The 144179-nt window shown below is 46.6% G+C and overlaps 1 protein-coding gene and 2 long non-coding RNA genes across 3 annotated transcripts; 1 reads left to right on the top strand and 2 right to left on the bottom strand.

Annotated features, from left to right (window-relative positions):
* Positions 1-19564: 19564 nt before the first annotated feature.
* Positions 19565-32943, bottom strand: LOC141047829 (uncharacterized). The gene is made up of 5 exons (XM_073543151.1): positions 32907-32943; positions 21888-23738; positions 21298-21407; positions 21058-21202; positions 19565-19951 (listed from the first exon to the last, which is right to left on the bottom strand). The coding sequence occupies exons 1-2, from the start codon at positions 32941-32943 to the stop codon at positions 22768-22770; spliced, it is 1008 nt and encodes a 335-aa protein (XP_073399252.1). The 3' UTR covers positions 19565-19951; positions 21058-21202; positions 21298-21407; positions 21888-22767.
* A 5001-nt stretch (positions 32944-37944) lies between these two features.
* LOC141047654 (uncharacterized) lies at positions 37945-73976 on the bottom strand. The gene is made up of 3 exons (XR_012219869.1): positions 73717-73976; positions 39973-40121; positions 37945-39185 (listed from the first exon to the last, which is right to left on the bottom strand). It is a non-coding gene; the product is annotated as an uncharacterized lncRNA (long non-coding RNA).
* Positions 73977-74003: 27 nt separating this feature from the next.
* LOC141047653 (uncharacterized) lies at positions 74004-79829 on the top strand. Its single transcript, XR_012219868.1, has 2 exons — positions 74004-74251; positions 78697-79829. It is a non-coding gene; the product is annotated as an uncharacterized lncRNA (long non-coding RNA).
* The last annotated feature ends 64350 nt before the right edge of the window (positions 79830-144179 follow it).

The raw sequence follows: 144179 nt of genomic DNA on the forward strand, positions 1-144179 counted from the left end.
GGTGACAGACTACATGTCTTGCCCTGTCAGTGTACTCCCAGATGGCTCTTCCCCCTTCAAGTTTTGGGTCTCTAAGCTGGATACATGGCCAGAGCTTAGCCAGTATGCATTGGAGGTGCTGGCTTGCCCTGCTGCCAGTGTATTATCGGAACACGTCTTTAGTGCCGCAGGTGGTGTACTAACAGACTGTCGCACGCGACTATCTTCCGATAGCATTGACTGGCTAACTTTTCTGAAAATGAACAAGGCCTGGATCTCGCCAGAATTTGCCAGTCCTCTTCCAGAATAAATAATTGGTTGGCAACAGTATCCAGGTCTCCTATTGTGTTCATGTTTCTACCACGTGAACTGTAATCCCTGGGCTTCAACACAGCCAGTTGTCGCTCAAATGTGCCGTCTGCAGAGAAAAACACTAGCTCCTGTGTTAGTGGGGTTCAGTAACGCCAGCTGCTCCCCTGCCGTGTGGATGGCAAAGTCTCCTGCTGCCTACACAGTCACACTACTACAGATTTTTAACCGTGCTCCACTTAGGCCGCTGGCTCCACTGTCTCTAGTATTTCCCCTGGCCTCCAACCCCGCCAGTTGCTGCTCTGAAGTGGCGTCTGCACAATCCACACTTGTTCCTGTGGTACTGGGGCTCAGTCACGTCAGTTGATCCCCTGATGTGTGTCCGGCAATGTCTCCTGCTCTGTCCACATTCTCATTACTAGTAGTGGGAATGTGGACAGAGCAGGAGACCTTGCCGGACACACATCAGGGGATCAACTGACGTGACTGAGCCCCAGTAACACAGGAACAAGTGTGGATTGTGCAGACACCACTTCAGAGCAGTAACTGGCGGGGTTGGAGGCCAGGGGAAATACTAGAGACAGTGGAGCCACAGGCCATAGTGGAGCACGGTTGCAATCAGTAGTAGTCTACAACCTATATAAAACTTGCTGCAAGTTGGCCTACGCCTGCTGCATGATTGATCCTGGGCTCCAACAATGCCAGTTGGTGTTCATTAGTGCCGTCTTCAGAGAAAAACACACTAGCTCCTGTGTTAGTGGGGTTCAGTAATGTCAGCTGTTCCCCTGCTGTGTGGACGGCAATGTCTCCTGCTGCCTCCACATTCAAAAAACAGCAGGCTTCAGCCTGCTCCATGCTTGATCCTGGGCTCCAACAATGCCAGTTGGTGTTCAGAAGTGCCGTCTTCACAGAGCAAAACACACTAGCTCCTGTGTTAGTGGGGTTCAGTAACGTCAGCTGTTCTCCTGCTCTGTGGACGGCATTGTCTCCTGCTGCCTCCACATTCAAAAAACAGCAGGCCTCAGCCTGCTCCATGCTTGATCCTGGGCTCCAACAATGCCAGTTGGTGTTCAGAAGTGCAATCTTCACAGAACAAAACACACTAGCTCCTGTGTTAGTGGGGTTCAGTAACGTCAGCTGTTCCCCTGCTCTGTGGACGGCAATGTCTCCTGCTGCCTCCACATTCAAAAAACAGCAGGCCTCAGCCTGCTCCATGCTTGATCCTGGGCTCCAACAATGCCAGTTGGTGTTCAGAAGTGCCGTCTTCACAGAGAAATACACACTAGCTCCTGTGTTAGTGGGGTTCAGTAACGTCAGCTGTTCCCCTGCTGTGTGGACGGCAATGTCTCCTGCTGCCTCCACATTCAAAAAACAGCAGGCCTCAGCCTGCTCCATGCTTGATCCTGGGCTCCAACAACGTCAGTTGGTGTTCAGAAGTGCTGTCTTCACAGAGAAAAACACACTAGCTCCTGTGTTAGTGGGGTTCAGTAACGCCAGCTGCTCCCCTGCTGTGTGGACGGCAAAGTCTCCTGCTGCTTACACAGTCAACTACTACAGATTTTTAACCGTGCTCCACTTAGGCCTCTAGCTCCACTGTCTCTAGTATTTCCCCTGGCCTCCCACCCCGCCAGTTGCTGCTCAGAAGTGGCGTTTGCACAATCCACACTTGTTCCTGTGTTACTGGGGCCCATTCACGTCAGTTGATCCCCTGATGTGTGTCCGGCAATGTCTCCAGCTCTGTCCACATTCCCACTACTATCAGGGGATCAACTGATGTGAATGGGCCCCAGTAACACAAGAACAAGTGTGGATTGTACAGACGCCACTTCTGAGCAGCAACTGGCAGGGTTGGAGGCCAGGGGAAATACTAGAGACAGTGGAGCCAGAGGCCTAAGTGGAGCACGGTTACAATCAGTAGTAGCGTACAACCGATATAAAACTTGCTTCAAGTAGGCCTCAGCCTGCTCCATGCTTGATCCTGGGCTCCAACAATGCCAGTTGGTGTTCAGAAGTGCAATCTTCACAGAACAAAACACACTAGCTCCTGTGTTAGTGGGGTTCAGTAACGTCAGCTGTTCCCCTGCTCTGTGGACGGCAATGTCTCCTGCTGCCTCCACATTCAAAAAACAGCAGGCCTCAGCCTGCTCCATGCTTGATCCTGGGCTCAAACAATGCCAGTTGGTGTTCAGAAGTGCCGTCTTCACAGAGAAATACACACTAGCTCCTGTGTTAGTGGGGTTCAGTAACGTCAGCTGTTCCCCTGCTGTGTGGACGGCAATGTCTCCTGCTGCCTCCACATTCAAAAAACAGCAGGCCTCAGCCTGCTCCATGCTTGATCCTGGGCTCCAACAACGTCAGTTGGTGTTCAGAAGTGCCGTCTTCACAGAGAAAAACACACTAGCTCCTGTGTTAGTGGGGTTCAGTAACGCCAGCTGCTCCCCTGCTGTGTGGACGGCAAAGTCTCCTGCTGCCTACACAGTCAACTACTACAGATTTTTAACCGTGCTCCACTTAGGCCTCTAGCTCCACTGTCTCTAGTATTTCCCCTGGCCTCCCACCCCGCCAGTTGCTGCTCAGAAGTGGCGTCTGCACAATCCACACTTGTTCCTGTGTTACTGGGGCCCATTCACGTCAGTTGATCCCCTGATGTGTGTCCGGCAATGTCTCCTGCTCTGTCCACATTCCCACTACTATCAGGGGATCAACTGATGTGAATGGGCCCCAGTAACACAAGAACAAGTGTGGATTGTACAGACGCCACTTCTGAGCAGCAACTGGCAGGGTTGGAGGCCAGGGGAAATACTAGAGACAGTGGAGCCAGAGGCCTAAGTGGAGCACGGTTACAATCAGTAGTAGCGTACAACCGATATAAAACTTGCTTCAAGTAGGCCTCAGCCTGCTCCATGATTGATCCTGGGCTTCAACACAGCCAGTTGTTGCTCGTAAGTGCCGTCTGCACAGAGAAAAACACATACTCCAGTGTTAGTGGGGTTCAGTAATGCCAGCTGCTCCCCTGCTGTGTGGATGACAAAGTCTCCTGCTGCCTCCAAAATCACACTACATCTTATTTACTACTTGCTCCAAGTAGGCCTCAGCCTGCTGCATGATTGACCCTGGGCACCAACATCGCCAGTTGCTGCTCAGAAGTGTCTTTGGCACGGGTACTCCCTCCTGCCCAGCCTGGTTCCAGCACGCCTGCTGTTTCCAGGGAGTGTCAACGTCACTTTGCCAACAATACATTGTCCTGTCGTGTTGTGGTCGGGTTAGCCGAGTATATGGTGCCTGCAGTTTAGGTGCTTCCTATGTGGGCTGCGGGTTCTGGTAATAAAGGCTGGTCCTGTAGTGCCAATAGGACTAGCACCCCGTTGGACTGTGTGTTTCGGTAACTGTGGCCTGCTCGCGGCCTTGCAACTTTGTTTATTATGGGTACCTTCTGCTACCCATCCGGGTTCCAGCACCATCAGCTGGTCCTCGCTAGTTCCATTTGCTCTTGCAGCTTCTGCTACCCATCCGGGTTCTAGCACCATCAGCTGGTTCTCGGCAGTGCCTTTGGCCGAGGTGCCTCCTTCTCGGTATCCGAGTTCCAGCAACGTCTGCTGGTCCTTGGTAGTGCTTTTTAGCACAGGTACCGCCTGCTTAGAAACCGTGTTCCAGCACCGTCAGCTGGTCCACGGTTGTGCCATTGGCTCTTGTTCCTTCTGCTGCCACTCTGGGTTCCAGCACCGTCAGCTGGTTCTCGGTAGTTCCATTGACTCTTGTAGCTTCTGCTACCCATCCGGGTTCCAGCACTGTCAGCTGGTTCTCGGCAGTGCCTTTGGCCTAGGTGCCTCCTTCTCGGTATCCGAGTTCCAGCAACGTCTGCTGGTCCTTGGTAGTGCTTTGTAGCACAGGTACCTCCTGCTTAGTAACCGTGTTCCAGCACCGTCAGCTGGTCCACGGTTGTGCCATTGGCTCTTGTTCCTTATGCTGCCCCTCCGGGTTCCAGCACCGTCAGCTGGTCCTCGCTAGTTCCTTCTGCTAACCATCCAAGTTCCAGTACCGTCAGCTGGTTCTCAGCAGTTCCTCAGCCTTCTTATACCTTCTGCTACTTTTCCAAGTTCGAGCTTGTGGAAATGGTTTTTGGTTCTCACTCTGGCTCTCCCTGACGACGACCCTGAAGACCACACCGAATACCAAAAAGATGACCCTGAAGATGACCAAGAGGACAAAGAGCATGAAGACAACCACCAAGATGCAGAACAACAAGAGACAGAAGACCAAGAAGCAGAAAAACCAAAAGCAGAAGAACATTAAGCATAAGACTAAAAATCAGAGCAAATGATATTATCTAAATTATAAGCAGAAGACTAAGCAGTGTATGGGGTTGAGTCTGTTCCTCCTCGTGGTGCCCCTGGAAAATGCCTGCTGCTGCAGGCCAAACTGAACACGGACAAATTCTGTTGTAAATCTTTTGTGACAGGCAGAACGGAAGGTATAATCTTCAAACTTTTATAGATAACAACTACAGGAATACCTGTCACAAATAAGAATATGATGAAGAATAGGAAGAAGATGAAGAAGTAGAATATGAAGAATAATAGTTGAATAAGAATATGAAGAATGTAAAAAAAAAAGAATTATAGGAAGGTGAAGAAGATGAATAAGGTGAAGAAGTTGATGAAAAAGATGCTGCTGCTGAGGATGATGGAGAAAGTGTGGGAGAAGTAAAAAAGAAGGTGAAGAGCATGGAAGTAGTGAAACATACATATCTGACAAAATATAAAAGAGGTTAACATAGTCAATATCTTTGTAACTCCGAACGTCTTTTAAAAAAAATTTAATTCCTGCTATTCCATTTGATTGGGCTAAACCTCTATGGCTTTAATGTCTCCTACACCTCCCACAATACATTCTACATTATTCTTAGTTGTTTTTCTTCATATAGAATTAACCTACAAGGAAAGAAAGGGTTTTTTTAATTCCGATATTTCTGTTCCATTGACTTGAAAGGGACTTCCGGGATCGGAATCGGCGATACCCGATACTTTTTGGAGATCGGCCGATCCAATCCGATCTGATATTTTTCAATATCAGGTGGTATCGCTCAACACTACTCTCTGATTAACGAAAATTCTTTATCGGAAAAAAACAATTGCTGCATCTAACAATAATATGTCTCAATTTCATAAAAAATGGAATAATTGGTTATCCTTCCGTTTAAATATTGTAGTTATGTAGTACAAAAACTTGGCACTCAAAAGAAAAATTGATTTGACAGTTCCTTTATTGTAAGAGGCATCCAGTTAAATATACTTCTTTTACTTCTTTAAACGTTTTCGGTCATACAACTGACCTTCATCAGAAACAGAATTTTTTCACAGTTGGTTTTAACTGAGAGGAACTGTAATGGAAAATTCCATGTATTATTAAAGAACCGCTGTCATAAGTAGGCACTATTCAGTACTGGGTATATTCATTAACCCCTTCCTGACATCCGACGTACTATCCCGCCCATGGGACCCGGGCCCCTATGCCCATGGACGGGATAGTACGTCTACCGCGATCAGCGGCGCCCACGTGGTGACCTGTGATGTGACAGATCAGCAATCTGTCACAGGACAGTGATGTCCCACCTGGGACTATTTAATAAAGTAAAAAAAAATTAAAAAAAGTGTTAAAATAAATTAAAAAAAAAAATCGCCAAATAAATTAGAAAAAAAAAAAATTCCCCCAATAAATCCATTTTAGGTATCGCCGCGTCCGTAACGACCTGCCCTATAAAACTATCCCATTAGTTAACCCCTTTAGCGAACCCCTTAAAAAATAAAAATAAAAAACAAAGCAAAAAATAATGATTTATTATCATACCGCCAAACAAAAAGTGTAATAACGCGCGATCAAAAAGACGCATATAAATATCCATGGTACCACTGAAAATGTCATCTTGTCCCGCAAAAAACGAGCCGCCACACAGCATCATCAGCGAAAAAATAAAAAAGTTATAGCTCGCAGAATAAAGCGATGCAGAAATAATTATTTTTTATATAAAATAGTTTTCATTGCATAAAACCGACAAAACATAAAAAAACGACCTAAATGAGGTATCGCTGTAACCGTACTGACCCGAAGAATAAAACCGCAATTTTATCGCACGCGTAACGGTGTAAACACACCCCCCCAAAAGAAATTAATGAAACGCTGGTTTTTGTTCATTCTGCGTCCCAAAAATCGGAATAAAAAGCGATCAAAAAAATGTCACGTGCCCGAAAATGGTACCAATAAAAACGTCAACTCGTCCCGCAAAAAATAAGACCTCACATGACTCGGTGGGTCAAAATACGGAAAAATTATAGCTCTCAATATGTGGTGATGCAAAAACTATTTTTACAATAAAAAGTCTTTTAGCGTGTGAAAGCCGCCAAACATAAAAACTACCATAAATAGTAAATCAAACCCCCCGTTATCACCCCCTTAGTTAGGGAAAAATAATAAAATTAAAAAAATGTATTTATTTCCATTTTTCCATTAGGGTTAGGGCTAGGGTTAGGGCTGAGATTAGGGTTAGGGGGTGAGTTGGGGTTCGGGTTGGAGTTAGAATTGGGGGTTTCCACTGTTTGGGCACATCAGGGGCTCTCAAAATGCAACATGGCGTCTGATCTCAATTCCAGCCAATTCTGAGTTGAAAAAGTCAAATGGTGCTCCTTCCCTTCCAAGCTCTGCCATGCGCCCAAACAGTGTTTTACCCCCACATGTAGGGTATCAGCCTACTCAGGTCAAATTGCAAAACAATTTTTGTGGTCCAATTTCTCCTGTTACCCTTAGGAAAATAAAAAATTGGGGGCAAAAATGTCATTTTTGTGGAAAAAAATGATTTTTTTATTTTCACGTCCGAGCGTTATAAACTTCTGTGAAGCACTTGGGGGTTCAAAGTGCTCACCATACATCTAGATAAGTTCCGTGGGGGGCCTAGTTTCCAAAATGGGGTCACTTGTGGGGAGTTTCAATAGTTTAGGTACATCAGGGGCTCTCCAAACGCACATGACACCCCCAGACCATTCCATCAAAGTCTGCATTCCAAAATGTCACTGCTTCCCTTCCGAGCCCCGACGTGTGTCCATACAGTAGTTTTCTCCCACATATGGGGCGTCAGCGTACTCATGAAAATTGGACAACAACTTTTGGAGTCCAATTTCTCCTGTTACCCTTGGAAAAATAAAAAAATTGGGGACTAATTGATCATGTTTGTGGAAAAAATACGATTTTTTTATTTTCATGCCCTGGCATTATAAACTTCTGTGAAGCACTGGGGGGTTCAAAGTGCTCACCACACATCTAGATAAGTTCCTTAGGGGGTCTAGTTTCCAAAATGGTGTCATTTGTGGGTGGTTTCCACTGTTTTGGTACATCAGGGGTTTTCCAATCGCGACATGATGTCCGATCTCAATTCCAGCCAAAAACGTCAAATGGCGCTGCTTCCCTTCCGAGCTCTGCCATGCGCCCAAATAGTGGTTTACCCCATGTGGGGTATCAGCGTACTCAGGACAAATTGCACAATAACTTTTAGGGTCCTGTTACCCTTGGGAAAATAAAAATTGGGGTGAAAAGATCATTTTTGTGGAAAAAATATGATTTTTTAATTGTACCGCTGTACGTTATAAACTTCTGTAAAGCCCTTGTGGGTTCAAAGTTCTCACCACATATCTAGATAAGTTCCTTGGGGGGTCTAGTTTCCAAAATGGGGTCACTTGTAGGGGCACTGTTTAGGTACATCAGGGACTCTCCAAACGTGACATGGCGAATTCCAGCCAATTATGCATTGAAAAAGTCAAACGGCGCTCCTTCCATTCTGAGTCTGCCATGCGCCGAAACAGTCGTTCCCCCCCACATATCAGTTATCAGCGTACTCAGGACAAATTGCACAATAACTTTTGCAGTCCAATTTCTCCTGTTACCCTTGGTAAAATAAAAAAAATTGAACCTGAAGTATTTTTTTTGTGAAAAAAAGTTAGATGTTCATTTTTTTTTTTAAATATTCAAAAAAATTCCTGTGACGCACCTAAAGGGTTAATAAACTTCTTGAATGTGGTTTTGAGCACCTTAAGGGGTGCAGTTTTTAGAATGGTGTCACTTTTGGGTATTTTCTATCATATAGACCCCTCAAGGTGGCTTCAAATGTGATGTGGTCCTAAAATAAAATGGTGTTGTAAAAATGAGAAATCGCTGGTCAACTTTTAACCCTTATAACTTCCTAACAAAAAAAAATGTTGGTTCCAAAATTGTGCTGATGTAAAGTAAACATGTGGGAAATGTTAGTTATCAAGTTTTTTGTGTGCCGTATCTCTGTGATTTAAGGGCATAAAAATTCTAAGTTGGAAAATTGCGAAATTTTCAAAATTTTTGCCAAATTTCCGTTTTTCTCACAAATAAACGCAAGTTATTTGAATGAAATTTTACCACTAACATGAAGTACAATATGTCACGAGAAAACAGTGTCAGAATCACCAGGATCCATGGAAGCGTTCCAGAGTTATGACCTCATAAAGGTACAGTGGTCAGAATTGTAAAAATTGTCCCGGTCATGAACGTGCAAACCACCCTTGGGGGTGAAGGGGTTAATAATGTAGAGAAACAGACGTCTGGGAATCAGCAGCTACTGAGGATGAAAGGACACCATTCATGTAGGAAATCACCAGACCCACGGGTTTGACACCTTAGGTTATACAGGGACCAGTAGATCCAATAATTGGTGTGGGTGTCCAGAAATTTGCACTGTAATATATTCAGGAAACTATCCTGTATTGTTTGTGACAGGCATGAATGTACACAACTGGGTGCTGCGTCCAGTCACAGACCAAGCGCTATTCCTCTGCACCCTCAGTGCTTCTCCTGAACAGTGTGTTCACTCTCCCTGTTACACACTTGCCTCCCTGGGCAGGACAGACCATTTGGATAATCACAGCACCCAGTTGTGGACATTCATGCCTGTCACAAACAATACAGGATAGTTTCCTGAATATATTACAGTGCAAATTTCTGGACACCCACACCAATTATTGGATCTACCGGTCCCAATTATTGGATCTACCGGTCCCTGTATAACCTAAGGTGTCAAACCCGTGGGTCTGGTGATTTCCTACATGAATGGTGTCCTTTCATCCTCAGTAGCTGCTGCTTCCCAGACGTCTGTTTCTCCACATTATTAATGAATATACCAAGTACTGAATAGTGCCTACTTATGACAGCGGTTCTTTAATAATAAATGGAATTTTCCATTACAGTTCCTCTCAGTTAAAACCAACTGTGAAAAAATTCTGTTTCTGATGAAGGTCAATTGTATGACTGAAAACGTTTAAAGAAGTAAAAGTAGTATATTAACTGGATGCCTTTTACAATAAAGGAACTGTCAAATCAATTTTTCTTTTGAGTGCCAAGTTTTTGCACTATTGTTAGTTGGCTGGATACCCGACTTGTGCACCTCCCTCCTCATTGAGTGTCGTGTTTTTTCTATTTTTAAATATTGTAGTTAAGTAATAGATTCACACTTGGACAATGTGACTGGATGGTAAATGTAATGTCACCACCTTTCCCCTTTTTTCCTCTCTCCCCATTCCCTATAATATTGTGTTATTCATTAAGAAATCAATGTCAATACGATGTAATGCTTGGCACAAATTAATAAAAAATTATGGTTAAAAAAAAATAATTTTTTCCAAAAAAATTGATCTTTTCACCCCCAATTTTTATTTTTCCAAGGGAAACAGGTCCCCAAAAGTTATTGTGCAATTTGTCCTGAGTACGCTGATACCCCATATGTGGGGGTAAACCATTGTTTGGGCGCTGGCAGAGCTCGGAAGGGAATGAGGGCCGTTTGACTTTTTCAACGCAGAATTGGCTTGACGTCATATCGCATTTGGAGAGCCTCTGATGTGGCCAAACAGTGGAAACCCCCCCCACAAATGACACCATTTTGGAAATTAGACCCCCCCCCAAGGAACTTATCTAGATATGTGGTGAGAACTTTGAACCCCCAAGGGCTTCAGTTTATAACGTACAGCCGTATAATTAAAAAAATCATATTTTTTCCACAAAAATGATCTTTTCACACCCAATTTTTATTTTCCCAAGGGTAACGGGACACCAAAAATTGTGAAATTTGTCCCAAGTACGCTGACACCCCATACGTGGGGGTAAACGACTATTTCGGCGCATGGCAGAGCTCGGAAGGGAAGCATCACCATTTGACTTTTTGGCTGGAATTGAGATAGGACGCCATACCGTGCTTGGAAAGCCCCTGTTGTGCCTAAACAGTGGAAACACCCCACAAATTACACCATTTTGGAAACTAGACCCCCCCCAGGAACTTATCTAGATGTGTGGTGAGCACTTTGAACCCCCCAGTGCTTCACAGAAGTTTATAATGCACGGGCGTGAAAATAAAAAAAAAATAAAAAAAAAAAACACATTTTTTCCACAAACATGATCTTTTAGTCTCCAAATTTTTATTTTCCTAAGGGCAACACGAGAAATTGGAACCCAAAAGTTGTCCAATTTGTCCTGAGTACACGGATATCCCACATGTGGGAGAAAACTACTGTATGGGCACACGTTGGGGCTCGGAAGGGAAGTAGTGACGTTTTGGAATGCAGACTTTGATGGAATGGTCTGCGGGTGTCATGTTGCCTTTGGAGAGCCCCTGATGTGCCTAAACTGTGGAAACCACCCACAAGTGACCCCATTTTGGAAACTAGACCCCCCAAGGAACTTATCTAGATGTGTGGTGAGCACTTTGAACCCCCAAGTGCTTCACAGAAGTTTATAACGTAGAGCCATAAAAAAAAAATCAATTTTTTTTCACAAAAATGATATTTTTGCCCCCAATTTTTTATTTTCCCAAGGGTAACAGGAGAAATTGGACCCCAAAAGTTGTTGTGCAATTTGTCCTGAGTAGGCCGATACCCCATATGTGGGGGTTAACCACTATTTGGGCTCATGGCGGGAAAGAGCACCGTTTGACTTTTTTAACGCAGAATTGGCTGGAATTGAGATCAGATGCCATGTTGCGTTTGGAGAGCCCCTGATGTGCCTAAATAGTGTAAAAAAAAACAATTTTGACTCCAACCCTAACCCCATCACACCCCTAACACGTTGCGGATACTGCTGCAGATCCTCAGCGTTTTTGGCCCTGCGGATCCGCAGCAGATTTTGCTGCGTTGTACGCTATCATGTTCTATGTAAAATAAAAACCGCTGTGCACATGCTGCGGAAAAAACCTCGCGGATTCGCAGCGGTTTTTTTTCTCTGCAGCATGTCAATTCTTTTTGCGGATCTGCGGCATTTCTGCACCCATTGACTTGCATTGAGTCAGTTAAATCCGCAGCAAAACCGCAGATGGAAGAAAGATCTGCGTTTTTGCTGCGGATTGGGATGTCAAAAACGCTGCAGAGGGCAGTGATGTAGGAGGAAGAGGAAGTGTGTGGGTGGAGTGTAGTGTCCGGGAAGAAGGAGTCGCCATATTGTCAGCAGCATGGAAGGCTATCGTTGCATGGGGATCAATGTCAGCCGTCTGATTTTATTTGGTATGTATGCATGTATGTGTCTGTCTGCGTCAGTCCCCATGCGGCGATAGTGCGTCAATTGTGCTTAGTCGCCGTATGGGACTGCTGCGACCGAGCACAATTGTGAGTCAAAAAAACACATAAAACATACATACATGTAACATACATGACATAAAACATAGAATACATACCACAGCTTGGTCCCTGAAGCCCTCTGTCCTCTAGAAAAGTAAAAAAATTAAACCAAATTTATACTCTGTCCGCAGAAATCCCAAATCGATTGTCCCACGGCGATCTATTCTGTCCTCCGGCGATACAGTCGCCGTTTCCCGAAGTTCTGCAGCTCCGTGCTCTCTTTACGGCAATAGAGCTGCGTGGAAGTTTTCCCACGCAGCAGTGCCGTAAAGCGAGTACCGGAGTCACTTAACTCCGGTAAACTCTCACGCATGCGCAGTAACACACTGCAGGAGCTTAGCCGTGTATAGCAGTCACATCTCCTGATGTGACTGTTCTCCATGGCAGATCGTCGTGGGACACTCGATTTTGGACTACATCGGACCAGGGAGTATATTATTGGTTTGTTATATTTTCTAGGAGAACGAGGGCGTCACTTGGTGGATTACCAGAAAAATATAATTTTGCCAAAAACTGTCTTTATTTCATTAAAATACTTTTATTTTATGTCTGTTTTATTTCCCCTTTTATTTTTTAGATTAATAATGGATCGGCGTCTTATTGACGCCTCTCCAATATTAAATCGGGCTTAATGTCACCTTACAGTCAAAGGTGACATTAACCTTTTATTACCCCATATCCCACCGCTACACAGGAGTGGGAAGAGAAGGGCTAAGTGCTGGAATTTGCACATCTTACAGATGCGCCATTTCTGGGGCGGCTACTGGCTGGTAATTTGTAGCCGGGGGGGGGGCAATATCTATGGCCCCTTCCTAGGCTATGAATATCAGCCCGCAGTTGTCTTTCTGGCTATAAAATATAGTGGGACCCCATGTCATTTATTTTGGGGGGTCCCCCTATTTCTATAGCCAGAAAGGCTATGCAGACAGCTGAGGGCTGATATTCATGGTCTGGGAGGATCCATGGGTATTAACCCTTTCCCAGGGTACAAATATTAACCCCTTCGTGACCGGGCCAATTTTTAAAATCTGACCAATGTCACTTTATGTGGTCATAACTCTGGACTGCTTCAACAAATCCCAGTAATTTTGAGACTGATTTTTCGTGGCACATTATAATTTATGATAGTGGTAAATTTAGATTGATATATTTTGTGTTTATTAAAAAATATCAGGAACTTGACAAAATTTAAAAAAAATTGCAGCTTTCAAACTCTGAATGATTATCCCTTTAATCCAGATAGTCATACCACAGAAAAACATTAATAACATTTCCCTCATGCCTGCTTTACATCATCACCATTTCTAAAACACTAATTTTATTACCCTTTTAGGAGGTTTAAAAATGTAGCAATAATTTTTCATTTTTTCAAGGAAATTTACAAAATTTATTTTTTTGAGGGACCTATCCAAGTTTGAAGTGACTCTAGGGGTGCTATATATTGGAAAACCCCAAACATGATACCATTTTAAAAACTGCACCCCCTGACATATTGAAAACTGCTGTCAGGTAGTTTATTAACCCTTCAGGTGATTTTCAGGAATTAATGCAAAGTGGTATAGCTGGAATGAAAAAGTGTTTGTTTACCACCTAAATGTCGCTAACTTCTCAACTGGCCGCAGTAGCCAGGAGACTCTAAGGCCGCTATTTTGCCATGAACTGCTATGGCAAACATCAGGACCACACAATCATGATCTCGGTGTGTCAATTAGATAAAGTGCAAAACCCCACAATCTATTAACCATTTATTTGATGTAGTCACTTTTGACAGCAGTAACTAAGGGGTTAAAGATATGGACGGTGCCAACACTGATCATTTGTGATACAGCAAGTTGTCAGATATAGTGGACAGCCAACAGCTGCTGGATTGTCACCTGTATGGGGATGATATTCCCTTATATCTCAGGTCAGTAAATATACGTATTGCCTGTCATGAAGGGGTTAAGCCACAGCTGTCTGCTTAGCCTTTCTGGCTATAAAATATAGGGGGACCCCCCCACGTCATTTCTTTTTTGGGGTCCCCCTATTTCTATAGTCAGAAAGGCTACGCAGACAGCTGAGGGCTGATATTCATGGCCTGGGAAGATCCATGGTTATTAACCCCTTCCCAGGCTACACATATTGGATCCCGGCTGTCGGCTTTCCCACTCTGGCGCAGAAAATTGCGCGGGAGCCCACGCATTTTTTGTCGCTAACCCCTTTTGTTAGCTACCCAAAATAAAAACTTAAAATAAAAATATAATTATTTCTGCATTTTGTGATTAGGGTTAGGATTAGGGTTATGACTGGGATTAGTGTTAGGTTTAGGATTATGGTTGGGATTAGTGTTTGGTTTGGGATTAGGGTTGGGATTAGGGGTTGGGATGTGTTAGGTTTGGGATTAGTGTTGGGATGTGTTAGGTTTGGGATTAGGTGTTTTTGTTTGTGTTATCCTTCGGCCTGTGGTTATGGTAGGTTATATTTAAATATCTAATTTTTTTTTGGTTGTTGACTATAGTATCTAATGACATTATTGTATACATTGTAGGTACGTTATTTTCTTCCCATATGGGACCCTGCAGATGAGGCATACAAGGACCGATCTTCCCGTGACCACTGCTGTACAAAACCTTTAAGGCAGCTGTATCCCGAATGGGATTCATTCCCAAATGCAACACAGTTGCAAATTGGTAATTATGTTATTTAAAATGTTTCTATTAGTTTTTAAAAATGTGATTAAGTGTTTATTTTTGATTTTTAGAGAAAGATGTTAAACAAAGGCGGCTGTCGGTGAGGGACAGATTCCACAAATTTGTCTCCAGCTGTGCCAAAAGTTGCTCCTCTCCCACCAGGCAAACATTCTCATTTTATGATGAGCTACAATTTCTGCTAACAAGCAGGACATTGCGGAGGTAATTTTTTATTAAAAAAATCAAAATCTGTAATTACAGCTATTATCACGTGGTATAGCACAATTGGCTGCGTATTGAATGCTGCATACAGCTGCAGCACTCAATTTGTAGTGTCCAGATAGAACAGCATAGTGGAGATGTGATGAAATCCCCTCTCAACTATGCGTACAAACATGGAGGTGGCAGACCTATGTCATCGGACATGTGGCACGTCTTTTGACACCACAGCATGTCACTTGTCTTGCGTTTCCCTCTGTCTCCGCAAGATAACTAGCACAGTATATTGATAGCATGTGTTGATTCTGCATGTGTTTTAACCCCTTCACGACCAATGACGCCACATAGGTGTCATGAAACCTGGTACAAATCTGACCAGTGACGCCTATGTGGCGTCATGACTTTAAAGCCCCCCTGCGGGTCGGGTGATCTAGGTCACTGAAAGGTCACCCGACCCGCAGATACAGGGGGCTTTGTTCTTCAGCATAGGGGGGCGTGGCTTCGCCCCCACGTGATTACGATCGCTCTGATTGGCTGTTAAAAGTGAAACAGCCAATCAGAGCAATAGTAATATTTCATCAATGAAAATTGATGAAATATTACAATCCAGCCATGTCCGACGCTGCTGTAGCATCGGACATGGCTGGTGAAAGCGATCCGACCCCCCCCACCCGTTAACGGGGGCGATCTGCCCCCCGCCACTGAATGAGTGGCGATGTGACGCCGCTGTCATCATCTCCCCCCCTGCCTTCCCTCCGCTCCGACCGGCTTCCGATTGCCCCCCTCCCCCCTCCCGGTACTCACCGAGTGCCGTTATGGCTCCCGGTGTCCTGCGGTCCTGGACCATGGGCGCCACCATATTGGAAAATGGCAGGCGCATGCGCAGTGCGCCCGCCGGCTCCAATTTCCATTCATTCATTTTGATCACTTTCACAGTGATCAAAATAGAATGAAATGTAAATATCCCCGTTTATCACCCCCATAGGCAGGATCAACTAATAAAATAAAGAAATTATTTTTATTTTTCCATTAGGGTTAGGGTTGGAAAGAGGGTTAGGGTTGGAAAGAGGGTTAGGGTTGGAAAGAGGGTTAGGGTTGGAAAGAGGGTTAGGGTTGGAAAGAGGGTTAGGGTTGGAAAGAGGGTTAGGGTCCGGGTTGGAAAGAGGGTCCGGGTTGGAAAGAGGGTTAGGGTTGGAAAGAGGGTTAGAATTAGGGTTATGGTTGGAATTAGAGTTAGGGTTGGAATTAGGGTTAGGGGTGTGTTGGGGTTAGGGGTGTGTTGGGGTTAGGGTTGGGATTAGGGTTAGGGATGTGTTGGGGTTAGGGCTGTGGTCAGGGGTGTGTTGGGGTTAGGGTTGAAGTTAGAATTGTGGGGTTTCCACTGTTTAGGCACATCAGGGGGTCTCCAAACGCGACCTGGTGCAACCATTGATTCCAGCTAATTTTGCGTTCAAAAAGTTAAACGGTGCTCCCTCCCTTCCAAGCCCCGACGTGTGCCCAAACAGTGGTTTACCCCAACATATGGGGTATCAGCGTACTCAGGAAAAATTGCACAACAACTTTGGGGATCTAATTTCTCCTGGTACCCTTGGGAAAATAAAAAATTGGGGGCTAAAAAATTATTTTTGTGGCATATTTTTTTTTTATTTTCACGTTTCTGCGTTATAAACTTCTGTGAAGCCCTTGGGGGTTCAAAGTGCTCACCAGGCATCTAGATAAGTTCCTTGGGAGGTCTAGTTTCCAAAATGGGGTCACTTGTGGGGGGTTTCTATTGTTTAGGCACATCAGGGGCTCTGCAAATGTAACGACGACCGCAGACCAATCCATCAAAGTCTGCATTTCAAAACGTCACTACTTCCATTCCGAGCCCTTATGTGTGCCCTAACAATGGTTCCCCCCATATATGGGGCACCAGCGTACTCAGGACAAACTGTACAACTTTTGGGGTCCAATATATCCTGCTACCCGTGAAAATAAAAAATTGCTGGCTGAAAATCTTTTTTTTTTGAGGAAATTTTTTTTTATTTTCACGGCTCTGCGTTATAAACTTCTGTGACGCGCTTGGGGGTTCAAGGTGCTCACCAGACATCTAGATAAGTTCCTTGGGGGGTCTAGTTTCCAAAATGGGGTCACTTGTGGGGGGTTTCCACTGTTTAGGTACATCAGGGGCTCTGCAAATGTTACATGGTGCCCGCAGACCATTCCATCAAAGTCAGCATTTCATAATGTCACTACTTCCCTTCCGAGCCCCGACGTGTACCCAAACAGTGGTCCCCACCCACATATGGGGTACCAGTGTACTCAGGACAAACTGGACAACTTTTGGGGTCTAATTTATCCTCGTACCCTTGTGAAAATAAAAAATTGCGCACTAAAAAATTTTTTGAGGAAAAAATATTTTTTATTTTCATGGCTCTGCGTTATAAACTTTTGTGAAGCACTTGGGGGTTCAAAGTGCTCACTATGCATCTAGATAAGTTCCTTAGGGGGTCTAGGTCCAAAATGGGGTCATTTGTGGGGGAGCGCCAATGTTTAGGCACACAGGGGCTCTCCAAACACGATATGGTGTCCGATAACGATTGGAGCTAATTTTCCATTCAAAAAGTCAAATGGTGCTCCTTCCCTTCCGGACCCTGCCGTGCGCTCAAACAGTGGTTTATGACCACATATGAGGTATCGGTGTACTCAGGAGAAATTTTTTAACAAATTTTAGGATCCATGTGAAAATGAAAAAACTGAGACTAAAAGACAATTTTTGTGATAAAAAAGTACTTTTTTTTTTACATATCAATTTGTGAAGTACCTGGGGGTTCAAAGTGATCACTATGCATCTAGATAAGTTCCTTGTGGGGTCTAGTTTCCAAAATGGGGTCACTTGTGGGGGAGCTCCAATGTTTAGGCACACAGGGGCTCTCCATACGCGACATGGCAACCGCTAAATAGTCCAGCATATTTTCCATTCAAAAAGTCAAATGGTGCTCCTTCCCTTCTGAGCCCTGCCGTGCGCCCAAACAGTGGTTTATGACCACATATGAGGTATCGGTGTACTCAGGAGAAATTGCCCAACAATTTTTAGGATCCATTTTATCCTGTTGCCCATGCGAAAATGAAAAAATTGATGCTAAAAGAAAATTTTTGTTGGAAAAATTAAAATGTCCATTTTTTCTTTCCACGTTGCTTTAGTTCCTCTGAAGCACCTGAAGGGTTAATAATCTTCATGAATGTAGTTTTGAGTAGCTTGAGGGGTGCAGTTTTTAGAATGGTGTCACTTTTGGGTATTTTCTGCCATATAGACCCCTTAAAGTGACTTCAAATGTGAGGTGGTCCCTAAAAAAAATGGTTTTGTATATTTTATTGTAAAAATGAGAAATCGCTGGTCAACTTTTAACCCTTATAACTTCCTAACAAAAAAATATTTTGTTTCCAAAATTGTGCTGATGTAAAGTAGACATGTGGGAAATGTTATTTAGTAACTATTTTTTGTCACATAACTCTCTGGTTTAACAGAAAAAAAATTCAAAATTTGAAAATTGCGAAATTTTCTAAATTTTCGCCAAATTGCTGACTTTTTCACAAATAAACGCATAAATTATCGACCTAAATTTACCACTAACATGAAGCCCAATATGTCAGGAAAAAACAATCTCAGAATCGCTAGGATCCGTTGAAGCGTTCCTGAGTTATTACCTCATAAAGGGACACTGGTCAGAATTGCAAAAAATGGCCTGGTCATTAAGGTCAAAATAGGCTTGGTCATGAAGGGGTTAAACATGCGTTATCACCATGTGTAAGAAAATAAGTTGGCAGCGCTTTCGGCTGAGCAATCTTTTTGCTGCCTCCAAAGCGATGCTCCTACGCAGCACGGAAACATACCCCAATCAATATGTTTGTTTTTTTTCACACAGCACTCAAGGGAACATTTTACCTCCTGCTGAGGATGAATCCGAAGATGGAGCAGGAACTTCATCTGGAGCTGGCGGCACATGTTCTCCATCTCTGCTGGTGCCCCATCTTCATCAACTGCTGGCACATCGGCGTCCGCCGCTGCTGGAGTTTCTGGTGCCGAAGAAGCGGTTACACAAAGAGCTGCCTATCCGGTGTCAGGAGAGCCAAACAAAAAAAAAAAAAACTAAAAAAAAAGTGATACAACCATCAAAGCTGCAACTGAGACTCTGGCAGTGAAAAAAAATTAACGAAAGAGGAGGAGTTCGATTTTTTTGCCTTGCAAATTGCAAACAAGGCTCGCTCACTGACACTGGATAGGCAGTCCATTTTCACGAATCTGGTGCAAATGTCACTGACAGCTCTGCAGGACCCTGCTCCAATTTCTCCATATGATGAAATTTTGATGGGGTTTTTTGGAAAAGAAACCAAGCCCAACAACAAACCCAACCTGACTACCAAACAAGTCGACCATACAGCACTGAAATGCCCTCACCAACTGCAAGTTACCCTACGGATGCATCAACACTAGCTATTACCCGCAGTACCATAACTTAGTCATTTGGTGTTCTTTATAAACATTATCATAAGGAGGATATAAAAGGGCTATAACCTGTGTTATGGGTACATGAGCGCAGGACTATGGGGTAGAGGATATGTATGATAGTCTAGGGAACAGGACTATGGGAAGTAGAAGAATCTTGAACATTTTTGGGAACAAAACCCACTTAGTAAAAAGAAAAAAATAACGCACATAAAATTAACAATCCAAATACATACGGAATAATTTTTTTTTACTAAAAAAACATTTTCATGTTGCTTGACGGGTCCTTCATTGGTGCCGCTCAATCTTATTCTTTCATCTTTCACTGCTGTTCAGGGTGCCCAACACCATCACAGGAGTTTTGCCAGTGCACAGGACCTTCTAGACTCATAAAATAGTCAGTAAAAGTTTCTCTCACACGCACACCCGAGTTGGATGGCCTTCCCAGACCCACGTTGCGCATCCGGCAGCCAAGTCTCCTCGGTTGGGGAAGACATCACCATGAGCTGCAACTTCTGCCAGATGACGGTACATGTGCACCTTACAATTTTAGAGATGGTGGATTTACAATTCTAAATTGGAGGTGTAAAGATGTGTAGCTCTCTACTGTGGCTAAAAATCTGCAAAGAAAATTTAAAGATTATTAGAAATGTCACACAAAAATGTAAGGGAACCTGTCAGCAGTTATGGCCGCTATAAGATGCGTCCACCACCTTTCAGGTCTTATCTGAAGCATTCTATAATGGTGTCGCTAATGCCCCGGTCTGACACGAAAGCTCTAAATAAACACAAAATTACAAACAATTGCGTGGGGCGGTCACGTCAGATGGGAGTTGAAGCTCCGCGTCAGGCCACTCCGATCTTTTCGCACCACCGCCGCCCTCCTGCTTGCTTCAACGCTCTACTGCTCAGCCGTGGTTATCTGGCCTGTTGAGGGCAGAACGAATTCCTGCAGTGAGCAAGCGCCAGGAAAGGTCTGAGAAGCCCAGCGCATGCACACCTCCGGACTTTAGTCCATACTCATCAGAACATAAAAGTACGCCTGTGCAGTACAGCAATGAAGCAAGCAGGAGAGTGGTAGTGCATTAACCGGGGCGGTTAATTATAGAATGCTGCAGATAAGCCCTGAAAGACAGTGGACGCATCTTATAGCAGCAACAATGCAGACAGGTTCCAGGCGTGTTTTACATATCAGGATATTTGTGGTACCGTAAAAGACTGTACCAAAGATATCCATGTCAATGTGTCTGTGTGTGCGAGGCACACATGTGGCAACCGTGTGCCGCCCATGTGCTGCATCATTTCCACACAGATGGCTAGCAGGGAACAAGCGCTACAGAAAGTGCAGTTACAAGGTGGCAGGTGCTGAAGACAAATCCCATTCTTCCTTGATGGCAGTGAAATCCTGCAGACCAGGGGAGAATGATGCCAGCACCTGCTGCCAGGGAACAGCGCTTCCTGTAGCGCTTCACCAGTGCAATGCGTGTTACACAGAGGACATCAATGTGTGTTCTCCATGTGCACGTGTGCATGACAGTGGCAGCGTGTTTTGCCCACTGACACATGATCCACAAAAACACGCTGACATATGCATAGACCCATTAATTTAAGTGGGTCTACATGTGTCAGTGTCTCCAGTACATGTGAAAACTTTCATCACACGTACCGGATACAATGACGTGTGAAATATGCCTAATGACATACAAACAGAAAATTAGTTACTTACCGCAAAGTGATGAGCAGCCTTTCCTCAGCAATGATGGCCTTCCTCATTAACATATCAGCCAATATAAGATGGGGACACAAGATTTGTAGCAGATTATCAAAGGCGGTGATTGTAAGCCGGTAGAACGACAAATTTTTCCAGATATCTGCAAAGTTGACATAAAAAAAAAGAAAAAAAATGATTATATATTTTCGGACACATTCTAAGTTGGAAACTATCTTGAGATATTTGGCAACTTACCTCCTCAAATCGTTGTAAAGAACATAAAAATGCCCTTTCTCTGTTCTCTCCACTAAGAGTGGGTGCACCCACAATTTACAGGCTCACATTCTCCTGTGCTGCTGCTCGGCCTAAAATAAAAATATTGTTTTAGTACACAACACAGTGAAAAAACAGACATGTCAAGAATTTTCGGAATCCCAATCCTAATCCCAAACCTATTCCTAACCCCAACCCAAACCCAAATCCCAACCATAATCCTAGTCTATTCCTTATCCAAACCCTAATCCCAACCCTAACCCCAATCACAACCTTAATCCCAACCATAACCCTAATCCCAACCACTAGTCTATTCCTAATCCAAACCCTAATCTTAATCACAACCCTAATCCAAATCCCTACCATAACCCAAATCCCAACCCCAAGTCTATTCCCAATCCAAACCCTAATCACAACCCTAACCCCAATCAACCCTAATCCAAATCCCAACCATAACCCTAATCCCAACTATAACCCTAATCTCAAACCCCAATTGCATTCCTAACCCTAATCCCCACCCTAAACCGAATCTCAACCCTAACTTAATCCAACCCTAATCTACTTTATCTTACCTGCTCTCTGTGACGCATCAGGATTTGCAGCAAACACCCCAGCATGAGTATTCTGAATGGCCTGCGGACCGATAAGCGCTGCGCGCTATACTCATCAGCCCGCTGGGCACTCTGCTGCTCATTTCTGGCACTCACCATTGTTGATTTGGTAAAAGCAAAATAGAGAATGGAAGAAGGGGTTGGACAAGATAATAACATCAATTTTTTTTTTTCTTTAGTCTAGTTTGGCAAACTATCTGTTGCTGTGAAAAAATGCAGACAATTCCGCAGCCAAAACCACATTAAAAAAGCATCAAAAACGCACCTGCGTTTTCTGCCAAGAGCTGCGGATTTTGTGCAGAAAAATCCGCGGGAGAATACGCAACGTGTGCACATAACCTAACCCTAGCTCTAATGGGAAAATGGAAATAAATGCTTTTTTTAATTTTATTTTTCCCTAACTTTGGGCGTGATAAAGGGGGGCTTGAATTACAATTTATAGCAGGCAGCTGTAACTCTAAAAGACGTTTTTTATTGTAAAAAGTTTTTAATTTATGGGGGCTCTACATAGCGCTCCATTTAATATAATGAGCCTGACAGATTTCCTCATATAATGGGACAGTGGTCACATATAGCCCTCCATTTTTATTATAATATGCTCTACAAAGCATTCCATTTAATATAATGAAACCCCCACAGTTTTACATAATATAAAAGGCTCTACATAACCCTCCATTTAATACAATGGGACCCATGTAGCCCTCCAATTAACATAATGCGTCCCACAAAGAACTCAATATAATATAATGGGACCTGCATAGCACTCTTATAATGTGACTCAGAAAGCCTTCTATTTAATATATTGTGCCCCCTATAGCCTTAAATTAAAAATAATTAAACCTCATAGCCTTCCTTTACCCGTGCCACAAGAGCGCACAGCCACTGTCCCGTTGGCGTGCCACCGAAGCACAGCCACTGTCCCGTTGGCGTGCCACAAGAGCGCACAGCCACTGTCCCGTTGGCGAGCCACCAAAGCACAGCCACTGTCCCGTTGGAGAGCCACCGAAGCACAGCCACTGTCCCGTTGGCGTGCCAGAAGAGCGCACAGCCACTGTCCCGTTGGCGAGCCACCGAAGCACAGCCACAGTCCCGTTGGCGTGCCACCGAAGCACAGCCACAGTCCCGTTGGCGTGCCACCGAAGCACAGCCACTGTCCCGTTGGCGTGCCTCCGAAGCACAGCCACTGTCCCGTTGGCGTGCCACCGAAGCACAGCCACAGTCCCGTTGGCGTGCCAGAAGAGCGCACAGCCACTGTCCCGTTGGCGAGCCACCGAAGCACAGCCACAGTCCCGTTGGCGTGCCACCGAAGCACAGCCACAGTCCCGTTGGCGTGCCACCGAAGCACAGCCACTGTCCCGTTGGCGTGCCTCCGAAGCACAGCCACTGTCCCGTTGGCGTGCCACCGAAGCACAGCCACAGTCCCGTTGGCGTGCCACCGAAGCACAGCCACTGTCCCGTTGGCGTGCCACCGAAGCACAGCCACTGTCCCGTTGGCGTGCCACCGAAGCACAGCCACTGTCCCGTTGGCGTGCCACCGAAGCACAGCCACTGTCCCGTTGGCGTGCCACCGAAGCACAGCCACTGTCCCGTTGGCGTGCCTCCGAAACACAGCCACTGTCCCGTTGGCGTGCCTCCGAAGCACAGCCACTGTCCCGTTGGCGTGCCTCCGAAGCACAGCCACTGTCCCGTTGGCGTGCCTCCGAAGCACAGCCACTGTCCCGTTGGCGTGCCTCCGAAGCACAGCCACTGTCCCGTTGGCGTGCCACCGAAGCACAGCCACTGTCCCGTTGGCGTGCCACCGAAGCACAGCCACTGTCCCGTTGGCGTGCCACCGAAGCACAGCCACTGTCCCGTTGGCGTGCCACCGAAGCACAGCCACTGTCCCGTTGGCGTGCCACCGAAGCACAGCCACTGTCCCGTTGGCGTGCCACCGAAGCACAGCCACTGTCCCGTTGGCGTGCCACCGAAGCACAGCCACTGTCCCGTTGGCGTGCCACCGAAGCACAGCCACTGTCCCGTTGGCGTGCCACCGAAGCACAGCCACTGTCCCGTTGGCGTGCCACCGAAGCACAGCCACTGTCCCGTTGGCGTGCCACCGAAGCACAGCCACTGTCCCGTTGGCGTGCCACCGAAGCACAGCCACTGTCCCGTTGGCGTGCCACCGAAGCACAGCCACTGTCCCGTTGGCGTGCCACCGAAGCACAGCCACTGTCCCGTTGGCGTGCCACCGAAGCACAGCCACTGTCCCGTTGGCTTGCCACCGAAGCACAGCCACTGTCCCGCTGGCGTGCCACCGAAGCACAGCCACTGTCCCGCTGGCGTGCCACCGAAGCACAGCCACTGTCCCGCTGGCGTGCCACCGAAGCACAGCCACTGTCCCGTTGGCGTGCCACCGAAGCACAGCCACTGTCCCGTTGGCGTGCCACCGAAGCACAGCCACTGTCCCGTTGGCGTGCCACCGAAGCACAGCCACTGTCCCGTTGGCGTGCCACCGAAGCACAGCCACTGTCCCGTTGGCGTGCCACCGAAGCACAGCCACAGTCCCGTTGGCGTGCCACCGAAGCACAGCCACATTCCCGTTGGCGAGCCACCGAAGCACAGCCACTGTCCCGATGGCGTGCCACCGAAGCACAGCCACAGTCCCGTTGGCGTGCCACCGAAGCACAGCCACTGTCCCGTTGGCGTGCCTCCGAAGCACAGCCACTGTCCCGTTGGCGTGCCACCGAAGCACAGCCACTGTCCCGTTGGCGTGCCTCCGAAGCACAGCCACTGTCCCGTTGGCGTGCCACCGAAGCACAGCCAGTGTCCCGTTGGCGTGCCACCGAAGCACAGCCAGTGTCCCGTTGGCGTGCCTCCGAAGCACAGCCACTGTCCCGTTGGCGTGCCTCCGAAGCACAGCCACTGTCCCGTTGGCGTGCCTCCGAAGCACAGCCACTGTCCCGTTGGCGTGCCACCGAAGCACAGCCACTGTCCCGTTGGCGTGCCTCCGAAGCACAGCCACTGTCCCGTTGGCGTGCCTCCGAAGCACAGCCACTGTCCCGTTGGCGTGCCTCCGAAGCACAGCCACTGTCCCGTTGGCGTGCCTACGAAGCACAGCCACTGTCCCGTTGGCGTGCCACCGAAGCACAGCCACTGTCCCGTTGGCGTGCCACCGAAGCACAGCCACTGTCCCGTTGGCGTGCCTCCGAAGCACAGCCACTGTCCCGTTGGCGTGCCTCCGAAGCACAGCCACTGTCCCGTTGGCGTGCCACCGAAGCACAGCCACTGTCCCGTTGGCGTGCCACCGAAGCACAGCCAGTGTCCCGTTGGCGTGCCACCGAAGCACAGCCAGTGTCCCGTTGGCGTGCCACCGAAGCACAGCCAGTGTCCCGTTGGCGTGCCTCCGAAGCACAGCCAGTGTCCCGTTGGCGTGCCTCCGAAGCACAGCCAGTGTCCCGTTGGCGTGCCTCCGAAGCACAGCCAGTGTCCCGTTGGCGTGCCTCCGAAGCACAGCCAGTGTCCCGTTGGCGTGCCTCCGAAGCACAGCCAGTGTCCCGTTGGCGTGCCTCCGAAGCACAGCCAGTGTCCCGTTGGCGTGCCTCCGAAGCACAGCCAGTGTCCCGTTGGCGTGCCACCGAAGCACAGCCACAGTCCCGTTGGCGTGCCACCGAAGCACAGCCAGTGTCCCGTTGGCGTGCCACCGAAGCACAGCCAGTGTCCCGTTGGCGTGCCTCCGAAGCACAGCCAGTGTCCCGTTGGCGTGCCTCCGAAGCACAGCCAGTGTCCCGTTGGCGTGCCACCGAAGCACAGCCACTGTCCCGTTGGCGTGCCTCCGAAGCACAGCCACTGTCCCGTTGGCGTGCCTCCGAAGCACAGCCACTGTCCCGTTGGCGTGCCTCCGAAGCACAGCCACTGTCCCGTTGGCGTGCCTCCGAAGCACAGCCACTGTCCCGTTGGCGTGCCTCCGAAGCACAGCCACTGTCCCGTTGGCGTGCCTCCGAAGCACAGCCACTGTCCCGTTGGCGTGCCACCGAAGCACAGCCACTGTCCCGTTGGCGTGCCACCGAAGCACAGCCACTGTCCCGTTGGCGTGCCTCCGAAGCACAGCCACTGTCCCGTTGGCGTGCCTCCGAAGCACAGCCACTGTCCCGTTGGCGTGCCTCCGAAGCACAGCCACTGTCCCGTTGGCGTGCCTCCGAAGCACAGCCACTGTCCCGTTGGCGTGCCTCCGAAGCACAGCCACTGTCCCGTTGGCGTGCCACCGAAGCACAGCCACTGTCCCGTTGGCGTGCCTCCGAAGCACAGCCACTGTCCCGTTGGCGTGCCTCCGAAGCACAGCCACTGTCCCGTTGGCGTGCCTCCGAAGCACAGCCACTGTCCCGTTGGCGTGCCTCCGAAGCACAGCCACTGTCCCGTTGGCGTGCCTCCGAAGCGCAGCCACTGTCCCGTTGGCGTGCCTCCGAAGCGCAGCCACTGTCCCGTTGGCGTGCCTCCGAAGCGCAGCCACTGTCCCGTTGGCGTGCCACCGAAGCGCAGCCACTGTCCCGTTGGCGTGCCACCGAAGCGCAGCCACTGTCCCGTTGGCGTGCCTCCGAAGCGCAGCCACTGTCCCGTTGGCGTGCCTCCGAAGCGCAGCCACTGTCCCGTTGGCGTGCCTCCGAAGCGCAGCCACTGTCCCGTTGGCGTGCCTCCGAAGCGCAGCCACTGTCCCGTTGGCGTGCCTCCGAAGCGCAGCCACTGTCCCGTTGGCGTGCCTCCGAAGCGCAGCCACTGTCCCGTTGGCGTGCCACCGAAGCGCAGCCACTGTCCCGTTGGCGTGCCACCGAAGCGCAGCCACTGTCCCGTTGGCGTGCCTCCGAAGCGCAGCCACTGTCCCGTTGGCGTGCCTCCGAAGCGCAGCCACTGTCCCGTTGGCGTGCCTCCGAAGCGCAGCCACTGTCCCGTTGGCGTGCCTCCGAAGCGCAGCCACTGTCCCGTTGGCGTGCCTCCGAAGCGCAGCCACTGTCCCGTTGGCGTGCCTCCGAAGCGCAGCCACTGTCCCGTTGGCGTGCCTCCGAAGCGCAGCCACTGTCCCGTTGGCGTGCCTCCGAAGCGCAGCCACTGTCCCGTTGGCGTGCCTCCGAAGCGCAGCCACTGTCCCGTTGGCGTGCCACCGAAGCGCAGCCACTGTCCCGTTGGCGTGCCACCGAAGCGCAGCCACTGTCCCGTTGGCGTGCCTCCGAAGCGCAGCCACTGTCCCGTTGGCGTGCCTCCGAAGCGCAGCCACTGTCCCGTTGGCGTGCCTCCGAAGCGCAGCCACTGTCCCGTTGGCGTGCCTCCGAAGCGCAGCCACTGTCCCGTTGGCGTGCCTCCGAAGCGCAGCCACTGTCCCGTTGGCGTGCCTCCGAAGCGCAGCCACTGTCCCGTTGGCGTGCCTCCGAAGCGCAGCCACTGTCCCGTTGGCGTGCCTCCGAAGCGCAGCCACTGTCCCGTTGGCGTGCCTCCGAAGCGCAGCCACTGTCCCGTTGGCGTGCCTCCGAAGCGCAGCCACTGTCCCGTTGGCGTGCCTCCGAAGCGCAGCCACTGTCCCGTTGGCGTGCCACCGAAGCGCAGCCACTGTCCCGTTGGCGTGCCTCCGAAGCGCAGCCACTGTCCCGTTGGCGTGCCTCCGAAGCGCAGCCACTGTCCCGATGGCGTGCCTCCGAAGCGCAGCCACTGTCCCGTTGGCGTGCCTCCGAAGCGCAGCCACTGTCCCGTTGGCGTGCCTCCGAAGCGCAGCCACTGTCCCGTTGGCGTGCCACCGAAGCGCAGCCACTGTCCCGTTGGCGTGCCTCCGAAGCACAGCCACTGTCCCGTTGGCGTGCCTCCGAAGCACAGCCACTGTCCCGTTGGCGTGCCTCCGAAGCACAGCCACTGTCCCGTTGGCGTGCCTCCGAAGCACAGCCACTGTCCCGTTGGCGTGCCTCCGAAGCACAGCCACTGTCCCGTTGGCGTGCCTCCGAAGCACAGCCACTGTCCCGTTGGCGTGCCTCCGAAGCACAGCCACTGTCCCGTTGGCGTGCCTCCGAAGCACAGCCACTGTCCCGTTGGCGTGCCTCCGAAGCACAGCCACTGTCCCGTTGGCGTGCCTCCGAAGCACAGCCACTGTCCCGTTGGCGTGCCTCCGAAGCACAGCCACTGTCCCGTTGGCGTGCCTCCGAAGCACAGCCACTGTCCCGTTGGCGTGCCTCCGAAGCACAGCCACTGTCCCGTTGGCGTGCCTCCGAAGCACAGCCACTGTCCCGTTGGCGTGCCTCCGAAGCACAGCCACTGTCCCGTTGGCGTGCCTCCGAAGCACAGCCACTGTCCCGTTGGCGTGCCTCCGAAGCACAGCCACTGTCCCGTTGGCGTGCCTCCGAAGCACAGCCACTGTCCCGTTGGCGTGCCTCCGAAGCACAGCCACTGTCCCGTTGGCGTGCCTCCGAAGCACAGCCACTGTCCCGTTGGCGTGCCTCCGAAGCACAGCCACTGTCCCGTTGGCGTGCCTCCGAAGCACAGCCACTGTCCCGTTGGCGTGCCTCCGAAGCACAGCCACTGTCCCGTTGGCGTGCCTCCGAAGCACAGCCACTGTCCCGTTGGCGTGCCTCCGAAGCACAGCCACTGTCCCGTTGGCGTGCCTCCGAAGCACAGCCACTGTCCCGTTGGCGTGCCTCCGAAGCACAGCCACTGTCCCGTTGGCGTGCCTCCGAAGCACAGCCACTGTCCCGTTGGCGTGCCTCCGAAGCACAGCCACTGTCCCGTTGGCGTGCCTCCGAAGCACAGCCACTGTCCCGTTGGCGTGCCTCCGAAGCACAGCCACTGTCCCGTTGGCGTGCCTCCGAAGCACAGCCACTGTCCCGTTGGCGTGCCTCCGAAGCACAGCCACTGTCCCGTTGGCGTGCCTCCGAAGCACAGCCACTGTCCCGTTGGCGTGCCTCCGAAGCACAGCCACTGTCCCGTTGGCGTGCCTCCGAAGCACAGCCACTGTCCCGTTGGCGTGCCTCCGAAGCACAGCCACTGTCCCGTTGGCGTGCCTCCGAAGCACAGCCACTGTCCCGTTGGCGTGCCTCCGAAGCACAGCCACTGTCCCGTTGGCGTGCCTCCGAAGCACAGCCACTGTCCCGTTGGCGTGCCTCCGAAGCACAGCCACTGTCCCGTTGGCGTGCCTCCGAAGCACAGCCACTGTCCCGTTGGCGTGCCTCCGAAGCACAGCCACTGTCCCGTTGGCGTGCCTCCGAAGCACAGCCACTGTCCCGTTGGCGTGCCTCCGAAGCACAGCCACTGTCCCGTTGGCGTGCCTCCGAAGCACAGCCACTGTCCCGTTGGCGTGCCTCCGAAGCACAGCCACTGTCCCGTTGGCGTGCCTCCGAAGCACAGCCACTGTCCCGTTGGCGTGCCTCCGAAGCACAGCCACTGTCCCGTTGGCGTGCCTCCGAAGCACAGCCACTGTCCCGTTGGCGTGCCTCCGAAGCACAGCCACTGTCCCGTTGGCGTGCCTCCGAAGCACAGCCACTGTCCCGTTGGCGTGCCTCCGAAGCACAGCCACTGTCCCGTTGGCGTGCCTCCGAAGCACAGCCACTGTCCCGTTGGCGTGCCTCCGAAGCACAGCCACTGTCCCGTTGGCGTGCCTCCGAAGCACAGCCACTGTCCCGTTGGCGTGCCTCCGAAGCACAGCCACTGTCCCGTTGGCGTGCCTCCGAAGCACAGCCACTGTCCCGTTGGCGTGCCTCCGAAGCACAGCCACTGTCCCGTTGGCGTGCCTCCGAAGCACAGCCACTGTCCCGTTGGCGTGCCTCCGAAGCACAGCCACTGTCCCGTTGGCGTGCCTCCGAAGCACAGCCACTGTCCCGTTGGCGTGCCTCCGAAGCACAGCCACTGTCCCGTTGGCGTGCCTCCGAAGCACAGCCACTGTCCCGTTGGCGTGCCTCCGAAGCACAGCCACTGTCCCGTTGGCGTGCCTCCGAAGCACAGCCACTGTCCCGTTGGCGTGCCTCCGAAGCACAGCCACTGTCCCGTTGGCGTGCCTCCGAAGCACAGCCACTGTCCCGTTGGCGTGCCTCCGAAGCACAGCCACTGTCCCGTTGGCGTGCCTCCGAAGCACAGCCACTGTCCCGTTGGCGTGCCTCCGAAGCACAGCCACTGTCCCGTTGGCGTGCCTCCGAAGCACAGCCACTGTCCCGTTGGCGTGCCTCCGAAGCACAGCCACTGTCCCGTTGGCGTGCCTCCGAAGCACAGCCACTGTCCCGTTGGCGTGCCTCCGAAGCACAGCCACTGTCCCGTTGGCGTGCCTCCGAAGCACAGCCACTGTCCCGTTGGCGTGCCTCCGAAGCACAGCCACTGTCCCGTTGGCGTGCCTCCGAAGCACAGCCACTGTCCCGTTGGCGTGCCTCCGAAGCACAGCCACTGTCCCGTTGGCGTGCCTCCGAAGCACAGCCACTGTCCCGTTGGCGTGCCTCCGAAGCACAGCCACTGTCCCGCTGGCGTGCCTCCGAAGCACAGCCACTGTCCCGTTGGCGTGCCTCCGAAGCACAGCCACTGTCCCGTTGGCGTGCCTCCGAAGCACAGCCACTGTCCCGTTGGCGTGCCTCCGAAGCACAGCCACTGTCCCGTTGGCGTGCCTCCGAAGCACAGCCACTGTCCCGTTGGCGTGCCTGCGAAGCACAGCCACTGTCCCGTTGGCGTGCCTGCGAAGCACAGCCACTGTCCCGTTGGCGTGCCTCCGAAGCACAGCCACTGTCCCGTTGGCGTGCCTCCGAAGCACAGCCACTGTCCCGTTGGCGTGCCTCCGAAGCACAGCCACTGTCCCGTTGGCGTGCCTCCGAAGCACAGCCACTGTCCCGTTGGCGTGCCTCCGAAGCACAGCCACTGTCCCGTTGGCGTGCCTCCGAAGCACAGCCACTGTCCCGTTGGCGTGCCTCCGAAGCACAGCCACTGTCCCGTTGGCGTGCCTCCGAAGCACAGCCACTGTCCCGTTGGCGTGCCTCCGAAGCACAGCCACTGTCCCGTTGGCGTGCCTCCGAAGCACAGCCACTGTCCCGTTGGCGTGCCTCCGAAGCACAGCCACTGTCCCGTTGGCGTGCCTCCGAAGCACAGCCACTGTCCCGTTGGCGTGCCTCCGAAGCACAGCCACTGTCCCGTTGGCGTGCCTCCGAAGCACAGCCACTGTCCCGTTGGCGTGCCTCCGAAGCACAGCCACTGTCCCGTTGGCGTGCCTCCGAAGCACAGCCACTGTCCCGTTGGCGTGCCTCCGAAGCACAGCCACTGTCCCGTTGGCGTGCCTCCGAAGCACAGCCACTGTCCCGTTGGCGTGCCTCCGAAGCACAGCCACTGTCCCGTTGGCGTGCCACCGAAGCACAGCCACTGTCCCGATGGCGTGCCACCGAAGCACAGCCACTGTCCCGTTGGCGTGCCTCCGAAGCACAGCCACTGTCCCGTTGGCGTGCCTCCGAAGCACAGCCACTGTCCCGTTGGCTTGCCTCCGAAGCACAGCCACTGTCCCGTTGGCGTGCCTCCGAAGCACAGCCACTGTCCCGTTGGCGTGCCACCGAAGCACAGCCACAGCCCCGTTGGCGTGCCACCGAAGCACAGCCACTGTCCCGTTGGCGTGCCTCCGAAGCACAGCCACTGTCCCGTTGGCGTGCCACCGAAGCACAGCCACTGTCCCGTTGGCGTGCCACCGAAGCACAGCCACTGTCCCGTTGGCGTGCCACCGAAGCACAGCCACTGTCCCGTTGGCGTGCCACCGAAGCACAGCCAATGTCCCGTTGGCGTGCCACCGAAGCACAGCCACTGTCCCGTTGGCGTGCCACCGAAGCACAGCCACTGTCCCGTTGGCGTGCCTCCGAAGCACAGCCACTGTCCCGTTGGCGTGCCTCCGAAGCACAGCCACTGTCCCGTTGGCGTGCCTCCGAAGCACAGCCACTGTCCCGTTGGCGTGCCTCCGAAGCACAGCCACTGTCCCGTTGGCGTGCCTCCGAAGCACAGCCACTGTCCCGTTGGCGTGCCTCCGAAGCACAGCCACTGTCCCGTTGGCGTGCCTCCGAAGCACAGCCACTGTCCCGTTGGCGTGCCTCCGAAGCACAGCCACTGTCCCGTTGGCGTGCCTCCGAAGCACAGCCACTGTCCCGTTGGCGTGCCTCCGAAGCACAGCCACTGTCCCGTTGGCGTGCCTCCGAAGCACAGCCACTGTCCCGTTGGCGTGCCTCCGAAGCACAGCCACTGTCCCGTTGGCGTGCCTCCGAAGCACAGCCACTGTCCCGTTGGCGTGCCTCCGAAGCACAGCCACTGTCCCGTTGGCGTGCCTCCGAAGCACAGCCACTGTCCCGTTGGCGTGCCTCCGAAGCACAGCCACTGTCCCGTTGGCGTGCCACCGAAGCACAGCCACTGTCCCGTTGGCGTGCCTCCGAAGCACAGCCACTGTCCCGTTGGCGTGCCACCGAAGCACAGCCACTGTCCCGTTGGCGTGCCACCGAAGCACAGCCACTGTCCCGTTGGCGTGCCACCGAAGCACAGCCACTGTCCCGTTGGCGTGCCACCGAAGCACAGCCACTGTCCCGTTGGCGTGCCACCGAAGCACAGCCACTGTCCCGTTGGCGTGCCACCGAAGCACAGCCACTGTCCCGTTGGCGTGCCACCGAAGCACAGCCACTGTCCCGTTGGCGTGCCACCGAAGCACAGCCACTGTCCCGTTGGCGTGCCACCGAAGCACAGCCACTGTCCCGTTGGCGTGCCACCGAAGCACAGCCACTGTCCCGTTGGCGTGCCACCGAAGCACAGCCACTGTCCAGTTGGCGTGCCACCGAAGCACAGCCACTTTCCCGCTGGCGTGCCACCGAAGCACAGCCACTGTCCCGTTGGCGTGCCACCGAAGCACAGCCACTTTCCCGCTGGCGTGCCACCGAAGCACACCATTTCCCATGGGCCCGCCAGAAGGTTCCACTACTTGGCCTTTTTGCTTACCACTTGTGCGACCATGTTGGGCTTTTTAGCCTGCCATCGAGATACATTCATTGGCCTCATTGTCTGCCACCTTGGAGTCCATCTTGGTTGTTTTTTTTTTTTTTACACTGCCACTACGGTTCATATTCTGGCCCTTTTGCTTACCACCGGGACACCCATCTTGGCCTTTTTAGCCTGTCACTGCGGTGAATTCTTTGACTTTATTTGCCTGCAGGGTGCCCATCTTTAGCCTGCCCTGCCAACAGTATAATGCCCACCCACAAATAGCCGACAAAAAGTAGAATGGGCTCCATATAGCACAACATTTAATTTAATAGGCCCCATATAGTCCAACATTTAATGTAATGGGCACCGCACAACCCAACGTATAATGTAATGGGCCCCATGTAAAAGGCTCTGCATAACCCTCCATTTAATACAATGGGCCCCATGTAGCCCTCCAATTAATAAAATGCGTCCCACAAAGAACTCAATTTAATATAATGGAACCTGCATAGCACTCTATTATAATGGGACCCAGAAAGCCTTCTATTTAATATATTGTGCCCCCTATAGCCTTAAATTCAAAATAATTAGCCCCACATAGCTTTTCCTTACCACCGGAGAACACCCTTTTCCCTTGACATGCCACAAGAGCTCACCCGTTTCCCGTTGGCGTGCCACCGGAGCACTCTTGTTGGCGTGCCACCGGAGCACATCCTGTTCCTGTTGGCATGCCATCGAAGCACACCCTTTTCCCATTGGCATACCACCGAAGCACACGATTTCCGGTTGGCGTGCCACCAGAGCACACCCTTTTTTTCAGCTGGCGTGCCACCAAAGCACACCATTTCCCGTTGGCGTGCCACCGAAGCACACCCTTTTACAGTTGGCGTGCCACCAAAGCACACCCTTTTCCAGTTGGCATGCCACCAAAGCACACCCTTTTGCAGTTGGCGTGCCACCGAAGCACACCATTTCCGATTGGCGTGCCACCAGAGCACACCCTTTTCCCGTTGGTGTGCCACCAAAGCACACCATTTCCCGTGGGCCAGCCAGAAGGGCCCAATACTTGGCCTTTTTGCTTACCACCAGTGCGCCCATCTTGGGCTGTTTAGCCTGCCTTCAAGATACATTCACTGGCCTTATTGTCTACCACCATGGCATCCATCTTGGGTTTTCTTTTTTACACTGCCACTGCGGTACATGTTCTGGCCCTTTTGCTTAACACTGGGACACCCATCTTGGGCTTTTTAGCCTGACACCGCAGTGAATTCTTTGACTTTTTTATTTGCCTGCAGGGTGCCCATCTTGGCCTTTTTAGCCAGCCCTGCCGACAGTATAATACCTCCCCACACAAAGCCCTACATAGAGTAGAATGGGCTCCATATAGCACATTTAATGTAACAGGCCCCATATAGCCCAACATTTAATGTAATGGGCACCACACAACCCAACATAATGCAATGGGCCCCATATAAAAGGCTCTACATAACCCTCCATTTAATACAATGGGCCCTATGTAGCCCTAAAATTAATATAATGCGGCCCACAAAGAACTCAATTTAATAAAATGGGACCCAGAAAGCCTGCTATTTAATATATTGTGCCCCTATAGCCTTAAATTCAAAATAAATAGCCCCACATAGCTTTCCCTTACCACCGAAGCACAGCCACTGTCCCGTTGGCGAGCCACCGAAGCACAGCCACTGTCCCGTTGGCGTGCCACCGAAGCACAGCCACAGTCCCGTTGGCGTGCCACCGAAGCACAGCCACAGTCCCGTTGGCGTGCCACCGAAGCACAGCCACAGTCCCGTTGGCGTGCCACCGAAGCACAGCCACAGTCCCGTTGGCGTGCCACCGAAGCACAGCCACTGTCCCGTTGGCGTGCCACCGAAGCACAGCCACTGTCCCGTTGGCGTGCCACCGAAGCACAGCCACTGTCCCGTTGGCGTGCCACCGAAGCACAGCCACTGTCCCGTTGGCGTGCCACCGAAGCACAGCCACTGTCCCGCTGGCGTGCCACCGAAGCACAGCCACTGTCCCGCTGGCGTGCCACCGAAGCACAGCCACTGTCCCGCTGGCGTGCCACCGAAGCACAGCCACTGTCCCGTTGGCGTGCCACCGAAGCACAGCCACTGTCCCGTTGGCGTGCCACCGAAGCACAGCCACTGTCCCGTTGGCGTGCCACCGAAGCACAGCCACTGTCCCGTTGGCGTGCCACCGAAGCACAGCCACTGTCCCGTTGGCGTGCCACCGAAGCACAGCCACTGTCCCGTTGGCGTGCCACCGAAGCACAGCCACTGTCCCGTTGGCGTGCCACCGAAGCACAGCCACTGTCTCGTTGGCGTGCCACCGAAGCACAGCCACTGTCCCATTGGCGTGCCACCGAAGCACAGCCACTGTCCCGTTGGCGTGCCACCGAAGCACAGCCACTGTCCCGTTGGCGTGCCACCGAAGCACAGCCACTGTCCCGTTGGCGTGCCACCGAAGCACAGCCACTGTCCCGCTGGCGTGCCACCGAAGCACAGCCACTTTCCCGCTGGCGTGCCACCGAAGCACAGCCACTTTCCCGCTGGCGTGCCACCGAAGCACAGCCACTTTCCCGCTGGCGTGCCACCGAAGCACAGCCACTTTCCCGCTGGCGTGCCACCGAAGCACAGCCACTTTCCCGCTGGCGTGCCACCGAAGCACAGCCACTTTCCCGCTGGCGTGCCACCGAAGCACAGCCACTTTCCCGCTGGCGTGCCACCGAAGCACACCATTTCCCATGGGCCCGCCAGAAGGTCCCACTACTTGGCCTTTTTGCTTACCACTTGTGCGACCATGTTGGGCTTTTTAGCCTGCCATCGAGATACATTCATTGGCCTCATTGTCTGCCACCTTGGAGTCCATCTTGGTTGTTTTTTTTTTTTTACACTGCCACTACGGTTCATGTTCTGGCCCTTTTGCTTACCACCGGGACACCCATCTTGGCCTTTTTAGCCTGTCACTGCGGTGAATTCTTTGACTTTATTTGCCTGCAGGGTGCCCATCTTTAGCCTGCCCTGCCAACAGTATAATGCCCACCCACAAATAGCCGACATAAAGTAGAATGGGCTCCATATAGCACAACATTTAATTTAATAGGCCCCATATAGTCCAACATTTAATGTAATGGGCACCGCACAACCCAACGTATAATGTAATGGGCCCCATGTAAAAGGCTCTGCATAACCCTCCATTTAATACAATGGGCCCCATGTAGCCCTCCAATTAATAAAATGCGTCCCACAAAGAACTCAATTTAATATAATGGAACCTGCATAGCACTCTATTATAATGGGACCCAGAAAGCCTTCTATTTAATATATTGTGCCCCCTATAGCCTTAAATTCAAAATAATTAGCCCCACATAGCTTTTCCTTACCACCGGAGAACACCCTTTTCCCTTGACATGCCACAAGAGCTCACCCGTTTCCCGTTGGCGTGCCACCGGAGCACTCTTGTTGGCGTGCCACCGGAGCACATCCTGTTCCTGTTGGCATGCCATCGAAGCACACCCTTTTCCCATTGGCATACCACCGAAGCACACGATTTCCGGTTGGCGTGCCACCAGAGCACACCCTTTTTTTCAGCTGGCGTGCCACCAAAGCACACCATTTCCCGTTGGCGTGCCACCGAAGCACACCCTTTTACAGTTGGCGTGCCACCAAAGCACACCCTTTTCCAGTTGGCATGCCACCAAAGCACACCCTTTTGCAGTTGGCGTGCCACCGAAGCACACCATTTCCGATTGGCGTGCCACCAGAGCACACCCTTTTCCCGTTGGTGTGCCACCAAAGCACACCATTTCCCGTGGGCCAGCCAGAAGGGCCCAATACTTGGCCTTTTTGCTTACCACCAGTGCGCCCATCTTGGGCTGTTTAGCCTGCCTTCAAGATACATTCACTGGCCTTATTGTCTACCACCATGGCATCCATCTTGGGTTTTCTTTTTTACACTGCCACTGCGGTACATGTTCTGGCCCTATTGCTTAACACTGGGACACCCATCTTGGGCTTTTTAGCCTGACACCGCAGTGAATTCTTTGACTTTTTTATTTGCCTGCAGGGTGCCCATCTTGGCCTTTTTAGCCAGCCCTGCCGACAGTATAATACCTCCCCACACAAAGCCCTACATAGAGTAGAATGGGCTCCATATAGCACATTTAATGTAACAGGCCCCATATAGCCCAACATTTAATGTAATGGGCACCACACAACCCAACATAATGCAATGGGCCCCATATAAAAGGCTCTACATAACCCTCTATTTAATACAATGGGCCCTATGTAGCCCTAAAATTAATATAATGCGGCCCACAAAGAACTCAATTTAATAAAATGGGACCCAGAAAGCCTGCTATTTAATATATTGTGCCCCTATAGCCTTAAATTCAAAATAAATAGCCCCACATAGCTTTCCCTTACCACCGGAGAACACCCTTTTCCCGTTGGCGTGCCACCAGACCACACCCGTTTCCCATTGGCGGACCTCCGGAGCACATCCTTTTCTTGTTGGCGTGCCAAGGGAGCACATCCTTTTCCCGTTGGGTGTGCCACCGGAGCACACCCTTTTCCCGTTGGCATGCCACCGCAGCACACCCTTATCCAGTTGGCGTGCCACCGAAGCACACCCTTTTCCAGTTGGCGTGCCACTGAACCACACCCTTTTCCAGTTTTGTGGAGCACATCCTTTTCCCGCTGGGTGTGCCACCGAAGCACACCATTTCCGGTAGGCGTGCCACCAGAGCACACCCTTTTATTGTTGGCGTGTCACCGGAGCACATCCTTTTCCCGCAGGCGTGCCACCGAAGCACACCATTTTCCCGTAGGCGTGCTCCCAAAGCACACCATTTCCTGTTGGCGTGCCACCGGAGCACATCCTTTTCCCGTTGGCGTGCCACCGGACCACACCCTTTTCCCGTTGGCATGCCACCGGAGCACACCCTTTTCCCGTTGGCAGGGCTGCCACTAGGAATTTCGGGGGCCCCATACTGGCAAAATTTTCAGGGCCCCCTTGAGACTCCGCCCAGGCTCCACCCCAGCCCCACCCCTCAAACTGTCGACCGTAAAAACTGCACTTCTCATCAAACACACATTAACAGTTCCCATTACCAGATCACACATCTAGCCAGCAGCTCTTGTTTTGGCCTAAAGATTTTGTAAATCTGCCACCACGACAAGGTAGACTCTTTTGGCCGGGCCCTACTCTACTGTAACCTATTGAACATTTGCTAAAATATCCAATACAATTTAGGTATATTTCTATTTATTTTTCAATTTTTAAAATGACCAATAATCACATCCAAAGGGACTAATACCACCGCACCATCACCATGTCCAGACCACATATTAACACCACATAGTGACCTATAATACCACATACATGGAACAAATACAGCCACCCCATGACCAGACCACATATTACCACCACAGAGACAAAATAATAGCACATACAAGGGACAAATACCACCACACCATGTCCCAACCACATATTACCACCACATGATGACCAATAATACCACATACAAGGAACAAATACTGCCACACCATGACCAGACCACATATTACCACCAGTGACAGAATAATAGCACATACAAGGCACAAATACCACAGCACCACGCCCAGACCACATATTACCACCACATGGTGACCAATAATACCACATACAAGGAACTAATACTGCCACACCATGACCAGACCACATATTACCACCAGTAACAGAATAATAGCACACACAAGGAACAAATACCACCGCACCATTCCCAGACCACATATTACCACGACATGGTGACTGAATACTACAATACTGATCATTAATAAAAAAACATAATACTATCACCATAAGTGCCATTATACACAGGAGAGCTGTACTTAGCATGTAGTGTCTGTGTTCAGGTAATACAGTGATCACCGGTGACATTATGCACAGGACCTCCGTATATAGTGCCAGTGTACAGGTAATACAGTGATCACTGGTGACATTGTACAAAGGCACTCTGTATATAGTGTACAGGTAATACAGTGACCACTGGTGACATTATACACAGGAGCTCTGTATATAGTGTCAGTGTACAGATAACACAGTGATCAGTGGAGACATTATACAAAGGCACTCTGTATATAGTGTATAGTGTCAGTGTACAGGTAACACACTGACTCACCAGTGATGTCTCTAGTGAAGTCCTTCATCTTTGTTTTTCATCTTTCATCCAGCACACACTGCCATCACGTCTTCCAGCCAGGGCTTGCCAGGAAATAACAGAATTATCTAGAGCTCCGCTTGCAGAACACATTCCTTATTTTTTTCCCAACTTCTACACTACACCAGATGAAGAAAAAAGGCGACAGTGTCACTCTGCACAGTAACAGAACCGCCCCCCCCATTTAAAACAGTATCCTCAAAAAAATAAAATAAATACATCATTTTCGTATTTTCTGATGTAAAAATAAACTACTACAAAATCCGAAAAATTTTAGTTTTTACACCAGCCCCTTATACACAATATGACAAAGGCCAAGTGTGGCTGATTCTTTTCTTTTTTTTTACTGCCGTGCTTCCCCCCAGAAATGAAAACATTACAAAATTGCAATTTTTTTTTTTTTTTTTACAAAACGTTTTCTTTTTTAACACTGAAATAAATTAAAAAAATCTTTGAGGTATGTGACCACGCTCAGGAAGAGCAGCGTTTTGGACGCAGCTCACCTGCACTACATACAAAACACTGCATTCTACTGTACACATTAGAAGCACAATGGATGGGATTTATAGAAATCCCATGCCCAATGTGCTACTACTTAGCGAGGCATATACTCACCCGCGGTGCGGATTTACGAACATGCAGCTTCCCCCAAAGCCATTCATTAGATGCGGTAAATCCGCACAGTTCACTAAGAACATGCAGCTTTAACTACGTAACTAAATCGCAGCATTTTGGATGCAGTGAAAATACGCTGCATACGCTGCGTTCAAAACGCTGCTATTTTCTGATAATGGGCACACAGACTGAAATCGCCGTAATAGAACTGCCCTGCAGTATCATGTTGCCCAGCCCTGAAGGCGTTAAAACGTATTTAAAAAAATGATAAAAAGAAATATATTTACTTACTTCATTTTGCCAAACATTAGCATGAACAAAACCCATTACAGGAATTACTTAGAGGATTTTCAGGATCCCAATAAACAATTCCCCCTATTGCTCCAGATCTTCCATTGTTAACAAAGCAGCCATCAGTATGGACATCTGCTGATCTTCCTCTAGAATAGAAAAAAAAAAGCAGTCTTGTCACAACAAGTAAGATATTTCAGAGTCAGTTTTACATAATAATCTTATTTTAGGTATTGCAAAGTATGTTCTCACATTTATTTCTGTAAGGCTAAGATCACATGACCATATTTTTGATCTGAGTGCTTTCTGTGAAAGAAAACGACAACACATGGACAGCGTTCAGGACAATGTTATTTAATGGGGCAATGCAAATGTTTTTTTTTTTCACAGACTGAATCTGCAAGTGGCAAAAAAAATTGCAGCATGCATTAATTTCTTTTGTGTTTTGCATGAGACTTTTGCACGATGGTTGAGCAAAATATAAAAAATATCACATTTCACACAGGGCCACCATAGGGCATCCAAGGAATGGACACATTGCATTTCTCTATGAAAAAAAATGCTGCACTCTATCGTGCTAAAGCAAGTCAATGTGAAATATATGAAATATGAATAGCAATACAGCTTTTGAATACTAGGAAAAAATGAATGAGACGCTTTGCACACAATTTGGCCAAATCACGTCTGCTCATCAACTAACATCAAGGTGGTCTCATAAGGCTGATAGGTCCCTATCTACATGATTACCTCTCTTAGGCCAGGGTCACACTAGCGTAAAATACTGACGAGTGCTACGCGAGAAAACATCGCAAAGCAGTCGGACTACTGTTAATCTATGGGGCAGCTCACATCAAAGTATTTTTTCTCGGGTGTATTCTACGTGCGTGTAAAATCACAGCATGCCGCGATTTTATGCATATATCGGCCGAGCCTCGCCAGTGCAAGCCTATGGGTGCGAGAAAACATCGGACACCACACAGACCATGCGAGTGCTGTCCGATGTATACGCACCGGTGTCCTTTGAAATGCCGTCAATTCATGTGCCGCATACAGTAAAATACTGACAAGTTAGAATAGGATATATACATATACACTGGGTGCAGAATTATTAGGCAAATGAGTATTTTGATCACATCATCCTTTTTATACATGTTGTCCTACTGCAAGCTGTATAGGCTTGAAAGCCAATGATTTGCATCTCTGTAATGAGGAGGGGTGTGGTCTAATGACAACAAAACTCTTTCTAAGGTGTGCTTAACTATTAGGCAACTTCCTTTCCTTTGGCAAAATGGGTCAGGAGAGAGATTTGACGGACTCTGAAAAGTCAAAAATTGTGAGATGTCTTGCAGAGGGATGCAGCAGTCTTGAAATTGCTAAACTTTTGAAGCGTGATCACCGAACAATCAAGCGTTTCATGGCAAATATCCAACAGGGTCGCAAGATGTGTGCTGATAAAAAAAAAGGCGCAAAATAACTGCCCATAAATTGAGGAAAATCAAGGGTGAAGCTGCCAAAATGCCATTTGCCACCAGTTTTGCCATATTTCAGAGCTGCAACGTTACTGGAGTATCAAAAAGCTCAAGGTGTGCCATACTCAGGGACATGGCCGAGGTAAGGAAGGCTGAAAAACGACCACCTTTCAACAAAAAACATAAGATAAAACATCAAGGTTATGCAGACATCTGCGGGCTGACATTAATAGCCTAGGAAGTGGCCATGGATACTGCCCCCCCCCCGGCTAAAAACATCAGCTCTCAGCCGCCTCAGAAAAGGCGCATCTCTAAGATGCACCGATTGTGGCACTTAACCTCGCTCTTCCCACTTGCCCTGTAGCGGTGGCAAGTGGGGTAATAGTTGGGGGGGTTGACGATATCATCAGGTGACATCAAGCCCCAAGGTTAGTAATGGGTTTGCTGAGAGCTGATGTTTTTAGCCGGGGTGGTCAGTATCCATGGCCCCTTCCTAGGCTATTAATATCAGCTCGCAGCTGTCTGCATAGCCTTTGCTGGTTATTAATTATAGGGGGACACCAAGACATTTTGGGGGGGTTTTAACCCCTTTACCCCCAAGGGTGGTTTGCATGTTAATGACCGGGCCAATTTTTAAAATTGACCACTATCCCTTTATGAGGTAATAACTCTGGAATGCTTCCATGGATCCCGGTGATTCTGACAGTTTTCTTGCGATATATTGTACTTCACGATAGTGGTAAAATTTCTTTGACATTACTTGCATTTATTTATGGAAAAAAAACGAAATTTGGCAAAAATTTTGAAAATTTTGCAATTTTCCAACTTTGAGTTTTCATGACCTTAAATCAGAGATATGTCACATAAAATACTTAAGTAACATTTCCCACATGTTTACTTTACATCAGCACAATTTTGGAACCAAAATTTTTTTCTTAGGAAGTTATAAGGGTTAAAAGTTGAACAGCGATTTCTCATTTTTACACCATTTTTTTTTTTGGGACTGTCTACATCACATTTGAAGCCACTTTGAGGGGTCTATATGATAGAAAATACCCAAAAGTGACACCATTCTAAAAACTGCACCCCTCAAGGTGCTCAAAACCACATTCAAGAAGTTTATTGATCCTTCAGGTGCTTCACAGGATTATTTGGAATGTTTAAAAAATTTTTACTTTAGAATAGATCCAATTTTTTTGTTTAACCCCTTTCTGCCATGAGACGTACTATCCCGTCCATGTGCCCTGGGACTTAATTACCAGGGACGGGATAGTACGTCATGGCATTTAATGCGACATCGTGACTTCAGTCGCGATGATGGCATTAAATTTCCGACGTCCAGGGGTCTGTCGCCGCCCTCCCTTCCTCCCGATCGCTGTGATTGGCTGTTGAAATTGTTGAAATCGAAACAGCCAATCACAGCGCTTCTCATTGTTTCAGCCAATCGGCGCAGCTGAAACAATGATGTGCTAGGCTGGGATCGAGTACCGATGTACTCGATCCTGGATCCGATTACTTGTAACGCTAGGCACCGGCAAAACCCCCCCGGATTGGCGCGATCACATCGATCGCGGCAATCGCAGGGCAGAGCGGCGCTATAGCGCCGCTCAACCCTGCCAGTATCGGTGCTGTATTAGCACCGATCCTAGGCAGGGACCTGATACAGGCCCAGTAGGGCCTGCAGGACCTGGTTGGCGCGATCGATTAGATCGGCAATCGCGCCAACCACAGGGCACAGCAGCAGTCACTCTGTGACCGCTCTGTGCCCTCCTGATGACCTGGGCATGACCTGCCTTTGAATCTGAGCTGCGAGCTCCGATCCTAGGTGGTTGCCATGGTCACCAGGCAGTACAGGGATTGGTGGATCGATATTATCATTCGATCCCACCAATGGCAGGTCACATCAGCGATGTGACCGCTCTGTGACCTGCCCCTGACCTGCCTGTGACCTGTATGACAGCTCTGCCGGGGGGTCCTCACACTAGCTGAGGATTCCCTAGAGAGCGGTCATACGTCTGGATCTCCTGGTGTGCTGGGTATTGTGGTGCCACAGCAGCAGTTTAGCAATACCTGCTAAAGAAAGAAGAAAACCCTACAACTGTAAGTATTGCCTGATCCCCGATCCCTGCCCAATCTAGCTTCACCCCCAAACTAGCTTCATCCCCCCCAATCCCCCTTCCCGCTCTTTTAACCCCCCTCCACCCCTCCTTTGCGCCACCTCCGTGCGCACATTTAGCAGCCGCCGAGCGTTGATTGGTGACGCAGTTCACCAATCAACACTCGTGCTTGCTTTTTTTCCCTAAGCCCCCTTTGCGCCAGCTCCGTATTCGCATCCTACAGCCGCCAAACTTTGATAAGTTGACATAGTTCACTTATCATAGCTTGTGCTTGCTGATTTCCTTTTTTTTTTTCACCCCCTCTTTGCGCCACCTGACTACAAGCATAAGGCCTCTTTCACACTTCAGTTTTTTGCATCATAAGGCCTCTTTCACACTTCAGTTTTTTGCATCAGTTCAAATCCGCCAAAAAGGCAGACAAGCGTATCCATTCTCAGACGGATCCTGAAAATGAGGAAATTTAAAGGAACCGCTGGCCGGGAGAGGGAGTTTTTTTTTGTCCGGCACCCAGAAAGAATTTCGGGTTAAATTAGTGTCTGGAGGATCCGCCAGAAAAAAAATCTTTGAGGATGGTGACGGACAGCAACTTTTGGCGGATCCGCAAAAAAAAACGGATGCAACGGACGGCAATCCGTCACAATCCGCCAGTAATGGAAGTCAATGGGGAAAAAAAACGGATCCTAAAAAGAAAATTGAGGATCCGTTTTTTTCAAAACCTGGCGGATTGTGACTGATTGTAAAAAACTGAAGTGTGAAAGAGGCCTAAGTGCTAATCCCTGTCTGATCTCTCTTCATCCCCACCCTTCCCCCTTCCCTCTTTTTACCCCCTCAATCCCCCTTTGCGTCGCCTCTGTGCACACATTTAGCAGCCCCCTTTGCGCCACTCCATATTCGCATCCCACAGCCGCCAAACTGTGATAAGTGACATAGTTCACTTATCAAAGCTTGTGCCTGCTGATTTCCTTTTTTTCACCTCCTCTTTGCGCCACCTAACTACAAGTGTAAGTGCTAATCCCTGATACCTGTCCGATCTCTCTTCATCCCCCCTTCCCACTTTTTACCCCCTCCATCCCCCTTTGCGCCGCCTCTGTGCGCACATTTAGCAGCCCCCTTAGGCTGGTTTCACATTTGCGTTTTTTTGCGCTGGAAAAAAACGCATACGTGCGCATGCGTTTTTTCCCCTATATTTAACATGGGTGCGCATACCTGCGCGCTGGCATGCGCACGTATGCAATTTTCATGCGCTGCGTTTTTTTGGGGTGTGCGTTTGTATTTTCCAGACGCAGCATGTTGCATTTTTTGGCCCTGCAAAAAAGCGCATGCGCACGTATGCGCACGTTTTGCGCTAAAAATGGCCATTATAGCCTATGGATGCGCATACGTGCGCACTGGCATGCGCATGTAAGCGTTTTTTTTAGCGCTGCGTTTTTTTGGTGGTGTCCACTTGTTGTACTAGTTATAATCTTCTAAAGTCAAAAAAAAAAAGTCTATATAAAGGAGGTGCCTGCCAAAACTCTGCCACTACTACACTGACAGATTGGAGAGCAGACAGTCAACAAGGAACCCATCTTCTATCAGCGAAGAATGTGAGTATATTACATTATATGCCTGTCCTTTTAAATTATGTATGTACTAATGATTTTTATTATTTTTAAATGCAGTATGTCTTCAGAATCCGAGTATTCCCCATCGCGGCAGGAATTGGCGCAAGCAGACCGTGAGGTGATTATTTTCGTGCATCTGGTAAGTATATCTGCTGCTTCTCCAAATCTCTTACGTTTTTTTCAACTTTTTTAAGACATCGTCATCATCATCTTCTGCGGACGGGACTAGTGAGGGCGAAGAGCAGGAGCAGCGAAGCCAAGTCCCGGTGGTGATACGGAATGTATGTATCAAATGATTTGTAATGTTCTTTATTTTTTATCTTCTATTTTTACTCTTTTTTATGTTTCTTTTTTTGTAACTTTTTATTCAATTTAAATTTGATTATTCTAATGAATGTGTTTTGTCTAGGTTCCACAACGGGATGAAGACGTCTACCTGGATAATGAGCAGCTCATCAGCCTGGTCCAGGAGCGTTCGCCGTTGTGGGACAGCCGTGACCGGCTGCACAAGGACATTGTGGTGACCCGGCGGCTATGGAATGAGGTGGCCGCAGCGTTGATGGATGGCTGGGACAGCGCCACAGCATCCTCCAAAAAGGCGTTTAGTGAGTATTTCCCTGCTCTGTATTGTGCCGCAGTGACTGTTGTCCTTGACGGCACTGTTGGGTTTCGTGCTAGGCATATTCTAGCAGGAAACCCAACAGTGTCATCGGGGTCTACAGTGACTGCTTTGAGTATTGTATTGCTACATTGTGCCGCAGTGACTGTTGTCCTTGACGGCACTGTTGGGTTTCGTGCTAGGTGTATTCTAGCAGGAAACCCAACAATGTCATCGGGGTCTACAGTGACTGCTTTGAGTATTGTATTGCTACATTGTGCCGCAGTGACTGTTGTCCTTGACGGCACTGTTGGGTTTCGTGCTAGGTGTATTCTAGCAGGAAACCCAACAGTGTCATCGGGGTCTACAGTGACTGCTTTGAGTATTGTATTGCTACATTGTGCCGCAGTGACTGTTGTCCTTGACGGCACTGTTGGGTTTCGTGCTAGGTGTATTCTAGCAGGAAACCCAACAGTGTCATCGGGGTCTACAGTGACTGCTTTGAGTATTGTATTGCTACATTGTGCCGCAGTGACTGTTGTCCTTGACGGCACTGTTGGGTTTCGTGCTAGGTGTATTCTAGCAGGAAACCCAACAGTGTCATCGGGGTCTACAGTGACTGCTTTGAGTATTGTATTGCTACATTGTGCCGCAGTGACTGTTGTCCTTGACGGCACTGTTGGGTTTCGTGCTAGGTGTATTCTAGCAGGAAACCCAACAGTGTCATCGGGGTCTACAGTGACTGCTTTGAGTATTGTATTGCTACATTGTGCCGCAGTGACTGTTGTCCTTGACGGCACTGTTGGGTTTCGTGCTAGGTGTATTCTAGCAGGAAACCCAACAGTGTCATCGGGGTCTACAGTGACTGCTTTGAGTATTGTATTGCTACATTGTGCCGCAGTGACTGTTGTCCTTGACGGCACTGTTGGGTTTCGTGCTAGGTGTATTCTAGCAGGAAACCCAACAGTGTCATCGGGGTCTACAGTGACTGCTTTGAGTATTGTATTGCTATATTGTGCCGCATTGACTGTTGTCCTTGACGGCACTGTTTTTTTTTTTTAACAACAGTGGACAAAGTCCGAACACGTTGGCGTTCGATCAAGGACCGCTTCAACAGTGATGTTCGTGCTGAGGGCCAGGTTCGCAGTGGATCTGCGTCAAGGACCAGAACTAGATACCGTCACTATCACGCGTTGCAGTTCCTAAGAACGGATCCCACGAGATCGTAAGTATTATAAATTTTGGGGTTTTATTTTTATTAATCTGTGTTTTTCTAATCCACAGCTGATGCTTCTTGTAAAGGCATGGTAGTAATGATTTTCCTTTCTTCCACAGCACCTGGAGCAGCACCCTGCAACCTGGCCCTGGAGCGGTCCTTCCTCGGACGTCCTCTGACCCGTCCCAGCCATCCGACAGCCAGGAAGCACCTTGCAGGTCAACCACACACACAGCTGGTGACCAGGAAGCTGGGCCATCAGGTGTTCCCCTGTCCCAGGTCTCTGCCACTGGTTATGCGGGCACTACCCGCCAGCGGCAGAGGGCCTTGGACCGGAATGTCTTGCCCGAGTTTATGCATTTGAGCGAGGCCTTTAATTCCAGCCTCAAGTCACTGTCCGACAGAGTTGAAAGCGGTTTTGCACTCATGGAACGTGGTTTTAACCACTTTGAACACCGCTTCAATTCTGTAGAACAGCGCCTTGACCGTCTGGAGGCCGACCTCAACAGACCAGCACACCATTTTTTTAGTAAGATTGAAAAGGGCATGGCGGAACACCTTAGTCCTGAGCAACAGCTGAATGTGCTGCAGGCCTGCAACAATGCTTTCTTGCAGGCTATGCAGCATAATCGGTACGGTCAGCAGTCAGTGGTGTCATTTCCACCTGTGCCACCATTGACTCGCTTCACCTCACTACCGACTTGTGCTGCATACCACTGCACGGACACCTCTATTCAAAGCCAGGACACCCACCGTTACACCACCACAAGTCTGAGTGCAGCTGGTCACTTCACCGACACCACCATGGCAAGCGCTGCTCCTGTCTGGAGCACCACCGCCACTCCCATGCATGCGTGGAGCTCAGCCACCACTAGGCAAACATGGAACAGCCCTGCCGCTACAACAACATGTAGTAGCCCTGCCACCACCACTCTGCAAACCTGGACCATCACTGCCGCCACCAGTCCTCCTGCAAGGACGAGCACTGACAACGAAGAGCAGCAGCAGCAGCCACCTCAGCAGCAGCAGCAGCCACCTCAGCAGCAGCAGCAGCCACCTCAGCAGCAGCAGCCACCTCAGCAGCAGCAGCAACCACCTCAGCAGCAGCAGCAACCACCTCAGCAGCAGCCACCTCAGCAGCAGCAGCAGCCACCTCAGCAGCAGCCGCCACCTCAGCAGCAGCAGCAGCCACCTCAGCAGCAGCAGCAGCCACACCAGCAGACGGGGGACCTACATTCAATATTTGCCCCTAGTTCAAGGCGAAATCTATCAAGGCGGGCATTGGGCCAAAGTCGGTCCAGGCACACAAGCCTACGGCGACATGCCATTACAACTAATGTACCTGAACAGATTTCCTCTCCTCCAAGTGTTCCTAGTTTAATTCCCTTAACTGGACTACCTTCCCCCACAAGTATTGTTGCCCCTTCCCCTCAAACACCGTCTTCAACTGCAAGTGTTGCATATTCCCTGCACACCCCCAAATTGAAACCATCTGCCCCCAAACGCCGGAAAAAATAATTTTTTGGTTTATTTTTGTGATTAAAAATAAATTTACATTTGTGGTTCACCATTACAAAGTTTCATTAATGTTGTTTGCGCCGCTCACACACACTGATGGGTAAATACATGTTAAAAACCAACCCAAGGCCTAGTATAGTCATATGTGAAATAACACGGACTAGTATAGTCATACCAAGGCCTAGTGTAATAACTCGAGTTTTACCAACTTGGATCTGGTTTCATGAAAAACAAACTGTTGAAACTTGTCTTAAAAATAAGTTTCTTTCTAGTTTCACCAGTTTGTTTTTTGTGAAACAAGATGCTAGTTGTTAAAAATCGAGTTATTACAGTAGGCCTTGGTATGACTATACTAGGCCGTGGTATTTCACATATTACTATACTACTAGCCCCAAGGCCTACTATACTCATATTTGAAATACCACGGCCTAGTGTAGTCATTACAAGGCCTAGTGTAATAAGTTTTACCAACTAGAATCTGGTTTCATGAAAAACAAACTGTTGAAACTTGTCAAGTTTCACCAGTTTGTTTTTCGTGAAACAAGATCCTAGTTGGTAAAAATCAAGTAGGCCTTGGTATTACTATACTAGGCCGTGGTATTTCACATATTACTATACTACTAGCCCCAAGGCCTACTATACTCATATTTGAAATACCACGGCCTAGTGTAGTCATTCCAAGGCCTAGTGTAATAACTCTAGTTTTACCAACTCGAATCTGGTTTCATGAAAAACAAACTGTTGAAACTTGTCTAAAAAATAAGTTTCGTTCTAGTTTCACCAGTTTGTTTTTTGTGAAACAAGATGCTAGTTGTTAAAAATCGAGTTATTACAGTAGGCCTTGGTATGACTATACTAGGCCGTGGTATTTCACATATTACTATACTACTAGCCCCAAGGCCTACTATACTCATATTTGAACTACCACGGCCTAGTGTAGTCACTACAAGGCCTAGTGTAATAAGTTTTACCAACTAGAATCTGGTTTCATGAAAAACAAACTGTTGAAACTTGTCAAGTTTCAACAGTTTGTTTTTCGTGAAACAAGATCCTAGTTGGCAAAAATCGAGTAGGCCTTGGTATGACTATACTAGGCCGTGGTATTTCACATATGACTATACTAGTAGGCCCAAGGCCTACTATACTCATATTTGAAATACCACGGCCTAGTATAGTCATTCCAAGGCCTAGTGTAATAACTTGTAAGTTGGAATGGAGCAGATTACATTCATCCACTCAATGCTGACTTGTATTCCCCATGGACTTTCATTGGGGTTGGGTTTTGAGGGTTGTGTTTTGAGAAAATCACATACTTTTTTTTCAACTAGTTGCACAATTTTCTCTTGAAAAAAATTGGTTTCCTGATTCATGGCCTGCAGCTTTGCTCGTTCCAATATATTTTTATTTAATTGGAGTTTAAAAAATATAGTGCACTCAGTAATGGTATCAAATAAGGTTTTTTATTACCATAAACAAACAAAAACATTACACCATTTCATCTTGCCAGTGCACCCGTCCTACATCAGAAATAAAGTAGGCCGCAAATTGGTCCCTCATTTGGCCAACTTCAACGGATGACCTGAGAGTATGCTGAGTGAATTCAGGCAATGGGTTAGGAGCATCATCGTCCAGTTCAAAGGTCGGGTGCTCTTTAGCCAACACAAAGTTATGTAGAACCACACAGGCCTTCACCACCTCATCGACTGTTTCAAGTTTAAGATTAATGGCCGTGCCCAGAATTCGCCATCTGGAGACAAGAATCCCAAAAGCACACTCGACAGTTCTTCTGGCCCTGGTCAGCCTGTAATTAAATATTTTTTTGGTGTGGTCCAAGTCCCGGCTGGAGTAGGGTTTCAGTAAGTTTCCGCACATTTGAAAAGCCTCATCGCCAACCATTACAAAGGGCAGTGGCGGAGCTTCGGTGTGAGGAAGAGGCCGTGGCATAGGGAAATTAAATTGGTTGCCATACAACCTCCGGCCCGCCCATGTCTGAGTTTTGAAAAGCCTGTGAGTCATTACCACGGCCAAATGCTCCAATGTCCACTGCTACAAACATACATCCGGCATCCGCAATCGCCATGAGTACTATTGAAAAGTACTTTTTGTAATTATAGTACTCAGATCCCGTTCTTTGGGGTTTGATGATCCGTATGTGTTTACCATCAACAGCTCCCAAACAGTTGGGAAAATTGCATACTGTCCAGAATTTGTCAGCAATTTCCATCCACTTTTCAGCGGTGGGCAGGGGCATAAATTCTGGACAAAGAACATTCCAGAGAGCCCGGCAGGTGTCAGCAACAATTCCAGACAAGGTAGAGATTCCAATACGGTACTGGAAGTGTACTGAAGATAGGGTTTCTCCAGTCGCCAGGAATCTGTGAACAGACAAAGAAGTAAAATTAATATTTATGTATATTATTTTAAAAAACTATAAAATAAAATATTAGTACATTCACAAAAACTAATTACCCAAGGTTTTGAATACTAAATTTAAAAAAAAAACATCAGACCGCACCCCTTGGTTTTTAAAACATACCGTAATGTCACCAGTAGCCGTTCCTCAGGAGGAATCGCACGACGGAGCTGTGTGTCCTGTCTCCGGATGGATTGTTGTACACGAGCAAGCAAATCCATGAAACTTTCGTGGGACATCCGGATATAATCTGTAAATTTCTCCGGGTTTGACTGGAGCTCGCTGTAGAGGGTGTGGTATGCCCCACGGCTCTCCCGGAGTTCAACAATCGGATGTATCCACATACGCCGCCGTCTTCGCTGCCTCTCTCTCTTCCTTTGTTCATGGCAAGCAACTGCATACGCCTGAGCCATCGCGATGTCCAAATCCAAGTTGAAGTGAAAACTCTTCCAGCGCAGATCCATGGTCACGAGAAGAATCAAGCAAATGTGAAGAATACTGTAGACAGGGTCTATATATTAACATACCACACCCACAATGAAGTCCCATTGGTCTTGTGTGTTGTTGAATGGTTGTTTTTTCTTTTTTGTGGGGTTTTTCCAAAATCTGTAAAAAAAACGCAAACGCACAAAAAACGCATACAAACGCACAAAAACGCTGCGTTTTTTTCCTGCATGCGCATAGAAATGCTTGAAAAAAACGCAGCGTTTGTATGCATTTGTATGCGTTTTTTTAATGCGTTTTTTTGCGGGAAAAACGCGCTGCAAAAAAAAGCAAGTGTGAAACTAGCCTTAGCGCCAACGCCTTATTCGCATCGCACAGCCGCCAAACTGTGATAAGTGACAGTTCACTTATCAGAGCTTGTGCCTGCTGATTTCCTTGTTTTCAGCCCCCCTTGCACCACACCTTTACGCACACCCAGCAGCCGCCACTGAACTTTGATAAGTGACGCCGTTCACTTATCAGAGCTAGGGCCTGCTGTTTTAGACTTTTCCTTTCACATTTATTTTTCTCCCCATTTCCTTTTAGCTTTTTCTTTACAGGATAGTGTGCACCAATCACTAGCCCCCCACACCTACACATAGTTGTAAATAAAGTACACCCAAGCATCACTTTCACAAAAAATGTCCCGCCCATCGCGTTCGTCCCAACAGCGCTATTCAATGGAGGAGGCATATTCTTACCTTGCCTCCGACACTGATAGCGAGGATGACGATCCGACTTTTCTTTATTTTTCGGATTCTTCATCCTCTTCCCCCTCCTCATCTTCCTCCTCGGGTCCTGCGTAACCGCCACGCAGACGCTCCAGGACAGAAGATGAGGCAGTGCCCACCATGCCCGAAGCTGATTCAGTAGACCCTGTATGGACTTCGCCCCCCCCCCCGAAAATTACGAGCCACTGATTCCTGATTTTGTGGCAGAATCAGGAATCAAGTTTGACACCACCGGCCTCACAGAAAAACTTTTTCAAAGTCTTTTTTTTCTCTGAGGATTTTGTTAACCTCATGGTGGAGCAAACTAATTTGTACGCTCGTCAATTTTTGGCGGAAAACCCGATTTCAACATATTCCAACTGGTCTCCTGTGGACGCAGTTGAAATGATGCAGTTTTGGGGCCTGGTCCTCCACATGGGGATACTGAAGAAGCCGGATATTCGGTCATGGTCCGGACGCGTTTTGAGGCCATCCACAAGTTTCTGCATTATACCGATAATGCACTGTGTCCCGCACGAGATGACCCCAACTTTGACCGTCTGTTCAAAGTTCGGCCGGTCATTGAACACTTCAACAAAAAGTTTGCTGAAGTGTACGTGCCCCAAAGGATCATCAGCGTGGATGAGTCCTTGGTCCATTTCAAGGGAAGGCTCGGATTCCGTCAATACCTGCCCAGTAAGAGGGCCAGGGACGGAATCAAACTCTACAAACTTTGTGAGAGTACCTCAGGGTACACTCACAGGTTTAGAGTCTACGAAGGAAAGGACACCAGGACTGAACCCCCTGAGTGTCCCCCTGTCCTGGGAGTGAGTGGGAAAATTGTGTGGGATTTAATTCACCCACTGCTGGATAAAGGTTATCACCTCTACACTGATAACTTTTATACCAGCATCCCACTCTACAAATCCCTCTCTGCGCGAGGTACCGCAGCATACGGTACTGTCCGCAAAAATCAGAGAGGCCTTCCGAAGACGCTACTTGGGCAGATGCTCAGAAAAGGTGAGAGCAGAGCCCAATGTAGCGACCACCTGCTGGTGGTCAAGTACAAGGACAAGAGGGATGTCCATCTCTTGACCACCATACACGGTGATGGCAGCACCCTCTGCACTGTACGGGGTACCTCCACACAGGTCAGAAAACCAACCTGTGTAGTGGGGTACAACAAAAACATGGGGGGCGTTGATCTCTCCGATCAATACCTCCAACCGTACAATGCTCTCAGAAAGGCAAGGGCGTGGTACAAAAAGCTGGCCGCGCACATCGTACAAATGGCAATGCTCAACGCATTCCTGCTGTCACAATGTGCACACCCCACCAATACGTCGTACCTTCATTTCCAGGAGGTAGTGGTTAAGGCCCTGATGTTTGGCGCTCAGGAAGGAGCGAGTCCCAGTACTTCCAGAACTGAAGGTGCTCGTATCGTATCAGGTCAGCATTTTCCGGGGGTGGTCCCGCCAACTGGTTGAAAAGGTAAGCCGCAAAAAAGGTGCCGAGTGTGTTACAAAAAGGGAATACGCAAGGACACCATTTACCGGTGCGACACCTGCCCCGAAAAACCTGGCCTGTGTATGAAGGATTGCTTCAAATTGTACACCTCCATGCACTACTAATTTACATTAGTGTAGTTGAGGGCACATCTAGATTTGTTCTTTGGGGGTCCAGTATACAAAATGATGTCTCATGTGGGTTTTTCTCCTGTTTAGGCACATCAGGGGCTCTGCAAACGGAACATGACGCCAGCAGACCCATCAAATTCTGCATTCCAAAACGTCACTACTTCCCTTTCGAGCCCCGACATGTGCCTAAACAGTTTTTTCCCACATGTGTACCAGCGTACTCAGGTCAAATTGGACAACGTCTTTGGGGGTCCAATTTCTCCTGTTACTCTTGGGAAAATTAAAAATTGGGGACTAAAAATAATTTATGTGGAAACAAAATAGGATTTTATATTTTCACGCCTGGGCATTATAATCTTTAGTGAAACACTTGGGGGTTCAAAGTGCTCACCACACATCTAGATAAGTTCCTTAGGGGATCTAGTTTCCAAAATGGGGTCACTTCTGGGGGGTTTCTACTGTTTAGGTACATCAGGGGCTCTGCAAACGGAACATGACGCCCGCAGACCATTCAATCAAAGTCTGCATTCCAAAACGTCATTGCTTCCCTTTCGAGCCCTGCCGTGTGCCCAAACAGTGTTTCTCCCCCACATATGGGGTATCAGCGCACTCAGGACAAATTGGACAACAACTTTTGGGGTCCAATTTCTCCTGATACCCTTGGGAAAATACCAAATTGGTGACTAAACGATCGTGTTTGTGGAAAAAATATGATTTTTTATTTTTACGCCCGGGTGTTATAAACTTCCGTGAAGCCCTTGGGGGTTTCAAAGTGCTCACCACACATCTAGATGAGTTCCTTAGGGGGACATTTCCAAAATGGGATCACTTGTGGGGGGTTTCCACTGTTTAGGCACAGCATAGGCTCTGCAAACGGAACATGGCATCCGATCTCAATTTCAGCCAATTTTAGGTTGAAAAAGTCAAACGTGCCCTTCCCTTCTGAACCCTGCCATGCGCTAAAACAGTGGTTCCTCCCCACATATGGGGTATCAGCGTACTCAGGACAAATTGGACAACAACTTTTGGGGTCCAATTTCTCCTGTTACCCTTGGGAAAATAAAAAAAATGTTGCTAAAATATCATTTTTGTGACTAAAAAGTTAAATGTTCATTTTTTCCTTCCACGTTGCTTCTGCTCCTGTGAAACACCTGAAGGGTTAATAATCTTCTTGAATGTAGTTTTGAGTAGCTTGAGGGGTGCAGTTTTTAGAATGGTGTCACTTTTGGGTATTTTCTGCAATATAGACCACTCAAACTGACTTTGAATGTGAGGTGGTCCCTAAAAAAAAAATGGTTTTGTAAATTTTGTTGTAAAAATGAGAAGTCGCTGGTCAACTTTGAACCCTTATAACTTCCTAATAAAAAAAAAAAAATTTTGTTTCCAAAATTGTGCTGATGTAAAGTAGACATGTGGGAAATATTATTTAGTAATTACTTTGTGTCACATATTTCTCTATTTTAAGGGCATAAAAATTCAAAGTTGGAAAATTGCAAGTTATATGAATGAAATTTTACCACTAACATGAAGTACAATATGTCACGAAAAAACAATCTCAGAATCGCCTAGATCCGTTGAAGTGTTCCAGAGTTATGACCTCATAAAGGGACAGTGGTCAGAATTGTAAAAAATGGCCCGTTCATTAACGTGCAAACCACTCTTGGGGCTTAAGGGGTTAATTAAGGGTAACAGGAGAAGTTGGACCCCACAGGTTGCTGTGCAATTTGTCCGGAGTACGCTGATACCCCACATGTGGGGGTAAACCACTGTTTGCGCACACGGCAGAGCTCGGAAGGGAAGTAGCGCTGTTTTACTTTTTCAACGCAAAATTGCTGGAATTAAGATCAGACTCCATGTCGCGTTTGGAGAGCCCCTGATGTGCCTAAACAGTGGAAATTCCCCATAAGTGACACTATTTTAGAAACTAGACCCCCCTAAGAAACCTATCTAAATGTGTGGTGAGCACTTTGAACCCCCAAGTACTTCACAGACGTTTATAATGTAGAGCCATAAAAATAAAGTCATAAAAATGATCTTTTTGCCCCCAATATTTTATTTTCCCAAGGGTAACAGAAGAAACTGGACCCCAAGAGTTATTGTGCAATTTGTCCTGAGTACACTGATACCCCATATGTGGGGGAAAACCACTGTTTTGGGCACATGGCAGAGCTCAGAAGGGAAGGAGAGCCAGATTTTACTGTTAGGCTAAGTGCACACGTACCGGAACTCTCGCGGAAATTACCTAGAGAATTCCGGAATTCCATTCCGCGGGAAAATCGCATTTTAAAGTCCCGCGATTTTCCCGCGGAAAAACTAGCATTTTGCAAGCGTATTTAGCTTGCAGAATGCTAGCGTTTTCCAAGCGATCTGTAGCATCGCTTGGAGAACTGATTGACAGGTTGGTCACACTCCTCAAACATAGTGTTTGACGAGTGTGACCAACTTTTTACTACTGAGGCCGCCTATGCGGCATCAGTAGTAAAAGATAGAATGTAAAAAAAAATTAAAAATGGTGTTATTCTCACCTTCCGACGTCCCGCGCATCCGTTCCTAGTAATCCTTTGCAAAAATGCCCGCGATGGCGTCCGTTCTCGCGGGATCGCGATGTCTCGCTGTAATTCGCGATGACGTCGCGCAAATGACCACAAGACTTCACGATCCCGCGAGAACGGACGCCATCGCGGGCATTTTCTCAAAGGATTACTGGGACCGGGAGCGTGGAGAGAGGCGGGAATGCTGCGCGGGACGTCGGAAGGTGAGAATAACAATATTTTTTAAATTCTATTTTTTACAGGGATATAGTACCCAAAGCCCGGAGGACAGTCTCCTCTCCTCCGGACCGTGGGTACCATCCGCAATTGTTCTGCTTACTTTCCGCATGGTGTGCACAGCCACATGCGGGAAGTAAGCGGAACAATGCATTCCTATGGGTGCGGGATCGCCGCGATTCCGCAAATTAATGAGCATGCTGCGTTTTTTACCGCAAAGCGATTCTGCCGCGGTAAAAACCGCAGCATTAGCACAGCATTGCGGAATCCCATAGGAATGCATGGATGCTTATTTTTCGCGTTTTCGCGGCAAAATCGCGCGGTTAAAACCGCCACGGAAACGCGAAAAATACGCCACGTGTGAACTCAGCCTTATGGTTTGCAGGTGCCATGACGCACTGAAAGAGCCCATGAGGTGCCAAAACAACCGAACCCCCCATAAGTGACCCCATTTTACGAACTACACCTTTCAATGAATTCATCTAGGGATGCAGTGATCATATTGACACCATGGGTGTGTCACAGAATTTTATACCATTGGGCAGCCATGCGGAGAAACTTGGGAGGGACGGAGCGCTATTTGCCTATTCAAGTGAATGGGTCTGTGTACATGTCAGTGTGTTTCCACAGACCGTGTGTCCATGGGCAAAACACGCTGACATGTCTGTTCTTTTATGTCAGCACAGGCCACAAAACATCCAGCACACGTGTATACACATAACACATGGATGTCATCCATGTGACACGCACTGGAGCCGGGGAAGAAGCGTTACAGTAAGTGCTGTTCCCCGGCACCGGGTGCTGAACACGGCTCTCATCATTATCCCTTGCTTGTGCCGATCACCGGCAGAGCAGGGGAGAATGATGAGAGCGAACAGCGCTTACTCTAAAGGGGGTTTTACACAGGTTTACTTACCTCCGACCGGCTCCCCCGCTGTCCATCGCTGATCGCGCGAGAATGTCCGGCTCCATTTCTCGTCGGGCGCTTCCTGCTGGGGCTTCCTGCTGTGACGACGAGCGCGACGCCTGGAGGCGGGCGGGAGGACGTCTTCATCGCTGTGTGTGAAAGGTGAGTATCGTGCGCTGCATCGCTGTGAGGTCTGCCTGTGTGACAGCTCACTAGCGATCATTTAGCGATGCACCAGCGATCCTGACCGGGTCGTATCGTTGTCGGGATCGCTGGTGCATCGCTAAATGTAAAAGGGCCTTAAGGCTTCTTCCCTGACAACCGTCCTCGTAGTACTGATGCGGCATACGCATGCCACACGTGACACAAGTATTACACACACGGACACTAATATCTCTGGAAATATCAGGACGTGTGAAAGAGGCGTTATAGCGGGTTTTTCTGTTTGGCTTCTGTCACACACTAAAAGACGCTTTTTATTGCAAAAAATAGTTTTTGCATCACCATATATTGAGAGCTATAATTTTTCCATATTTTGGTCCGCAGAGTCATGTGAGGTCTTGTTTTTTGCAGGACGAGTTGACGTTTTAATTGGTACCATTTTCGGGCACATGACATTTTTTGATCGCTTTTCATTCTGATTTTCAGGAGGCAGAATGAACAAAAACCAGCAATTCATGAATTTCTTTTTTTTTTGAGGGGGGGGGTTATTTTGTGAAATAATCATGATTTTTTTTTTAAAATTTAATCTATCTATATTATTTATCTAATATATATATATACACACACACACTATATATATATATATATATATATATATATATATATATATATACACTCACTGGCCACTTTATTAGGTACACCTGTCCAACTGTGTGTTAAGACTTAATTTCTAATCAGCCAATCACATGGCGGCAACTCAGTGCATTTAGGCATGTAGACATGGTCAAGACAATCTCCTGCAGTTCAAACCGAGCATCAGTATGGGGAAGAAAGGTGATTTGAGTGCCTTTGAACGTGGCATGATTGTTGGTGCCAGAAGGGCTGGTCTGAGAATTTCAGAAACTGCTGATCTACTGGGATTTTCACGCACAACCATCTCTAGGGTTTACAGAGAATGGTCCGAAAAAGAAAAAAAATCCAGTGAGCGGCAGTTCTGTGGCCGGAAATGCCATGTTGATGCCAGAGGTCAGAGGAGAATGGGCAGACTGGTTCGAGCTGATAGAAAGGCAACAGTGACTCAAATTGCCACCCGTTACAACCAAGGTAGGCAGAAGAGCATCTCTGAACGCACAGTGCGTCGAACTTTGAGGCAGATGGGCTACAGCAGCAGAAGACCACACTGGGTACCACTCCTCTCAGCTAAGAACAGGAAACTGAGGCTACAATTTGCACAAGCTCATCGAAATTGGACAGTAGAAGATTGGAAAAACGTTGCCTGGTCTGATGAGTCTCGATTTCTGCTGCGACATTCGGATGGTAGGGTCAGAATTTGGCGTAAACAACATGAAAGCATGGATCCATCCTGCCTTGTATCAACGGTTCAGGCTGGTGGTGGTGGTGTCATGGTGTGGGGAATTTTTTCTGGGCACTCTTTGGGCCCCTTGGTACCAATTGAGCATCGTTGCAACGCCACAGCCTACCTGAGTATTGTTGCTGACCATGTCCATCCCTTTATGACCACAATGTACCCAACATCTGATGGCTACTTTCAGCAGGATAATGCGCCATGTCATAAAGCTTGAATCATCTCAGATTGGTTTCTTGAACATGACAATGAGTTTACTGTACTCAAATGGCCTCCTCAGTCACCAGATCTCAATCCAATAGAGCATCTTTGGGATGTGGTGGAACGGGAGATTCGCATCAGGGATGTACAGCCGACAAATCTGCGCCAACTGTGTGATGCCATCATGTCAATATGGTCCAAAATCTCTGAGGAATGCTTCCAGCACCTTGTTGAATCTCTGCCACGAAGAATTGAGGCAGTTCTGAAGGCAAAAGGGGGTCCAACCCCTTACTAGCATGGTGTACCTAATAAAGTGGCCAGTGAGTGTATATATATACATACATACACACACATACATACACAGCTCTTGTAAAAAATTAAGAGACCTCTGCAAAATTTTCAGTTTGTCTGATTTTTCTCTTTATAGGTATATTTTTGAGTAAAATGTAAATTGCTCTTTCAATCTATAAACTACTGACAAAAAACGAATAAGACGTTTTGCACAATTTGGCCAAATCATGTCTGCCAATCGACCAACGTCGAGGTGGTCTCATAAGACTAATGTGTCCCTCCCCATCTATATGATTACATCTCTTAGGCCGGGGTCACACTTGCGAGTGTGATGCGAGAAACTCGCGGGAGTCTCTCACATCAATACCCGGCACATATTCTGTGCAGCCGCAGACTCTGGTCCCGAGTGCCGGCGGCAGTGCTGGGTATTGATGCGAGAGACTTGCACGAGTTTCCCGCATCACACTCGCAAGTGTGACTCCGGCCTTAGGCTGATGTCTGAATTCCTGGGTGAATGTGACACCTCTCTCAGTAATGACTGCATTTATGGGTAGGTAGGAACCTGCTGTAATTAAAATCACCACATCAGCCCAAGGCCGGGGTCACACTTACCGTATGAAAAATCGGTCTGAGTCCCCCTACTGAGAGTCGCAGGAGTGTAATGTGAGTATCATGCGAATACAATCCGATTTCTCACACCTAGCATCTGATTTACATCCGAATGCATTGCGATTGTAATGCGATTTTAACATGAGCTTTCACATACAGCAATTCTGTCATTACACATCATTTTCAAACAAAATATTCCTCAAAACACACAGATATATATTATAAATACACACACACATATTATATATATACACACACACACACACACACTTCTCTGGCAAAAATGTGCAGTGCGCAGGTGCCGGGAAAGATCACAGAGTCATTGCCAACTCATGCACATCTTGCACATGTGCGCCACTCATTTCGCCAGCATCACTGCGGATCTCTAGCTGAGTGTAGGCTTTTAGGCTTCAGATGCACACTGCACATGACTGGAACTTCAGAAGATGCCTTCTTCTGGTCATTCACAATACGATTCTGAAACCGGGAAGCATATACCCAGCTACAGAGGTGCAGCCTAAATGAGCGGCACGCATATGAAAGATTTGCATGGGCTGGTGATGACGCCAGCTCGTGATACCATGGAGAAAGGGATAACTAGTCTGGGGAAATTAATGCCTCATCGACTAGTCAAAGCCCTAATTAGGATAAGAAATGGAGACATTATGTTTTTTTAAAACATTTATTTAACTGAACAACGTTATACAGGGCTGGTTAGGTAGGGAATTTACTCATACATGGGTGAATTCTTCTGAGTTGGAGAGCATGGATATGAAGGGCAAAGATATGTTCACTCAGGTAGTAATTAGTGCAGATTTTACATCCAGAAGTAGTTGCATAATACAATACTTGCATTGAGAATGAGATGTTACAAAATCTCTTCCAAAAGCCATTGAGAGAATCCACAGTCAGGGCTGTGGAGTCCGTAACCAAACCACAGACAACTCAATTTGCCAGACTCCCAACCCCAAAGCATTGCCTCACTACTGAGCCTGTACATAAAGGACAGCCACAGATTCATCTCAGCTAAAAGCCCAGGTCCTTAGATCAGGAACAGAACAGACATTTATCGGACGTTTCATAACTCCACAGCACTGGTCACTACTGAGCCTATACATAAAGTGCAGCACAGATTCATCTCCACTAAAAGCCCAGATCCTTAGATCAGGAACAGAACAGACATTTATAGGACGTTTCATAACTCCACAGCACTGGTCACTACTGAGCCTGTACATAAAGTGCAGCACATATTCATCTCCACTAAAAGCCCAGATCCTTAGATCAGGAACAGAACAGACATTTATAGGACATTTCATACCTCTGACCCCACAGCACTGGTCACTACTGAGCCTGTACATAAAGTGCAGCACAGATTCATCTCAACTAAAAGCCTTAGATCAGGAAAAGAACATTTAATATCTTTCCCAAATTCTTATGAAACATTTACAGCACAACTCAATTTGTTATGTATTTTAGGAGTCTGTTCCTTTTACAACCAACTCCAACTCCACAAAAATGGACACAGACTAGTCCACAGCCTTGTGACCGCAGGTCAAATTGAACAATGCTGAGGATTTGATATCTGCAGCCTATTAATTTCTGTATGGTTAGTAATTAATCTGTGGTTACAGTAACGTACTGGAAATGGCCATGATTTGTAAACTTGTAGTAGGTCGGAGTCACACTACTGTACAACACGGCCAAGTGCTATGCGAGAAAACATCGCATAGCTCTCAGCCCAGTGTAACTCTAGGGAAAGCTCAGATCTGCAATTATTTTCGCATGCTATATCGGCATGCGAGATCAATCGCAGCATGACTCGGCTCACTCATACACAAGCCTATGGGTGTGAGTGACAATGCACAGCACCCTGATATCACCCGAGTGCAGTGCGATATACGCCGACAGCAGAGATGGAGAAATTAATTTCTCCGCCTCCTCCGAAGCTGTGCTCCAATCCTCTCTGTGCGAGAGGATCAGAGCACAATAGCATTGATACTCGCTCGGCTCCTGCTCTGGTGTGAGCCAAGGGTCATTAGCATATTGCACACAGCATCACTAACATGTTTCTCTCAAGCAAAATGTCCCAGTATTTATTGCAAAAATCACTTTTCATACTTTAAGGCCGGGGTCACACTGGCGAGGAATTCGGCCGAGTGAGAGGCGCTAAAAGCACGCATTAGACACGGACCAATGATTCTCTATGGGGTCCCTCGCACCAGCCGTATATTTCTCATCCGTATTCTACGCTCCGTGCCAATCGCAGCATGCTGCGTTTGTCAGCTTACTACGCCCGTAGTACGCCAACGCAAGTCTATGGGCGCGCAAAAAATACGGATTACACACGGACCACACATGTGACTTGCGAGAAATACGCACCCGGTGTCTTTTAGCAAAGCCGGCAATTCAGTGCGCTATACAGTAAACTCACCCTGACAGGTTTAATAAAGAAACGAAAGAATAGATATAGACACATAGAATGCATATATACTGTATATTTATATATATGCATTCTATGTGTCTATATCTATTCTTTGGTTTCTGTTAGAAGCCCTGTCATAGGGTTCCATTATATGACAATTTTGCAAGCCTGCGAGAAAATCTCACCATACGGATGCAGACATGCGCAAAATACGCGACCACACCTTGATTACGGATGACATACGGAGCACTGTTTAGGGGCCATTCATCCGTATTACGCATGTAAAATACTGACCGTATTCGGTTAGTGTGACCCCGGCCTTATAGAGGTGGGCAGACGCCTGGATGTAAGGGTCCAGCTGAATAGTTATAAAAAGTTCGGGTTCAGGTACCAGAACTGTACTAGGACCCACTCACTTGAATCGGGGACCCAGGTGTGTAAAACTTGTTCCATCATTCCTAAGACGACTCATGGCTGTACTAGCTCAAAAGGGTGCTTCTACTCAATGCTGAGCAAAGGGTCTGAATACTTATGAACATGTGATATTTCAGCTTTTCTTTTTAATAAATTTGCAAAAATTTCTACATTTGTTTTTTTTCAGTCAAGATGGGGTGCAGACACATTAATGAGAAAAAATGAACTTTTTTGAATTTACCAAATGGTTGAAATGAAACAAAGAGTGAAAAGTTTAAAGGGGTCTGGATACTTTCCGTACCCACTGTATCTTTAACCTTTATTCCGTATTTCTTACTGCTGCGATCATCTGATCTCTTCTACTTTATATAGTAAAATACAAATGCATGTTCACACACACAGGAAATTACACATGCACGCGCATACACATGAAAATACACATGTACGCTCCCACAGAAAAATACACATACACGCTCACACACAGGAAAAATACACATACCCGTTCACACACAGGAAAATACACAAGCACGATTATACAGGAAAATACACATGCATGTTCACATACCAAAATACACATGTATGCTCACACATGCAGGTTCACACAGGAAAATACAAATGCACACTCACACAGGAAAATACACCTGCATGCTCACACACAGGAAGATACATATACATGCTCGCTCACACAAACAGAAAAATACACATGCACGCACACACACACAGGATAAGACACATGCAGCTCACACACAGGATAATACACATGCACGATCAAACACACAGGAAAATACAAATGCGTACTCAAACACAGTGTGCACAGAGCACAACAGTGTGATGATCTCTCTGCTGTGCTCTGAACAGGTCGGTGAGGAGAGGCACTGCAGACACTCACCCCAGACGGACCTCCCCTCCCTGGCATCTTCTTCCCCATGCAGGTCCTGTCATCGCACTGTCCAGTGCGTGCGATGACGGGAAAATGAAGCCCACAGCTTACGCTCCGAGGTACAACAAAATGGCCGCAATCTCCTCCCACAGCTGTGACCTGGACAGCCCAGGGCGCATGCCTAGATCACAGCTAATCAGCAGGTGAAGCGGCCTCAATGCTAGAGATGTAGTCGCTGTTCGACCGCAGGCTCTTTTATGCCCGTGGCTGCCGTAAGTGAGATGTGCAAGCGTCATGGTTAGGCCGGTTTCACACTAGCGCTTTTTCAGCGCGCGCACGGCCGGGGGTAGCTCCGCCCCCGAGCCGGCTCTCTGCCCGGCGTGCCCGCCCCTTCCTTGTAGCGCCGCCTCCTAGCGGACAGCGGCGCCTGCGATCGGCGCACCCTATCTTTAGCATAGGGTGCGCCGATCGTGCGCAGGCCGTGTGCTAGTTGCGCTTTGACCTGCGCTGCGCACTTTTGACGGTGCGCCGTGCGCGCCAAAATCAAACTTTTCGGATTTTGGCGCGCACGGCGCACCGTCAAAAGTGCGCAGCGCAGGTCAAAGCGCAACTAGCGCACGGCCTGCGCACAATCGGCGCACCCTATGCTAAAGATAGGGTGCGCCGATCGCAGGCGCCGCTGTCCGCTAGGAGGCGGCGCTACAAGGAAGGGGCGGGCACGCCGGGCAGAGAGCCGGCTCGGGGGCGGAGCTACCCCCGGCCGTGCGCGCGCTGAAAAAGCGCTAGTGTGAAACCGGCCTTAGACACCCCCACTAATTAAAATGTCAGCTAAATAGAAAAAATATAAATTAGTTTTGTATTAAAGATTGATTATACAGTCATATGTTAAAGTTTGGGCACCCCTATTAATGTTAACCTTAATTCTTTGTAACAATTTTGTTTTTTTGCAATAGCTATTTCAGTTTCATATATCTAATAACTGATGGACTCAGTTATATTTCTGGATTCAAATGAGGTTTATTGTACTAACAGAAAATGTGCAATCTGCATTTAAACAAAATTTTAAAAATTAAAATCATGGCACCTTCCCGCATGTGTAAAAAAGGTAAATACGCATCTGCTAGTTTGCATAATAGGTGCGGACGTTATGCAGCGTCAAAACCACAGCAGATCCTGAACGTGGGAATGTATCCTAATGCAGTGACATTGAGTACCGCGACAAGCAGAAGTCAATGGCTATGTGCACACGATGCGTTTTCGCGTTTTTTTAACGTTTTACTGACCTGCGTCGGTCTGCGCACGGCCGCCGCTAAGCTCCGCCCCCTGGCCGCTCCGACTATGGGCACATGACACTGCATGCGACCTGTGTACCCCATTTTTAGCAGTGGGTACGCAGGCCGTGCGCAGGTATGCGTTTGTCGGCGCATGCGTCCTTTCAACGGTGCGCCGAGCGCACCAAAATGCAACACTGTGCGTTTGGCACAGGTAGGGTACGCAGGTCGCATGCAGCGTTATGCGCCCATAGGCGGAGCTTAGCGGCGGCCGTGCACAGACCGACGCAGGTCAGTGAAACGCTAGCATGAAACTAGCCTAAATGGTCCAAAAACGCAATGGAATACTTATTGCAAGGTAATTCAATGACAATCCTGAAGTGTTGTGCACATGATCAGGAAATTTCTGTCCGTATTTGCTGCGTTTTATTTTCCGCAGCATGTCAATTCTTTTTGCGTTTCTACAGTGTGTTTTTGACTCATTGACTTCAATTGAGTCAGTCAAATCTGCAGCAAAAACACAGCTGTAAAAAGATTTGCATCTTTGCTGCATTTTTACTGCTTAGGCCTGTTTCACACATCAGTTTTTTCAAATCAGTCAAGATCCGCCGTTTTCTAAAAAAAAAGGATCCGCATGCGCGGTCGAAAATGGCGGACACGACGCACAAAAAAGTTACATGTAACGTTTTTGTGTGCGTCGCGGCCGCCAAAACACGACGCATGCGACGTGTGGCCATACGTCGCAATGCGTCGCTAATGCAAGTCTATGGAGAAAAAACGCATCCTGCGGACAACTTTGCAGGATGCGTTTTTTCTCCAAAACGGCGCATTGCGACGTACGTCACACGACGCTAGTGTGAAAGTAGCCTTAGATAAAAGAGAACCTAGAAATGTTTGGTGTCTATGAACTTGTAATGACCTGGAGAATCATAACGGCAGGTCAGTTTTAGCATTTAGTGAACCTAGCATAAAAGCCAAACAAAAAACAAGAGTGGGAATTCACTTTTTTTGCAATTTCACCGCACTTGGAATTTTTTTCCCATTTTTCTAGTACAGAACAAATGGTGTCGTTCAAAAGTACAACTCGTCGTGCACATAGCGCAAGTCAGCCTTTTTGTGACTTTCCTCTTGTGGTATCCTTGGGGTTGTAATGCGACCGCCATTCACCTGAATTACGCTGTGATGCACCATAGTAACAGCACATAGTGATCTTTGCCATGGGACACGTGTCGCGGCTAAAGTCAGTGTAGCCCAGGTCTTACAAGGTCAGGCACCCTAACAAAACATGCAACTGTCAAACTCCTTGCATACTAAGGCCTGTTCCACACTTCAGTCTTTTGGAATCAGTCTCAATCCGTCAAATTGTGAAAAAAACGGATCCACTGCTGATTGCAAAAAACTGATGCACCAGATCAGTCTTTTTTACGGATTTGTTGCAGCATCCGTCACTGGATTCCGCCATGTGACGGACGGCGACGGATCCGTCGCCAATAGGCATCCATTCTACCAGACAACGGACGGCGACAAATCCATCACCGTCCGTCTTTTCTACACAGACAAAAAACGTTCTTCTGGACGTTTTTTCTGGCCGATGGACAGGTATTTTATGGCGGATCCATCGCACGGCGGACAAAACGGAAGGCCAACCGTCACAATCCGTCGCTAATACAAGTCTATGGGGAAAAAGACAGATCCGCCAGGCAAATCCGTCGGATCCATTTTTTTCCGCTGACGGATTTTGACTGACGCTGGAAAACGTAACTGTGAAACAGGCCTAATCCATAAAAAATAAAATTACAACATTGTTACTGCAGTAATCGTACAGATCTGGAGAATCCTGTTTCCATGTTTTCGTTATCACACTATACTCTATAAAACAAAATTTAAAAAAATGATGGCAGAATAATTTTTTCACACCACTTGAGACATTTTTCCCCCATTTTTCATTACATTATATGGTAAAATAGATGGTGTGATTCAAAGTACAACTGGTGCTGCACAATAACTAGCTCTAGTATGGCTATGTCAGAAAATAAAACAAAATAAGACTCTTGGAAGAGAAGGAAAAAGCGGAAGCGCAAACAATTAATCAATCACCGGGTCAGAAAAGGGGTTACATGCTACATCTAAACACTCATCAAAATCCTGTCAGGTTAAAGTGACCTAAAAGGCTTTCCACTATTTCCAGCTGCAGTGAACTCTGCTCAGGGGCCGACAAGGAGATAGACAAGGATGAGAGAGAGATTTTAGCGGCTCCCGGGACGGTAGTTAAGGGTTAAAATGCTTCCCAGAGTGAAAATAGCAGACCGTCACTGCAAAAAAAACTTTGCAGGGTTCCTCTCATCCGCCCGGGAGGCGCTAAAATCTTGGCGGGTCTGTACAATAATGTGTGACGGACGACCGTCAGTCAAGATCCGCCAATAATGTAAGTCTATGGGTGTAAAAAACGGATCTGCCCCTTTTTTGGCGGATCCGTTTTTTAAAAATTGGCGGATCTTGACTGACGGGAAAAAACAGATGTGTGAAACAGGTCTTACAGTAACTGTTCTACTAATGCAGTACTAAGTTTAGCTTGCGCTATTTGCCAACACGGTTGTATATTAATTTCCACCTCTTTATATGGCTACCCTTTGCGAGTGCAATACATAAAGCCTGCCATTAGGCATGAAACTACTGAACATTAGGTCCATGCTATTTATTTCGCTACTTCTACAATTCAACGGATTTGCTGCTTATTTCTTTATATAGAAATATCACGAGCGGTGCCGCTAATCTTTATATAGAAATATCACGAGCGGTGCCGCTAATCTTTATATAGAAATATCACGAGCGGTGCCGCTAATCTTTATATAGAAATATCACGAGCGGTGCCGCTAATCTTTATATAGAAATATCACGAGCGGTGCCGCTAATCTTTATATAGAAATATCACGAGCGGTGCCGCTAATCTTTATATCGAAATATCACGAGCGGTGCCGCTAATCTTTATATAGAAATATCACGAGCGGTGCCGCTAACCTTTATATAGAAATATCACGAGCGGTGCCGCTAACCCTTATATAGAAATATCACGAGCGGTGCCGCTAATCTTTATATAGAAATATCACGAGCGGTGCCGCTAATCTTTATATAGAAATATCACGAGCGGTGCCGCTAATCTTTATATAGAAATATCACGAGCGGTGCCGCTAATCTTTATATAGAAATATCACGAGCGGTGCCGCTAATCTTTATATAGAAATATCACGAGCGGTGCCGCTAATCTTTATATAGAAATATCACGAGCGGTGCCGCTAATCTTTATATAGAAATATCACGAGCGGTGCTGCTAATCTTTATATAGAAATATCACGAGCGGTGCCGCTAACCCTTATATAGAAATATCACGAGCGGTGCCGCTAATCTTTATATAGAAATATCACGAGCGGTGCCGCTAATCTTTATATAGAAATATCACGAGCGGTGCCGCTAACCCTTATATAGAAATATCACGAGCGGTGCCGCTAATCTTTATATAGAAATATCACGAGCGGTGCCGCTAATCTTTATATAGAAATATCACGAGCGGTGCCGCTAATCTTTATATAGAAATATCACGAGCGGTGCCGCTAATCTTTATATAGAAATATCACGAGCGGTGCCGCTAATCTTTATATAGAAATATCACGAGCGGTGCCGCTAATCTTTATATAGAAATATCACGAGCGGTGCCGCTAATCTTTATATAGAAATATCACGAGCGGTGCCGCTAATCTTTATATAGAAATATCACGAGCGGTGCCGCTAACCCTTATATAGAAATATCACGAGCGGTGCCGCTAATCTTTATATAGAAATATCACGAGCGGTGCCGCTAATCTTTATATAGAAATATCACGAGCGGTGCCGCTAATCTTTATATAGAAATATCACGAGCGGTGCCGCTAATCTTTATATAGAAATATCACGAGCGGTGCCGCTAATCTTTATATAGAAATATCACGAGCGGTGCCGCTAACCCTTATATAGAAATATCACGAGCGGTGCCGCTAACCCTTATATAGAAATATCACGAGCGGAGCCGCTAATCTTTATATAGAAATATCACGAGCGGTGCCGCTAATCTTTATATAGAAATATCACGAGCGGTGCCGCTAATCTTTATATAGAAATGTCACGAGCGGTGCCGCTAATCTTTATATAGAAATATCACGAGCGGTGCCGCTAATCTTTATATAGAAATATCACGAGCGGTGCCGCTAATCTTTATATAGAAATATCACGAGCGGTGCCGCTAACCCTTATATAGAAATATCACGAGCGGTGCCGCTAATCTTTATATAGAAATATCACGAGCGGTGCCGCTAATCTTTATATAGAAATATCACGAGCGGTGCCGCTAACCCTTATATAGAAATATCACGAGCGGTGCCGCTAATCTTTATATAGAAATATCACGAGCGGTGCCGCTAATCTTTATATAGAAATATCACGAGCGGTGCCGCTAATCTTTATATAGAAATATCACGAGCGGTGCCGCTAATCTTTATATAGAAATATCACGAGCGGTGCCGCTAATCTTTATATAGAAATATCACGAGCGGTGCCGCTAACCCTTATATAGAAATATCACGAGCGGTGCCGCTAATCTTTATATAGAAATATCACGAGCGGTGCCGCTAATCTTTATATAGAAATATCACGAGCGGTGCCGCTAATCTTTATATAGAAATATCACGAGCGGTGCCGCTAATCTTTATATAGAAATATCACGAGCGGTGCCGCTAACCCTTATATAAAAATATCACGAGCGGTGCCGCTAATCTTTATATAGAAATATCACGAGCGGTGCCGCTAATCTTTATATAGAAATATCACGAGCGGTGCCGCTAACCCTTATATAGAAATATCACGAGCGGTGCCGCTAATCTTTATATAGAAATATCACGAGCGGTGCCGCTAATCTTTATATAGAAATATCACGAGCGGTGCCGCTAACCCTTATATAGAAATATCACGAGCGGTGCCGCTAATCTTTATATAGAAATATCACGAGCGGTGCCGCTAATCTTTATATAGAAATATCACGAGCGGTGCCGCTAATCTTTATATAGAAATATCACAAGCGGTGCCGCTAATCTTTATATAGAAATATCACGAGCGGTGCCGCTAATCTTTATATAGAAATATCACGAGCGGTGCCGCTAATCTTTATATAGAAATATCACGAGCGGTGCCGCTAATCTTTATATAGAAATATCACGAGCGGTGCCGCTAATCTTTATATAGAAATATCACGAGCGGTGCCGCTAATCTTTATATAGAAATATCACGAGCGGTGCCGCTAACCCTTATATAGAAATATCACGAGCGGTGCCGCTAATCTTTATATAGAAATATCACGAGCGGTGCCGCTAATCTTTATATAGAAATATCACGAGCGGTGCCGCTAACCCTTATATAGAAATATCACGAGCGGTGCCGCTAATCTTTATATAGAAATATCACGAGCGGTGCCGCTAATCTTTATATAGAAATATCACGAGCGGTGCCGCTAATCTTTATATAGAAATGTCACGAGCGGTGCCGCTAATCTTTATATAGAAATATCACGAGCGGTGCCGCTAACCCTTATATAGAAATATCACGAGCGGTGCCGCTAATCTTTATATAGAAATATCACGAGCGGTGCCGCTAATCTTTATATAGAAATATCACGAGCGGTGCCGCTAATCTTTATATAGAAATATCACGAGCGGTGCCGCTAATCTTTATATAGAAATATCACGAGCGGTGCCGCTAATCTTTATATAGAAATATCACGAGCGGTGCCGCTAACCCTTATATAGAAATATCACGAGCGGTGCCGCTAATCTTTATATAGAAATATCACGAGCGGTGCCGCTAATCTTTATATAGAAATATCACGAGCGGTGCCGCTAATCTTTATATAGAAATGTCACGAGCGGTGCCGCTAATCTTTATATAGAAATATCACGAGCGGTGCCGCTAATCTTTATATAGAAATATCACGAGCGGTGCCGCTAATCTTTATATAGAAATATCACGAGCGGTGCCGCTAATCTTTATATAGAAATATCACGAGCGGTGCCGCTAACCCTTATATAGAAATATCACGAGCGGTGCCGCTAATCTTTATATAGAAATATCACGAGCGGTGCCGCTAATATTTATATAGAAATATCACGAGCGGTGCCGCTAATCTTTATATAGAAATGTCACGAGCGGTGCCGCTAATCTTTATATAGAAATATCACGAGCGGTGCCGCTAACCCTTATATAGAAATATCACGAGCGGTGCCGCTAATCTTTATATAGAAATATCACGAGCGGTGCCGCTAATCTTTATATAGAAATGTCACGAGCGGTGCCGCTAATCTTTATATAGAAATATCACGAGCGGTGCCGCTAACCCTTATATAGAAATATCACGAGCGGTGCCGCTAATCTTTATATAGAAATATCACGAGCGGTGCCGCTAATCTTTATATAGAAATATCACGAGCGGTGCCGCTAATCTTTATATAGAAATATCACGAGCGGTGCCGCTAATCTTTATATAGAAATATCACGAGCGGTGCCGCTAACCCTTATATAGAAATATCACGAGCGGTGCCGCTAATCTTTATATAGAAATATCACGAGCGGTGCCGCTAATCTTTATATAGAAATATCACGAGCGGTGCCGCTAATCTTTATATAGAAATATCACGAGCGGTGCCGCTAATCTTTATATAGAAATGTCACGAGCGGTGCCGCTAATCTTTATATAGAAATATCACGAGCGGTGCCGCTAATCTTTATATAGAAATATCACGAGCGGTGCCGCTAATCTTTATATAGAAATATCACGAGCGGTGCCGCTAATCTTTATATAGAAATATCACGAGCGGTGCCGCTAATCTTTATATAGAAATATCACGAGCGGTGCCGCTAACCCTTATATAGAAATATCACGAGCGGTGCCGCTAATCTTTATATAGAAATATCACGAGCGGTGCCGCTAATCTTTATATAGAAATGTCACGAGCGGTGCCGCTAATCTTTATATAGAAATATCACGAGCGGTGCCGCTAATCTTTATATAGAAATATCACGAGCGGTGCCGCTAATCTTTATATAGAAATATCACGAGCGGTGCCGCTAATCTTTATATAGAAATGTCACGAGCGGTGCCGCTAATCTTTATATAGAAATATCACGAGCGGTGCCGCTAATCTTTATATAGAAATATCACGAGCGGTGCCGCTAATCTTTATATAGAAATATCACGAGCGGTGCCGCTAACCCTTATATAGAAATATCACGAGCGGTGCCGCTAATCTTTATATAGAAATGTCACGAGCGGTGCCGCTAATCTTTATATAGAAATATCACGAGCGGTGCCGCTAATCTTTATATAGAAATATCACGAGCGGTGCCGCTAATCTTTATATAGAAATATCACGAGCGGTGCCGCTAATCTTTATATAGAAATATCACGAGCGGTGCCGCTAATCTTTATATAGAAATATCACGAGCGGTGCCGCTAATCTTTATATAGAAATATCACGAGCGGTGCCGCTAATCTTTATATAGAAATATCACGAGCGGTGCCGCTAATCTTTATATAGAAATATCACGAGCGGTGCCGCTAACCCTTATATAGAAATATCACGAGCGGTGCCGCTAATCTTTATATAGAAATATCACGAGCGGTGCCGCTAATCTTTATATAGAAATATCACGAGCGGTGCCGCTAATCTTTATATAGAAATATCACGAGCGGTGCCGCTAATCTTTATATAGAAATATCACGAGCGGTGCCGCTAATCTTTATATAGAAATATCACGAGCGGTGCCGCTAATCTTTATATAGAAATATCACGAGCGGTGCCGCTAATCTTTATATAGAAATATCACGAGCGGTGCTGCTAATCTTTATATAGAAATATCACGAGCGGTGCCGCTAATCTTTATATAGAAATATCACGAGCGGTGCCGCTAATCTTTATATAGAAATATCACGAGCGGTGCCGCTAACCTTTATATAGAAATATCACGAGCGGTGCCGCTAATCTTTATATAGAAATGTCACGAGCGGTGCCGCTAATCTTTATATAGAAATATCACGAGCGGTGCCGCTAATCTTTATATAGAAATGTCACGAGCGGTGCCGCTAATCTTTATATAGAAATATCACGAGCGGTGCCGCTAATCTTTATATAGAAATATCACGAGCGGTGCCGCTAATCCTTATATAGAAATATCACGAGCGGTGCCGCTAATCCTTATATAGAAATATCACGAGCGGTGCCGCTAATCTTTATATAGAAATATCACGAGCGGTGCCGCTAATCTTTATATAGAAATATCACGAGCGGTGCTGCTAACCCTTATATAGAAATATCACGAGCGGTGCCGCTAATCTTTATATAGAAATATCACGAGCGGTGCCGCTAATCTTTATATAGAAATATCACGAGCGGTGCCGCTAATCTTTATATAGAAATATCACGAGCGGTGCCGCTAATCTTTATATAGAAATATCACGAGCGGTGCCGCTAATCCTTATATAGAAATATCACGAGCGGTGCCGCTAATCTTTATATAGAAATATCACGAGCGGTGCCGCTAACCCTTATATAGAAATATCACGAGCGGTGCCGCTAATCTTTATATAGAAATATCACGAGCGGTGCCGCCTACCAGTGACCACGTTTCCCGCCAACCTGTGACCGCGCTTCCGCCAATTTGTGACCACCAGCTTCTCTGCGCAGGCGTAGTACGTCTCACGTTTTCCTGCCGAAATTGCCCGCAGTCTATGTCGCCTGCTCCAGCAGAACTGCGCAGTTATAAACATCGGCATGACAGATTCTATCGCGCAGTTCTCACTTGTGACATAATAAAACCTTTATCCTGCACGAACAGCTTCTATGACAGAACACAAGAAGTCTCTACCCCCGCGCTGTAATGTAACCAGACAATAGTGGTATGGTAAATGCTAGACTGTATGGGCTCCTTCCAGGTGTGATGTCAGCTCTGGGGGCGTGTCATACCAGGGGGGGCGTGTTCTGACAGCAAAGGCAGGAAGAGAAGACGCCATTACACGTCTCTGCCGTCTGGTGCAGGGAGAGAAGCCTCCATTACATACTGTCTTAGCTGTCTCTATGGCGCCGGCGTCTGTGAGCAGTGTGGAGTTAGGTCAGCAGCGTCGGTAACAGGCAGGAGGGTTTAGTAACAGGTTGGTGTCTTAGATGTTTGGTTGATGGGGCTGATACTTGGGCTACCTAGTGGGATTTGGGGGCTTACCTGGGAGCTGTTGGGTTCCCGGAGGGGAGGGGGAATTAATACACGCTGGTGGGGTCTGGTTGGGTCGGGGGGTTAATGCATGCTTACGGGCTCTATTTGGGTTCGGGGGGGTGGTGTTAATGCACGCTTTTGGGTAGGGGTTAATGCATGCTTAGGGGTCTGTTTAGGGTCTGGAGGGGTTAATGCTTGTGGGGTCTGCTTGGGCTCCCAGAGGGATTAATGAATGCTTGCAAGGTCTATTTGGGGTCCGGGGGGGTTAATGCATGCTTGTGGGGTCTGGTTGGGGGCTTGGGATATATAATGCATGCTTGTGGGGTCTGGTTGTACTTTGGGGGGGTTCTAATATATGCTTGTGGGGCCTGTTTGGGGGCAGGGGGGATGGGGGTTAATGCACGCTTACGGGTCCGGGGGGGTTAATGCATGCTTGTGGGGTCTGGTTGTACTTCGGGGGGTACTAATGCATGCTTCTGGGGTCTGTTTGGGGCAGGGGGTGGGGGTTAATGCATGCTTACGGGTCTGGTGGGGTCCGGGGAGGGTTAATGCATGCTTGTGGGGTCTGGCTGTACTTTTGGGGGGGGGTTTAATGCATGCTTGTGGAGTATGTTTGGGGCAGGGGGTTAATCCACGCTTACGGGTCTGGTGGGGTCCGGGGGGGGTTAATGCATGCTTGTGGGGTCTGGTTGTACTTCGGGGGGTACTAATGCATGCTTCTGGGGTCTGTTTGGGGCAGGGGTTAATGCACGCTTGTGGGGTCTGTTTAGGGCAGGGGGGTGGGGGTTAATGCACGCTTGTGGGGGTTTGGTTGTACTTGGGGGGGTGGGGGTCTGGTTGTACTTGGGGGGGGGGGGGGTTTACTAATGCATTTTTGTGGGGTCTGGTTGGGGGTGGGGGTTAATGCACGCTTGTGGGGTCTGGTTGTACTTGGGGGGGGTGGGGGTTACTAATGCATTTTTGTGGGGTCTTGTTGTACTTCGGGGGTACTAATGCATGCATGTGAGGTCTGCTTTGGGCTCCCAGGGGGGTTATTGCACGCTTGCAGGGTCTGTTTTGTCAGGGGGGTGGGGGTTAATGCACACTTGTGGGGTCTGCTTGGGCTCCCAGGGGTGTTAAGGCTGGCTTGTGGGGTCTGTTTGGGTCGGGGGGGTTAATGCACGTCTGAGGGGTCTGGTTGGGTCTCCGGGGGGGTGTTAATGCACGCTCCTGGGGTCTGGCTGGGTACAGGGTGTGTTAGTGCACGTTTGTGGTGTCTGGTAGTCCCGGGAGAGAGGGGTTAATGCACGTTTGTGGTGTCTGGTAGTCCTGGGAGAGGGGTTAATGCACGTTTGTGGTGTCTGGTAGTCCCGGGAGAGGGGGGTTGATGATGCACGCTTGTGGTGTCTGGTAGTCCCGGGAGAGGGGGGTTGATGATGCACGCTTGTGGTGTCTGGTAGTCCCGGGAGAGGGGGTTAATGATGCATGCTTGTGGGGTCTGGTTGGGGGTTAATGCACGCTTGTGGGCTCTGGTTGTATTTCGGGGGGGTACTAATGCATGCTTGTGGGGTCTGCTTGGGCTCCCAGGAGGGTTAATGCATGCTTGCCGTGTCTGGTTGGGTCCCGGGGGAGGGGGTGTTAATGCACGCTTGCCGTGTCTGGTTGGGTCCCGGGGGAGGGGGTGTTAATGCACGCTTGCCGTGTCTGGTTGGGTCCCGGGGGAGGGGGTGTTAATGCACGCTTGCCGTGTCTGGTTGGGTCCCGGGGGAGGGGGTGTTAATGCACGCTTGCCGTGTCTGGTTGGGTCCCGGGGGGGTTAATGCACGCTTGCCGTGTCTGGTTGGGTCCTGGGGGGGGGGTTAATGCACGCTTGCCGTGTTTGGTTGTGTCCCGGGGGGGTTAATGCACGCTTGCCGTGTTTGGTTGTGTCCCGGGGGGAGGTTAATGCACACGCAGGGTTGGGTAGTCCTGGGGGGGCGTTAATGCACGATTGTGTGTTCTGTTTGGGTCCCGGGGGGGTTAATGCACGTTTTTGAGGTCTGGTTGGGCTCCCGGGGGATTAATGCACGCTTATGGGTTCTGGTTGGATCTCAGGGGTGGTTAATGTACGCTTGTGGGTTCTGTTTGGATTTCTGGCTGGATTAATGCATGCTTGTGGGGTCTGGGTGGGCTCCTTACTGTGGGGGGGGATTAGTGCACGTTTTTGTGGTTTGGTTGGGCTCCAGGGGGGGTTAATGCATGCTTTTGGGGTCTAGTTGGGCCCTGGGGGGGTTAATGCACGTTTGCGGGGTCTGAGTGGACCCTGCATTAACCCACCCCAGATCCCACAAGCGCGGAGGGTTTAATTCACACTTGTGTGTCTGGTTGGGCTCACGGGGAGGGGGTTAATGCATGCGTTTGTTGTCTGGTGGGCTCCTTGGGGGTCTAATGCAGGGCCCAACCAGACCTCTCAAGCGTGCATTAACCCTTCCCCGGGGCCCTACCAGACCCCACAAGCATGCGTTAATCGACCCCCAGAAGCCCAACCAGACCCCACGAGCTTGCATTATCCCCAGTAGGGCCCCCCGGGGACAAACAGACCCCACAAGCGTGCATTAACTCCTCCTGGTCAGGTTGGGATCTTGGGACGGGGGGATTTAATGCGCAATTGTGGTGTCTTGGGGACTTGATGCTAGGGCAACGGGGCCTGTCTGCATCTGTTGTGACTTGAAAGGGATGGATTGATTTTGGGGTAGGCGCTCGACTGGTAGGGCTTTTTGTTTGGGGAAGAGGTGCCATCTGGTGGGGGTTTATACTTTCGGGGGATGGACATCCGACGGGTTTATGATGGGGAAGCTGGACAACCGATGGGACTTATGCTGGGAGGGGGTGGACGTCCGATGAGGTTTATGCTGGGGAGGGGTCAGGGGTGGACGTCCGATGAGGTTTTATGCGGGGGGTGAATGTCCAATGATGGTTTTATGCTGGGAATGGCATCCAATAGGGGCTTAAGGGGGGTGGACGGCCGATAGGGGCTTAGGCTTAAGGGGGGTGGACGTCCGATTAAGGTTTATGCTGGGGGGGTGGACGTCCTATGGGGGTTTATGCCTGGGTGGACGTCCGATAGGGGTTCATTCTGGGGGTGGACGTCTGATAGGGTTTTATGCTTGGGGGCGTGTGGACGTCGGATGGGGGGCTTATGCTTGGGGGCGTGTGGACGTCGGATGGGGGGGCTTATGCTTGGGGGCGTGTGGACGTCGGATGGGGGGGCTTATGCTTGGGGGCGTGTGGACGTCGGATGGGGGCTTATGCTTGGGGGCATGTAGACGTCGGATGGGGGCTTATGCTTGGGGGCATGTAGACGTCGGATGGGGGCTTATGCTTGGGGGCATGTAGACGTCGGATGGGGGCTTATGCTTGGGGGCGTGTAGACGTCGGATGGGGGCTTATGCTTGGGGGCGTGTAGACGTCGGATGGGGGCTTATGCTTGGGGGCGTGTGGACGTCGGATGGGGGCTTATGCTTGGGGGCGTGTGGACGTCGGATGGGGGCTTATGCTTGGGGGCGTGTGGACGTCCGATGGGGGCTTATGCTTGGGGGCGTGTGGACGTCCGATGGGGGCTTGTGCGCATGGGGGCGTGTGGACGTGCTCATGGGGGCGTGTGGACGTGCGCATGGGGGCGTGTGGACGTGCGCATGGGGGCGTGTGGACGTGCGCATGGGGGCGTGTGGACGTGCGCATGGGGGCGTGTGGACGTGCGCATGGGGGCGTGTGGACGTGCGCATGGGGGCGTGTGGACGTGCGCATGGGGGCGTGTGGACGTGCGCATGGGGGCGTGTGGACGTGCGCATGGGGGCGTGTGGACGTGCGCATGGGGGCGTGTGGACGTGCGCATGGGGGCGTGTGGACGTGCGCATGGGGGCGTGTGGACGTGCGCATGGGGGCGTGTGGGCTTGGGGGCGTGTGGACGTCCGATGGGAGCCTGTGCGCTTGGGGGCGTGTGGACGTGCGCATGGGGGCGTGTGCGCTTGGGGGCGTGTGGACGTCCGATAGGGGGTTTTGCTTGGGGGTGGAGGGTGCATGATGGGGATTTATGCTTGGGGGAAGGGGGCATTTGGGCTTTGATGGGTTTATCCTGTGGGGTCCACTGATTAGTGTGAGGTGGAGGTTTATGATTGGACAGGGGGGGGGGGGGGTTACCCTGTGTGGCCCTCTGGTTGGTGTGCGGGGTGGTTAATGCTTCATTGGGGCACACAAAAAGCTATGTTTGTATGCTGCTTATGCTAGGAGGGAACACTACTAACTGGCATGAAGCTAATCCGTTTTCGCTTAGTGTCAGTAGGAGGCAGACGTGTCCGGACCACCCAGGCTGGTTTCTGCCTTAGGTCTTCATTTTTTTTTATTAATGATTTCCCTTTTTTCTTTCAGATACGGCTTTTAAGGGCGACAGAGTCGAGTTATCACTCTGATCTCCCACCTAGAATTGTCACTACCATATCATCTGTGGTCTACAAGGCAGGGCCCTAACACATCAAGAGTGTTTGCGGTTTTCCGGTGGACAGTCCTTGCCACTAATCCCCTACCCTCTCGCCCCCCAGAGCCAGATAGAGTAGGGAGGGAAGACAAATCCATTACCTGCCAGTTGCCTGAAAGTCTGTGTAAAGGTTAGGATTTGAAATCTTCAGGACAGGTATATCCTACCAGGCAGTGAGGGGGCTCCATTAAAAAAATGAAGGGACAAGACAAATATGTCCTAGTTTTCCCCTGAGCAATATGGACATCTCCTGGGGAAACCTTCCTATTCATGCGGCCTCCACATTTGACAGAGGCTCCTGCGACCCTACTCTTAAAAATCCAGGCTCTTGTCTAGCCTCTGGTGGCTGGGCCACACCACCTGCGCCCTGAACAATCATGCACGCCAACTTTCTAGTGCTTCCTGCCCTCTACCTATCAGGGTAAGAGTACTTTTCTTCTGCAACAGAAGACTAAACTCCTGCTTCCCAAGAGGTGCACAGTCCAATTGTGGTTTCGGAAATGTTCAGTCCAAAAAAGCAACCAACAGGACAACTCCCCTACCCGCCAGGAAAAGAAACATTCCTTCAGGCCCAATCCCCTCCTGGCGTCCACAAACCCATCAGCGCTGGTCTACTACGCCTGGATCTAGCAGACTCCCTTTGGCATGACGGGGCGTTCCCACCTTGGATGTCTCTCAGGGTTGGCTGCCATCGCCTTCACTATTCAAGGCTGGTATTATGATATCTGGTCCTAGACACCGGAAGCAGGCCATGGGGGGGGGCCGAGCCACAGACCCTTCAGTCCTGCCCGCATGCACCAACATCATATTACAGTTGTACAATACATAGAAATGCATTGCATGAAACAAGCAAAATTTTTCAATGCAAAAAAATGCACTTTTATAAAATTAAAGGTTTCTATATATGTAAATGTTATTTAGCCAATATTTCTGTAAGTAAAAGTCTGAGATTTCTGTGGGAAATCTTAATTTGTTCCTCTTAAACTGGTTCTGAATGTAAATAAAACATTGCTCTGATTTAAGTCTCCATGTTGTAATTTAGCCTTTTATTTCATGCATGGACAAGCCCATTGATGCATCTGTGTAAGGCCTCTTTCACACTTCAGTTTTTTGCATCAGTCAAGATCCGCCAAAAGGACTGATGGCGGATCCGTTTTAGTACTGATGCCAACGGATGTCACCCGTCCGTTTTTTTGACGGATCCGACAAATGAAGAATTTTAAAGGAATCGCAGCCTGGAAAAGGAGAGAGAGAGAGATGTTTTTTTTTTTTTGTCCGGCAGCCAGAAAGAATTTCGGGTTAAATGAGTGTCTGGAGGATCCCCCACAGAAAAAAACGTTGCAAGCTCCGTTTTGAAATCTTTGAGGATGGTGACGGACAGGAACTTTTGGCGGATCCGCAAAAAAACGGATGCAACGGACGTCAATCCGTCACAATCCGCCAATAATGGAAGTCAATGGGGAAAAAAACGGATCCTCAAAAGAAAATTGCGGATCCGTTTTTTTTCAATACCTGGCGGATTGTGACTGATTGTAAAAAACTGAAGTGTGAAAGAGGCCTAACACATGGAAGGTACTGTAATAACTGGGTTAGGCTAGTCTCACACCAACATATCTACACGCAGTGCACGGCGCCCCCTCCCGTCATCTACTATCGCACATCGCTGCATGCCATCTGCTCACCCTATCTTGAGCATAGGGTGCGCAGACTGCGCTAGTAGGATTTTGCGTGCGCTGTGCTCTTTTGACGGTGCGCCGAGCGCCCCAAAATGCAACATGGTGCGCTCGGCGCACCGTTAAAAGGGCGCAGCGCACGCAAAATCCTACTAGCACACAGTCTGCGCACCCTATGCTAAAGGTAGGGTGCGCAGATCGCATGCAGTGATGTGCGATAGTAGGAGATGACCGGAGGAGGCGGGGATTAGTGGCGCCGTGCGCTGCATGTAGATACACTAGTGTGAAACTAGCCTTAGACAGGTAAACCACTTTTGAGACAGTAAAGTTCACTTGTACAAGCTGCATAGATGTAAGCCTGCCTTAAGGGAACATGTCACCAGGATTCCCCATAAAAAAACGATACAAACTGGTGTGCATGGAGCGTGTAAGCGCACGTTCACACTGGCCAGTGAACAGAAAAAAAACACAAACATGACTGAATACCCTGCAGTAAATGGCATAGTGGATGAAAATAATATAGGGGATTTAGTTAACACGTTCTTTATTAAAAAAAAAAAAAAAGCCAAAGCCATCCCACCACTTCACTGTGATGTAATTGGGACAGTCCTAACTAATAAAAACCTTACCGCTTTGTCCTGTGACTTGCATGTGGATAAGGACTGAGAAGGATTAGCCCCAAATAGTGGACACAGGAATGGGAAACCACATCAATATATAAAGGGTTTTAATATTAGTTATCACTGTCGCAATTAGGGTCACTGTGAAGTGGTAGGATGGCTTATGGCTTCTGCATTTTTTTTTAAATCGAGCATGTTAACCAAGTACCTTATATTTTCATGCATTATTGCTGTCTACTACAGGGTATTCAATCATTGTTTATGCGCCCCCCCCCCCGTATAAAGTACTACCCCCACCTGTATGTCGCCATATACAGAATCTAGAATGCTGTATATATAGTACGACCACTACCTGTATACCCTCTCTATACAGCATTTTATAAAGCACGTCCACTATCTGAATGCCCTTATATATACACAACATTCTAGAGTGCCAATATGCATAATTTTTTTTTTTTTTTTCTTATTAGATTTGCCCTTGGGGCAGCCCCATCCAATGGGCTTCGCTAGTCTTAATCCGGTGCCTCCTCCTATCCTTCTTTGAGTCGACGACGCGTCCTAAGTCCATCCACACAGTGTCGTCCATCGCGCTTCGGTGCAGACTTCTCTTTGTGCTTTGCAGTACTTTGCTTTGTGATCGGCAGGGCAGAGACGTGTTCCTGCACAGAAGTGTCATGGGGGAGGTTGTGTTGATGTAGGATGCATTATCCACGGGAAAAGGAGGACTGTACTGGAAGAAGAACAGTGACAAACATAATACCAGACCGCCCTGTAGGTGAGTATAAGATGTTCACATTTGCCTCAGACCACACGTGAGGACGTTTCGAGACCGTGCCTCAGACCACACGTGAGGACGTTTCGAGACCGTGCCTCAGACCACACGTGAGGACGTTTCGAGACTACCCGCCAGACATCAGACCACATGGGAGAACATTCCTACGTTGTGCCTGCCATGCCTCAAAGTGGCACAGAAAGCAGAGTAGAAAGTTGGTCATTGTATTTTAACCCCTTCATGACCAAGCCTATTTTGACCTTAATGACCAGGCCATTTTTTGCAATTATGACCAGTGTCCCTTTATGAGGTAATAACTCTGGAACACTTCCAACAGAACCTAGCGGATTCTGAGATTATTTTTTCATGACATATTGGGCTTCATATTAGTGGTAAATTTAGGTCGATAATTTTTGCGTTTATTTGTGATAAAATCAGAAATTTGGCGAAAATTTTGCAAATTTTGAAGTTTTATTCTGTTAAACTAGAGACTTATGTGACACAAAATAGTTACAAAATAACATTTCCCACATGTCTACTTTACATCAGCACAATTTTGGAAACAAATTTTATTTTTTGTTAGGAAGTTAAAAGGGTTAAAAGTTGAACAATGATTTCTCAATTTTACAACAAAATTTACAAAAAAAAAAAATTTTTTTAGGGCCCACCTCACATTTGAAGTCACTTTGAGGGGTCTATGTGGCAGAAAACACCCAAAAGTGACACCATTCTAAAAACTGCACCCCTCAAGCTACACAAAAACTACATTCAGGAAGATTAGTAACTCTTCAGGTGCTTCACAGGAACTAAACCAACGTGGAAGGAAAAAATGGACATATTAATTTTTCCAACAAAAATTTTCTTTTAGCATCAATTTTTTCATTTTCACATGGGCAACAGGATAAAATGGATCCTAAAATTTGTTGGGCAATTTCTCCTGAGTGCACAGATACCTCATATGTGGTCATAAACCACTGTTTCGGTGCATAGAAGGGAAGGAGCGCCATTTGACTTTTTGAATGGAAAATTAGCTCCAATCGTTATTGGACGCCATGTCACGTTTGGAGAGCCCCTGTGTGCCTAAACAGTGAAAACCCCTACAAGTAACACCATTTTGGAAACTAGACCCCTTAAAGAACGTATCTAGATGTCTAGTGAGCACTTTGAAACCCCAAGTGCTTTACAAAAGTTTATAACCAGTGAAAATAAATCTTTTTTTCCTCAAAAATGATTTTTTAGCACGCTATTTTTTATTTTCCTAAGGGTAATAGGAGAAATTAGCCCCCCAAAGTTGTTGTGCAATTTGTCCTGAGTACGCTGATACCCCATATGTTGGGGTAAACCACTGTTTGGGCACACGTCGGGGCCTGGAAGGGGGTGAGCACCGTTTGACTTTTGGAACGCAAAACTGGCTGGAATCAATGGTGGCACCATGGCGTGTTTGGAGACCCCCTGTGATGTGCCTAAACAGTGGAAACCCCTCACTTCTAACTCCAGCCCTAATCCCAATGCACCCCTAACCACAACCCTAATCCCAACCCTAACCACAAGCCTAACCCCAACACACCCCTAACCCTAATTCCAACCCTAATTCTAACACTAATTCCATCCGAAACTCTAGTTGCACCCTAATTCCAACCCTAACCCTAATTTCAACCCTATTTCCAACCCTAACCCTAATGGAAAAATAAAAATATGTTGTTTATTTCATTATATGGGGGTGATAAAGGGGGGGTTTATTTACTTTTTATTTTACTTTGATCGCTGTTAAAGTTTATCACAGTGATCAAAATGAATGAATGAAATCTGCAGCCGCAGATTCTGGTGGGCGCATTGCGAATGCGCCCGCCATTTTCTAAGATGGCGGTGCCCATGATCCGGGACCGCGGCACACCGGGAGCAGCACTCGGAAAGGTACCAGGGGGTGGGAGGGGAGGTGATCGGAAGGCGGGGGGAGCAGATGATGACAGCGGCAGCCGATCGCCGCTGTCATTCAGCGGAGGGGGGCAGATTAACCCCGTTAACCGTGTGGGGGAGTCAGATTGGTGTCTTCAGCCATGTTCGATGCTACTGCAGCATCGGCCATGGCTGGTTTGTAATATTTCATCAAATTTCATTGATGAAATATTACTATCGCTCTGATTGGCTGTTTCACTTTTAACAGCCAATCAGAGCGATCGTAGCCACGTGGGGGCGTATCCACCCCCCCCTGGTGAAGTACAAAGCCCCCTGTATCTGCGGGTCGGGTGACCTTTCATTGACCCCGGGCACCCGACCCGCAGGGAGGCTTTAAATCCATGACACAGCATACAGTCATGTGTTAAAGTTTGGGCACCCCTATTAATGTTAACCTTTTTTCTTTATAACAATTTTGGGTTTTGCAACATCTATTTCAGTTTCATATATCTAATAACTGATGGACTCAGTTATATTTCTGGATTCAAATGAGCTTTATTGTACTAACAGAAAATGTGCAATCTGCATTTTAACAAAATTTGACCGGTGCAAAAGTATGGGCACCTCAACATAAAAGTGACATTAATATTTCGTAGCGCCTCCTTTTGCAAAAATAACAGCCTCTAGTCTCTTGTAGCTATTAATGAGTTCCTGGATGAAGGTATTTGTGACCATTCCTGCTTACAAAACAATTCCAGTTCAGTTAAGTTTGATGGTCGCCGAGCATGGACAGCCCGCTTCAAATCATCCCACAGATGTTCAATGATATTCCGGTCAGGGGACTGGGATGGCCATTCCAGAACATTGTATTTGTTCCTCTGCATGAATGCCTGAGTAGAATTGGAGGAGTGTTTTGGATCATTGTCTTGCTAAAATATCCATCCCCTGCGTAACTTCAACTTCGTCACTGATTCTTGCACATTATTGTCAAGAATCTGCTGATGCTGAGTTGAATCCATTCGACCCTCAACTTTAACAAGATTCCCGGTGCCGGCATTGGCCACACAGCCCCAAAGCATGATGGAACCTCCACCAAATTTTACTGTGGGTAGCAAGTGTTTTTCTTGGAATGCTGTGTTTTTTAGCCTCCATGCATAACGCCTTTTTGTATGACCAAACAACTCAATCTTTCTTTCATCAGTCCACAGGACCTTCTTCCAAAATGTAACTGGCTTGTCCAAATGTGCTTTTGCATACCTCAGGCGACTCTAGTTTGTGGCGTGCTTGCAGAAATGGCTTCTTTCGCATCACTCTGCCATACAGCTTCTCCTTGAGCAAAGTGCGCTGTATTGTTGACCGATGCACAGTGACACCATCTGCAGCAAGATGATGCTGCAGGTCTTTGGAGGTGGTCTGTGGATTGTCCTTGACTGTTCTCACCACTCTTCTCTGCCTTTCTGATATTTTTCTTGGCCTGCCACTTCTGGGCTTAACAAGAACTGTACCTGTGTTCTTCCATTTCCTTGCTATGTTCCTCACAGTGGAAACTGACAGGTTAAATCTCTGAGACAACTTTTTGTATCCTTCCCCTGAAAAGCTATGTTGAATAATCTTTGTTTTCAGATCATTTGAGGAGCCCATGATGCCACTCTTCATAGGAGACTCAAATAGGAGAACTACTTGCAAGTGGCCACCTTAAATACCTTTTCTCATGATTTGATACACCTGGCTATGAAGTTCAAAGCTCATTGAGGTTACAAAACCAATTTAGTGCTTCAGGAAATCAGTAAAAAGTAGTTAGGAGTGTTCAAATCAAGAAAATGATAAGGGTGCCCATACTTTTGCACCGGTCAAATTTTGTTTAAATGCAGATTGCACATTTTCTGTTAGTACAATAAACCTCATTTGAATCCAGAAATATAACTGAGTCCATCAGTTATTAGATATAAGAAACTGAAATAGCTGTTGCAAAAACCAAAATTGTTAAAAAGAAAAAAGTTAACATTAATAGGGGTGCCCAAACTTTAACATATGACTGTATGCGTCATTGGTCGGATTGGCACCAACTTTCATGACGCATACGCTGCCACTGGTCGGGAAGGGGTTAAGTCATTACTTGTAGGTGGTCATTACTGTATATACAGGAGATCTTCATATAAAGATCTGTGTGGCCTGGTAGTGTACAGTGATGTGAAATACTTTTTGCCCACCCCTCCTGGTTTTTTACTCTCTTGCATGTTTGTCATACTTAAATGTTTCAGAGTAACAAACAAATTAAAATATTTGACAGCACAAGTAAACACAAAATTCAATTTGTAAATGAAGGTCTTTATTATTTATTGGGAAGAAAATACAGGGCCCTGTGTGAAAGTTATTGCCTCCTACTTTTTTTTTTAACTGTGGTTTGTCACATCTTCGAAAAGCAAAGTTCAGTTTCCGTAGCCCTACCCAGGCCTGATTACTGCCACACCTATCCTCAATCAAAAAATCACTTAAATAGGACCTGCCTGACAAAGTGAAGTAGACAAAAAGATCCTCAAAAAGTAGACCTCATGCTGCGATCCGAAGAAATGCATGAACAAATGAGATGGAAAGTAATTCAGATCTATCAGTCTGGAGAAGGTTATAAAGCCATTTCTAAAGCTTTGATATTCCAGCGAACCACCGTGAGACCCATTATCCACAAATGGAGAAAACATGGTACAGTGGTGAAACTTCCCAGGAGTGGTCTGGTCATTAAAGTTAAAAAATACTGGGGGGATGAAAAGGTTATTGAAATTGGCATTTTTTAAAGTTTATTTTATATGAAAAAAATATTTTCTTCAACTGTACAATATAGGAACATAGAGATACATAGTACATAGCAATGCATCTCTGTACTTATATCCTCTGCTTCTGAACTCACAACCTGCAGTACAGCTCACTATTAACAAATGTTGCAATATTTTTTCAGTGTGGGCGGGAGATCACTGACAGAGCTGTTACCTGTGGGCATTATTTTTCATGATTTTAATGTTTTGAATAAAGTTTTTAGTTTATTTCTATTTTTTAATGGTGATGCAGAGTTTTTTTTCTCTCTTTATTTATACTCCATTCCGATGTCGTCACTGATACAATTGTGCTCAAAAGTTTACATACCGCCGTAGAACTTTTGCTTTCTTGGCCTTTTTTCAGAGAATATGAATGATAACATCAAAACTTTTTGGTGGTCAGAGTGGTCAGCTTTACCATCTGAGAAAATAAAGAACCTTATCCATAACTACCACAAACGACTTCAAGTAGTCAATTGATATTAGAGGGGGCTATACATGGTATTACAAAAAATGTGGTATGTAAACTATGATCAGGGTGATTTGGATGTTTTGGGTTGTCATAATTAAAAAAAGAGAAAAAACAGTAGTATGACAGTAAATGGCTTCACCCAAACACTAACCATGAGTGGAGAAAACATCAAGACTTTATCATTCATATTCTCTGAAAAAAGGCCAAGAAAGCAATAATGCTGCCAGGCTATGTAAACTTTTGAGCACAACTATACACTTGACAGGCCCATACATTCTGATATCATCACTAATATATACCTGTCAGGGGCTCATACATTCTGTATCTACAATAATATATACCTGACAGGAGCCCGCACAGTCTGTATCTACAATAATATAGACCTGACAGGAGCCTGTAAAGTCTATATCTACAATAATACATACCTGACAGAAGCCCATACAGTCTATATCTACAATAATATATACCTGACAGGAGCCATACAGTCTATATCTACAGTAATATATACCTGACAGGAGCCCATACAGTCTATATCTACAATAATATATACCTGACAGGATCCCATACAGTCTATATCTACAATAATATATACCTGACAGGAGCCATACAGTCTATATCTACAATAATATATACCTGACAGGAGCCCATACAGTCTGTATCTACAATAATATATACCTGATGAGCCCATACAGTCTGTATCTACAATAATATATACCTGACAGGAGCCCATACAGTCTATATCTACAATAATATATGCCTGACAGGAGCCCGTACAGTCTGTATCTACAATAATATATACCTGACAGGGGCCCGTACTGTCTGTATCTACAATAATATAATCCTGACAGGAGCCCGTACAGTCTATATCTACAATAATATATACCTGACAGGAGCCCGTACAGTCTATACAATAATATATACCTGACAGGAGCCTGTACAGGCCATATCTACAATAATATATACCTGACAGGAGCCCGTACAGTCTATATCTACAATAATATATACCTGACAGGAGCCCGTACAGTCTATATCTACAATAATATATACCTGACAGGAGCCCGTACAGTCCATATCTACAATAATATATACCTGACAGGAGCACATACAGTCTGTATCTACAATATTATATATCTGACAGGAGCCCATACAGTCCATATCTACAATAATATATACCTGACAGGAGCCCGTACTGTCTATCTACAATAATATAAACCTGACAGGAGCCCATACAGTCTATATCTACAATAATATATACCTGACAGGAGCCCGTACAGTCTATATCTACAATAACATATACCTGACAGGAGCCCGTACAGTCTATATCTACAATAATATATACCTGACAGGAGCCTGTACAGTCTGTATCTACAATAATATATACCTGACAGGAGCCCGTACTGTCTGTATCTACAATAATATACACCTGACAGGAGCCCGTACAGTCTATATCTACAATAATATATACCTGACAGGAGCACATACAGTTTATATCTAAAATAATATATACCTGACAGGAGCCCGTACAGTCTGTATCTACAATAATATACACCTGACAGGAGCCCGTACAGTCTATATCTACAATAATATATACCTGACAGGAGCACATACAGTTTATATCTAAAATAATATATACCTGACAGGAGCCCGTACTGTCTGTATCTACAATAATATAAACCTGACAGGAGCCCGTACTGTCTGTATCTACAATAATATAAACCTGACAGGAGCCCGTACAGTCCATATCTACAATAATATATACCTGACAGGAGCCCATACAGTCCATATCTACAATAATATATACCTGACAGGAGCCCGTACAGTCTGTATCTACAATAATATATACCTGACAGGAGCCCATACAGTCTATATCAACAATAATATATGCCTGAGAGGAGCCCATACAGTCTACACTCACTGGCCACTTTATTAGGTACACCTGTCCAACTGTGTGTTAAGACTTAATTTCTAATCAGCCAATCACATGGCGGCAACTCAGTGCATTTAGGCATGTAGACATGGTCAAGACAATCTCCTGCAGTTCAAACCGAGCATCAGTATGGGGAAGAAAGGTGATTTGAGTGCCTTTGAACGTGGCATGATTGTTGGTGCCAGAAGGGCTGGTCTGAGTATTTCAGAAACTGCTGATCTACTGGGATTTTCACGCACAACCATCTCTAGGGTTTACAGAGAATGGTCCGAAAAAGAAAAAAAATCCAGTGAGCGGCAGTTCTGTGGCCGGAAATGCCATGTTGATGCCAGAGGTCAGAGGAGAATGGGCAGACTGGTTCGAGCTGATAGAAAGGCAACAGTGACTCAAATTGCCACCCGTTACAACCAAGGTAGGCAGAAGAGCATCTCTGAACGCACAGTGCGTCGAACTTTGAGGCAGATGGGCTACAGCAGCAGAAGACCACACTGGGTACCACTCCTCTCAGCTAAGAACAGGAAACTGAGGCTAAAATTTGCACAAGCTCATCGAAATTGGACAGTAGAAGATTGGAAAAACGTTGCCTGGTCTGATGAGTCTCGATTTCTGCTGCGACATTCGGATGGTAGGGTCAGAATTTGGCGTAAACAACATGAAAGCATGGATCCATCCTGCCTTGTATCAACGGTTCAGGCTGGTGGTGGTGGTGTCATGGTGTGGGGAATTTTTTCTGGGCACTCTTTGGGCCCCTTGGTACCAATTGAGCATCGTTGCAACGCCACAGCCTACCTGAGTATTGTTGCTGACCATGTCCATCCCTTTATGACCACAATGTACCCAACATCTGATGGCTACTTTCAGCAGGATAATGCGCCATGTCATAAAGCTCGAATCATCTCAGATTGGTTTCTTGAACATGACAATGAGTTTACTGTACTCAAATGGCCTCCTCAGTCACCAGATCTCAATCCAATAGAGCATCTTTGGGATGTGGTGGAACGGGAGATTCGCATCAGGGATGTGCAGCCAACAAATCTGCGCCAACTGTGTGATGCCATCATGTCAATATGGTCCAAAATCTCTGAGGAATGCTTCCAGCACCTTGTTGAATCTCTGCCACGAAGAATTGAGGCAGTTCTGAAGGCAAAAGGGGGTCCAACCCCTTACTAGCATGGTGTACCTAATAAAGTGGCCAGTGAGTGTATATCTACAATAACATTTACCTGACAGGAGCCATGCAGTCTGTATCTACAATAATATATACCTGACAGGACCCCTTACAGTCTATATCTACAATAATATATACCTGACAGGAGCACATACAGTTTATATCTAAAATAATATATACCTGACAGGAGCACGTACAGTTTATATCTACAATAATATATACCTGACAGGAGCCCATACAGTCTGTATCTACAATAATATGTACCTGATAGGAGCCCGTACAGTCTATATCTACAATAATATATACTTGACAGGAGCCCATACAGTCCATATCTACAATAATATATACCTGACAGGAGCCCGTACAGTCTGTATCTACAATAATATATACCTGACAGGAGCCCGTACAGTCTGTATCTACAATAATATATACCTGACAGGAGCCCGTACAGTCTGTATCTACAATAATATATACCTGACAGGAGCCCGTACAGTCTATATCAACAATAATATATGCCTGAGAGGAGCCCATACAGTCTATATCTACAATAACATTTACCTGACAGGAGCCATGCAGTCTATATCTACAATAATATATACAGTCATATGTAAAAGTTTGGGCACCCCTATTAATGTTAACCTTTTTTCTTTATAACAATTTTGGTTTTTGCAACAGGTATTTCAGTTTCATATATCTAATAACTGATGGACTCAGTTATATTTCTGGATTCAAATGAGGTTTATTGTACTAACAGAAAATGTGCAATCTGCATTTAAACAAAATTTGACTGGTGCAAAAGTATGGGCACCCTTATCGTTTTCTTGATTTGAACACTCCTAACTACTTTTTACTGACTTCCTGAAGCACTAAATTGGTTTTGTAACCTCATTGAGCTTTGAACTTCATAGCCAGGTGTATCAAATCATGAGAAAAGGTATTTAAAGTGGCCACTTGCAAGTAGTTCTCCTATTTGATTCTCCTATGAAGAGTGGCATCATGGGCTCCTCAAAACAACTCTCAAATGATCTGAAAACAAAGATTATTCAACATAGCTTTTCAGGGGAAGGATACAAAAAGTTGTCTCAGAGATTTATCCTGTCAGTTTCCACTGTGAGGAACATAGTAAGGAAATGGAAGAACACAGGTACAGTTCTTGTTAAGCCCAGAAGTGGCAGGCCAAGAAAAATATCAGAAAGGCAGAGAAGAAGAATGGTAAGAACAGTCAAGGACAATCCACAGACCACCTCCAAAGACCTGCAGCAGCATCTTGCTGCAGATGGTGTCACTGTGCATCAGTCAACAATACAGCGCATGCATAACGCCTTTTTGTATGACCAAACAACTCAATCTTTGTTTCATCAGTCCACAGGACCTTCTTCCAAAATGTAACTGGCTTGTCCCAATGTGCTTTTGCATACCTCAGGCGACTCTGTTTGTGGCGTGCTTGCAGAAACGGCTTCTTTCGCATCACTCTCCCATACAGCTTCTCCTTGTGCAAAGTGCGCTGTATTGTTGACCGATGCACAGTGACACCATCTGCAGCAAGATGATGCTGCAGGTCTTTGGAGGTGGTCTGTGGATTGTCCTTGACTGTTCTCACCATTCTTCTTCTCTGCCTTTCTGATATTTTTCTTGGCCTGCCACTTCTGGGCTTAACAAGAACTGTACCTGTGTTCTTCCATTTCCTTACTATGTTCCTCACAGTGGAAACTGACAGGATAAATCTCTGAGACAACTTTTTGTATCCTTCCCCTGAAAAGCTATGTTGAATAATCTTTGTTTTCAGATCATTTGAGAGTTGTTTTGAGGAGCCCATGATGCCACTCTTCATAGGAGAATCAAATAGGAGAACTACTTGCAAGTGGCCACTTTAAATACCTTTTCTCATGATTTGATACACCTGGCTATGAAGTTCAAAGCTCAATGAGGTTACAAAACCAATTTTGTGCTTCAGGAAGTCAGTAAAAATTAGTTAGGAATGTTCATATCAAGAAAATGATAAGGGTGCCCATACTTTTGCACCGGTCAAATTTTGTTTAAATGCAGATTGCACATTTTCTGTTAGTACAATAAACCTCATTTGAATCCAGAAATATAACTGAGTCCATCAGTTATTAGATATATGAAACTGAAATACCTGTTGCAAAAACTAAAATTGTTATAAAGAAAAAAGGTTAACATTAATAGGGGTGCCCAAACTTTTACATATGACTGTACCTGACAAGAGCCCGTACTGTCTATATCTACAATAATATATACCTGACAAGAGCCCGTACTGTCTATATCTACAATAATATATACCTGACAGGAGCCCGTACAGTCTGTATCTACAATAATATATACCTGACAGGAGCCCGTACAGTCTGTATCTACAATAATATATACCTGACAGGAGCCCGTACAGTCTATATCTACAATAATATATACCTGATAGGAGCCCGTACAGTCTATATCTACAATAATATATACCTGATAGGAGCCCGTACAGTCTATATCTACAGTAATATATACCTGGATAGAGCCCATACAGTCTAGCATCTTCAGTAGTGAGCCGGCTAGACTGTATGGGCTGCAGTCAGGCACCTGGAAGGAGCCCATACAGTATAGCACCTTCAGTAGTGAGCCGGCTAGACTGTATGGGCTGCAGTTAGGACCTGGAAGGAGCCTATATATTCGGCTGGCATTAATAATTTATACCTTGAAGGCACACATACATTCTAGTGTCATGTATGGGCTGCAGTCAGGGCCAGGCAGCAGCCCATAATGTCTGCTATCTTCAAGAAAATATACCTGGAAGGAGCCCATACAGTCTAGCATCTTCAGTAGTGAGCTGGCTAAACTGTATGGGCTGCAGTCAGGACCTGGAAGGAGCCCATACAGTCTAGCATCTTCAGTAGTGAGCCGGCTAGACTGTATGGGCTGCAGTCAGGAACCTGGAAGGAGCCCATACAGTCTAGCATCTTCAGTAGTGAGCCGGCTAGACTGTATGGGCTGCAGTCAGGACCTGGAAGGAGCCCATACAGTCTAGCATCTTCAGTAGTGAGCCGGCTAGACTGTATGGGCTGCAGTCAGGACCTGGAAGGAGCCCATACAGTCTAGCATCTTCACCAGTGAGCCGGCTAGACTGTATGGGCTGCAGTCAGGCACCTGGAAGGAGCCCATACAGTCTAGCATCTTCAGTAGTGAGCTGGCTAGACTGTATGGGCTGCAGTCAGGACCTGAAAGGAGCCCATACAGTCTAGCATCTTCAGTAGTGAGCCGGCTAGACTGTATGAGCTGCAGTCAGGACCTGGAAGGAGCCCATACAGTCTAGCATCTTCATCAGTGAGCCAGCTAGACTGTATGGGCTGCAGTCAGGCACCTGGAAGGAGCCCATACAGTCTAGCATCTTCAGTAGTGAGCCGGCTAGACTGTATGGGCTGCAGTCAGGACCTGGAAGGAGCCCATACAGTCTAGCATCTTCAGTAGTGAGCCAGCTAGACTGTATGGGCTGCAGTCAGGACCTGGAAGGAGCCCATACAGTCTAGCATCTTCAGTAGTGAGCCGGCTAGACTGTATTTGCTGCAGTCAGGCACCTGGAAGGAGCCCATACAGTCTAGCATCTTCACCAGTGAGCCGGCTAGACTGTATGGGCTGCAGTCAGGCACCTGGAAGGAGCCCATACAGTCTAGCATCTTTAGTAGTGAGCCGGCTAGACTGTATGGGCTGCAGTCAGGACCTGGAAGGAGCCCATACAGTCTAGCATCTTCAGTAGTGAGCCGGCTAGACTGTATTGGCTGCAGTCAGGCACCTGGAAGGAGCCCATACAGTCTAGCATCTTCACCAGTGAGCCGGCTAGACTGTATGGGCTGCAGTCAGGCACCTGGAAGGAGCCCATACAGTCTAGCATCTTCACCAGTGAGTCGGCTAGACTGTATGGGCTGCAGTCAGGACCTGGAAGGAGCCCATACAGTCTAGCATCTTCAGTAGTGAGCCGGCTAGACTGTATGGGCTGCAGTTAGGACCTGGAAGGAGCCCATACAGTCTAGCATCTTCACCAGTGAGCCGGCTAGACTGTATGGGCTGCAGTTAGGCCTTGGAAGGAGCCCATACAGTCTAGGCTCAACCATAGTGGTATCCCCGCGCATTGCCCCACTTCTCACCAGTTCCTGTAGGCTCCTTGCGATGTCTTCCACACATGGTGATGAGGTGAACATCTCCAGCCAGTACTCCACCCTGCCCATCTTCATCTGCCCAGGCAGAACTAGTAACTACTGATGAATGATGGCCGCCTCATAGCCCCTGACTTATAGGGGGCGGGACTGTAATGACACGTGTGAGGGGAAGGCCGTCCTGTCACATCTCTGCATAATGGCTTCCTGCACCACTACGCCCAATATAATATTGGCTGACAGCGCAGGGAAATATACACAGCCCCCTAAACTAATAACTGGCTCACTAATTCATTAACGTGTTAGGGTATGTGCACACACTGCAGATTCACCTGCGTTTTTTTTCCTGCGGAACCGCAGGTAAAACCGCAGGTAAAGTGACCTGCGGTTTTTCCTGCGGTTTTGCCCTGCGGTTTGACACCTGGACAATGGAATAGGTGGCAAACCGCAGCAGAATCCGCAGAAACAATTGACATGCTGCGGAAAAAAACCCGCAGCTTTTCCACAGGTAAAAAACCGCAGCGTGAGCACTGCGGTTTTTAAAACCCATAGGCTAACATGGTAAAGTACCATGTCTGCGGAACTGCTGCAGTTCTGCAGGGCCAAAACCGCAGCGTGTGCACATACCCTTATTCTCACATTCTTTAATGGGTAAATTGCAAAGTATTTGTAAAAATCAAGCAACTTTGCAAATTGCTTCTTATAAAAGGGATTTTCTGAGCAGCACAATAAAAATTAGCGTTGAGAAAAGCGACAGAGAATCTAGAGGGGACATGACCCAAGTGTACAAATTACTGTCATGTGTCCACTCACTGGTGCTGGAAATACAAGAGACTGGTGGCAGCGTGCACATTGTCACCACTCCTCAGTCTGTGTTCACACACAAAGTGACTGCAGACTTTTCTTATTAGGCCGGGGTCACACTTGCAGGAAAGCACGAGTATCGCGTCTCAATGCCCAGCACTGCCGCTGGCACTCGAGACCGGAGTGTGCGGCTGCATGTATTTCTATGAAGCTGAGCGCTCCGGTCCCGAGTGCCAGCCGCAGTGCCGGGTATTGAGACGCGAGACTCGTGCGAGTTTCTCACAAGTGTAACCCCGGCCTTACTCTACAAATCCCTTTGCCGATACAACCATTTTCTGGTTTTGTGGGTTGTTTTTTTTGGACCTTTCATCCAATTAATATAATTTATTATTTTTCCATCCACATAGCCGTATGAAGACTTGTTTTTTTACAGTATTTTTTTTATGTGAATGACCCCAGTCATTTGACCAGAGATTGCATTGGAATTCAGGGAAAAAATCCAAGTGCAATGAAAATGCAAAAATAAATGTGCACAATTCCAACATTGAGTTTAAGGTTTAGTTTTTCCAGCTTTCATGTTGCGGTAAAAATAACCTTATAATCCATGTCAGCACGATTACAGCAATACCAAACTTCCCCATTTTTTTATTATTTTAGTAGTTGAAACAAAAATTCAGAAATTTGTACAAAAAATATAACTTTTTTTGTTTGTGTCACCATTTTTCGAGACCTGTCATCTTTCCATTTTTCAGTCGATGGAGTTGTGGGAGGCCTTGTTTTTTGCATGGCGAGCTAATACAATTTAATACCATTTTGAGATTAAAACGTTTTGATCTGTTCTCATTGCATTTGTTTGCGGAGTAGCGTGGACCAATAAAAGGCAATCCTGGTGCATCAATCTTTTGTTCTCTTTACACATTTACCATTGGGATAATTCATTTTATATTTTGATAGACCTGACTGTTATGGATGCAACGATACCACATATGTGCATTTTTTAACCCCTTTCCGACATCGGGCGTAATAGTACGCCGATGTCGGTCTCCCTCCCTTTGATGTGGGCTCCAGCGCTGAGCCCAGATCTTTTCTGGCACATGCCAGCTGTTTTGAACAGCTCACATGTGCCTCTAACAGCCACGGGTGGAATCGCGATTTGTTATGATTAGGTAACCGAGGTAGATAGCAGGTGAATAGTCTAGGTAACCAGATAACCAGAGAGGTTGGTAGCTTAGTGGATTGCAGACCCCTAAACTGACGACACATCTAGAATTAGCCGTGGGATGTACCTACGATGCCCTAGACGCCTCGGCACAGCCAAAGAATTAACTAAGCCTCAAGAGAGAAATGGGAAAGCTAAACTGCCCCGCAGTAGAACCCCAAAGGAATAGATAGCCCCCGGACATATATTGCCGGTGAGACAAGTTGAGGCACAAAACACAGGCCAAAAATAGAGTAAGCAAATGATGGGGCCCAAACTGTCTAGATAGAACAGGACAGAAAAGGATACTGTCTGCAATCACGTAAAAAACCCTAAGAAAAATCCAACACGTCTGATATGCAAAAATACTGAGGCCACATGACCTCTCCCCCACTAAATCAGAACTCTGGTGTGAACTGGACGCAAAACAAAGATACTGAAACAACGGGATTAGAGATACAGAAAAGGCTGACACAAGCTGTGGCATATGAAACAGAGTCCAGCACAGGTCCCAACAGGGAACCCGGCTGAACTCACACCAGCAGAGCAAAAATAAGAGAACAGCAAAAATAAATCAAAATGCAAAAAGATTCAAGCAGACAAATAACTTATCTGAAAGATGCAGGACGGAGCAGGAGGCAAGCAGACTTCCAAAATGCTCAGGAAGCAAACCAAATCACCGGCAACAACTGCGGGAAGGTTGCTCACTTAAATCTCTCCAGTCTGTAGCACCTAACCTCCAATCATCATCCTCAGGTGATTGACTTCTGTCAGCCAGACCAGCTCCATTACCAGCAGCAACCACCAGAGGGAGCCCACACTCAGAAGCCAGGTCAAAGGTGTTCACAACAGCAATCCACCCGTGGCTGTTAACCCATTAAATGCCGCTGTCAATCTCTGACAGAGGAATTTAACTTGTGCTTACCGATGGGTTGACATGAAAACCAGAGGTCTCCAGCAGACCTCTATGGTTGTCACTGCTGGATTGCCATGAGCACCACCAGTATGTAGCAGAACCGATCGGATTATGGCAGCTTCTAGTCTCCCATAGAGACTATTGAAGCATGCTAAAAGTTAAAAAAAAAACCTGTTTTAAAAATATTAAAAATGTAAGAATAAATAAATGTTTAAATTCCCCCCCCATTCGCCACATTCAAAATAATAAAGCAATTAAAGAAATCAAACATACACATACTGCATTTGGTATCACCACATTCAGAATCACCCAATCTATCGATCTAAAGAATTAACCCAATCACTAAACAGCATAGCGAGAAAAAAAAGTCAAAACGCCAGAATTACATTTTTTTGGTCGCCGCAACATTGCATTAAAATGCAATAACGTGCGATCAAAACATCGTATCTGCACCAAAATGGTATTATTAAAAACATCAGCTTGGCACGCAAATAATAAGCCCTCATCCAACCAGAGATCACAAAAAATGGAGATGCTATGCTTATCTGAAAATGGCACATTTTTTTTTTTTTAAATTTGCCCGTTTTCCAGTACACGATATGTTAAAGCCAATTCTGTCATTCAAAAATACAACTCGTCCCACAAAAAACAAGCCCTCACATGGCCATTTTGACCAAAAAAAATTAGAACGTTATGGCTCTGGAAAGCATGGAAGCAAGTAGTCATGAGCTAACGTGTTCACTACTACTCGGTACTAGCCCGAGTATCACTGTACTCGGTGTACTCGGCGAGCACCGAGCATTTCCAGGATTGCACGGCGGGAACTCGGGTCTCCACCCAGTTTTTTTGGCGGACTTTACAGAACCAATCATGATGCAGGGATTGTGTCTGCTAGGCAATGAAAAGCCGCAGCCATCTTTGATGTGGTCATGCAGTGATTGGCTGGCCGCACAGCATCATCAGGGGTATTAGAGACCGGACGCTGCCCTGCTCGCCACATTCAGCTCCGGATTGAGATATTGTAGGTAGAGCTGCTGCCTTGATAGGGTCAGAATTGGGGATTTATTAGTGAGTGTGGGGTCTACCATCCTAAACAACTCAAATCCAGCTAAACCAACAGTCCTTCTAAGGACTAATTCCGGAATATATAGGTTCCAGTGTTAGGCAGGCAGAGTAGTGTACGTCACTGTATACACATCAGTGCAAGGCCTGCACTCACTGTATGTGTGTATATACATATCATTGCATATATCAAGAGGGTCCTGTGTTCTGGTGCTGCTGCTGGTACCTGTGGGATATATTGACCGTATATACCTAGCCCCAGGGGTAATTGGCTTTGAAAATTTTTGGGGTCAGGGCTAATAGAGCTTTTTTTATTGCAAAGCAAAGCCAGATCATTTTCCTAGCATAGCATGAAAATCCAGCAATTTTAAAGGGGTCCCAAACATCCCATTTGAGTGTGCAGAGAAATATTTATTTTTTTATGTGGTGTGATTGAGTTTTTTTTTTTTTTGAGTGTCTTAAACAATTTCTTAACACTATTTTGCTGAACCCCTCCAAAAATACAGACAGGCCACATATTTTACAGTGCGGTATATCTGTGACACGCCACATCCATCCGTCTGCTAAAAATGATGATCTTTTTAGCCCTAAATTCATTTGGCTGTCTGGCACTGTACTTATATAATACAGCACTATTTAGCCCAAAAATTAAAAAAAAAAACAGGCCACACATTTTTCGGTGTGATATCTGCATACCGGCTCATATCTGTGTGTGCTCAAAGTTTGACCAGTTTACGGCTGTTTTCTTTTTTTTTGCCTGGGGTGTCAGAGGACTTATATACAGCAGTATTTACCACCAAAAAAAATAATAATAAAAAAATGTTATATTGGTATCTCTGTGCCAGCTCATATTTGTGCGTGCTCAAAGTTTGGCCAGTTTACGGCTGATTTATTTTTTTGGTCCTGGGTATCACTGGACGTAGATACAGCAGTATTTAGCCAAAAAAAATTATAAAATTACAGGCCACGCATTTTTTGGGGTGGTATCTGTGTGGCGGCTCATATCTGTGTGTGCTCAAAGTTTGGCCAGTTTACGGCTGTTTTGTTTTTTGGTCCTGGGTGTCACAGGACTTATATACAGCAGTATTTAGCACAAACAAATTTTATAAAATATACAGGCCAGAAATTTTTGGTTGTGGTATCTCCCTAACAGGCCTCATTTATCCTTTCCAAAAATTTGGCCAATTTAGGCCTATACATTGTATTTTATTTGCAGTCTGTTATGGTACTTATTAAATCTGAGAAGGCAACAAATTTTAACCTAAAGTCCAGATAGGTAAAAGTGTGGTTTTCCAGCACCCGTATCACATACAAGTTGCCTCCCAAATCACCCATTTGTATTGAACGTGTCTAATATTCTAGTCCTTTTACAATGGGCAAGGCGCGTGGCAAGGGACGGGGAAGTGGACGTGATGGTGATGGTGCAGGCCGAGGGCGTGGGCAAGCTGAAATTGGGACACCAAAAACACCCACATCTTCTAGCTGGACCTTAGTGTCCAAAGTCCTAGGGGACCACGGCAAGACAGCACTATTGAAGCCAGTGTGAAAAGGTTGCTAGTTGGATAGCGGATAATACTTCCAGTTACTTATCCACCACCACCTGCAGCGCCGTATTTACCACCAAGCTACCCGCGGGCACGTGCCTAGGGCGGGACGATGCGGGGGGGCGGCACCTGGGCAAATTTTTTTTTTATAATAGAGGTCTGGGTCGGATCCTCCCCTCAGCTCCCCTCTCCTCTCCTCCTCTCTTGAAGACATCATACTCACCTCCTCGGCTCCAGCGGTGCCTGCAGCTCCCATGGTCTCCGGTGCCGGCATTCTTCCTGTGTGTGTGTGAGCGGTCACGTGATACCGCTCATTACAGTAATGAGTAATGAGTGTGCTAGGGACCGGACCATATACCGTATCCAACACCGGATGGTAGGACTGTCCAGGAAGGTTCTATACTCTGTATAAGGTATTTGAATATACACTATTATGCTGCTATGCTGTGATGATATTTTGGTGTTGGATACGGTATAATGGTCCGGTCCCTAGCACACTATTTTGGACTCATTTACCATATATTAGAGTGTTACTATATACCTATGTATGAGTCACTGTGTGTCTGTATATTCTTAGATACTATGATTATCGTGCACGCTTTCTTTGGACAAACCTACCCTGGGCCTCATGTATGATGCTGGAATAATCATGTTCCATCTTCTAGCCCTATTTTGCCTGTTTGTCTATGTAATATTTTAACAATTAAAGTTGTTCTTATCTTTTCTGACCTTGTGATTGTGTTGCTCTATTGTTTGTGATGCTCTAATCTGGGTATAGTCAGCGTGAAGGGAGGCGGAGATGGTGAGCTGTGACATCGCTTATTGTGAATAGTGAATCCTGTGATATCGACACTTGTCATTGTAATCCTGACTGTAATGATAATGGGACTGCTGAAAAGTCCGCTGTATGAATCAGGAAGTGAGGGTCTAATAGTGACCTAATAGGTGTATGAGGAAAAACATTCGCAAAGTAAAACACTTAACATAAAAATCCTATTTAGACAATAAGTAGTTTTCTGATGACCGTTCCCTTTTAGATGGAGCAGACTGTTGCTTTGTCAGTGTTGGGGCTGGATATGATCACAGTCACCCATAGGAGTAGGCACGTGTCACTGTCCGGAGCCTTGCTAACAGCGCGTTCTCTTTCAGGTGCTGCTAGCTGCTGCGGTCTGTATGAAGGCCGGGAAGGCCATAGTGTCACGACAGTTTGTGGAGATGACCCGCACTCGCATTGAAGGACTATTGGCTGCTTTCCCGAAATTAATGAACACAGGAAAACAGCACACCTTTGTGGAAACTGAAAGTGTGCGCTACGTATACCAGCCCATGGAGAAACTCTACATGGTTCTCATCACCACCAAGAACAGCAACATCCTCGAGGACCTAGAGACCCTGAGACTCTTCTCCAGAGTGGTACGTATGGCTCTGCAGACTCCACCATAACATCATACCATTAGAGTTGAGCGACTTTTGGTTTTTTATGGTCGCGTTTCGTTTCGTGAAACCCGACTTTTCCAAAAGTCGGGTCGAGCAAGATCGTCCGATTATAGGGAAAAGTCGGGGTCGTCCCGAAACACGAAACCCAATGTAAGTCAATGGGGAATAAAAGTCGGCAGTGAGAGGAGGACAGGAAACACACCTACAGTGCCCATTTGAATGCCAAAAGCATCAATTCTTCTTACTTAAGCTTGTCAACCTTAATTAACTTCATAATACAAGTTACGCACTGAAAAATGGGGGTTATTTGGCTAAAGTTGTGGGGGGGTAGGGCTGGCTCCAGGTTTTCATGTGCCCTGGGCGAAAGAGCGCCCCTTTAACACATACCACAACTCATCATGCTCCGATACGGCAGAGAAATAGCGGTATAGTACAATGAAAAATACTTCACTTTTTACATCTCATGACGAGGCCCATCTATTTCTCCATACAGAATCATTGGTCCCATATAATGTTTGAAACAGTATATGATGAGCTCCACATAATGCTACAGTATATGTTGGTCCCCATGGATGAAGCTCCACTGTCTTATGGGCCCAAATAATGCTCCAAACATAATGGGCCCCATTTCTAATGCTCTAGTGTATAATGGGCCCTGTAAATGCTGCTCCAGTGTCTGATGTCCACCTTTGGAATGTTCCAGTGTATGGTGGGCACCATCTATCATTCTCCAGAGTATAGTGCTCCCCAAAAATTGCTGTCTCAACATTGAAAACAATCAAATAAGTCTCCTCGCTAGGGAATCCCTGTACTTGTCTGGACTCCTCGTCGTCCCCATCTTCCATCTCACTGCACAGTATTTCAACTTTGCAAGTGCTGTGATCCTGAGCAAGCAGGGGGGGGCCCACTCGTTGGCGACGGCACTGGCACAGGGCCCCTGATAGTACGGTGGTGTGTCTGATGGCGGGTGGGCCGAACCTGCACTTTCATCTGCAGCTTCCTCTTTGTCACCGTGTAAGATGGAACTGTATATGGGAAGGGTAACCTGAGTTTCATCAGGGTCAGATTCAGGCCGTGTAGCGTGCGAGGGGAATGTAGTGGTCTGGGTCAATGTACCAGCAGATTCATCGAGCAGTGGCTGGGCATCAGTGCACTTGTGTCGCCCCCAGGAGTACGGTCGCCACAGTGGCATTACCTTCTTCCTAGGGAGTGTGATGTCATGCTTGGGAGCAACGAACGATCTCTCTAGCAGGTTAACTGATTGGGCAGCGTTATTCCCACGAGTCATGACCCTCCAAACAGCGTTCATGAAGGCAAAGTGTTTGTTTTACGTGGGCAGTATGGTTGCAAAGCTGAACCTTAAAGGAATGTCCAGAAGGGCACCACCAGGAGTGGAGCCTACGGTTAAATTCGACTCCACCTGGGAAACCTCAACCATGCCAGCTACAGAACAGATGCACACATTGCAAGCTTAATTCCGTTAACGAACGAGACTCCGTCATGCCCCGCGGTCCGAGTCCGGCTTACTAGAGGGACACGTGAGGCTCTGGCACATGAGATTGGCCAATAACTGGTGTGTCATGCCATTACATGTCCGTGGCTGCATGTGCGCTACACTGAAAAGGCCAGAGTTTGTCGCTTACAGGTGCAGATAACCCGCTGAACAACGTTAGTGATGGGGATCACTGATGACATTTATTACCCGCGAACAATGATTTCCCAGTAAGTGCAGGTCAACCGCAGTTCCGGAATTAGGCCTAACCGTCATTCCTGAAAAAATGAAAAACTTACGTGTGCAAACCACAGGTGCTGTAGCTTGCTTAACAGCTCGCCAGCCGTTCTCACGCCCAGTATGGATTGCACGTGATTGCACAAAGGTTAGAAAGGGTACCGTATCCCCGGATAACATGTATGGATAGCGTACACATTCAAAATAAATGTCTGTACATCAGGAGGCAGGCTCAGACGGTGTTAGGCCCAGTATGGATTGCACGTGATTGCACAAAGGTTAGAAAGGGTACCGTATCCCCGGATAACATGTATGGATAGCGTACACATTCAAAATATATGTCTATACATCAGGAGGCAGGCTCAGACGGTGTTAGGCCCAGTATGGATTGCACGTGATTGCACAAAGGTTAGAAAGGGTACCGTATCCCCGGATAACATGTATGGATAGCGTACACATTCAAAATATATCTCTATACATCAGCAGGCAGGCACAGACGGTGTTAGGCCCAGTATGGATTGCACGTGATTGCACAAAGGTTAGAAAGGGTACCGTATCCCCGGATAACATGTATGGATAGCGTACACATTCAAAATATATGTCTGTACATCAGGAGGCAGGCTCAGACGGTGTCAGGCACAGTATGGATTGCACGTGATTGCACAAAGGTTAGAAAGGGTACCGTATCCCCGGATAACATGTATGGATAGCGTACACATTCAAAATATATGTCTGTACATCAGGAGGCAGGCTCAGACGGTGTCAGGCACAGTATGGATTTGATGGCCCAGATTACACAGCGGAGGAGCAGGGAGAGGTAAAGATTGCAAATGCTGGGGCCCTGCCCAAGCAAGGGGGGCCCACTCGTGGGCGTCGGTACTGGCACTGGGCCCCTCATAGTACGGCGGTGAGTCTGACGGCGGGTGTGCACCACCACCGTCAGAGACACTTAATTGCACTATGAGGGACCCTGTGCCAGTGCCCGCACCCAAGAGTCGGCCTACCCACCTGTCCAGGGCAACGGCACTCGCACGGTGTCGTGCGCTAGGTGGTGACCCCGGCCATGGGGGGGAGGCAGCACAGTTAGGGAGTTTTAGAAAGTGGCATATGTTGATGTTGGACATTCAGCTGATGCAAAAGGCGAAATAGGTGAAGTCCCAGGAAGAGGTGGACCAAAGCAAGCCATTTTTCTGTCACCCTATGTGTCATCAGGGGAAGGTGGGACAAAATCCTTGGAAACCCATGCATGGTTCATTTTAATGAAGGTTAGATCATCCACATTTTGGGTTGACAGACGGGTCCTTTTTTCTGTCAGGATTGATCCAGCTGCACTGAAGACTCTTTCCGATAGCACACTTGCAGCTGGGCAAGCGAGCTCCTGTAAGGCATATTGGGCCAATTCAGGCCAGGTGTCCAGTTTAGCGGCCCAATAGTCAAAGGGGAATGACCTGTGTGGGAGAACATCGATATGGGAGGAAAAGTAGTTTGTAACCATAGTTGACAACTGCTGTCTCCTGTCACTTTCCATCGATGCAGTATTACCAGTTGTGTGAGCGGTATTTGAAAAATCAGTCCACAACATTGTCATGAAACCCCTGTCTCCAACGCCACTTCTGCTGTGTGCACCACGAACACCTCTGCCAAGCTGCCCCCGGCCCGTACGGCTCGTGTGAGAACCATCACCGCTGCTGTGTGCTGGGAATGCCTCAAGCAACCGATTTACCAGAGTTGCTTGTTTATTAGCCAATATTAGGTCAAGGTTCTCCTGTGGCATGATGTTTTGTAATTTGCCTTTATAGCGTGGATCCAGGATGCTGGCCAACCAGTAGTCGTCATCGTTCATCATTTTGGCAATGCGTGGGTCCCTTTTTAGGATCTGCAAGGCATAATCTGACATGTGGGCCAATGTTTCCGGTGTCAATGATGCACTGCGAGTGCTGGTTGGAGGAGCACTTTCTGGTAAATCCACATCCCTCCAGTCACGCACAAACCCTGTACCAGACCTTGCCACGCCAACATTTTCACTTGCCCCACGAGATGCATCCTCCTCCCCTAAGTAATCATCCCCATCATCCTCCTCCTCCTCCTCTTCTTCCTCCACCTCGTCCAGGAGAGGTCCCTGAGCAGACAATGGCTGAATGTCATCAAGGATTCCCTCCTCCTCTTCCTCCTCATCAACATTGGCTGCAGACGCCTGCTCCTTAAGGTGCGTCAAAGTTTGCATGAGCAGACGCATAAGTGGGATGCTCATGCTTAGGATGGCGTCGTCTGCGCTTACCAGCCGTGTGCATTCCTCAAGGACTTTACAGAGGTCTTTCAGCTTCGACCACTGCACACCTGTCAACTCCATGTCTGCTCTCAAAGTGCCTGGCCGTGTATCCTCCCACAAATGCATTATGGCCTGCCTCTGCTCGCACAGCCGCTCCACCATGTGCAGGGTGGAGTTCCACCTTGTTGCAATGTCGATAATGAGGCGGTGGTTGGGAAGGTGGAGCAATCGCTGCAGCTTCTGCATACGAACGGAGTGTACAGGCGACCGGCGGATGTGCGCGCACAGTCTTCGCACCTTCTGGAGCAGGGCTGTTAACTCCGGATAATTTTTGAGGAAGCACTGCACCACCAGATTCAAGGTGTGAGCCAAGCAAGGTATATGGCTGAGTTTTGAAAGGGCTATGGCTGCCACAAAATTACGGCCGTTATCACTAACTACCTTGACTGCCTCAAGATGTACACTGCCCAGCCATGACTCAGTTTGTCGCTTCAAGTACTCGCCCAGCACCTCGGCGGTGTGTCTGTTGCCCAAACACATCATCTGCAACACAGCCTGCTGACGCTTTCCACTAGCTGCTCGATAGGGGGACACATCGTGTGCAACAGTGGCAGCTGCAGATGGAGTGCTCGTCCGACTGCGCTCTGTGGACGAGCTTTTGCTTCTGGAGGAGGAGGAGGAGGAGGGTCGAACGCCTACAGCCAACTGTTTCCTATACCGTGGGCTAGGCAGCACTGTCCCACCACCGCTGTCCCCTGTGGACCCTGCATCCACCACATTAACCCAGTGCGCAGTGATGGACACGTAACGGCCCTGGCCATGCCGACTGGACCATGCATCAGTTGTGAGGTGCACCTTTCCGCTCACTGACTGCTTGAGTGCATGGACAATGCGGTCTTTCACATTATGGTGGAGGGCTGGGATGTCTTTGCGAGAGAAGAAGTGGCGACTGGGTAGGTCATAGCATGGTACTGCATAGGCCATGAGTTCGCGGAAAGCTGTGCTTTCCACCAACCGAAAGGGCATCATCTCAAACGAGATTAGTTTGGCAATGTGGGCGTTCAAACCCAGTGTACGCGGATGAGAGACTGAGTACTTTCTTGACCTACTCATAGTGTCTGGGAGGGTGAGCTGGACTTGAGAGCTGCATATGGTGGAAGTAGCGGTGGACAGGGCGGACTGAGAGAGGGTTGATGATGGTGATGGAGTTGGTGTTCTTTCTGATGGCCTAGAATCAGTCTTTCGTTTATAAAACAGTGGGATTCCCTGACTGCTGTGGCCTTGCAACGACACCTCAACATTTGCTGCTGTGCTAACCGGTGGGCTTACAGTGGGGGAAACAATGTAGCGTTGCTGACTACCTTCGTTGTGATCAGTTGCACATGTGGCACTTGAGGTTTGGTGTTGTGTCCACGCTTGCAAGTGCATGCTGGTTAAATGTCTAAGCATTAGTGTTGAGCATTCCGATACCGCAAGTATCGGGTATCGGCCGATACTTGCTGTATCGGAATTCCGATACCGACTTCCGATATTTTTTCAATATCGGAAGTCGGCATCGGAATCGGAAGTTCAAAGTTGATTGACAGCCTGACGTCATCATGATGCGCGGTGTGTGCGCATCATGATGCGCCGTCATTTCGGGCCTTCCGGGGGTCTCTACCGGCCTGCCGGGGGGCTGTGTGGACTGCCCGGGGTCTGTACCGGCCTGCCGGGGGGCTGTGCCGGCCTGCCGGTGGTCTGTGCACCCTGTGGGGGTCTGTACCGGCCTGCCGGGGGGCTGTGCCGGCCTGCCGGGGGGCTGTGCTGATGTCCGGGGGTCTGTGCAAGCATCGTCCGATGGGACTACAAGTCCCATCTGGCGATGCCTGCTACCATGACAGTGATTGACACATTAGCCAATGATGGGACAGTAGTAGTCCCATCATCCGGCTAATGTGTTAAATGTTAAAAAAAAAAATAAAAAAAAATACTACATACATACTACATGCATGCTACATACATACTACATGCTACATACATACTACATACATACCACATACATACTACATACATACTACATACATACTACATACATACCACATACATACCACATATATACATACATACTACATACATAACACATATATACTACATGCATGCTACATACATACTACATGCTACATATATACTACATACATACTACATACATACATACTACATATATACTACATGCATGCTACATACATACTACATGCTACATACATACTACATATATACTACATGCATACTATATACATACTACATGCATGCTACATACATACTACATGCTACATACATACCACATACATACTACATACATACTACATACATACTACATGCATGCTACATACATACTACATGCTACATACATACTACATATATACTACATGCATGCTACATACATACTACATGCTACATACATACTACATATATACTACATGCATGCTACATACATACTACATATATACTACATGCATGCTACATACATACTACATGCTACATACATACTACATATATACTACATACATACTACATACATACTACATGCATGCTACATACATACTACATGCTACATACATACTACATACATACTACATACATACTACATGCTACATACATACTACATATATACTACATGCATGCTACATACATACTGCATGCTACATGCATGCTACATACATACTACATACATACTACATGCTACATACATACCACATATATACTACATACATACTACATACAATACATTCATACAATACATACATAGACATACAGTACATATAACATAGAGTAACATACTTACCAATACTTGTCACATTGTTCCCCGAAGCCATTGTCTTTTACGGAATAAATATTAACATAACAAACCACAAAAATACTCACCCACGATCCGAAGCAGTCCACGAGTGTGTCCCACGACGATCTTGGGTAGAGAACTGCAGCATCAGCTGATGCCGCCGTTCTCTACGGGCTGCAGGAATCCAATGACGGAAGGTAGGTATCCTTCCGCACTGTATTCCTCCGCCACTTAAAAAAAAAAGTCCCTAGTCTCACTTTATGCCATTGCTGTGTGGGAATTTCCAAGTGTGGGAATTTCCGACGCAGCAATGGCATAAAGTGAGACTAGGGACTTTTTTTTTTTTAAGTGGCGGAGGAATACAGTGCGGAAGGATACCTACCTTCCGTCATTGGATTCCTGCAGCCCGTAGAGAACGGCAGCAACAGCTGATGCTGCAGTTCTCTACCCAAGATCGTCGTGGGACACACTCGTGGACTGCTTCGGATCGTGGGTGAGTATTTTTGTGGTTTGTTATGTTAATATTTATTCCGTAAAAGACAATGGCTTCGGGGAACAATGTGACAAGTATTGGTAAGTATGTTACTCTATGTTATATGTACTGTATGTCTATGTATGTATTGTATGAATGTATTGTATGTAGTATGTATGTAGTATATATGTGGTATGTATGTAGCATGTAGTATGTATGTAGTATGTATGTAGCATGCATGTAGCATGCAGTATGTATGTAGCATGCATGTAGTATATATGTAGTATGTATGTAGCATGTAGTATGTATGTAGTATGTATGTGGTATGTATGTAGCATGTAGTATGTATGTAGCATGCATGTAGTATGTATGTAGTATGTATGTAGTATATATGTAGTATGTATGTAGCATGTAGTATGTATGTAGTATGTATGTAGCATATATGTAGTATGTATGTAGCATGTAGTATATATGTAGTATATATGTAGCATGTAGTATGTATGTAGTATGTATGTGGTATGTATGTAGCATGTAGTATGTATGTAGCATGCAGTATGTATGTAGTATATATGTAGTATGTATGTAGCATGTAGAATATATGTAGTATGCATGTTGCATGCATGTAGTATATATGTAGTATGTATGTTGCATGTAGTATATATGTAGTATGTATGTTGCATGTAGTATATATGTAGTATGCATGTTGCATGCATGTAGTATATATGTAGTATGTATGTTGCATGTAGTATATATGTAGTATGAATGTAGCATGTATGTAGTATGTAGTATGAATGTAGCATATATGTAGTATGCATGTTATATGTATGTAGCATGTATGTAGCATGTAATTTTTTTTTTTTTTTTTTTTTTTTTTTTTACATTCAACACATTAGCCGGATGATGGGACTACTACTGTCCCATCATTGGCTAATGTGTCAATCACTGTCATGGTAGCAGGCATCGCCCGATGGGACTTGTAGTCCCATCAGACGATGCCTGCACAGACCCCCGAAGCCTGCACAGCCCCCCGGCAGGCCGGCACAGCCCCCCGGCAGGCCGGCACAGCCCCCTGGAGCCTGCACAGCCCCCCGGCAGGCCGGCACAGCCCCCCGGCAGGCCGGCACAGCCCCCCGGCACGCCGGCACAGCCCCCCGGAGCCTGCACAGCCCCCCGGCAGGCCGGCACAGACCACCGGAGCCTGCACAGACCCCCTGGCAGGCCGGCACAGCCCCCCGAAAGGCCCGTACAGACCCCAGAGAGGCTGTACAAGGGAAAAACAGGATTTTTCTTATTCCGATACCGGAAGTCCCATAGACTTGAATGGGACTTCCGGTATCGGAATCGGCGATACCGATACTTTTTTTTAAGATCGGCCGATCCATTCCGATCCGATACTTTGAAGTATCGGACGGTATCGCTCAACTCTACTAAGCATGCAACTGGTATTCAAATTTTTCAGATTTTTCCCTCGGCTAAAGGTCTTTGCGCACTTCTTACAGATAACCTTGGCCTGATCATGAGGATTTTGGTCAAAAAAGTGCCACACTGCACTCTTCCTACTTTGGCAGACATTTTGCGGCCTAGCACGCTGTGATCTTTTGACCCTCTGGACAAGCTGTCCAGCAACTCTTTTGATGTTTGGAACCTGTCTTTGGAGTGCTCCGGGCCTGCCAGATAACAGCTGTTGCGATGTCGATGTCTGCTGTGGATGCTCCTCATCTGAGCTATTGGAAGCAGCACCCTCTTCCCCCAATGGATGCCAATCTGGGTCAACAACTGGGTCATCCATCACCTCCTCTTCTATGTCATGTGCACCTTCCTCTGTGTCACCGTGTATGGTGGTATAGTGTGCGGGAAGGGGCACCTGAGTCTCATCAGGGTCAGAATCTGGCTCTGTACACTGCGAGGACAATGTAGTGCTCTGAGTGAATGTACCAGCAGAATCATCCATCAGCGGCTGTGCATCAGTGCACTCCATGTCAGATTCATCTTGGCCTGGGTAATTCACCATTTGACTTGATAATCCAGGCATGGTATGTGAAAACAGCTCCATGGAGTAATCAGTAGTATGGCCTGCGTCATCCTTCAATCTTGGTTGGGGTGAAGGACACAAGGAAAGGTGTGGTTCATGAACATGAGCCTCCAATGACGACTCAGTGCTTTTACTTTTTACAACTGAAGAAGAGGAGGCAATAGAGCTGGAGGCTGAGTCAGCAATGTAAGACAAAACTTTTTCCTGATGCTCTGGCTTTAAAAGCGGTTTGCCAACTCCTAGAAAACTAAGCGTTCGAGGCCTTATGTAGCCAGACGATGACGCAGGCTCAACACCTCCTGCATTCGGTCCTATTTTGCTCTTGCCACTACCATCAGATCCACCACCAACACCATCATTACCAGCTGCCAACCCCCGCCCAATTCCACGGCCTCTTCCACCAGCCTTCCTCATTTTTGGTAGAAATGTAGACAAAATCCAACAAACTATATAGTAATGTAAAACAAGGTACAAGGTGTCTATAGGACAGGGGAGATTTTGAATTTCTGCAGACACTTGTGGACACTGGACACTTTTGGATTGTGTGAGGCCCACTGATATCTGAGCGCTATGTCACAGGCTCGATGGCACAGCTGTGACAAAAGTGACTAGAGGATAAGGGAGATTGGATTGCTTTTAAAAAAGCAGTTTGCAGAGCAGTGGGTAAACAGCAATGCCAGCCTGTCAGGAAGCCTTAAAAGGCAGCCCAACAACCAACACCACTGATACACCACAATATAGCCTCCCCTTGCACTGCACACACAGTGACTGGTGTGTTGTGCAGGCCAAATCGCTAGCAGCAGAAGCAGTTTTTTTTTCTTCTCAGCAGGACAAAAAAAAAAAATTGGGATTGCTTTTAAAAAAGCAGTTTGCGGAGCAGTGGGTAAACAGCAATGCAGGAATGTCAGGAAGCCTTAGGAGGCAGCCCAACAACCAACACCACTGATACACCACTATATAGCCTCCCCTTGCACTGCACACACAGTGACTGGTGTGTTGTACAGGCCAAATCGCTAGCAGCAGAAGCAGTTTTTTTTTCTTCTCAGCAGGACAAAAAAAAAAAATTGGGATTGCTTTTAAAAAAGCAGTTTGCGGAGCAGTGGGTAAACAGCAATGCAGGAATGTCAGGAAGCCTTAGAAGGCAGCCCAACAACCAACACCACTGATACACCACTATATAGCCTCCCCTTGCACTGCACACACAGTGACTGGTGTGTTGTGCAGGCCAAATCGCTAGCAGCAGAAGCAGTTTTTTTGTCTTCTTCCCTGCCTAACGCTCTCCCTACAGAATCAGCAGCAACCTCTCCCTATACTGACATCGGCAGAAGTAAGATGGCGGTCGGCGTGCACGCCCTTTTATACCCCCTGAGATGCCCACCAAAGCAAGCCAATCACTTGCATGCCCTTCTGAAAGATGGTGGTGACCCCTGCCTATGTCATCACGTTGCCCACAGTGTCCGTGGATCCTGATTGGCTGAAAAAGAGCGCAAAACAAACTTTTGAAACGCGACTTTGGCGCGTAAGTCGCAGACCTCGTGGCCAACCTCATCCTAGGGTCGGGTTTCATTTCATGAAACCCGACTTTGCCAAAAGTCGGCGACTTTTGAAATTTTTCGACCCGTTTCGCTCACCTCTACATACCATTACTGCTTCTCTGCAGGTTCAGGGAATGCTTCTGCTCTGATTGATCACGTCACATACTGTCTACACCAGAGTTGTGGAGTTGGAGTCGGTATAAAATAATATGTCTCAGACTCGTAAAATATCTAATACATTGGGTGCAGTTTTCATAAGAATTTGGTAAAGTTAAAAAGTTATTAAGATGAGAACACAGCACGGTAAGGAGAGACAGCAGACAAGGGGGATAACACATGGGGTAGACAGGTCAAAGAAGAGAGCACAGATGGGAGAAGTCAGCACATGGAGAAAGAGAGAGTGGATAGGTGGGTGAGCACAAGGGGGTGAGATTCTCAACGCTGCAATGCCTGCCCCCATCGTGACATTACCGCCCTCCTGATGCGATAGCATTGTGCCTCCATCTAGTGTCCTATAAATGTCTGTTCTGTTCCTGATCTAAGGAACTGGGCTTTTAGTGGAGATGAATCTGTGCTGCACTTTATGTACAGGCTCAGTAGTGACCAGCGCTGTGGAGTTATGGAATGTCCTATAAATGTCTGTCCTGTTCCTGATCTAAGGATCTGGGCTTTTAGTGGAGATAAATCTGTGCTGCACTTTATGTACAGGCTCATTAGTGACCAGTGCTGTGGAGTTATGAAATGTCCTATAAATGTCTGTTCTGTTCCTGATCTAAGGATCTGGGCTTTTAGTGGAGATGAATCTGTGCTGCACTTTATGTACAGGCTCAGTAGTGACCAGTGCTGTGGAGTTCTGAAATGTCCTATAAATGTCTGTTCTGTTCCTGATCTAAGGATCTGGGCTTTTAGTGGGGATGAATCTGTGCTGCACTTTATGTACAGGCTCAGTAGTGACCAGTGCTGTGGAGTTATGAAATGACCTATAAATGTCTGTTCTGTTCCTGATCTAAGGATCTGGGCTTTTAGTGGAGATGAATCTGTGCTGCACTTTATGTACAGGCTTAGTAGTGACCAGGGCTGTGGGGTCAGAGTTATGAAATGTCCTATAAATGTCTGTTCTGTCCCTGATCTAAGGATCTGGGCTTTTAGTGGAGATGAATCTGTGCTGCACTTTATGTACAGGCTGAGTAGTGACCAGCGCTGTGGAGTTATGAAATGTCCTAAAAATGTCTGTCCAGTTCCTGATCTAAGGATCTGGGCTTTTAGTGGAGATGAATCTGTGCTGCACTTTATGTACAGGCTCAGTAGTAACCAGCGCTGAGGAGTTATGAAATGTCCAATAAATGTCTGTCCTGTTCCTGATCTAAGGATCTGGGCTTTTAGTGGAGATGAATCTGTGCTGCACTTTATGTATAGGCTCAGTAGTGACCAGTGCTGTGGAGTTATGAAATGTCCTATAAATATCTGTTCTGTTCCTGATCTAAGGATCTGGGCTTTTAGTGGAGATGAATCTGTGCAGCACTTTATGTACAGGCTCAGTAGTGACCAGTGCTGTGGAGTTATGAAATGACCTATAAATGTCTGTTCTGTTCCTGATCTAAGGATCTGGGCATTTAGTGGAGAAGAATCTGTGCTGCACTTTATGTACAGGCTCAGTAGAGACCAGTGCTGTGGGGTCGGAGTTATGAAATGTCCTATAAATGTCTGTTCTGTCCCTGATCTAAGGATCTGGGATTTTATTGGAGAAGAATCTGTACTGCACTTTATGTACAGACTCAGTAGTGACCAGTGCTGTGGGGTCAGAGTTATGGAATGTCCTATAAATGTCTGTTCTGTCCCTGATCTAAGGATTTGGGCTTTTAGTGGAGGTGATCTGTGCTGCACTTTATGTACAGGCTCAGTAGTGACCAGTGCTGTGGGGTCAGAGATATGGAAAGTCCTATAAATGTCTGTTTTCTTCCTGATCTAAGGATCTGGGCTTTTAGTGGAGATGAATCTGTGCTGCTCTTTATGTACAGGCTCAGTAGTGACCAGGGCTATGGGGTTGGAGTTATGGAATGTCCTATAAATATCTGTTCTGTTCCTGATCTAAGGATCTGGGCTTTTAGTGGAGATGAATCTGTGCTGCTCTTTATGTACAGGCTCAGTAGTGACCAGCGCTGTGGAGTTATGAAATGTCCTATAAATGTCTGTTCTGTTCCTGATCTAAGGATCTGGGCTTTTAGTGGAGATGAATCTGTGCTGCACTTTATGTACAGGCTCAGAAGTGACCAGTGCTGTGTTGTTATGAAATGACCTATAAATGTCTGTTCTGTTCCTGATCTAAGGATCTGGGCTTTTAGTGGAGATGAATCTGTGCTGCACTTTATGTACAGGCTCAGTAGTGACCAGGGCTGTGGGGTTGGAGTTATGAAATGTCCTATAAATGTCTGTGCTGTCCCTGATCTAAGGATCTGGGCTTTTAGTGGAGATGAATCTGTGCTGCACTTTATGTACAGGCTCAGTAGTAACCAGCGCTGAGGAGTTATGAAATGTCCAATAAATGTCTGTCCTGTTCCTGATCTAAGGATCTGGGCTTTTAGTGGAGATGAATCTGTGCTGCACTTTATGTACAGGCTCAGTAGTGACCAGTGCTGTGGAGTTATGAAATGTCCTATAAATATCTGTTCTGTTCCTGATCTAAGGATCTGGGCTTTTAGTGGAGATGAATCTGTGCAGCACTTTATGTACAGGCTCAGTAGTGACCAGTGCTGTGGAGTTATGAAATGACCTATAAATGTCTGTTCTGTTCCTGATCTAAGGATCTGGGCATTTAGTGGAGAAAAATCTGTGCTGCACTTTATGTACAGGCTCAGTAGAGACCAGTGCTGTGGGGTCGGAGTTATGAAATGTCCTATAAATGTCTGTTCTGTCCCTGATCTAAGGATCTGGGATTTTATTGGAGAAGAATCTGTACTGCACTTTATGTACAGACTCAGTAGTGACCAGTGCTGTGGGGTCAGAGTTATGGAATGTCCTATAAATGTCTGTTCTGTCCCTGATCTAAGGATTTGGGCTCTTAGTGGAGGTGATCTGTGCTGCACTTTATGTACAGGCTCAGTAGTGACCAGTGCTGTGGGGTCAGAGATATGGAAAGTCCTATAAATGTCTGTTTTCTTCCTGATCTAAGGATCTGGGCTTTTAGTGGAGATGAATCTGTGCTGCTCTTTATGTACAGGCTCAGTAGTGACCAGGGCTGTGGGGTTGGAGTTATGGAATGTCCTATAAATGTCTGTTCTGTTCCTGATCTAAGGATCTGGGCTTTTAGTGGAGATGAATCTGTGCTGCTCTTTATGTACAGGCTCAGTAGTGACCAGCGCTGTGGAGTTATGAAATGTCCTATAAATGTCTGTTCTGTTCCTGATCTAAGGATCTGGGCTTTTAGTGGAGATGAATCTGTGCTGAACTTTATGTACAGGCTCAGACGTGACCAGTGCTGTGTTGTTATGAAATGACCTATAAATGTCTGTTCTGTTCCTGATCTAAGGATCTGGGCTTTTAGTGGAGATGAATCTGTGCTGCACTTTATGTACAGGCTCAGTAGTGACCAGGGCTGTGGGGTTGGAGTTATGAAATGTCCTATAAATGTCTGTGCTGTCCCTGATCTAAGGATCTGGGCTTTTAGTGGAGATGAATCTGTGCTGCACTTTATGTACAGGCTCAGTAGTGACCAGTGCTGTGGAGTTATGAAATGTCCTATAAATGTCTGTTCTGTTCCTGATCTAAGGATCTGGGCTTTAAGTGGAGGTGATCTGTGCTGCACTTTATGTACAGGCTCAGTAGTGACCAGTATTGTGGAGTTATGAAATGTCCTATAAATGTCTGTCCTGTTCTTGATCTAAGGATCTGAGCTTTTAGTGGAGATGAATCTGTGCTGCACTTTATGTACAGGCTCAGTAGTGACCACTGCTGTGGGGTCGGAGTTAAGAAATGTCCTAGAAATGTCTGTTCTGTTCCTGATCTAAGGATCTGGGCTTTTAGTGGAGATGAATCTGTGCTGCACTTTATGTAAAGGCTCAGTAGTGACCAGTGCTGTGGAGTTATGAAATGTCCTATAAATGTCTCTTCTGTTCCTGATCTAAGGATCTGAGCTTTTAGTGGAGAAGAATCTGTGCTGCACTTTATGTACAGACTCAGTAGTGACCACTGCTGTGGCGTCGGAGTTATGAAATGTCCTATAAATGTCTGTTCTATTCCTGATCTAAGGATCTGGGCTTTTAGTGGAGATGAGTATGTGCTGCACTTTATGTACAGGCTCAGTAGTGACCAGTGCTGTGGGTTCGGAGTTTTGAAATGTCCTATAAATGTCTGTTCTGTTCCTGATCTAAGGATCTGGGCTTTTAGTGGAGATGAATATGTGCTGCACTTTATGTACAGGCTCAGTAGTGACCAGTGCTGTGGGGTCAGAGTTATGAAATGTCCTATAAATGTCTGTTCTGCTCCTGATCTAAAGATCTGGGCTTTTAGTTGAGATGATCTGTGCTGCACTTTATGTACAGGCTCAGTAGTGACCAGTGCTTTGGAGTTATGAAATGTCCTATAAATGTCTGTTCTGTTCCTGATCAAGGATCTGGGCTTTTATTGGAGATGAATCTGTGCTGCACTTTATGTACAGGCTCAATAGTGAACAGTGCTGTTGGTCGGAGTTATGAAATGTCCTATAAATGTCTGTCCTGTTCCTGATCTAAGGATCTGGGCTTTTAGTGGAGATGAATGTGTGCTGCACTTTATGTACAGGCTCAGTAGTGACCACTGCTATGGGGTCAGAGTTATGAAATGTCCTATAAATGTCTGTTCTGCTCCTGATCTAAGGATCTGGGATTTTAGTGGAGATGAATCTGTCCTGCACTTTATGTACAGGCTCAGTAGTGACCAGTACTGTGGAGTTATGAAATGACCTATAAATGTCTGTTCTGTTCCTGATCTAAGGATCTGGGCTTTTAGTGGAGATGAATCTGTACTGCACTTTATGTACAGACTCGGTAGTGACCAGTGCTGTGGGGTCAGAGTTATGAAATGTCCTATACATGTCTGTTCTCTTCCTGATCTAAGGATCTGGGTTTTTAGTGGAGATGAATCTGTCCTGCAGTTTATGTACAGGCTCAGTAGTGACCAGTGCTGTGGAGTTATGAAATGACCTATAAATGTCTGTTCAGTTCCTGATCTAAGGATCTGGGCTTTTAGTGGAGATGAATCTGTACTGCACTTTATGTACAGACTCAGTAGTGACCAGTGCTGTGGGGTCAGAGTTATGGAATGTCCTATACATATCTGTTCTCTTCCTGATCTAAGGATCTGGGCTTTTAGTGGAGATGGAATCTGTGCTGCACTTTATGTACAGGCTCTGTAGTGACCAGTGCTGTGGAGTTATGAAATGTCCTATAAATGTCTGTTCTGTTCCTGAACTAAGGATTTGGGCTTTTACTGGAGGTGATCTGTGCTGCACTTTATGTACAGGCTCAGTAGTGACCAGTGCTCTGGGGTTGGAGTTATGAAATGTCCTATAACTGTCTGTCCTGTTCCTGATCTAAGGATCTGGGCTTTTAGTGGAGGTAATCTGTGCTGCACTTTATGTACAGGCTCAGTAGTGACCAGCGCTGTGGAGTTATGAAATGTCCTATAAATGTCTGTTCTGTTCCTGATCTAAGGATCTGGGCTTTTAGTGGAGATGAATCTGTGCTGCACTTTATGTACAGGCTCAGTAGTGACCAGTGCTGTGGAGTTATGAAATGACCTATAAATGTCTGTTCTGTTCCTGATATAAGGATCTGGGCTTTTAGTGGAGAAGAATCTGTGCTGCACTTTATGTACAGGCTCAGTAGTGACCAGGGCTGTGGGGTCGGAGTTATGAAATGTCCTATAAATGTCTGTTCTGTCCCTGATCTAAGGATCTGGGCTTTTAGTGGAGATGAATCTGTGCTGCACTTTATGTAAAGGCTCAGTAGTGACCAGTGCTGTGGAGTTATGAAATGTCCTATAAATGTCTGTTCTGTTCCTGATCAAAGGACCTGAGCTTTTAGTGGAGAAGAATCTGTGCTGCACTTTATGTACAGGCTCAGTAGTGACCACTGCTGTGGGGTCGGAGTTATGAAATGTCCTATAAATGTCTGTTCTGTTCCTGATCTAAGGATCTGGGCTTTTAGTGGAGATGAGTATGTGCTGCACTTTATGTACAGGCTCAGTAGTGACCAGTGCTGTGGGTTCGGAGTTATGAAATGTCCTATAAATGTCTGTCCTGTTCCTGATCTAAGGATCTGGGCTTTTAGTGGAGATGAATCTGTGCTGCACTTTATGTACAGGCTCAGTAGTGACCAGTGCTGTGGCGTCAGAGTTATGAAATATCCTATAAATGTCTGTTCTGCTCCTGATCTAATGATCTGGGCTTTTAGTGGAGATGAATCTGTGCTGCACTTTATGTACAGGCTCAGTAGTGACCACTGCTGTGGGGTCAGAGTTATGAAATGTCCTATAAATGTCTGTTCTGCTCCTGATCTAAGGATCTGGGCTTTTAGTGGAGATGAATCTGTCCTGCACTTTATGTACAGGCTCAGTAGTGACCAGTGCTGTGGAGTTATGAAATGACCTATAAATGTCTGTTCTGTTCCTGATCTAAGGATCTGGGCTTTTAGTGGAGATGAATCTGTACTGCACTTTATGTACAGACTCAGTAATGACCAGTGCTGTGGTGTCAGAGTTATGGAATGTCCTATACATGTCTGTTCTCTTCCTGATCTAAGGATCTGGGCTTTTAGTGGAGATGGAATCTGTGCTGCACTTTATGTACAGGCTCTGTAGTGACCAGTGCTGTGGAGTTATGAAATGTCCTATAAATGTCTGTTCTGTTCCTGAACTAAGGATTTGGGCTTTTACTGGAGGTGATCTGTGCTGCACTTTATGTACAGGCTCAGTAGTGACCAGTGCTCTGGGGTTGGAGTTATGAAATGTCCTATAACTGTCTGTCCTGTTCCTGATCTAAGGATCAGGGCTTTTAGTGGAGGTAATCTGTGCTGCACTTTATATACAGGCTCAGTAGTGACCAGCGCTGTGGAGTTATGAAATGTCCTATAAATGTCTGTTCTGTCCCTGATCTAAGGATCTGGGCTTTTAGTGGAGATGAATCTGTGCTGCACTTTATGTAAAGGCTCAGTAGTGACCAGTGCTGTGGAGTTATGAAATGTCCTATAAATGTCGGTTCTGTTCCTGATCTAAGGATCTGAGCTTTTAGTGGAGAAGAATCTGTGCTGCACTTTATGTACAGGCTCAGTAGTGACCACTGCTGTGGGGTCGGAGTTATGAAATGTCCTATAAATGTCTGTTCTATTCCTGATCTAAGGATCTGGGCTTTTAGTGGAGATGAGTATGTGCTGCACTTTATGTACAGGCTCAGTAGTGACCAGTGCTGTGGGTTCGGAGTTATGAAATGTCCTATAAATGTCTGTCCTGTTCCTGATCTAAGGATCTGGGCTTTTAGTGGAGATGAATCTGTGCTGCACTTTATGTACAGGCTCACTAGTGACCAGTACTCTGGCGTTGGAGTTATGAAATGTCCTATAACTGTCTGTCCTGTTCCAGATCTAAGGATCTGGGCTTTTAGTGGAGGTGATCTGTGCTGCACTTTATGTACAGGATCAGTAGTGACCAGTGCTGAGGAGTTATGAAAAGTCCTATAAATGTCTGTTCTGTTCCTGATCTAAGGATCTGGGCTTTTAGTGGAGACGAATTTGTGCTGCACTTTATGTACAGGCTCAGTAGTGACCAGTGCTGTGGTTTGGGAGTTATGAAATGTCCTATAAATGTCTGTTCTGCTCCTGATCTAAGGATCTGGGCTTTTAGTGGAGATGAATCTGTGCTGCACTTCATGTACAGGCTCAATAGTGACCAGTGCTGTGGGGTGGGAGTTTTGAAATGTACAGGCTCAGTAGGGACCATTGCTGTGGGGTGGGAGTTATGAAATGTCCTATAAATGTCTGTTCTGTTCCTGATCTAAGGATCTGGGCTTTTAGTGGAGATGAATCTGTGCTGCACTTTATGTACAGGCTCAGTAGTGACCAGTGCTGTAGGGTTGGAGTTATGAAATGTCCTATAAATGTCTGTTCTGTTCCTGATCTAAGGATCTGGGCTTTTCGTGGAGATGAATCTGTGCTGCACTTTATGTTCAGGCTCAGTAGTGACCAGGGCTGTGGAGTTATGAAATGTCCTATAAATGTCTGTTCTGTTCCTGAACTAAGGATTTGGGCTTTTACTGGAGGTGATCTGTACTGCACTTTATGCACAGGCTCAGTAGTGACCAGTGCTCTGGGGCTGGAGTTATGAAATGTCCTATAACTGTCTGTCCTGTTCCTGATCTAAGGATCAGGGCTTTTAGTGGAGGTAATCTGTGCTGCACTTTATGTACAGGCTCAGTAGTGACCAGTGCTGTGGAGTTATGAAATGTCCTATAAATGTCTGTTCTGTTCCTGATCTAAGGATCTGGGCTTTTAGTGGAGATGAATCTGTGCTGCACTTTATGTACAGGCTCAGTAGTGACCAGTGCTGTGGAGTTATGAATTGACCTATAAATGTCTGTTCTGTTCCTGATATAAGGATCTGGGCTTTTAGTGGAGATGAATCTGTGCTGTACTTTATGTACAGGCTCAGTAGTGACCAGGGCTATGGGGTCGGAGTTATGAAATGTCCTATAAATGTCTGTTCTGTCCCTGATCTAAGGATCTGGGCTTTTAGTGGAGATGAATCTGTGCTGCACTTTATGTAAAGGCTTAGTAGTGACCAGTGCTGTGGAGTTATGAAATGTCCTATAAATGTCTGCTCTGTTCCTGATCTAAGGATCTGAGCTTTTAGTGGAGAAGAATCTGTGCTGCACTTTATGTACAGGCTCAGTGGTGACCACTGCTGTGGGGTCGGAGTTATGAAATGTCCTATAAATGTCTGTTCTGTTCCTGATCTAAGGATCTGGGCTTTTAGTGGAGATGAGTATGTGCTGCACTTTATGTACAGGCTCAGTAGTGACCAGTGCTGTGGGTTCGGAGTTATGAAATGTCCTATAAATGTCTGTCCTGTTCCTGATCTAAGGATCTGGGCTTTTAGTGGAGATGAATCTGTGCTGCACTTTATGTACAGGCTCAGTAGTGACCAGTGCTCTGGCGTTGGAGTTATGAAATGTCCTATAACTGTCTGTCCTGTTCCAGATCTAAGGATCTGGGCTTTAAGTGGAGGTGATCTGTGCTGCACTTTATGTACAGGATCAGTAGTGACCAGTGCTGTGGAGTTATGAAAAGTCCTATAAATGTCTGTTCTGTTCCTGATCTAAGGATCTGGGCTTTTAGTGGAGACGAATTAGTGCTGCACTTTATATACAGGCTCAGTAGTGACCAGTGCTGTGGGTTGTGAGTTATGAAATGTCCTATAAATGTCTGTTCTGCTCCTGATCTAAGGATCTGGGCTTTTAGTGGAGATGAATCTGTGCTGCACTTCATGTACAGGCTCAGTAGTGACCAGTGCTGTGGGGTGGGAGTTATGAAATGTCCTATAAATGTCTGTTCTGTTCATGATCTAAGGATCTGGGCTTTCAGTGGAGATGAATCTGTGCTGCACTTTATGTTCAGGCTCAGTAGTGACCAGGGCTGTGGGATCGGAGTTATGAAATGTCCTATAAATTTCTGTTGTGTCCCTCATCTAAGGATCTGGGCTTTTAGTGGAGATGAATCTGTGCTGCACTTTATGTACAGGATCAGTAGTGACCAGTGCTGTGGAGTTATGAAATGTCCTATAAATGTCTGTTCTGTCCCTGATCTAAGGATCTGGGCTTTTAGTGGAGATGGAATCTGTGCTGCACTTTATGTACAGGCTCAGTAGTGACCAGTGCTGTGGAGTTATGAAATGTCCTATAAATGTCTGTTCTGTTCCTGATCTAAGGATCTGGGCTTTTAGTGGAGATGAATCTGTGCTGCACTTTATGTACAGGCTCAGTAGTGACCAGCGCTGTGGAGTTATGAAATGTCCTATAAATGTCTGTTCTGTTCTTCATCTAAGGATCTGGTCTTTTAGTGGAGATGAATCTGTGCTGCACTTTATGTACAGGCTCAGTAGTGACCAGTGCTGTGGAGTTATGAAATGTCCTATAAATGTCTGTTCTGTTCCTGATCTAAGGATCTGGGCTTTTAGTGGAGGTGATCTGTGCTGCACTTTTTATGTACAGGCTCAGTAGAGACCAGTGCTGTGGAGTTATGAAATGTCCTATAAATGTCTGTCCTGTTCTTGATCTAAGGATCTGAGCTTTAAGTGGAGATGAATCTGTGCTGCACTTTAGGTACAGGCTCAGTAGTGACCAGTGCTGTGGGGTCGGAGTTATAAAATGTCCAATAAATGTCTGTTCTGTTCCTGATCTAAGGATCTGGGCTTTTAGTTGAGATGAATCTGTATTGCACTTTATGTACAGGCTCAGTAGTGACCAGTGCTGTGGGTTCGGAGTTATGAAATGTCCTATAAATGTCCGTCCTGTTCCTGATCTAAGGATCTGGGCTTTTAGTGGAGATGAATCTGTGCTGCACTTTATGTACAGGCTCAGTAGTGACCAGTGCTCTGGCTTTGGAGTTATGAAATGTCCTATAAATGTCTGTCCTGTTCCAGATCTAAGGATCTGGGCTTTTAGTGGAGACGAATTTGGGCTGCACTTTATGTACAGGCTCAGTAGTGACCAGTGCTGTGGGTTGGGAGTTATGAAATGTCCTATAAATGTCTGTTCTGCTCCTGATCTAAGGATCTGGGCTTTTAGTGGAGATGAATCTGTGCTGCACTTCATGTACAGGCTCAGTAGTGACCAGTGCTGTGGGGTGGGAGTTTTGAAATGTACAGGCTCAGTAGTGACCAGTGCTGTGGGGTGGGAGTTATGAAATGTCCTATAAATGTCTGTTCTGTTCCTGATCTAAGGATCTGGGCTTTTAATGGAGATGAATCTGTGCTGCACTTTATGTACAGGCTCAGTAGTGACCAGTGCTGTGGGGTTGGAGTTATGAAATGTCCTATATATGTCTGTTCTGTTCCTGATCTAAGGATCTGGGCTTTTAGTGGAGATGAATCTGTGCTGCACTTTATGTTCAGGCTCAGTAGTGACCAGGGCTGTGGGATCGGAGTTATGAAATGTCCTATAAATTTCTGTTCTGTCCCTCATCTAAGGATCTGGGCTTTTAGTGGAGATGAATCTGTGCTGCACTTTATGTACAGGCTCAGTAATGACCAGTGCTGTGCTGTGGAGTTATGAAATGTCCTATAAATGTCTGTTCTGTCCCTGATTTAAGGATCTGGGCTTTTAGTGAAGATGGAATCTGTGCTGCACTTTATGTACAGGCTCAGTAGTGACCAATGCTCTGGGGTCAGAGTTATGGAAAGTCCTATAAATGTCTGTTCTCTTCCTGATCTAAGGATCTGGGCTTTTAGTGGAGATGGAATCTGTGCTGCACTTTATGTACAGGCTCAGTAGTGACCAGTGCTGTGGAGTTATGAAATGTCCTATAAATGTCTGTTCTGTTCCTGATCTAAGGATCTGGGCTTTTAGCTGAGATGAATCTGTGGTGCACTTTATGTACAGGCTCAGTATTGACCAGCGCTGTGGAGTTATGAAATGTCCTATAAATATCTGTCCTGTTCCTGATCTAAGGATCTGGGCTTTTAGTGGAGATGAATCTGTGCTGCACTTTATGTAAAGGCTCATTAGTGACCAGCGCTGTGGAGTTATGAAATGTCCTATAAATGTCTGTTCTGTTCTTCATCTAAGGATCTGGTCTTTTAGTGGAGATGAATCTGTGCTGCACTTTATGTACAGGCTCAGTAGTGACCAGTGCTGTGGAGTTATGAAATGACCTATATATGTCTGTTCTGTTCCTGATCTAAGGATCTGGGCTTTTAGTGGAGGTGATCTGTGCTGCACTTTTTATGTACAGGTTCAGTAGTGACCAGTGCTGTGGAGTTATGAAATGTCCTATAAATGTCTGTCCTGTTCTTGATCTAAGGATCTGAGCTTTAAGTGGAGATGAATCTGTGCTGCACTTTATGTACAGGCTCAGTAGTGACCAGTGCTGTGGGGTCGGAGTTATAAAATGTCCAATAAATGTCTGTTCTGTTCCTGATCTAAGGATCTGGGCTTTTAGTGGAGATGAATATGTGCTGCACTTTATGTACAGGCTCAGTAGTGACCAGCGCTGTAGGGTCAGAGTTATGAAATGTCCTATAAATGTCTGTTCTGCTCCTGATCTAAGGATCTGGGCTTTTAGTGGAGATGATCTGTGCTGCACATTATGTAAAGGCTCAGTAGTGACCAGTGCTGTGGAGTTATGAAATGTACTATAAATGTCTGTTCTGTCCCTGATCTAAGGATCTGGGATTATAGTGGAGATGAATCTGTGCTGCACTTTATGTACAGGCTCAGTAGTGACCACTGCTGTGGGGTCAGAGTTATGAAATGTCCTATAAATGTCTGTTCTGTTCCTGATCTAGGGATCTGGGATTTTAGTGGAGATGAATATGTGCTGCACTTTATGTACAGGCTCAATAGTGACCAGTGCTGTTGGGTCGGAATTATGAAATGTCCTATAAATGTCTGTCCTGTTCCTGATCTAAGGATCTGGGCTTTTAGTGGAGGTGATCTGTGCTGCACTTTATGTACAGGCTCAGTAGTGACCAGTGCTCTGGCGTTGGAGTTAAGAAATGTCCTATAACTTTCTGTCCTGTTCCAGATCTAAGGATCTGGGCTTTTAGTGGAGGTGATCTGTGCTGCCCTTTATGTACAGGCTCAGTAGTGACCAGTGCTGTGGAGTTATGAAAAGTCCTATAAATGTCTGTTCTGTTCCTGATCTAAGGATCTGGGCTTTTAGTGGAGATGAATATGTGCTGTACTTTATGTACAGGCTCAGTAGTGACCAGCGCTGTAGGGTCAGAGTTATGAAATGTCCTATAAATGTCTGTTCTGCTCCTGATCTAATGATCTGGGCTTTTAGTGGAGATGATCTGTGCTGCACTTTATGTACAGGCTCAGTAGTGACCAGTGCTGTGGAGTTATGAAATGTCCTATAAATGTCTGTTCTGTTCCTGATCTAAGGATCTGGGCTTTTAGTGGAGACGAATTTGTGCTGCACTTTATGTACAGGCTCAGTAGTGACCAGTGCTGTGGAGTGGGAGTTATGAAATGTCCTATAAATGTCTGTTCTGTTCCTGATCTAAGGATCTGGGCTTTTAATGGAGATGAATTTGTGCTGCACTTTATGTACAGGCTCAGTAGTGACCAGTGCTGTGGGGTTGGAGTTATGAAATGTCCTATAAATGTCTGTCCTGTTCCTGATCTAAGGATCTGGGCTTTTAGTGGAGGTGATCTGTGCTGCACTTTATGTACAGGCTCAGTAGTGACCAGGGCTGTGCGATCGGAGTTATGAAATGACCTATAAATGTCTGTTCTGTTCCTGATCTAAGGATCTGGGCTTTTAGTGGAGATGAATCTGTGCTGCACTTTATGTTCAGGCTCAGTAGTGACCAGGGCTGTGCGATCGGAGTTATGAAATGTCCTATAAATGTCTGTTCTGTCCCTGATCTAAGGATCTGGGCTTTTAGTGGAGATGAATCGGTGCTGCACTTTATGTACAGGATCAGTAGTGACCAGTGCTGTGGAGTTATAAAATGTCCTATAAATGTCTGTTCTGTCCCTGATCTAAGGAGCTGGGCTTTTAGTGGAGATGGAATTTGTGCTGCACTTTATGTACAGGCTCAGTAGTGACCAGTGCTGTGGGGTCAGAGTTATGGAAAGTCCTGTAAATGTCTGTTCTCTTCCTGATCTAAGGATCTGGGCTTTTAGTGGAGATGGAATCTGTGCTGCACTTTATGTACAGGCTCAGTAGTGACCAGTGCTGTGGAGTTATGAAATGTCCTATAAATGTCTGTTCTGTTCCTGATCAAGGATCTGGGCTTTTATTGGAGATGAATCTGTGCTGCACTTTATGTACAGGCTCAATAGTGACCAGTGCTGTTGGGTCGGAGTTATGAAATGTCCTATAAATGTCTGTCCTGTTCCTGATCTAAGGATCTGGGCTTTTAGTGGAGATGAATCTGTGCTGCACTTTATGTACAGGCTCAGTAGTGACCACTGCTATGGGGTCAGAGTTATGAAATGTCCTATAAATGTCTGTTCTGCTCCTGATCTAAGGATCTGGGCTTTTAGTGGAGATGAATATGTCCTGCACTTTATGTACAGGCTCAGTAGTGACCAGTACTGTGGAGTTATGAAATGACCTATAAATGTCTGTTCTGTTCCTGATCTAAGGATCTGGGCTTTTAGTGGAGATGAATCTGTACTGCACTTTATGTACAGACTCGGTAGTGACCAGTGCTGTGGGGTCAGAGTTATGAAATGTCCTATACATGTCTGTTCTCTTCCTGATCTAAGGATCTGGGCTTTTAGTGGAGATGGAATCTGTGCTGCACTTTATGTACAGGCTCTGTAGTGACCAGTGCTGTGGAGTTATGAAATGTCCTATAAATGTCTGTTCTGTTCCTGAACTAAGGATTTGGGCTTTTACTGGAGGTGATCTGTGCTGTACTTTATGTACAGGCTCAGTAGTGACCAGTGCTCTGGGGTTGGAGTTATGAAATGTCCTATAACTGTCTGTCCTGTTCCTGATCTAAGGATCTGGGCTTTTAGTGGAGGTAATCTGTGCTGCACTTTATGTACAGGCTCAGTAGTGACCAGTGCTGTGGAGTTATGAAATGACCTATAAATATCTGTTCTGTTTCTTATATAAGGATCTGGGCTTTTAGTGGAGAAGAATCTGTGCTGCACTTTATGTACAGGCTCAGTAGTGACCAGGGCTGTGGGGTCGGAGTTATGAAATGTCCTATAAATGTCTGTTCTGTCCCTGATCTAAGGATCTGGGCTTTTAGTGGAGATGAATCTGTGCTGCACTTTATGTAAAGGCTCAGTAGTGACCAGTGCTGTGGAGTTATGAAATGTCCTATAAATGTCTGTTCTGTTCCTGATCTAAGGATCTGAGCTTTTAGTGGAGAAGAATCTGTGCTGCACTTTATGTACAGGCTCAGTAGTGACCACTGCTGTGGGGTCGGAGTTATGAAATGTCCTATAAATGTCTGTTCTGTTCCTGATCTAAGGATCTGGGCTTTTAGTGGAGATGAGTATGTGCTGCACTTTATGTATAGGCTCAGTAGTGACCAGTGCTGTGGGTTCGGAGTTATGAAATGTCCTATAAATGTCTGACCTGTTCCTGATCTAAGGATCTGGGCTTTTAGTGGAGATGAATCTGTGCTGCACTTTATGTACAGGCTCAGTAGTGACCAGTGCTGTGGCGTCAGAGTTATGAAATATCCTATAAATGTCTGTTCTGCTCCTGATCTAATGATCTGGGCTTTTTGTGGAGATGAATCTGTGCTGCACTTTATGTACAGGCTCAGTAGTGACCACTGCTGTGGGGTCAGAGTTATGAAATGTCCTATAAATGTCTGTTCTGCTCCTGATCTAAGGATCTGGGCTTTTAGTGGAGATGAATCTGTCCTGCACTTTATGTACAGGCTCAGTAGTGACCAGTGCTGTGGAGTTATGAAATGACCTATAAATGTCTGTTCTGTTCCTGATCTAAGGATCTGGGCTTTTAGTGGAGATGAATCTGTACTGCACTTTATGTACAGACTCAGTAGTGACGAGTGCTGTGGTGTCAGAGTTATGGAATGTCCTATACATGTCTGTTCTCTTCCTGATCTAAGGATCTGGGCTTTTAGTGGAGATGGAATCTGTGCTGCACTTTATGTACAGGCTCAGTAGAGACCAGGGCTGTGGGGTCGGAGTTTTGAAATGTCCTTTACATGTCTGTTGTCTTCCTGATCTTAGGATCTGGGCTTTTAGTGGAGATGAATCTGTCCTGCACTTTATGTACAGGCTCAGTAGTGACCAGTGCTGTGGAGTTATGAAATGAACTATAAATGTCTGTTCTGTTCCTGATCTAAGGATCTGGACTTTTAGTGGAGATGAATCTGTACTGCACTTTATGTACAGACTCAGTTGTGACCAGTGCGTGGGGTCAGAGTTATGGAATGTCCTATGAATGTCTGTCCTGTTCCTGATCTAAGGATTTGGGCTTTTAGTGGAGATGAATCTGTGCTGCACTTTATGTACAGTCTCAGTAGTGACCAGTGCTCTGGTGATGGAGTTATGAAATGTCCTATAACTGTCTGTCCTGTTCCAGATCTAAGGATCTGGGCTTTTAGTGGAGGTGATCTGTGCTGCACTTTATGTACAGGCTCAGTAGTGACCAGTGCTGTGGAGTTATGAAAAGTCCTATAAATGTCTGTTCTGTTCCTGATCTAAGGATCTCGGCTTTTAGTGGAGACGAATTTGTGCTGCACTTTATGGACAGGCTCAGTAGTGACCAGTGCTGTGGGTTGGGAGTTATGAAATGTCCTATAAATGTCTGTTCTGCTCCTGATTTAAGGATCTGGGCTTTTAGTGGAGATGAATCTGTGCTGCACTTCATGTACAGGCTCAGTAGTGACCAGTCCTGTGGGGTGGGAGTTTTGAAATGTACAGGCTTAGTAGTGACCAGTGCTGTGGGGTGGGAGTTATGAAATGTCCTATAAATGTCTGTTCTGTTCCTGATCTAAGGATCTGGGCTTTTAGTGGAGATGAATCTGTGCTGCACTTTATGTACAGGCTCAGTAGTGACCAGTGCTGTGGGGTTGGAGTTATGAAATGTCCTATAAATGTCTGTTCTGTTCCTGATCTAAGGATCTGGGCTTTTAGTGGAGATGAATCTGTGGTGCACTTTATGTTCAGGCTCAGTAGTGACCAGGGCTGTGGGATCGGAGTTATGAAATGTCCTATAAATTTCTGTTCTGTCCCTCATCTAAGGATCAGGGCTTTTAGTGGAGTTGAATCTGTGCTGCACTTTATGTACAGGCTCAGTAGTGACCAGTGCTGTGGGGTCAGAGTTATGGAAAGTCCTTTAAATGTCTGTTCTCTTCCTGATCTAAGGATCTGGGCTTTTAGTGGAGATGGAATCTGTGCTGCACTTTATGTACACGCTCAGTAGTGACCAGTGCTGTGGAGTTATGAAATGTCCTATAAATGTCTGTTCTGTTCCTGATCTAAGGATCTGGGCTTTTAGCTGAGATGAATCTGTGCTGCACTTTATGTACAGGCTCAGTATTGACCAGCGCTGTGGAGTTATGAAATGTCCTATAAATATCTGTCCTGTTCCTGATCTAAGGATCTGGGCTTTTAGTGGAGATGAATCTGTGCTGCACTTTATGTACAGACTCAGTAGTGACCAGCGCTGTGGAGTTATGAAATGTCCTATAAATGTCTGTTCTGTTCTTCATCTAAGAATCTGTTCTTTTAGTGGAGATGAATCTGTGCTGCACTTTATGTGCAGGCTCAGTAGTGACCAGTGCTGTGGATTTATGAAATGACCTATATATGTCTGTTCTGTTCCTGATCTAAGGATCTGGGCTTTTAGTGGAGGTGAACTGTGCTGCACTTTTTATGTACAGGCTCAGTAGTGACCAGTGCTGTGGAGTTATGAAATGTCCTATAAATGTCTGTCCTGTTCTTGATCTAAGGATCTCAGCTTTAAGTGGAGATGAATCTGTGCTGCACTTTATGTACAGGCTCAGTAGTGACCAGTGCTGTGGGGTCGGAGTTATAAAATGTCCTATAAATGTCTGTTCTGTTCCTGATCTAAGGATCTGGGCTTTTAGTGGAGATGAATCTGTGCTGCACTTTATGTACAGGCTCAGTATTGAACAGCGCTGTGGAGTTATGAAATGTCCTATAAATGTCTGTTCTGTTCTTGATCTAAGGATCTGGGCTTTTAGTGGAGATGAATCTGTGCTGCACTTTATGTACAGGCTCAGTAGTGACCAGTGCTGTGAAGTTATGAAATGACCTATAAATGTCTGTTCTGTTCCTGATCTAAGGATCTGAGCTTTTAGTGGAGATGAATCTGTGCTGCACTTTATGTACAGGCTCAGTAGTGACCAGTGCTGTGGGGTTGGAGTTATAAAATGTCCTATAAATGTCTGTTCTGTTCCTGATCTAAGGATCTGGGCTTTTAGTGGAGATGAATATGTGCTGCACTTTATGTACAGGCTCAGTAGTGACCAGTGCTGTAGGGTCAGAGTTATGAAATGTCCTATAAATGTCTGTTCTTCTCCTGATCTAAGGATCTGGGCTTTTAGTGGAGATGAACTGTGCTGCACTTTATGTACAGGCTCAGTAGTGACCAGTGTTGTGGAGTTATGAAATGTCCTATAAATGTCTGTCCTGTTTCTGATCTAAGGATCTGGGCTTTAGTGGATATGGAATCTGTGCTGCACTTTATGGACAGGCTCAGTAGTGACCAGTGCTGTGGAGTTATGAAATGTCCTATAAATGTCTGTCCCATTCCTGATCTAAGGGTCTGGGCTTTTAGCTGAGATGAATCTGTGCTGCACTTTATGTACAGGCTCAGTATTGACCAGCGCTGTGGAGTTATGAAATGTCCTATAAATGTCTATCCTGTTCCTGATCTAAGGATCTGGGCTTTTAGTGGAAATGAATCTGTGCAGCACTTTATGTACAGGCTCAGTAGTGACCAGCGCTGTGGAGTTATAAAATGTCCTATAAATGTCTGTTCTGTTCTTGATCTAAGGATCTGGGCTTTTAGTGGAGATGAATCTGTGCTGAACTTTATGTACATGCTCAGTAGTGACCAGTGCTGTGGAGTTATGAAATGACCTATAAATGTCTGTTCTGTTCCTGATCTAAGGATCTGGGCTTTTAGTGGAGATAAATCTGTGCTGCACTTTAAGTACAGGCTCAGTAGTGACCAGCGCTGTGGAGTTATGAAATGTCCTATAAATGTCTGTTCTGTTCTTGATCTAAGGATCTGGGCTTTTAGTGGAGGTGATCTGTGCTGCACTTTATGTACAGGCTCAGTAGTGACCAGTGCTGTGGAGTTATGAAATGTCCTATAAATGTCTGTCCTGTTCCTGATCTAAGGATCTGAGCTTTTAGTGGAGATGAATCTGTGCTGCACTTTATGTACAGGCTCAGTAGTGACCAGTGCTGTGGGGTTGGAGTTATAAAATGTCCTAAATATGTCTGTTCTGTTCCTGATCTAAGGATCTGGGCTTTTAGTGGAGATGAATATGTGCTGCACTTTATGTACAGGCTCAGTAGTGACCAGTGCTGTAGGGTCAGAGTTATGAAATGTCCTATAAATGTCTGTTCTGCTCCTGATCTAAGGATCTGGGCTTTTAGTGGAGATGATCTGTGCTGCACTTTATGTACAGGCTCAGTAGTGACCAGTGCTGTGGAGTTATGAAATGTCCTATACATGTCTGTTCTCTTCCTGATCTAAGGATCTGGGCTTTTAGTGGAGATGGAATCTGTGCTGCACTTTATGTACAGGCTCAGTAGTGACCAGCGCTGTGGGATGAGGAGTCAGGGAAATGTCCTATAAATGTCTGTCCTTTTCCTGATCTAAGGATCTGGGCTTTTAGTGGAGGTAATCTGTGGTGCACTTTATGTACAGGCTCAATAGTGACCAGTGCTGTGGAGTTATGAAAAGTCCTATAAATGTCTGTTCTGTTCCTGATCTAAGGATCTGGGCTTTTAGTGGAGACGAATTTGTGCTGCACTTTATGTACAGGCTCAGTAGTGACCAGGGCTGTGGGGTCGGAGTTATGAAATGTCCTATAAATGTCTGTTCTGTCCCTGATCTAAGGATCTGGGCTTTTAGTGGAGATGAATCTGTGCTGCACTTTATGTAAAGGCTCAGTAGTGACCAGTGCTGTGGAGTTATGAAATGTCCTATAAATGTCTGTTCTGTTCCTGATCTAAGGATCTGAGCTTTTAGTGGAGAAGAATCTGTGCTGCACTTTATGTACAGGCTCAGTAGTGACCACTGCTGTGGGGTCGGAGTTATGAAATGTCCTATAAATGTCTGTTCTGTTCCTGATCTAAGGATCTGGGCTTTTAGTGGAGATGAGTATGTGCTGCACTTTATGTACAGTCTCAGTAGTGACCAGTGCTGTGGGTTCGGAGTTATGAAATGTCCTATAAATGTCTGTCCTGTTCCTGATCTAAGGATCTGGGCTTTTAGTGGAGATGAATCTGTGCTGCACTTTATGTACAGGCTCAGTAGTGACCAGTGCTGTGGCGTCAGAGTTATGAAATATCCTATAAATGTCTGTTCTGCTCCTGATCTAATGATCTGGGCTTTTAGTGGAGATGAATCTGTGCTACCCTTTATGTACAGGCTCAGTAGTGACCACTGCTGTGGGGTCAGAGTTATGAAATGTCCTATAAATGTCTGTTCTGCTCCTGATCTAAGGATCTGGGCTTTTAGTGGAGATGAATCTGTCCTGCACTTTATGTACAGGCTCAGTAGTGACCAGTGCTGTGGAGTTATGAAATGACCTATAAATGTCTGTTCTGTTCCTGATCTAAGGATCTGGGCTTTTAGTGGAGATGAATCTGTACTGCACTTTATGTACAGACTCAGTAGTGACCAGTGCTGTGGTGTCAGAGTTATGGAATGTCCTATACATGTCTGTTCTCTTCCTGATCTAAGGATCTGGGCTTTTAGTGGAGATGGAATCTGTGCTGCACTTTATGTACAGGCTCTGTAGTGACCAGTGCTGTGGAGTTATGAAATGTCCTATAAATGTCTGTTCTGTTCCTGAACTAAGGATTTGGGCTTTTACTGGAGGTGATCTGTGCTGCACTTTATGTACAGGCTCAGTAGTGACCAGTGCTCTGGGGTTGGAGTTATGAAATGTCCTATAACTGTCTGTCCTGTTCCTGATCTAAGGATCAGGGCTTTTAGTGGAGGTAATCTGTGCTGCACTTTATATACAGGCTCAGTAGTGACCAGCGCTGTGGACTTATGAAATGTCCTATAAATGTCTGTTCTGTCCCTGATCTAAGGATCTGGGCTTTTAGTGGAGATGAATCTGTGCTGCACTTTATGTAAAAGCTCAGTAGTGACCAGTGCTGTGGAGTTATGAAATGTCCTATAAATGTCGGTTCTGTTCCTGATCTAAGGATCTGAGCTTTTAGTGGAGAAGAATCTGTGCTGCACTTTATGTACAGGCTCAGTAGTGACCACTGCTGTGGGGTCGGAGTTATGAAATGTCCTATAAATGTCTGTTCTATTCCTGATCTAAGGATCTGGGCTTTTAGTGGAGATGAGTATGTGCTGCACTTTATGTACAGGCTCAGTAGTGACCAGTGCTGTGGGTTCGGAGTTATGAAATGTCCTATAAATGTCTGTCCTGTTCCTGATCTAAGGATCTGGGCTTTTAGTGGAGATGAATCTGTGCTGCACTTTATGTACAGGATCACTAGTGACCAGTGCTCTGGCGTTGGAGTTATGAAATGTCCTATAACTGTCTGTCCTGTTCCAGATCTAAGGATCTGGGCTTTTAGTGGAGGTGATCTGTGCTGCACTTTATGTACAGGCTCAGTAGTGACCAGTGCTGTGGAGTTATGAAAAGTCCTATAAATGTCTGTTCTGTTCCTGATCTAAGGATCTGGGCTTTTAGTGGAGACGAATTTGTGCTGCACTTTATGTACAGGCTCAGTAGTGACCAGTGCTGTGGGTTGGGAGTTATGAAATGTCCTATAAATGTCTGTTCTGCTCCTGATCTAAGGATCTGGGCTTTTAGTGGAGATGAATCTGTGCTGCACTTTATGTACAGGCTCAGTAGTGACCAGTGCTGTGGGGTGGGAGTTTTGAAATGTACAGGCTCAGTAGTGACCATTGCTGTGGGGTGGGAGTTATGAAATGTCCTATAAATGTCTGTTCTGTTCCTGATCTAAGGATCTGGGCTTTTAGTGGAGATGAATCTGTGCTGCACTTTATGTACAGGCTCAGTAGTGACCAGTGCTGTGGGGTTGGAGTTATGAAATGTCCTACAAATGTCTGTTCTGTTCCTGATCTAAGGATCTGGGCTTTTAGTGGAGATGAATCTGTGCTGCACTTTATGTTCAGGCTCAGTAGTGACCAGGGCTGTGGAGTTATGAAAAGTCCTATAAATGTCTGTTCTGTTCCTGATCTAAGGATCTGGGCTTTTAGTGGAGACGAATTTGTGCTGCACTTTATGTACAGGCTCAGTAGTGACCAGTGCTGTGGGTTGGGAGTTATGAAATGTCCTATAAATGTCTGTTCTGCTCCTGATCTAAGGATCTGGGCTTTTAGTGGAGATGAATCTGTGCTGCACTTCATGTACAGGCTCAATAGTGACCAGTGCTGTGGGGTGGGAGTTTTGAAATGTACAGGCTCAGTAGTGACCATTGCTGTGGGGTGGGAGTTATGAAATGTCCTATAAATGTCTGTTCTGTTCCTGATCTAAGGATCTGGGCTTTTAGTGGAGATGATTCTGTGCTGCACTTTATGTACAGGCTCAGTAGTGACCAGTGCTGTGGGGTTGGAGTTATGAAATGTCCTATAAATGTCTGTTCTGTTCCTGATCTAAGGATCTGGGCTTTTAGTGGAGATGAATCTGTGCTGCACTTTATGTTCAGGCTCAGTAGTGACCAGGGCTGTGGAGTTATGAAATGTCTTATAAATGTCTGTTCTGTTCCTGAACTAAGGATTTGGGCTTTTACTGGAGGTGATCTGTACTGAACTTTATGCACAGGCTCAGTAGTGACCAGTGCTCTGGTGCTGGAGTTATGAAATGTCCTATAACTGTCTGTCCTGTTCCTGATCTAAGGATCAGGGCTTTTAGTGGAGGTAATCTGTGCTGCACTTTATGTACAGGCTCAGTAGTGACCAGTGCTGTGGAGTTATGAAATGTCCTATAAATGTCTGTTCTGTTCCTGATCTAAGGATCTGGGCTTTTAGTGGAGATGAATCTGTGCTGCACTTTATGTACAGGCTCAGTAGTGACCAGTGCTGTGGAGTTATGAATTGACCTATAAATGTCTGTTCTGTTCCTGATATAAGGATCTGGGATTTTAGTGGAGATGAATCGGTGCTGCACTTTATGTACAGGCTCAGTAGTGACCAGGGCTGTGGGGTCGAAGTTATGAAATGTCCTATATATGTCTGTTCTGTCCCTGATCTAAGGATCTGGGCTTTTAGTGGAGATGAATCTGTGCTGCACTTTATGTAAAGGCTCAGTAGTGACCAGTGCTGTGGAGTTATGAAATGTCCTATAAATGTCTGCTCTGTTCCTGATCTAAGGATCTGAGCTTTTAGTGGAGAAGAATCTGTGCTGCACTTTATGTACAGGCTCAGTGGTGACCACTGCTGTGGGGTCGGAGTTATGAAATGTCCTATAAATGTCTGTTCTGTTCCTGATCTAAGGATCTGGGCTTTTAGTGGAGATGAGTATGTGCTGCACTTTATGTACAGGCTCAGTAGTGACCAGTGCTGTGGGTTCGGAGTTATGAAATGTCCTATAAATGTCTGTCCTGTTCCTGATATAAGGATCTGGGCTCTTAGTGGAGATGAATCTGTGCTGCACTTTATGTACAGGCTCAGTAGTGACCAGTGCTCTGGCGTTGGAGTTATGAAATGTCCTATAACTGTCTGTCCTGTTCCAGATCTAAGGATCTGGGCTTTAAGTGGAGGTGATCTGTGCTGCACTTTATGTACAGGCTCAGTAGTGACCAGTGCTGTGGAGTTATGAAAAGTCCTATAAATGTCTGTTCTGTTCCTGATCTAAGGATCAGGGCTTTTAGTGGAGACAAATTTGTGCTGCACTTTATATACAGGCTCAGTAGTGACCAGTGCTGTGGGTTGTGAGTTATGAAATGTCCTATAAATGTCTGTTCTGCTCCTGATCTAAGGATCTGGGCTTTTAGTGTAGATGAATCTGTGCTGCACTTCATGTACAGACTCAGTAGTGACCAGTGCTGTGGGGTGGGAGTTATGAAATGTCCTATAAATGTCTGTTCTGTTCATGATCTAAGGATCTGGGCTTTTAGTGGAGATGAATCTGTGCTGCACTTTATGTTCAGGCTCAGTAGTGACCAGGGATGTGGGATCGTAGTTATGAAATGTCCTATAAATTTCTGTTGTGTCCCTCATCTAAGGATCTGGGCTTTTAGTGGAGATGAATCTGTGCTGCACTTTATGTACAGGATCACTAGTGACCAGTGCTGTGGAGTTATGAAATGTCCTATAAATGTCTGTTCTGTCCCTGATCTAAGGATCTGGGCTTTTAGTGGAGATGGAATCTGTGCTGCAGTTTATGTACAGGCTCAGTAGTGACCAGTGCTGTGGAGTTATGAAATGTCCTATAAATGTCTGTTCTGTTCCTGATCTAAGGATCTGGGCTTTTAGTGGAGATGAATCTGTGCTGCACTTTATGTACAGGCTCAGTAGTGACCAGAGCTGTGGAGTTTTGAAATGTCCTATAAATGTCTGTTCTGTTCTTCATCTAAGGATCTGGTCTTTTAGTGGAGATGAATCTGTGCTGCACTTTATGTACAGGCTCAGTAGTGACCAGTGCTGTGGAGTTATGAAATGTCCTATAAATGTCTGTTCTGTTCCTGATCGAAGGATCTGGGCTTTTAGTGGAGGTGATCTGTGCTGCACTTTTTATGTACAGGCTCAGTAGTGACCAGTGCTGTGGAGTTATGAAATGTCCTATAAATGTCTGTCCTGTTCTTGATCTAAGGATCTGAGCTTTAAGTGGAGATGAATCTGTGCTGCACTTTAGGTACAGGCTCAGTAGTGACCAGTGCTGTGGGGTCGGAGTTATAAAATGTCCAATAAATGTCTGTTCTGTTCCTGATCTAAGGATCTGGGCTTTTAGTTGAGATGAATCTGTATTGCACTTTATGTACAGGCTCAGTAGTGACCAGTGCTGTGGGTTCGGAGTTATGAAATGCCCTATAAATGTCCGTCCTGTTCCTGATCTAAGGATCTGGGCTTTTAGTGGAGATGAATCTGTGCTGCACTTTATGTACAGGCTCAGTAGTGACCAGTGCTCTGGCGTTGGAGTTATGAAATGTCCTATAAATGTCTGTCCTGTTCCAGATCTAAGGATCTGGGCTTTTAGTGGAGACGAATTTGTGCTGCACTTTATGTACAGGCTCAGTAGTGACCAGTGCTGTGGGTTGGGAGTTATGAAATGTCCTATAAATGTCTGTTCTGCTCCTGATCTAAGGATCTGGGCTTTTAGTGGAGATGAATCTGTGCTGCACTTCATGTACAGGCTCAGTAGTGACCAGTGCTGTGGGGTGGGAGTTTTGAAATGTACAGGCTCAGTAGTGACCAGTGCTGTGGGGTGGGAGTTATGAAATATCCTATAAATGTCTGTTCTGTTCCTGATCTAAGGATCTGGGCTTTTAGTGGAGATGAATCTGTGCTGCACTTTATGTACAGGCTCAGTATTGACCAGTGCTGTGGGGTTGGAGTTATGAAATGTCCTATATATGTCTGTTCTGTTCCTGATCTAAGGATCTGGGCTTTTAGTGGAGATGAATCTGTGCTGCACTTTATGTTCAGGCTCAGTAGTGACCAGGGCTGTGGGATCGGAGTTATGAAATGTCCTATAAATTTCTGTTCTGTCCCTCATCTAAGGATCTGGGCTTTTAGTGGAGATGAATCTGTGCTGCACTTTATGTACAGGCTCAGTAATGACCAGTGCTGTGCTGTGGAGTTATGAAATGTCCTATAAATGTCTGTTCTGTCCCTGATCTAAGGATCTGGGCTTTTAGTGGAGATGGAATCTGTGCTGCACTTTATGTACAGGCTCAGTAGTGACCAATGCTGTGGGGTCAGAGTTATGGAAAGTCCTATAAATGTCTGTTCTCTTCCTGATCTAAGGATCTGGGCTTTTAGTGGAGATGGAATCTGTGCTGCACTTTATGTACAGGCTCAGTAGTGACCAGTGCTGTGGAGTTATGAAATGTCCTATAAATGTCTGTTCTGTTCCTGATCTAAGGATCTGGGCTTTTAGCTGAGATGAATCTGTGCTGCACTTTATGTACAGGCTCAGTATTGACCAGCGCTGTGGAGTTATGAAATGTCCTATAAATATCTGTCCTGTTCCTGATCTAAGGATCTGGGCTTTTAGTGGAGATGAATCTGTGCTGCACTTTATGTACAGGCTCATTAGTGACCAGCGCTGTGGAGTTATGAAATGTCCTATAAATGTCTGTTCTGTTCTTCATCTAAGGATCTGGGCTTTTAGTGGAGATGGAATCTGTGCTGCACTTTATGTACAGGCTCATTAGTGACCAGCGCTGTGGAGTTATGAAATGTCCTATAAATGTCTGTTCTGTTCTTCATCTAAGGATCTGGTCTTTTAGTGGAGATGAATCTGTGCTGCACTTTATGTACAGGCTCAGTAGTGACCAGTGCTGTGGAGTTATGAAATGACCTATATATGTCTGTTCTGTTCCTGATCTAAGGATCTGGGCTTTTAGTGGAGGTGATCTGTGCTGCACTTTTTATGTACAGGCTCAGTAGTGACCAGTGCTGTGGAGTTATGAAATGTCCTATAAATGTCTGTCCTGTTCTTGATCTAAGGATCTGAGCTTTAAGTGGAGATGAATCTGTGCTGCACTTTATGTACAGGCTCAGTAGTGACCAGTGCTGTGGGGTCGGAGTTATAAAATGTCCAATAAATGTCTGTTCTGTTCCTGATCTAAGGATCTGGGCTTTTAGTGGAGATGAATATGTGCTGCACTTTATGTACAGGCTCAGTAGTGACCAGCGCTGTAGGGTCAGAGTTATGAAATGTCCTATAAATGTCTGTTCTGCTCCTGATCTAAGGATCTGGGCTTTTAGTGGAGATGATCTGTGCTGCACATTATGTACAGGCTCAGTAGTGACCAGTGCTGTGGAGTTATGAAATGTCCTATAAATGTCTGTTCTGTTCCTGATCTAAGGATCTGGGATTTTAGTGGAGATGAATCTGTGCTGCACTTTATGTACAGGCTCAGTAGTGACCACTGCTGTGGGGTCAGAGTTATGAAATGTCCTATAAATGTCTGTTCTGTTCCTGATCTAGGGATCTGGGATTTTAGTGGAGATGAATATGTGCTGCACTTTATGTACAGGCTCAATAGTGACCAGTGCTGTTGGGTCGGAATTATGAAATGTCCTATAAATGTCTGTCCTGTTCCTGATCTAAGGATCTGGGCTTTTAGTGGAGGTGATCTGTGCTGCACTTTATGTACAGGCTCAGTAGTGACCAGTGCTCTGGCGTTGGAGTTAAGAAATGTCCTATAACTATCTGTCCTGTTCCAGATCTAAGGATCTGGGCTTTTAGTGGAGGTGATCTGTGCTGCCCTTTATGTACAGGCTCAGTAGTGACCAGTGCTGTGGAGTTATGAAAAGTCCTATAAATGTCTGTTCTGTTCCTGATCTAAGGATCTGGGCTTTTAGTGGAGATGAATATGTGCTGCACTTTATGTACAGGCTCAGTAGTGACCAGCGCTGTAGGGTCAGAGTTATGAAATGTCCTATAAATGTCTTTTCTGCTCCTGATCTAAGGATCTGGGCTTTTAGTGGAGATGATCTGTGCTGCACTTTATGTACAGGCTCAGTAGTGACCAGTGCTGTGGAGTTATGAAATGTCCTATAAATGTCTGTTCTGTTCCTGATCTAAGGATCTGGGCTTTTAGTGGAGACGAATTTGTGCTGCACTTTATGTACAGGCTCAGTAGTGACCAGTGCTGTGGAGTGGGAGTTATGAAATGTCCTATAAATGTCTGTTCTGCTCCTGATCTAAGGATCTGGGCTTTTAATGGAGATGAATTTGTGCTGCACTTTATGTACAGGCTCAGTAGTGACCAGTGCTGTGGAGTTGGAGTTATGAAATGTCCTATAAATGTCTGTCCTGTTCCTGATCTAAGGATCTGGGCTTTTAGTGGAGGTGATCTGTGCTGCACTTTATGTACAGGCTCAGTAGTGACCAGGGCTGTGCGATCGGAGTTATGAAATGACCTATAAATGTCTGTTCTGTTCCTGATCTAAGGATCTGGGCTTTTAGTGGAGATGAATCTGTGCTGCACTTTATGTTCAGGATCAGTAGTGACCAGTGCTGTGGAGTTATAAAATGTCCTATAAATGTCTGTTCTGCCCCTGATCTAAGGAGCTGGTCTTTTAGTGGAGATGGAATTTGTGCTGCACTTTATGTACAGGCTCAGTAGTGACCAGTGCTGTGGAGTTATGAAATGTCCTATAAATGTCTGTTCTGTTCCTGATCAAGGATCTGGGCTTTTATTGGAGATGAATCTGTGCTGCACTTTATATACAGGCTCAATAGTGACCAGTGCTGTTGGGTCGGAGTTATGAAATGTCCTATAAATGTCTGTCCTGTTCCTGATCTAAGGATCTGGGCTTTTAGTGGAGATGAATCTGTGCTGCACTTTATGTACAGGCTCAGTAGTGACCACTGCTATGGGGTCAGAGTTATGAAATGTCCTATAAATGTCTGTTCTGCTCCTGATCTAAGGATCTGGGCTTTTAGTGGAGATGAATCTGTCCTGCACTTTATGTACAGGCTCAGTAGTGACCAGTACTGTGGAGTTATGAAATGACCTATAAATGTCTGTTCTGTTCCTGATCTAAGGATCTGGGCTTTTAGTGGAGATGAATCTGTACTGCACTTTATGTACAGACTCGGTAGTGACCAGTGCTGTGGGGTCAGAGTTATGAAATGTCCTATACATGTCTGTTCTCTTCCTGATCTAAGGATCTGGGTTTTTAGTGGAGATGAATCTGTCCTGCACTTTATGTACAGGCTCAGGAGTGACCAGTGCTGTGGAGTTATGAAATGACCTATAAATGTCTGTTCTGTTCCTGATCTAAGGATCTGGGCTTTTAGTGGAGATGAATCTGTACTGCACTTTATGTACAGACTCAGTAGTGACCAGTGCTGTGGGGTCAGAGTTATGGAATGTCCTATACATGTCTGTTCTCTTCCTGATCTAAGGATCTGGGCTTTTAGTGTAGATGGAATCTGTGCTGCACTTTATGTACAGACTCAGTAGTGACCAGTGCTGTGGGGTCAGAGTTATGGAATGTCCTATACATGTCTGTTCTCTTCCTGATCTAAGGATCTGGGCTTTTAGTGGAGATGGAATCTGTGCTGCACTTTATGTACAGGCTCTGTAGTGACCAGTGCTGTGGACTTATGAAATGTCCTATAAATGTCTGTTCTGTTCCTGAACTAAGCATTTGGGCTTTTACTGGAGGTGATCTGTGCTGTACTTTATGTACAGGCTCAGTAGTGACCAGTGCTCTGGGGTTGGAGTTATGAAATGTCCTATAACTGTCTGTCCTGTTCCTGATCTAAGGATCTGGGCTTTTATTGGAGGTAATCTGTGCTGCACTTTATGTACAGGCTCAGTAGTGACCAGCGCTGTGGAGTTATGAAATGTCCTATAAATGTCTGTTCTGTTCCTGATCTAAGGATCTGGGCTTTTAGTGGAGATGAATCTGTGCTGCACTTTATGTACAGGCTCAGTAGTGACCAGTGCTGTGGAGTTATGAAATGACCTATAAATGTCTGTTCTGTTCCTGATATAAGGATCTGGGCTTTTAGTGGAGAAGAATCTGTGCTGCACTTTATGTACAGGCTCAGTAGTGACCAGGGCTGTGGGGTCGGAGTTATGAAATGTCCTATAAATGTCAGTTCTGTCCCTGATCTAAGGATCTGGGCTTTTAGTGGAGATGAATCTGTGCTGCACTTTATGTAAAGGCTCAGTAGTGACCAGTGCTGTGGAGTTATGAAATGTCCTATAAATGTCTGTTCTGTTCCTGATCTAAGGATCTGAGCTTTTAGTGGAGAAGAATCTGTGCTGCACTTTATGTACAGGCTCAGTAGTGACCAGTGCTGTGGGTTCGGAGTTTTGAAATGTCCTATAAATGTCTGTCCTGTTCCTGATCTAAGGATCTGGGCTTTTAGTGGAGATGAATCTGTGCTGCACTTTATGTACAGACTCAGTAGTGACCAGTGCTGTGGGGTCAGAGTTATGGAATGTCCTATACATGTCTGTTCTCTTCCTGATCTAAGGATCTGGGCTTTTAGTGTAGATGGAATCTGTGCTGCACTTTATGTACAGACTCAGTAGTGACCAGTGCTGTGGGGTCAGAGTTATGGAATGTCCTATACATGTCTGTTCTCTTCCTGATCTAAGGATCTGGGCTTTTAGTGGAGATGGAATCTGTGCTGCACTTTATGTACAGGCTCTGTAGTGACCAGTGCTGTGGACTTATGAAATGTCCTATAAATGTCTGTTCTGTTCCTGAACTAAGCATTTGGGCTTTTACTGGAGGTGATCTGTGCTGTACTTTATGTACAGGCTCAGTAGTGACCAGTGCTCTGGGGTTGGAGTTATGAAATGTCCTATAACTGTCTGTCCTGTTCCTGATCTAAGGATCTGGGCTTTTATTGGAGGTAATCTGTGCTGCACTTTATGTACAGGCTCAGTAGTGACCAGCGCTGTGGAGTTATGAAATGTCGTATAAATGTCTGTTCTGTTCCTGATCTAAGGATCTGGGCTTTTAGTGGAGATGAATCTGTGCTGCACTTTATGTACAGGCTCAGTAGTGACCAGTGCTGTGGAGTTATGAAATGACCTATAAATGTCTGTTCTGTTCCTGATATAAGGATCTGGGCTTTTAGTGGAGAAGAATCTGTGCTGCACTTTATGTACAGGCTCAGTAGTGACCAGGGCTGTGGGGTCGGAGTTATGAAATGTCCTATAAATGTCTGTTCTGTCCCTGATCTAAGGATCTGGGCTTTTAGTGGAGATGAATCTGTGCTGCACTTTATGTAAAGGCTCAGTAGTGACCAGTGCTGTGGAGTTATGAAATGTCCTATAAATGTCTGTTCTGTTCCTGATCTAAGGATCTGAGCTTTTAGTGGAGAAGAATCTGTGCTGCACTTTATGTACAGGCTCAGTAGTGACCACTGCTGTGGGGTCGGAGTTATGAAATGTCCTATAAATGTCTGTTCTGTTCCTGATCTAAGGATCTGGGCTTTTAGTGGAGATGAGTATGTGCTGCACTTTATGTACAGGCTCAGTAGTGACCAGTGCTGTGGGTTCGGAGTTATGAAATGTCCTATAAATGTCTGTCCTGTTCCTGATCTAAGGATCTGGGCTTTTAGTGGAGATGAATCTGTGCTGCACTTTATGTACAGGCTCAGTAGTGACCAGTGCTGTGGCGTCAGAGTTATGAAATATCCTATAAATGTCTGTTCTGCTCCTGATCTAATGATCTGGGCTTTTAGTGGAGATGAATCTGTGCTGCACTTTATGTACAGTCTCAGTAGTGACCACTGCTGTGGGGTCAGAGTTATGAAATGTCCTATAAATGTCTGTTCTGCTCCTGATCTAAGGATCTGGGCTTTTAGTGGAGATGAATCTGTCCTGCACTTTATGTACAGGCTCAGTAGTGACCAGTGCTGTGGAGTTATGAAATGACCTATAAATGTCTGTTCTGTTCCTGATCTAAGGATCTGGGCTTTTAGTGGAGATGAATCTGTACTGCACTTTATGTACAGACTCAGTAGTGACCAGTGCTGTGGGGTCAGAGTTATGGAATGTCCTATACATGTCTGTTCTCTTCCTGATCTAAGGATCTGGGCTTTTAGTGGAGATGGAATCTGTGCTGCACTTTATGTACAGACTCTGTAGTGACCAGTGCTGTGGAGTTATGAAATGTCCTATAAATGTCTGTTCTGTTCCTGAACTAAGGATTTGGGCTTTTGCTGGAGGTGATCTGTGCTGCACTTTATGTACAGGCTCAGTAGTGACCAGTGCTCTGGGGTTGGAGTTATGAAATGTCCTATAACTGTCTGTCCTGTTCCTGATCTAAGGATGAGGGCTTTTAGTGGAGGTAATCTGTGCTGCACTTTATATACAGGCTCAGTAGTGACCAGCGCTGTGGAGTTATGAAATGTCCTATAAATGTCTGTTCTGTCCCTGATCTAAGGATCTGGGCTTTTAGTGGAGATGAATCTGTGCTACACTTTATGTAAAGGCTCAGTAGTGACCAGTGCTGTGGAGTTATGAAATGTCCTATAAATGT

This window comes from Dendrobates tinctorius, unplaced genomic scaffold (genome assembly GCF_039654945.1).
Source record: "Dendrobates tinctorius isolate UK_male_01 unplaced genomic scaffold, ASM3965494v1 ptg000129l, whole genome shotgun sequence".
Classification (NCBI taxonomy): Eukaryota; Metazoa; Chordata; class Amphibia; order Anura; family Dendrobatidae; genus Dendrobates; species Dendrobates tinctorius.

Coding starts and splice junctions, on each gene's coding strand:
- LOC141047829 (XM_073543151.1), bottom strand. CDS start 32,943: ATGGACTCCAAGGTGGCAGACAATGAGGCCAATGAAT. Junction 23,739..32,906: donor AGACAATGAGGCCAATGAAT/GTATCTCGATGG, acceptor CCAACGGGACAG/TGGCTGTGCTTCGGTGGCAC.